This window comes from Miniopterus schreibersii, assembly GCF_964146895.1.
Source record: "Miniopterus schreibersii genome assembly, chromosome: 1".
In the NCBI taxonomy this organism is placed as follows: Eukaryota; Metazoa; Chordata; class Mammalia; order Chiroptera; family Miniopteridae; genus Miniopterus; species Miniopterus schreibersii.
Window position 1 is genome coordinate 67924101 of NC_138101.1, and position 121489 is coordinate 68045589.

At 41.9% G+C, this 121489-nt stretch overlaps 3 protein-coding genes across 3 annotated transcripts; 1 reads left to right on the plus strand and 2 right to left on the minus strand.

Moving 5' to 3' along the window:
• The first annotated feature begins 6149 nt into the window (after window positions 1-6149).
• MCUB (mitochondrial calcium uniporter dominant negative subunit beta) lies at window positions 6150-82865 on the plus strand. The gene is made up of 8 exons (XM_081116082.1): window positions 6150-6369; window positions 65808-65883; window positions 66391-66561; window positions 71772-71876; window positions 78660-78820; window positions 80466-80669; window positions 81261-81377; window positions 82653-82865. Exons 1-8 carry the CDS (start codon window positions 6289-6291, stop codon window positions 82728-82730), a joined length of 993 nt encoding a protein of 330 aa, XP_080972208.1. The 5' UTR covers window positions 6150-6288; the 3' UTR covers window positions 82731-82865.
• Window positions 82866-87536: 4671 nt separating this feature from the next.
• Window positions 87537-101121, minus strand: CASP6 (caspase 6). Its single transcript, XM_081116097.1, has 7 exons — window positions 100591-101121; window positions 94841-94883; window positions 94152-94298; window positions 93379-93455; window positions 91251-91426; window positions 88721-88880; window positions 87537-88089 (listed from the first exon to the last, which is right to left on the minus strand). Exons 1-7 carry the CDS (start codon window positions 100628-100630, stop codon window positions 87851-87853), a joined length of 882 nt encoding a protein of 293 aa, XP_080972223.1. The 5' UTR covers window positions 100631-101121; the 3' UTR covers window positions 87537-87850.
• A 2352-nt stretch (window positions 101122-103473) lies between these two features.
• Window positions 103474-114002, minus strand: PLA2G12A (phospholipase A2 group XIIA). The gene is made up of 4 exons (XM_081116131.1): window positions 113649-114002; window positions 108117-108193; window positions 107028-107193; window positions 103474-104733 (listed from the first exon to the last, which is right to left on the minus strand). The coding sequence occupies exons 1-4, from the start codon at window positions 113854-113856 to the stop codon at window positions 104615-104617; spliced, it is 570 nt and encodes a 189-aa protein (XP_080972257.1). The 5' UTR covers window positions 113857-114002; the 3' UTR covers window positions 103474-104614.
• Between the last annotated feature and the right edge of the window lie 7487 nt (window positions 114003-121489).

Consider the following 121489-nt stretch of genomic DNA (forward strand, 5'->3'; position numbering starts at 1 on the left):
ATGAGTAATTGAAATACAGATCAGTGGGAGTTGGCAGTGTATTACAATGATAGTTCTGTAGTTTTTTGGGGGAAAATAAAGCGAATTTCTCTTTTTTCTTTTTATTATAATGACTAACTTTTAGAACTTTATTGTTCCTGAGATCTATTTTTAGAATAAAATTTTCTTCTCCAAGAACAAAAAAAAAAATGAAGAGATAGGCAATGTAAGGTTAAGGCTAAAAGCTTTGGGTCATAGTTATAAAATTCCAGCCTGAATTCTGACTATATGACTTTAGATAAGTTACTTAACCTACTAAGATACAGCTCTTTCATCCTTAATAAAGAACTAATATTTATCCTATAAGGTTTTAGTAACGATTAAACAAGTTAACACAAACAAAATGCTTATGCCTGACTCACAGGGACAAATCCAGGTTTTATAGAGCCTGAAGCTTATATAATTTGGGGGATTCTGTTTAAGAAAAGTAATAAAAATATTAGGAATACAAAATTGGCATGATCATATTTAGAGTGAGAAATTAAGTCATAAATGACAAATTTCATAACAGCACAAACCCATAAAAATAAAAACTTTTAAAAAGTTCTTTCCCCTACACAGCTTTGTGATACTTGTTTTTTTCTGACAAGTTTCTTGGCTACGTTCCCTTTCACTGATTTTTCATACGACAATTTTGTAACACTTTCTACAGAGAAAATAGAAAGATAATTGTTTTTTTCTCTAGCTTAATTGATTTGTTTTATATCATTGGTAGTTTAGAAAAGTGTCTCTAAGCTTTACAACTTGTTATAGGTAATATAATGTCAATTCTTATGATTGCTCTTAAAATGGAGAAAACTTCCTTCAAATGTTTTTCATATGTGAGTGGTAATATTTGGAAGAATATTCTGCAGACTGGCTTCTAGGTCCATTCACTTCAAATATCCTTTCTTTTTTCACTAGCCACATACTTCTAGTAACTTGGGGGTCCCCAAACTGCTGCGAGAGAACCTCTGGCCACCGCAGATCAAAAGGGCTCCCTGGGGACGCTCTGTCTACACAGTGGCCCAGCACACGTAGGTCTTTTTGATGCACAACAAACTTCACCACCGTTTATGGGAACCTTGGTGAGACAACAATTGCTCCACGTCAGCTAGTTCATAAATCCAACTGACAGCGCTGCTGAGTGGCTCAGTTAGTTGGAGCGTGGTCCCCGTGCACAAAAAAGATTGCGGGTTCAATTCCCTGCTGGGGCGTGTGACTGGGTTGCCGTTCAATCCCTGGTAGGCACTTGCGGGAGGCAGCCCATCAGTCTCAGTCTCAGTCTCAGTCTCAGTCTCAGTCTCAATCTCAATCTCAATCTCAATCTCAATCTCTCATTCTTTCTCTCCCCTCCCCCCACTTCCTCTCACTCTAAAATCAGTGGAACATGTCCTTGGGTAAGAAATAAAAATAAAAAAATAGAATAAAATATAACTTACATGCTGTACATTTGTAATACGTACGTATTATACATATGTACAGCCTTTGAACATTTGAATCTCTGCTCTCACTTTTCAGTAAAAAAACTTAAGCAGCTTTATCGTGGTGTGATTTACATACCATAAACTTCACTCATTTAAAGTGTACAATTGAGTGATTTTTAGCAAATTCACAGACTTATGCAACAATCACCACAATGCAATTTAGAACATTTCCATCACCCCCAAAGGTTCCTCACGCTCATCTGTGGCACTGCCAATTCCACCTCTAGCCTCAGGCAGTTACTAATCTACTTTCCATCTCTATAGAGTTGCTTTTTCTGGATGTCTTATATAAACGGAATCACACTAGTTGTTGTTTTAAAGGCCCTTCCTGTAGTTATTTTGCATTTCTCTTCAGTCCTGAGGTCTCTGAGGCTTTCCCTAGAGCATTTGACACCAGCACCTCCTGTCATTGCACGTTGTTTTCCTTCCGATGTGTGACCAGAGCTCCTGGTTCTTTCTCAGTCACATCAGTTTTAAGCCATTCTTGCAATATCTCTTCCTTTCCATTAGCATAATTGTATTTACTGATTGTTGACTGAGTCTATAATGTAAAGCAGGTCCTGTGCCAGGTACTCCGACACAAAGATGAATGAGGCCAAGCACCTGCCACGATAGCCAGAGCGCTAGATGTGAGCGCAAACAAACAAAATGTGATACATGCTAAGTGCTATGGAACACTTTGGAGTCATAATAGCATTTATTGAGGAATTCTGTGTCAGCAAAGTTGATTTAGCTTTAAGTTCAGGGCTTTTCACTTGCACAAGCCTCTTCCAAGGCACCTGGAGGGGGTGTTCCTAGCAATGTGTTCACTTGGTAATATGTTTTTGTAATATTTCTAAAGGTAAGATTTATTCATTCATTCATTCATTCATTCATTCATTCATTCATTTATTTTATTTTTAAATTCTCGCCTGAGGACATTTTCCCATTGCTTTTCAGAGAGAGTGGAAGGGAGAGACAGGGAGAGAGAGAAACATTGATGTGAGAGAAACACATCGATTGGTTCCCTCCCTCACATGCCCCAACTGGGACTGGGATGGAGCCTGCAACTGAGATACATGCCCTTGGCTGGAATCAAACCAGGGACCCTTCAGTCAGAGGGCCGATGCTCCAATCACTGAGCCAAACAAGCTAGGGCTAAAAGTAAGATATTTTAATTGAAACCAATTAAGGCCATAGTCTGTTTCCTGTGCAACCACCCCTCTGCCACCTCTACCCATGTATCAGGAGGATGAGTGACCATGGCCATTTCCAAGATCCAGCAAAGAGTGAGTTGAGTCAGAGAGACATTTAGTTTGGGTTTAGTGGGGTATTTTATGTGGCTTACTGTCATTTCCCATATTCGTAAGTTATTGGTAGGCATGCCCATGTAGAAATGGCTCCCAAGGATACTCCTATAACCTACTGGACCAACTTACCCAGTGTTGTCATCCAAAAGTGCAGGGCCAGAGATTGCACTGCAATATGAATGTGACAAACAGTGCCAAGTCACCAGAAGTACGTGGCTAGTGATAAAGAAATGACATTTGAAATAAATGGACCCAGAAGCTAGTCTGTGGAATATTATTTCAAATATTGCTGCTCATATATGAAAAACATTTGATGGAAGTTTTCCCAAATTTAAGAACAATCGTAAGAATTTATACATTACCAATAGTGAGTTATAAAGCTTTATAACTCACCAATCGTGAGTTATAAACACTTTTCTAAACTGTCAATGACATAAAACAAATCAACATGCTGGGCAAAAGACAAGTTATCTTTTCTATTCTCTCTATAGAAAGCATTACAAAATTGTTGTCCTATGAAAAGACAATTAATGGGAATGTAGCAAAAAACTCTTATTAAAAAAAAGTACCACCCAACCGGAGTGAAAGGTCGCTGGTTCGATCCCTATCAGGACACTTGGGGTGAGGATCTGATCGCCAGTTGGCGCACATACGGAAGGCAACCGATTGATGTTTCGATCCATGTTTCTCTCTCTCTTTTCCTCTCTCTAAGCATGCCTCAGGGGAGGATTAAAAAACAAGCAAACATCTCCCTGGCAGGCAGCTTGGTTGGTTGGAGTGTCGTCCCAATATGCCAGGGTTGCAGGTTCCATCCCCGGTCAGGGCACATACAAGCAGCAACCAGGGAATGCACAGGTAGGTGAAACAACAAATCTGTTTCTCTCTGTGTGTTTCTTTCTCACTCTGTCTCCCTTCCTCTCTCTCTAAAATCAATCAATAAATTAAAAATTTAAAAAGTATCACAGTGATATGTAGGGGCAGATTCTATGTCCCCCAAATGGACATTTCCTCTTCTTCATTTCACTAATAATAAAATTCTTTTTTTCTACCCCCTGTCCAGCTCCATTGAGGTATAACTGACAAATAAAAACTATATATGTTTAAAGTGTACAATGTGATGGCTTGATTTTATATATATACATGCACACATACACATGTGTTGAATGATTACCACAACTAAGTTATTTAACACCTCTATTACCTCATATAGTTAACTTTTTGGGTGGTGACGTAAATAAGTACAGTTAAGATATACTCTCTTAGCACATTTTAGATTATTAACTATAGTCACAATGCTCTACATTAGATCCCCAGAATTTATTCATCTTATAACTGAAAGTTTGTATCCTTCGACCAACCTTTCTCCATTTTCCCCACCTCCCAGCCTCTGGCAACCACCATTCTACTCTCTTGGTCTATGAATTTGACTTTTTTAGATTTCATGTAAAAGTAAGATCATATAGCATCTGCCTTTCTCTGACTTATTTCACTTAGCATAATGTCCTCCAGGTTTATCCATATTGTCATAAATGGCATGGTGTCCTTTTTTACAGCTGAATAATATTCCATTATATATATGCCTATATAATACAATAGATAATAGAGCATATATAACATATAATAAACATGGTTATATATCACATTTTTCTTTATCCATTCTGCCCTCCATGAACACTTAGGTTGTTTCTGTACCTTGGCTATTAGAGAAAAGGGAACCCTATATATTGTGGGAATGTAAATTGCTGCAGCCATATGGAAAACAGTATGAGATTCTTCAAAAAATTAAAAAAGGTCTACCATAGATCCAGCAATCCCACTACTGGGTATATAGCCAAAGGAAATGAAATCAGTATCTCCAATAGGTATCTGTACTCTCACTGTTCATTGTGAAATTATTCACAATAGCCAACATAAAACTCTTTCATTTGAAGCATTAGTTAATAGAAGGAAAGAACTCAGGTAAATTACCTTCCCATGTGGACCTAATGTTTAATGTGTCACTATCTGCCTGGGGCAACTGTATTTTGAAATGCAAATGCAGTCCTGGTGTGGTAGCTCATTTGGTTAGAGCTTCCTCCGGATATGCCAAGGTTGCATGGGTTTGATCTCAGGTTAGGGCACAGACAAGAAGCAAACAATGAATGCATAAATAAGTGGAACAACAAATTGATGTTTCTCTCTTTCCCTTCCTCTCTAAAAATCAATTTAAAAAAAGAAATGCAGATGCTAGTTAACACATGTGAATCTGTCTTTGATGACAAAGTTTTTGCTATCCTAGAAACTTCCATATTTTTTTCAATAACGGAGATCATCATCAGGAGAGATTTGCCACTTGTTGCATTGTTTGCCAGGGTCGACTCACTAATCAAGCCTCTTGCAGGTTTAGCAAGTAAAAATACAGGATGCCTGGTCAAATTTGAATTACAGATTAACAAAAATATCCCAAATATTTTATTTTTTTAGAAGAGTAAGTGTGACTCATGCAACATATAAGTTGTTGATCTGAAATTCAAATGTATCTGGGCCTCCTGTGTTTAACAAGTTGTTGTGAGCTATGTGATAGCTATGTGATAGCTTAGATTAGGCTGCTCTTTATTTTCTGGCGCGGGGGTGTGGTGGGGGGGGGCATCTTCCAGCCTGGACCATTGAGAATGAAGCCCCTGCCCAGGCGATCTGGGGAGCACGGGCTGCATTTCCGGCGTGTCCCCCGGAGCAGAACTGCAGGGGCACAGGGCACACTTACGGGCATCTTTAGAAGATACGGTCACCGGGTTGCTCTTAAATGACAAAGCATTAGATTTCCCAGTTGTTGGGAAGACTAAGCTCCAGTCCCTGGGCGCCTTCCGTTAAAGGCGTGCTTCTCAGGAGAAGCCAGTTCGGCTGTGGGACTGTCCCACAGGGCTCCGGGTGGGCCACCATCTGGGGAGCGGCCGGGGCGGGCCTGGGGCTGACGGGCCGGGGACCCCGCGCTCACCAGCAGCGGCCCCCGCACAGCCTCCACGGCCGCCGAGCCGTCTGAGAGCTGGAGCCTCGGCCACCCCTCTGTCTCGGGGCCCAACCTCCAGAGAGACCCCGACGCCCCTGTCCGCTGCCCCCGCGCCCGGGGCGGAGCAGCCCGCTCTTAGCGCACGCGGTGCGGGAAGGAGCGGCGGCTCCCACACCAGGAGCTCGCCAGGTGCGGTGGGCGCTGCCGCTCCCCCAGGGGGGCTTCCGCGGGACGGGGGGGGCGCCCGGCAGCGCGCCGCCCTCGAAACCTGCGGTACGTGGGGCGCTTCGCTCGCGCGCGCGCTCTCCCCACTTTTTTTTTTTTTTTTTTGTCGGAGGAAAGAAAACAGTCTCGCGCCGGGATGTGCGCACAGACGAGAAGTGGAAGAGGGGCACACCCTCCTCCAGCCCGCCCAGCCTGCGCGGGGCGGGCGGCGGGGACGCGGGTCGAGGCGGGGCGCCCACGCTGACGAGGCCCGCGGACCTGCAGGGAGCCCCGCGCCGGCGCGATGATGCTCCTGAGGGGCTCCCGGTCCTGGCGCCCGCGGTGGGCGCCGACGCCCCGCACCCCGGGCCGAACGGGGCCCCAGGTAAGACGGCGGGCTCCGCGGCGAGGGCGAGGGCGCCGGGGGGGGGGGGGCGCAGCTGGAAAAGTTTGTGGGGGCCAAGTCTGTGGCATGGAGGCCGAGCGGCCGGGAAGTTCACTTGGTTTCCGCGCGCGGGAGGACCCGACAGGGGTCGCCGGGCCGCAGACCGAGGGCCGGGGGCGCGCCCGGGGCCGATGGAAGGAAGGGCGGGGGGCGCGCGGGCCGTCACCCCGGCCTGGCTGGGGCGCGGGGACCCCGGGCTGCGGTCGGAGAACAGCACAACGCCCCGGGAGGCGGTTTCTCCGCGTCCCGGCCGTGGTCCCGAGAAAGTTGGCGGAGCCGCTGTGCCCGGGCTCGGTGGCCGGTGCCCGAGGGGCTAACGGGACGAGGGAGCCCCGCGGGCTGACTGTCGTTGGAGAGAGAGATCGGGCACAACCCGCGGGTGGCGCGGGGGCAGAGCGGGTGCAGCGGCCGCGTGCGCGCCGAGTAACAGTTGGCCGGGCGCGGCGGCGCCGAGGTCTGCGCGGACCGCGCTCGGCGGAGGGAGGCGGGGTGCGCCCTGGGGCCGCGCGGGCGCGGGCGCGGGCGCGGGGCGGGGGCGGCCGCGGGCAGACCGCCTTTTCCAAAGAGCTTTTGAGGTGTGTGGTTCGCAAGGGCGTCGTTTCTGAGGTTTAGTTCGCCCCCCACGTTAGTTTCCGGTTGTTAAAGAGAAAAATATTTTATGTCTTTTAGCTGTGCAGTTAGAAAGAAAAGCACAAAGTAGGCAATGCCATCATCTTGTCACTTTCACTTCCTGTTTATTTTTTCCCCTCCTCCTCTCTCAGGGCCTCAGAGTTAGGATTGAGGCAGGCGATATTTAAATGTATTTTTCCCCCGTGTAATGGGCTGAGGGAGGCATCTCACGCAAGAGCGTGAACACCCAGCCGTCACGCTTATGAACTACAGGAGGATCTTAACATCATTTTAAAAAGGCCTTCCCTGAGTGTTTGAGAGAATGAGGAAGGGTATTATGTTACTGATTCCTAGGAACAGGGCCTAACTCCTTAAAATGTAAAATGGTAGATTTAATAGAGTAGTTGGAGAGGCTTTTTGCACTTTGTAAATTGTGCTTTTATAAATGCGGCACTTTACAATGATATACCAAGCAGTAAACACAATACAAGGAACACCAGCCATCATACACCATTTAAACATAAAATGATTGATTCAGTTTTTTATTAACCCTGACATTTTGCGTAGAATTTGAGCCCAAGACTGGCTGCCCTTTCTCAAATGGCCAACTCTGAGCCCTTTTTTTTTTTCCAGATTTCCCACCTGATGCTATACTTCAGTAGTGCCACTGCATGTCCCAGCAGGAATGTAGATGCTCTTTTACAAGTAGAAAATCATACAGTGGGGCTTATTAGGCCTAATCTGAGGGAACAGTGGTTAGTACTTGGACCCTAGGTGATCATTTTAAGAAGCCTTACATTTGTCTGTTTCTAATTTGCAGATTTTTAAGTCTTGATGGTCCAAGCTATTGTCAATTTGCTGAACTTTAGAAGTGAAAATATTGACATCATTTTATCTGTCTCATAAAAGAACCCCAAAAGACTAAAGACAGGCCTGTGAATTTGCTTCTTTATATGCCTCTTTGAAATTGTACCATAAAGAAACTGACAGAAATATCCTGACTGCTTAGGAGTTTTAGCTAGGACTACTAAAACATTTCCTGCAAATCAGATTAACTGGCTATAGGGACATTTTTCATTTTAAAGCCGCACTGTTTTGTGGTTGCCCCATATGATATGTAAAGTCGTGTGGCTAAAGACAAGTATTATTTCTATACATTTTTGCCACAAACATTCAGAATCTCTAGAGCCTGTGAAAACAGCAGGAGGGGGAAAAGACCAGTGATATTTGCAACCTGACAGCTTGCAATGATTTGTAATTAATAGCATGTCAAGTGAGTATTCCCAATTATATTTGGCCTTTTCTGAAATTATGAGTGTGCTATAGGAATTTAGTAACTTTGAAAAATGTATCCTTCATATAGTAGGTCTGCCAGTGTTTTGTGGAAAAACAAAAAGTTTGTTGAAATTGGTATGTTAATGTAGCAGAACTGCGTTTGAAAGAACACATTGCACCTGAAGCATAAGGGAACAGGAACACGTTGTATTACCTTTGGCCAGGGCTGGCCTGGTATCCATGGTACCGTTTTCGTGGTAGCATCTCTGCTGTCGGCACTCTGGCTCCAACGGTTGTCAGGGCAATCTGTGGCTCCTGCTGGTCTTTTCATACTCCAGGGCTCAGCTCTGAGTGATTATTGCACCTGATGAATTAGCTCCTAAACAGAAAGCACTGGCCTAATTGCAACTTTTTTATTTTCAGTTTTTTGCTCCTTGGTTTGAGAAATTCCCTGATATGATTTCAAGCCTCCAGTATAGTATACGAGTCTCTACAAAAGCTGTGTTTAAAACTTAAAAAACTCAAGTGCACTTTGCAGAGAAGTCTAAGTACTGAGTGTGCCTTTTTTAACTTCTTAAAACAAAGCATGTACCTGTTTTAATTCCACCACCACATGTTAATTTAGAAATTGTTTTCAGTCCTAGCTGGTTTGGCTCAGTGGTTAGAGCATCAGCCTGTGATGTCTCTCTCACACCGATGTTTCTCTTTCCCTCTCTCTCTCTCCCCCCCTTCCACTCTCTTTGAAAAGCAATGGAAAAAAATATCCTCAAGTGAGGATTAAAAAAAAAGAGATTGTTTTCATCTTTTGAATTTTATGCGCATGTCATTCTTGTTTGACACTTTCCTACCATTCTGTCTGGTGTTTGTAATTGGCACGTTGTAGTCCCTCTTTTCAGGAGAGTGATTGGTTGTATGATGCTGTGGTCTCAAAGTAATTCTAGACAGGTTTGTCTATTAAATATTAAACATTACCAGCCTCCTAGCACTTAGGTATTAGTACTGAATTTTTTGTTTTAAGTTTTACTACTTACTGCATCTTAACAGTATTAGTGCCGTTTTGAGGCAGACTGTAAGCTAGAAAATTATTTTGTATCTTGGCAGATAAGTATTTGTTGAATGAGGTACCTGTGATACTAAGGTAGAAAACCTGAGGCCAACATTAGTTGATCTAATAGCTACATAAGCTAAATGTGTTTACATCATAGAATAGAAATGAGCAGCTTAGTTAGCTTGTACTAGACTAATTGGGACATCAGAGTGCTGAACTGGCCTGGCTACGACTTAGCTCTGTGAACTTAGCCAAGTCATTCAGTCTATTTGAGTCTGCTTTGAAAACAAAGGGACTTGATAAAAAAATGCAACTAAACTACAGAACAACCATCATTCACAACCACCTGAAATCTAGCTGAACAGAAGTCTTAAAACTAAGGATATAAAAAGACTGGTAGGAGGGGTGGAGATACGGAACCAGCTGGTCCCACACCCCCATGAGGTAGATAAAAATTGGGAGGGATATCTCAGCCTCAGAGGTTCCCTACTGAGGAGTGAGGAGTCCCAGTCTTACAACAGTCCCCCAGCCCAGGGTTCCAGTGCCGGGAAGAGAAGTCCCCATAACTTCTGGATGTAAAAACCAGCTGGAATTGTGGCTGAGTGAGACAGAGATCTGCTGGAGTCCTATTCAGTTCCTCTTAAAGGGCCCACACATGGACTTACAGGGACTCACAGGGAGGAACTGAAGTGTCTGGCATCAGGGTGAGGGCTGAAGGGGCAGCTTTCTCCCAGACAGAAGTGCTGGCAGAGGCCATTATTCCTTTTCTGAGCCCTTCCCCAACAGAACCAGCAGGTTGGTACCATATCTGAGTCTACATCAACCTATTTATCACCATTTCCCCTGCCCTGGTCATTCCTTGAGACCCTACTCCACCAATTTGGGGGCCTATCCAAGCTGTTTTCAGTGGCTTATCCATAGGAATGGCCTGTCTTGGCTCATGCTTCAGACTTTACTAAAATTTCTCAAACAAGCAGAATCTGGCCTCGATGTGCCCTGTACCTCTTGCTAAGTGGCCCCAGGCCTGGTACTAATGCAGCCAGCTTTGGTTCACAGCTTGGCCTTTCCTGGGTACCTCCAAGCCCTGCACAAGTAGCGAACATCTACAGGTCGCTTTGTAGCTCATGCTGGGTGACTCCAGGCAGAACACAGGCAGCGGCTGACCTTGGCCTACACCTCCTGGAAGGCCCCAGAGCCTGCATATCCCAATAACAGCTTCAGCCCACATTGACACACTACCCAACCACCTTTGCAAGCAACACACTCAAGGGGCAGACTCAGTGGGCAGTAGAGCCCCACTGAAGTAAATTCTGCTCTGTAGAGTGGGCCCGTGCACAGCTGATCCTCCACAGTGTTCCCAGCCAGTTCTTGCAGCTGATTTACCTGTGGGTACGTCCCTCCAATTGACGTGCCAACAGCAATTAAGGGTGAACTACAACAGGAAGGTGCACACAGCCCACACCGGGAGGTGGTGCACCTGGAGTGCCCAGCTCTGGTGAACAAGGAGGATGTGCCCCTGGACCCTACAGGACACCTACTACACATTAGATCACTGTACTAAGCCCAGGAGATGTAGCACTGCTACCTAATACGTAGAAACAAACACAGGGAGGCTGCCAAAATAAGGAGACAAAAAACATTTCTTAAAGAACAGAACAAAACTCCAGAAAAAGAACTAAACAAAATGGAGACAAGCAATCTACTAGAGTCCAAAACAAGGGTTATAAGGAGGCTCAATGACCTTAGGGGAAGAGTAGATGAACTTAGAACTGAACTTCAACAGCATAAAAAAAGGACATGGAAACCATAAAAAGAAACAGTCAGAAATGAAGGATACACTAACTGAAAAAAAGAATAATTTACAGGGAATCAACAGTAGAGTAGATGAAACCAAGAATCAGAACAGCAATTTGGAATGTAAAGAAGCAAAAAACACCCAATAAGAACAGGGAAAAAAAATGAGGACAGTGTAAGGAGCCTATGGGATAACTTCTGGTGTACCAGCATTTGCATCATGGGGGTGTCAGAAGGAGAAGAGAGAGAGCAAGAAATTGAAAACCTATTTAAAAAAATAATGACAGAAAACTTCCCTTTCTGGTGCAGGGAATAGACATATAAGTCCAGGAAGCACAGAGAGCCCCCAACAAGATGAACCCAAAGAGGCCCACACCAAGACACAACATAACTTAAAATGCAAAGGTTAAAGACAGACTGTTAAAAGCAGCAAGAGAAAAGCAATTAGTTACCTGTAAGGGAGCACCAATACGACTGTCAACTGATTTCTCAACAGAAACTTTGCAGGCCAAAAGGGATTGGCAAGAAATATTAAAAGCGATGAAAATCGAGAATCTACAACCAAGATTACTCTACCCAGCAAAGCTATCATTTAGAATTGAAGGACATATAAAGAGCTTCCCAGACAAGAAAAAGTTAAAGGGGTTCATCATCATCAAGCCAGCATTACATGAAATGTTAAAGAGTCCTCTTTAAGAAGAAGAAAAAAGATCAAAACTATGAACAATAAATGGCAATAAATACATATTTATCAATAATTGAATCTAAACATAAAGTAAATGAACAGACTTCAGAAACAAACTCATAGATACAGAGAATATTTTGATGGTTGCCAGATGGGAGGGGGTTAGGTGAAAAAGGTGAAGGAATTAAGGAATACAGATTGGTAGTAACAGAATAGTCATGGGGATGTAAAGTACAGCATAAGGAGTATAGTAAATAATATTCTAATTGTGTATAGTGTCAGATGGGCATTAGATTTATTGGGATGATCACTTAGTGTGTTATATAATGTCTAATCACTAGGGTGTACACCTAAAACATAATATTGTCTCTCAGCTGTAACTGAACAATAAAAAATGATTAAAAAAAAAAGAAAACAAAGAGGCTTGTCTAACTGGTCCCAAAAGCACTTTCCATGTCTAAAATGGCTGTTTTGTTATTTTACCAGGGGATATAAGTACACCATTAAATATAATGTCAGTGTCAGAATGGTTGTCTTAATGGTTGAAAAGCCTCTTTTATGATATTTGGCAGTCAGTAGAGTGGCAATTTTACCTAGTGGTTGTAATAACTTTTCCCTTTCAAAAGAAATTGAAATTTATTTGATGGCATGAACATGTCAGAATAGATTTAGTCCCTCTCTCATACTCCGTTATGCCATTATCAGTGTCTTCATCTGTGAAATGTTGCTTATTCAAGAGTATCTAGCATTAAAACCCTAAAACCGCTATATAATAGACATCTTGAGCTAACCTATAGGCTGTAAGCCAATGGGTAATAAGACAGCATTACTCACACATATTCTAGAAGTAGCTTCTGTTTTGATCCTGTTTAATTTACCAGTGTTAATTTTCCTAGGTTTTAAAACATACCAGCTCTCTGTTTTCTGAGCTGTGTATTTAGACTGTGTATTATGGGACTCCCACCAAATGTTTTCACTGAAATTTCCACATTGGCATTCCTTCTAAGCAACAGCCCTATGAAAGATGATAGTCCATTAAAAGGTGCCCTTTAAAAGGACCCCTTTTAAAGGGGACAAATTGCTGTCTAGTATTAGAATTGTTGAGTTCCTCTGAGCAGGTGCAGGGTTTATTGTACAGACAGTGAAGTGTATAGCCAGTGGTGTTCTCTCTCTGTGCTTGCTGCCAGAAAGATTAGGGGTCAGATTTCAGACCCACCTTCTAAAAAATATGAAAGGCCTTATGATACGGATTTTATGTATTTGCCACACTCCTGGTTTCATCTACTCTGCCTTCATTTTTTCCTCCATCTGTATCATCATCCATTTTTCTGTTGTCATGTTTTAATGGGAAAAAAATGATACATAAATAAGATTGTAAGAAATTTAAAAAATCAAATCTTTGGTGTTTGAACAAATGTATTCTAAGTAGTTTCGTGTCTGTGTGTGGCAAACCAGTCTCTCTCTTGTTCAAGCAGTGTCTTTGGTGTTTCGCCCACAGAAAGTGTTCAGTGTTGATTGCATGGAATTGAATTGCTGTAAGAATTTAATTTTGACGCTGTCTCTCAAAGAAATGTGGTGGTACTGAAGTTGTTCACTATCCTCTCACCCTCCTTTTTTTCTTCTTACTACAGTCACCTGCCATAAATGTTCCTGCTACTTTGCTACCTTTACTATTCCCACCTGAGTTAAAATATAGTTTAGGACAACTACCAAGACCTGTAAATCTTTTTATTCTTAGAGTTCCCTGTTTTATTAACTCACAAATGGTGTTTTTTATTTTTTTTATTTTTTTTTTTAGTGTTATTTGGTTTTAAATTATTTTCCCTTAGTTACGAGTTCATTATAAATGTGATAGAAAGCATTGGAGTCTAAGTTTTTGTTTGGCAGCTCTTTTGGGGATACTTAGATTTCTGTCTAGAATCTACAGTATTGGTAAGAAATGATGTATGAAATCTGCACTATAAACAAAGTCCACTGAAGAGAATTTCTCTGAATAGGTTTGAGGGCAAGAAATAGGGAATGATAGGGACAGTGAAAAGAAAGGCAAAAGATGGTACTAGACTTGAAATAGCTGTAGCCTGTGTGAGCAGAAACAAAAAGTGACATATAACACTAAACCTCATATCAAGAAACCAACAGGTGTACAAAGCTATAGTGTGTCAAATTTTAGGGAGGATAGTCTGCAAGGTTGACAAGGGTCACCGTGTGAATTCTACCTGAGGGTCTTAAGATATTAAAATTGAGTGGATGGTTTGGTTTTCACAACTTCTGTGAACACAGGTGGTAATCCTATTATATTCACCTCTACTGGGAACTCTCAACTATTTGGTTGTAGTAGGAGTATTTTTATAATGAATGCATTGCTCAAATCACAGTCCTGGGACCTAAAGATGAATTAGCTTATTTTCAACCTCTTAGACATAACAGTAAATAATAAATGCCCTGAACCTGACTGGAGGAAGGAAGAAGGCATCGTTCTTTTCGACAAACCCCCTATTGTTTTTCTGACTTGTGTGTGTATGTGTTCGTGTGTATGTTTGGCTGCCTTTTTTGCTAAACATTTTGTTGGGTTTTGGTGTAGCATTTCCCTCATAGGCTGAGTAGGATATTTAAAAGGTGTCAATAAATAACAGCTCTTCCTGCTAGTGATGCAGCTAAACTATAACATGCATTTTTATTAGAGAGACTGACAGTCATGTGACCATAAACCTGGAAAAAATTAGCTTTAGAAAATGTTTCACAAACAGATCAACATAGCATTGGCTGACTAAGCCCTTGGTAGAGGATATTTGTTGTAATATTTTATAATCTGATAACTCATTTCTGCAACTCTGCTTTGGGAATGTTTCAGATAATGTATAATAAAGCAATTTTTACTGTTCAGGAGAAAGTTCGGTTTCTTTTGACCTTGTAAATACCCTGTTATGGGTTTGTTATTAGTGCAACCAAGGTAAACAAGCTTTAAAACAAGCTACGGTTGATTCCGAAGTCATGTTCTGGCCCCATCCCTGCGGTCATACTTTCTGTTCCATGCCTTATGCAGCCCACAGTCAGTCATGCGGGACTGATACCCCTGCCTGTGGCTGGTCATGCATTCTCACCCCTTCCTCTTGGTGTTTACGGTGTTCCCAGGTAGCACTGTTTCCCTTCCATCACCTTCTTGAATATATTCTTGCTCCAAGGCTGAGTGAGCTCTCATACCCACTCACCCTCACTCCACCGCACCCCAATTTTGAGGAGGTCTCTGTGGGACTCTGCCAGCAGAATTAATTCCGGGTCCTTTCCCACTCCCACGGCACTTACCTCATTCTGCCATGCACTGCAATTAGTTGTGCCCCTATGATTTTCCCCCCTGGATTCTCGCAGCACTCTGGTCAGAACTGTTTCTCCCCCTCTCTCAGGGCCTGCCCTGCCGCAGTAGGTGCATAATAAAGGCTTGTTGGGCAGAGGAATGAATGAATGAGTGATGAAGAACCAAATATTATATAGGCTTCCTTAACGGTGTGTTCTCTTCGGGTCTTACCTTCTCAAGTTCCTCTTCACTTAATCTAGCCAGGGGATCACCTGAAGCATTTTTACCGACTTTTTATGAGATGAGCCTTGAATAACTGGAGATGTTTAAAAGCTAACCAAAATAATCATCGTATGTATTGTATTTTCTATTGAAAGAAAGCAGTAGTCTTAAATGACATTTTGGTTAATTGCTTTATTTCCACATCAGGATTTTTGAAAGACATGATTAACATAATTTAATGAAACAAGTTCTGTAAGGACAGCCTGTTGGATAAGTCTTTTCTTGCCTGTTTTAAAGTGTGGTGTTGATTTCGGATGATTACATGGACAGGCAGCACTTGTCTCCACAGACAAGGGCTTCTCTAAATGTGTTTCTCAGTGTATTAGATCATATTGCTTTTAGATTTATGAAGTGCTGTTACTGCAAACAATTATCTGTGTTAGTACTCAAAGCTTAATCATTAAAACTTGAATAATTTAGAACATTAATTTAGAAATCAATTATAAAAATGCCTATTTGAAAGATACAGCTTCTGGGCAAAATACAGAATTTTTTGGAAAATAAACCCCTGAAAAGGAAAATAAACTTTGATTAGGAAACAAAAAGACCTTGAGTGGGTCTTTTCCTGTAATAATGCCTTTGTTCCCATCTAGAAGCGGAGCGGAGCGTGCTGTGCTTTGGAGCATAGAGTGGCCATTGGTGACATGGTCACCCATTGATCCTCCAGCACTTGGGATGGGTTAAGAGAGGCCCTTAAGGAGGCTGTACAGCAAAACTTGTCGAATACTGTTGAATGTTCAAATACTGGATAAGTAACCCTGCACAGAGGTTGTCATTCATTTGTTCTACTTATACAGCCTAAAATCTGAGGTCTTTGAGTGTGAATACAGACTTCTTATAAATCTAGAAGGTTCATGCAGGGACCATGGCCATTGTGGCAATATTTCAGGACTTTTGGGACAGAATGGATAAGCAGGATGCTAATGGAGGTTCCAGCTGCTTCCTGCGCCTTTGCTACTTACTACTTGAGGTTGAAGAAGTCAGCCGTAGAAGAAATGGGCTTAGGAAACAGGTTGCAGAGGCAAAAGAAGGGCCCTTGGAGCTTAGGAAAAAGAAAGGCAAGGAAAATGCACCTGGGGAGGGAGTGGGAAAAGGGTGGGCATGTTCCATAGAGCCGAGCTGGGTCCTTACCTTTTTTTTTAATTTTGAGAATACATTTATTAAAAGTAGGGACAGTGAAACAAGGGAGAGCCTAGGACAGAAGAAGCAACAGAAGAGAGACTAAGCAGGGCTGCTCTGTCTCTTTAGAAACGTTGTGGGAAAGAAGTGAGCCAAGGCGGGGCTGCTGTCAGAGAAAAGGGGGTCTTGGGGACAGGTTCAGGGGGTTAGCCCTGGACGATCTACCACTGCCCATTACTCCCCTAGTTGTCTTCTTACTTTCCCTCAACTTCCTACCTATTAGAAAAGGAAACCATCTCTTCCAGCAGCTTAGCTTGTGCCTTATTTTGTCAAGTGGAGTTCCAGCCCAAATAGAAGTCTCTAATGGAGAAATTAAAGCAGAAGAGCAGAGACATTATGAAATTGATGCTATTGGAGGTTCTCAGAAAGCAATAGTACAGAAACCACATGCCTGAAATAGAACAACAACTAATACATAGGTGTAATAATGTGCTTTATAGAGCATAACAGTTTACCTCATGCTATCTCCACCTGTCACCTACCAGTTCTATTCCCAGTTAAAGTCTAGCTTTGAATTTATTGCTTCCATAAATAAACTCTTTCTGATTACTAGGTAGAAACTAAATTTCCTTCCTTTGTCTGTCTGTAGTTCACTCATTTTACTCCTCATTTGATGCTTGTACACTTGCCTGTTTCATGGCTTTTTGTGTTTCTATCTTACCAGCAAGCCTGCCTCCCACATGAATATTCTCTTTCTTTGTACATTGTAACTCCTGAAGAACTTTTATATCTTTTATATTTGGAGGCATATTATCTCTTCGTGTTTCTTATTCTGCCAGTACAGCTGCTTATAGCGGCGATAAATGAACAAGGTGTAAGAAGTTAGCTGCCATTGTCTTTATGAGAGATGATGTTGGTCTAGACTAGGTGCAGGTAAATGTTTCCCGTAAAGGTCCAGGTAGTAGACATGTTAGGCTTTGCAAAGTATGGTCTTGATCACAACTACTAAGGTCCAGATAGTAAACATGTTAGGCTTTGCGGGCTATCGTCTATATCACAGCTACTCACCTCTGCCATTGTAGTGCTAAAGCAGTTGTAGACAATACAGAAATGAATGGATGTGTCTGTGTTCCAAGAGACTTGATTAACAAAAATGTCAGTAGGCCAGACTTGGCTCAAGGGCCGTAGTTTGCCAACCCCTAGTCTGTAGGCTCTGTACCGAGATTTTGGCAGTAGTAATAGATTCTGTCCTAGAAGATGCATCCGGATCTGGCGATCCAGTGTATGTAGAGTGGGATGAGAAGTGAGTACATTCGGTAAGGACCAGTCATGAAGTCATGGTTACTGTACATGCATCTGGAATAACAAGAACCGGTACAACGGAAACACAGGAGGAAGACTGTGAAGGTGTATCAGGATTTCAGCAGACTAGGGTTACACCTAACCATGGGGCCACAGTGCCTAGCAGGTATGGAGGAAGGAAGAGGCTGGGGGAGCTGGCACCAACATAATGAGTTGCTGCCCAAAGTCAGAGGAGGAATCAGAATCCTGTGGTGAGTTCTCATTACTGTATGAGGAGTGACACGGCGGTGTGAAGGTGAAGACTCGGGTAAGGGATGTTCAAGAGCCAGTGCACTGGCACGAGTATTTATTCCAGTAGGGTTATTTCTCTTTGGAATTATCATTAAGCTGTGGTGCTGTTTGTCTTTCATCTGAATCCAGCATTAGAACTTAGTATATATATGTTTTTCTTCCCCTTTCCTTTCCCAAACCTTTTTTTTTTTTTAAATGGATTAATCATAGAACTTATATGTGTAAATGCATAACCCATGGACACAGACAATAGTTTGGGGAAGGCCGGGGGGTGGAGGAAATCAATGGGGAGAAAAAGTGGGGACATCAGTAATACTTTCAACAATAAAGATAAATTTTAAAAAATGAATTTTCTGTTATTTCTGTTAGTTAGAGTAAACTATGTCTCTGAAATGAAAGACCCAACAATAATTAAACTTCCATATTCTTTGAAGTCAGTTTTTTTTCTCTCTCAGGAAGTGGTTCTGAAGTCAACTTACCAGGTCAGCACTAACTGCTCCACATAATCATTCAGGGACCTAAGCTGAGCAGTTCTCTGTCGTCTACAACACAAGGCTTCCAAAGTCAAAAGAGCATAGAATATATTTTTTTAGGCTTGTAAGGTGTTATGGGCTAGGCCTGGAAGTATCACATAACACTTGTGCTCATGTCCTATTGAATATTTCATTGAATATGTCATTTAGCTACAAAGGGGCTGAGAGATGTAGTTCTGGCCAGGAGCCACATTCCAACTAAAACCCGATTACTGTAGAAGAGTTGAGAATGGATTTTACTGGAATTTAGCTGTTTTTGCCTCAGCCCCTTTGGCCAAAAACAAGACAGTTTTGCTTTTTGGTGGGCACTGAATTTCCAAGGCTCCATTGAGCTTCGTTTATGTGTTCCATAGCAGTAGATGCTGGGAAACAGTGAAACTTCATTCCTTTCTGGAAAACTTAAAAAGGAAATGGTGGAAATGCACCACTTTAAATTTGGGCTGGTATAGGAACATTTGATGTCTTGTTGGGCTCATTAGAAGCTGCCCTCCGGGCTGTAACTTAATAGGAAAGGGTGTAGTCTCACTTGTACACTTGAAGCTAAGGAAGAGAGAGAGAAATAAATTCTAAAGCTTCAATTAGAATTTGAAGCCAGAATTCAAGTTTATGCAGTGACACCTGATAAGGATGGAAAGAAGTGTAGTTGAGAGAAGATGCTGACGATATTGTTTTAGGAAAGGACTTTCTTTAGAGGAACTGTAGTGACTAATAGAGAAGGAAGCAAAGTAGAAGGTAGAAAAGTATGCATATCTAGTATTTAGTTGCATTTTGTAGCCTAGCCTGTTATAAATACGGTCTAAAAAAGGAAATCTTAAATTGATGCTTAGGGTGCTTGAAAGGTGCTGTGTCTTTGGAAGAAATGTGCTTTAGTATATAACATAATACTGAGTGAGACTAATCCATTGTAGTTCAGGGCATACTCAGGAAGAGATTTATTAATATGACCTTGTTGTAATGTCTCCTTATCACATTATTTACTTAATCACATCCTTTTGGCTTGAGATACTAGAATTTTTTTCCTTTCAGTTGCTTTTCATGTACCTCAGTATAATTATTGTTTTACATAATGAAATGGCTAGGTTGCTATCAATATATTCCGTGAACTTGGACACTATATGTAATTGTCCATGAAACATAAATAAGACTTTAATTAAGAGTTGTCCAAAGGGCTGTTTTATATATATATAGTAATATATAAAGTATATACAATAGGAAATACATATAACTGGAAACATATAACAGTATCACCGATATGAATGTATTGTGATACTATGAACTGTGCCTGTGCCTGGCTTGGCAAGGTCAAAGCATAAAAGATCACGCTAGTCCTGTGGAACGTCTTTTTCTGGAGGCTTGTTATGCTGCTTCCATACTGCCGCAGATTAACCTCACCTTGATAACCATTGCTGAGAGTAGTAGAGGAAAACCAATTGAGCAATGCGAGAAGGAGGCACAGTTTCTCCTAATGAAGAAGAAATTAGGATGAGTAAATCCTAGCTTGGAAGTTAGTCATGTGCAAAGGATGTAGGAGTTTCAGTTGATCCACAAGCCACCTATGAATACTGGATTTCCAGAACACCAGGGTGGCTCCTGACGGACTGAAGGGAGGTGCAGCAACCTGATCACAGCAAGTGATAGTCCTTTATATTGCATCAGGCTTGGCACATGCGTCAGGGCTGTTATATTTTGTTACTGGGACTCCGACAAGCTGGTCTGGAGGGAGGTGGCATCCAGAAGGCAATTAAGGTGTTGAGTATTTATATAGAAGATGATTAAAGTGGCAGGATATCTTTTAATCTGATGAAAAGGCAATGAAGAAGCAAAATATTTCTTTTCGAATATCTGAGAAGGTATTATGGGAAAGAAAGTTGTCATTCTGTGTTGTTCAGAGCAAGGATGTCACTCCTAAGAGTGGGCAGAATTCCACTCTATTTAAGAAACTGTTTGTTTGTATACTGGCCATTCACCAACGGATGGACTACTTCTTATAGTACAGGACTCTTAAGATACTAGAAGAATCAGGCAGAAGCTAGAGAAGCATTGGGGAAGCCTCCTGTGCTGCAGGAGCTTGCTCGGTGAATGCACCAGAACCAGAAAGCCAAACTCTTTCCTCCTTCAGTGTCTTCCCAGTCCTCTACTAACAAAACTGTAGTGCCAGCCAGAAAAGGAAAAATATTTATCTTTATTGTTTTATCCTCACCTGAGAATATTTTTTCCATTGCTTTTTAGAGAGAGTGGAAGGGGGGGGGAGAGAGAGAAACATTGACGTGAGAGAGAGACTTCTATTGGTTGCCTCCTGCACGTGCCCCAGCCTGCAACTGAGGTATGTGCCCTTGGCCAGAATCGAACCCGGGACCCTTTAGTCCATGGACCGATGCTCTAACCACTGAACCAAACCTGCTAGGGCAAAAAGGAAAAATATTTCAAGGGCCCAGATCCATTTTCCCAGAGAAGCCAGAGGGTGAATTTGGAGCTTGCAGGCAGGCAGTAAATTGATAACCATCACGGGGGGATGAGGCAGCACCTGTGCAATCCTTGGAAGTGGCAGCTATGCTCATAAGCATGCCCAGCCTGGGCAGGTCACAGTGCGATGGGAGACAGAGGCCGGACCATGGCAGGGCCCTGATGAGGGGGTGGTAGTTTCGATACAGTGCTGTTGTAGTCTAGACCAGAAATCGGGGAAACAGCGCCGGAATGTTCCAGGAACAGAGAATCCAACCCAAAGGGAAAGAGAGAAGTCAGAGAGATCTGAAGAAAAAGAAATGTATGTATGTAAAAGACAAGTGCATGAGGAAGTTAGTGAGTGAGGAAGATGAAGGGTGGGTTACTGAGAGGCTAAGAAATGGACTTAAGTAGGGGTGTAGGGACCTGCGTCAGGTCCAGATAAAAAATGGGAGGTTCCTTTCATCACTTAACCTCCCGTGAGGTGTCTTAGGTACACAGTCTTTGATCCATCGCAAACTCAGACACAGCCGAAGTCTGGAGATTGATAAACTCAGATCAGCTAGCTAAAAACTAGTCAGCTGCCGTCCATCCCTTCCTGCCCACCCCTTACTGTCTGCCTCCACCACCAAGAAAAAGCTTTGGCTTGTGCAGAGCGTAGTAACTATTTAAATGGGGTGCTTGTGTTGCAGTGTTTTATTCATGTGACATTATTCTTTCTGTTAAGGGTTGGGTTTGGAACGTTTGTGGTGAGGTTTCGCCTGGAAGGTGACACAGGTTGCTACTCATAGCTGTTGTTCATTTGAGCTTCAGCACAGTCTTCAATCCATCACAAACTCAGACACGGCCATTCCACATATGAAGGAGTTCCACATATGAAGTTCACTTTATAACGAAGCCAGGCAGTTTATTTGAAGTTTATTCTGTTTAGTGGGATTGTGCCACCATTTAATTAGTGAAGTCTGAATTTGTGCCAGTGACTAAGCCTTGTAATCAACAGTTGTTGCTATGCTTGGCCTGGGGAGGGGGCAGAGCAGGGTGGGGACAGTCCATGGGGAGGGAGAAAAGGGCGACATCTGTAATACTTTCAACAATAAAGATAAACTAAAAACATGTAACCTGTCTTGGACAGAAATTATATTACTTTAATGGACCTTTGGAACTGCATTAGGATGAAATATCTTAATATTTATAATTATCCTGCATATTTAAAGCTACTAGACTTTAGGAAAGGTCTTCCTTAGGCACAACAGTGACCATTACAACTGTTACTGTTATATTTTAGGATAGTAATGTTTTTGGTTTTGAAATTTCAGAAAGCATCTTTGTGGTCTCTGCTAGTCATCCCGCCTTTTTGGTAACTCATTCTTAAACACACGGTTACAGAAAAATTGGCCGTCTTATAGGACATGACTATTCATTCAGCTGGCCACCTGACCTGGGAACTTGGAATTGGGTCTGGGCTTGCCATCTCTCTTGGCTGCTCTTTTGAATAGTGGAGCTGTACACTTAGAGCTGTTTGGTAATTATCATTTTCTACCGTGTAGACCAGGAAGCAATGCAAATCATTTTGTAGTGATAAAGTAGAATGACACTAATATGCAGAGAAAGGGGAGATGAAATATGGATCCAGAGGACTGTCCAACCTCAACAAGATGCTCCATTCCCTAGTTCTAGCCCATTCCTGAGGCTTAGTTCACCCTTCCATTTAGGCTTCACGAGAGACACTCCTATGCCCTTTGAGTAAATGCTCATTCTTGCTTAGACTAAGTCAAATAGAAGTTTGTTCCTTTCATCGTATAATAAATATACACGAAGATCATTGCAACTTATAAGAAAAACACTAAGATCTTGGTAGAAAAATGAGCAAAGGACATAATTCTCAGAAAATAAATATGAAAAATAATATCACTGATAGTCAAAGAAATGCAAAAGTGACAGTGCAATAGATGTCGCTGACCTTTTTTTTAGCCTATCAAGTTTGCACAGAAAAACAAAGATAATACTCAAAACATAAAGCATGTCATGAGGTGGGAACTCTTCTGGACTGCTAGTGAGAGTGTCAAGTGATTATATAACTCAGCCCTAACAGGAAACAGATGGCTCAGTCAGTTAAGGATCATTAGAGGAGAATTTACATATAAAGGAGTATTCACAGAGGAGTGTGTGTGAGGAAGGGGGACACAGGGATGGTGCTGCGCTGAGTTGGGGAAGGGGTGGGTGGGTGGTAATGGACCCAAGGCTACCTTGAGGGGAGTAGCCACCCTGAGTTGAAGGACTCAGCCAGATAGTCACTCAGAAATCATTTCCTATTGTTCCTTTAAACGTTAACATTTATTAAGATAAAATTGAAAAACTCTGTTTTACTGGTTCAGGTTAAGACTTCAGGTACTTTATTAAATCATTTTAATGAAAAGGCTATTTTTTTCAAAGTCAAACCTCTAAGTATTGTTTTCCTTTTCATACCAGCAGCTATTGAAGTCAGTGTTCCTTTTGTTAAATATACATAGTGATAGGTAATGCGTGTAGCACATGCCAGACATTGCCATCAGCCCTTTCTATGAGTGATCTCACTCAGTCTCTGTAATAAGGTAAAAACTCAGTTTTCTACCTTCTTATGCAGGGAAATACCCAGTTTTTCCCTACTGTGTGTTTTTTCTCCACTAGTCTCCTTTACTACTGCTCACACTTCTGACTCCTCTGGTCACCAAATGTGTGGGTTTTCCCCCCCACAACAGCACTTAAGTCTCCAACACCAGCTGGATGTCCAGTTCAACTCAATTCTGACACTCTCTACCTAGAGAGAGTGTTACATCTCACTGGTTAAGGGCTAAGTCCCACAATACTGGCCGCCAACCCCTGCACATACACTTCAGATACCAATTGCAAGCCCAGATTATAACCTGTGCTTCTGACCAACCAGCTATAAATCAGAGGTTTCAAGGACACCCACCTCAAGTTTGATTAATTTGCTAGAGCAGCTCATAGAACTCAGGAAAACATCTACTTACATTTCCCAGTTTATTAAAGGGTATGATAAAGGATACAGATGAATAGCCAAATGGAGAGAGACACAGGGCAAGGTCTGGGAGGGTCCCAAGCACAGGAGTTTCTGTTCCCATGAAGTTGGGTGTGTCAGTCTCCTGGTGTGGATGTTTTCACCAGCCTGGAAGCTCTTTGAACCCTATACTTTTGTAATTTTATAGAGGCTTCCTCACATAGGTATCATCAATTATTAACTCCATTTCTATCCCCTCTCCCCTTTCTAGAGGATGGGGTAGGTAGGACTGAAAATTCCAAGCTTCTAATTATGGCTTTGTCTTCCTGGTGACCAGCCCCATCCAGGAGCCCACCCAGTCACCTCATTAGAGCAAGAGATGTTCCTAGTGCTCTGATCACTTAGGAAATCATAAGGGTTTTAGGAGCTCTGTGTGGAAACCAGAGGCAGAGACATATATATGTATTTTTTCTATTATCTTAAAGCCCCCTCACTGAAATCCTGGGAGACAAGTGTCCACATTAGCTATTTACTGATCAACTGATAAAACAAAGGCCCAAACCAGGCCTGTCACCTCTAAGGCCAGTGCTCCCAACAGCTCAAATGCTTTATTGTTAATGTGTCTTTTCTCTTTGGGGAAAAAAAAGATTATAAAAGAGTTCTCGGCTTTGATTATGCTGATTCAGTTGAAAAAGAGCTTTGACTACACTTGATTGTTTCATAGTCTGAAATGGATACTTGAATTCCGTAAGAGCTATGAGATTAAATTTTAAAGTGTACCACAAAGATGACCTAGCCATACTAGTTTCATGTGGAAACTTGTTTATGATGTTAAACCATAGTTTCCTAAAACCTTTTTTAAAAATTTCCAAATAAATAAATGGCTGCATTAAGGTCCAAATAAACTGCCCTTTTTTTTCCCCCTTCAAAAGGTGCAGTGGGCTTTCAAAAGAAGAAATTAAGTTAATTAACATCAATTAAGTAAAGGAGACTTTAATTCTTTGCAAAGTCAGTCAGTGATTTCAGATAATCCAAAAATATTGGGCAAGAAACTTCAAAAGACAATTTGGGTCAGCATCAAGGTTATAGCAAAGTTATAGTTAAACTAGTACCTAGCTGTCTCCTGTAACTTAAAATCAGTCAGTCAATCAATTTTTCTCTCTTCCTCCCCCTAAAGAAAATAGTCCAGTGTCTTAAATTTTAAAGCTCTTCTCTTAAATACTCATAAAATAATACATAGTAATATAGTTCTTGAAATCTGATAACTCACTAAGAATAACTTATTACCTAAAAGTACTTTGTATACACTTGATCTCATGTAATTTCTGGACAGCCTTGTCATATGGGTATTAGTCTTATAAATGGGAACACTGAGGCCCAGGAAGGTTAAATAAATTATTCACACAGTTAGTGGTGGAGCCGGGACTTAAATCCAGGTCCTTTGCTGATGAAGTCCATACTTTCAGTACACCACACTGGCCCAGTTTTCTCCTGTCTCTTTGGAGCACAAAAATAATAAACTTGATTTGGGCAAAAGTGGGCAAGACAAGTAGTAGCAAAGAGAAAGCAACTGGATGTTTGAACATACCCTGATTGTCATATCCCAGTTTTCCTCCACTTGCACATCTAACTCCTTTCCAATGGTGTCCTGCCTCCAACATTTCTTTAAAGCTCTGCTGCCTTGCACACATCTTAGTTCTCGTTGGTAGAATGCCAGTTAACACTTGATTACACTGGTTTTATTGTTACTGATTATATCGTACAGAGCCTTGATTTTCCTCCTGATTTGTATGTATTAATTCTGTGGACCTGAGAAAAAAGACACCTACTAAGAAGGGCTCTGGGGGGCTAACCGGCCTCAAATTTAAAAAATAGAGCTCAGCAGCCATTTCCATATAGGCCTCTCACACAATCGCACTGCAAGGAGAAGCCTACACTGAGCTGCCGGCCTGCACTGTTTCTGCCGTCTGAGCCAGCCCTTCTAAAGGAGTTCCTGCAATCCTATTTCAACCAGTAGGTCTGAGACTTTCCCCGTCCGATTAGAGCTGCGCAGCAATGTTCCCCATCAGTTCTTCACTCAACTATCAAAGCTGCTCCATTCTGACCAGTCAGGAGGGTGCCCTTTTAGACCAATCAAACTGAGAGGATTTGAAGTCCTCATTCCCATGAGGATGAACCAGTCAGGGACCAGGGTGGGGGGACTTCTCTCCGTAGAAGTCAGCTCCCCTGTGGCTCTGAGAGCACACTTTCTCTTTCCACTGAAGACTAAGTTTCTCTGGCTGGAGCTGAAGCACTGAAGATGTCTCATGGGAGCAAAGTGGAGCAGACCAGGGCAGAGCCGGCCAAACCACAGCGGAGCAGACAAATGAGGAGCAGAGCAGAGCTGTCTTGGCTTGAGGGGGGCCTCACCCTGGGGCCATCTCACCCCAGCCGCCTCAGCTATGCTGGCCCACAGCTATGCTGCTTCATAATTGAGCTGTGACACTATTGAGCTGTTCCACAGCTGTGCTGATCTCACAGCCGAGCTTATATCACAGTTGAGCTGTTAGCACTGAATAAAGCTTCTTTCTTCACTGCACCCCAAATTGGGGATTCCTGTTGATGTTAACACCAACCACCGTCGGTTGACAGTTCAGTTAGACTAGACATTCTCTGAGGTCAGGGACCACGAGTGACGCTCTTGTTTTGTACTTGGAAATGCGCAGTGCTGGATTATAGACAAAGTAGGTAGTTGGTTTCTGTTTTTCCTCCGCAGCATATTTTAGTTGTTGGGACTCTGATGAAATCGTACATTTAAAGCAAGGCAGGATCACCGTATAGAGTTTTGTGAGCTTGTTACTTACTCAAGGGCGCTGCATCTAAGAGGTGGCATTTACATCGTAGGTGTTGTGGATGGGTAAATTTAAGATGTGTGCGTCTAAGGAGGGGGAGCTGACTTTTAAATTCACTCAAAGGCAACCACAGTCAGTGCAGAATTCCTGACCACAGCCACGTAGAAGAGATTTATGTATTAGATTCAACTTCAGATTTATTCAGAAACTAAGTCAAAATAAAAATATGTAAAGGCTGACTGAAAATGGCAGATCAGAGAAAAATTAATGAACCAAATCTCTGTAAAGACACAACTTTAAAAAAAATTATTTTACAACAGCTTGAAACAAAAGTTTATGGGAAAAGAGTGTATTCTTTAAGCCCCCTTGGGCAGCCCTCTTGCCTTTCAAGCACATTTAGGATCGAGAGGCTAAATGATTATTTGAGGTCAGTTCTGGGCGTTATGAGAAGTGTGCCCCATTCCTTCCCATGTCTGTGTATATAGTGATCAGCAGGGCAAGTGCCCAAAGTACAAAATGATTATTTTTAGTAGAACTTATTTAGAACACCAAAGTGAAAGATGGAAAAGACATTTGAAAACTGGTTCTACTATTGAGAAAATTTGATTATCTTAAAATTGTAAATATACACAAGTGTATACAATGCAGTATACACTCATATCTCCTACTTTGGATCTGGCATAAAGTAAGCTGATTAGAAGTTTTAGCCATTTTGAATTTTTCTTTGTCATTTTCATTAATAAAATACAGTAAATATTTCTTTTCTCGATCATGTAGTTCAGTTGCTCCCTGGCACCATATCAAAGATGTCAAGTCAGGGAGGCAGGGTTGAGGTGGGTGTGGACTTCCCAGGTGTTGCCTCTCTGCCTTTTGAATAGGATAGTCGGCCCAGGGGTAGTGCCAGCCCTCCAGCAGCACTTGTCAGTGTATTTTATTCCCAGACAAAATTATTGATCAGGTGTGGCTCAGTCTCACTGCATGAGAAAAGCCTGAGGGAAGAGGTGTAGCCTTACTTCCATTTATATTCGCTGGCACCTGCTGCTTAGTGGGCTGCCACCTCCAAATTCAGCAGATCCCTGAGAATTTCTAAAACGGAGCATTGACCATAGGATGCAACCTGTGTGGGCTTTGAGCACTCAGTAAATATCGGCCTAAAAGTTGCTTCATAGGTTCTGTGCAGGTTGTTGAAAAATGTGGTTCTCTTGGGAGGGTTAGCGTGGGGTCTGTTCTCCAGGAATGTCCTAGCAGCCTACCTGGTGTCCTATTCGCATGAGAGTCTCAGCTTTCCAGGGGAACTGTGAGAGGCACTGCGGGCACATTGCCAGGTTACTACTAGACGCTGGCATTAGAGAGAGGGGGGAAAGACAGCCTCCTAACTAGTCCCTGAAGAGAATGCCTGAAGCGAGAATGGAAGGGGACCTGAAGGACAGGTGTCCCAGATTGGGACAAAGGCAGGTGTGGGAGAGGAGGACTGCTACTGAAGTAAATATGAGTCTTCTGGAGTGAGTTTAAATCTCAGGAAAATTGGGTAAATTCTCTTTTAATTATGATCTGGGCCCTTGATTTCCATATTGCCAGTGAGGCCTGATTTAAAAGATTTGTTTGAGAACGTTACATTGACACTTCGCTCATTGAATTCCTTTTACTTATAAAATACACCCATGCAGTTTTCTTTCCATAGTCAAATGGTTCATTTTATTGTGTTCTCTGAATTGGCATCAAAAGAAATGACTGTGAAAGTATTTCAGTAGATGAAATATATATTCAGTTGTTCAGAATATAGTCAGTCAGCTCTTCAGTATCAGCCAAAAAGTTGAGTCAGAATAAATAGGAGGAGCATTTATCATCTCTGAAGAATGCTTACATTTTAACTTTTGGATGAAAAAGCATTGAATGTCCTTGACATTTAATACGTTTTCCAAAAAAACACTACCCTCTCCCCCCCACCCAAAAAAAACACCACACACACCACACACAGCTATCACTTCATTTGGGGGAAAAATGTGAAAGCGGAGACGGTGGAAGGTACTCCTAGTGATGGATATTTAATTAAGTTCTGTGGTCCAAGAACAGAATTGGATACCATGGCTTACAGTGGAATTGGAAGCTTTACTTAAGTGCTGAGCTTTGCTTGGCATTGGATGTGAGATCAGGTGAAACTGGTTTTGCGTAGTTTCCTTCCAAACCCCAGCATCCCTCCCAGCTTTGATCTTCTTCAGCCTCTTGGGCTCTATGTCTTATGCGGTGGGAAGATCTTGGGAGTTACGGAGAACTCCTGAACTCTCAGAAGCAACTTGACTCTTTTCCTCTGACGGTAAGTATTTGAGCATGTGTTTTTAGAGTGTCTAAGGTCTTACACTGAAGTATGGTTGAGGGAATGCTCCCTGGAAGGGCCTTGTAGGTGGCTCTGCGTTAGCATGTTCTTCCCTGCTCAATCCTGGGAGTGCTGTTGAGGATTCACAATCTAACTTCGTCAGTTCACTGGGCTGGGCTGGCCCTAGGAAGACCTGAGCTGAGCTGGTCAAACTTATACCTCTTATTAAAATCATGTTAATGTTAATCTACAGTTGGAAATGTATGTCATATGCAGGGGGCAGTGTTTTCCTGGTATGGAGGTATCTTGGAGGCACACTTTGGACTAGGATTTAGGGATGGAGCATCTAGGCTATGATGAACAGACCATTTTCCACTATAGGAAATGCAGATTTTTGTGATTAAATAACAAGGGTACTTTATTGCGGTTTAAGAGATCTGGATTCTAGATCTAGTTCTGCCACTTGCCTGTGTCACCTTAGCAGTTCTTTCACCTTTGGGGCCCTGGTGCCCTCATCTGAAAAAGAAGGGATGCAATTTAGGTGACTTAAAGTCTGAGCCTCTGCGCCTCCTGAAGCATTTTCCTTTCCTTACTAGTGCTCAAGGCCTGTGATAAATCCCAGCCCTCCTCCAGACGTCATGCAGCCTGCATTTTTCACCCTCTGCATTTCTGTGATACCATAGTAAAGCGGTAGATTTATAGATTAAAGCTATTTTAGAGAGCAGTCCAACATTTATATGATGCTTGGGGGAGCCCACACTGACTTAAAAGTGATCAGCTCTTTGGGGCAGAAATATTGTTAGGTCCTTGGACATCAGCTTGTGGTAGGATTAAGTCTGAGAGGTGCTGAGACACACCCTGATTCCTGAACTTAGCTTTGAGGACAAGCTGAACTTAGAATTGAGAGCCCATGGCCTTCCCCCCTTCTTAGGGAACTTGGAGAGTTTTGAGGCATATTTTTATTATATCTTTTTTTTTTAACCCTCACCCCAGGATATATATTTTTTAAATATATCTTTATTGATTTCAGAGAGAGGAAAGGAGAGGGAGAGAGACAGATAGAAACATCAATGATGAGAGAGCCATTGATCGAGCCCACAACCCGAGCATGTGCCCTGACTGGGAATCGAACCCCGATCGCCTGGATCCTAGGTCAACACTCAACCGCTGAGCCTCGCCCAGCTGGGCCCAGGATATATTTTTTATAGATTTTAGAGAGAGAGGAAGGAGGAGGGAGAGGGAGAGAAAGAGAGAGAGAGAAACATTAGTGTAAGAGAGCAATATCAATCAGTTGCTTCCCATATGCTCCCAGACCGGGGATTGAACCTGCAACCTATATGTGCTCTGACCAGGAATTGAATGGACAACCTTTTGGAGTGTGGGACGATGCTCTAATCAACTGAGCCGCCCAGCCAGGGTGTTTTTATTATATCTTTTAATCCCATGATCCCAATGCATCTCTCACCTCTAAGGAGGTTTTTTTCTCTAAGACTAAAATATATTGAGGTCTTTCTTGTTTTCTTCCTAATGGGTGTTCCTTTCTTACTGGCTTGTTTGCTCTTATGTCTGTAGTTCTGTGCTATTTTGTCAAGAACTATGAAGGGTTTGAGATGTTAGCATACTTGTACAGTTGCATGATTACAGGCATTTATTGGCAGTATTACTGGTTTGGTTCCACAATAAAGCGAATCATGATCTTTTTGCTGGTGGAGGGCCTTGCCTGCATTTATTAAAAAACAACAACATCTAATAAGCACAGTAAAGTGAAGCGTAGTAAAAGGCCAGTGTTTGTAGATGAAAACTAGAAAGATGAGGCATTTGGGTCAGGGAAAAGAGTTCTTTATTGATAACAACCAGATCAACAACTAGATAGAGTACCATTGCAGCATTGGTCCCCATATGTGCACCCACAGGCAATGCAAGAGAGCTCATGGAATTTCTCTGTGTGTCAGTTTTTTTCCCATAGACAAGTGACAGAAAACAATGCAGTTCTCTGTTTATATACAGAAGAGAGGCAGTTGCTCCCCTCTCCTCTCAAAAGGAGGGAGAAAAACCTTTGCACCTTTGAGATAGCATGGAAAGGATCCTAGGTTCTTACCCTAACCTTTTGGAATGCAAATGTATCTTTCTGAGGGCCAGATAAGCATTCCTGTCTTCAGGTTTTTATGCCTAGGAGATGTCTCAAGCTCTGGACTTCCGTGACTACATAGGGAGATAGCCATAGCTGTGTGGAGATAGCTCTCCAGCCTTCCTGGCTCTTTGTGAACTTAGTCTGGGCTGTAACCATTGGCCCTCGTGTGGGGATAAGAGACGTTTTATCATCCCTTCCCTGATCAGACCAATAAACTAGATAAATGGCTGTAGATCTAACCCTCAGGGTATGTGAAGAGTAAAAGGCATCTAGGAAAAGTGAAAACAAACTGTCTTTATATCTTTTTAAAAATATGTTTTTATTGATTTTAGAGAGAGAGGAAGGGAGAGGGAGAGCGAGAGAAACATCAATGAGAGAGAGATACATCCACTGGCTGCCTCCTGCACGCATCCTACTGGGATCAAGCCTGAAACCCAGGCATGTGTCCTGACTAGGAATCAAACTGGTGACTTCTCTGTGCATGGGATGATGCTCACCAACTGAGCCACACCAGCCGGGACTTTGAATCTATATCTTCTATATTTCCATGTCCCAGGAGGCTAGGGCTTTTTACAGGAGCACTGAGAAATCTGGGGAAGTTCTAGCTCCCTGTCTGTATCCACCAAGGATGCTTACACCATTCTGACACTTTCTCTCACTTTTTTTTTTTAAGTAGTGACTTAATAGAGAAGCAAAAGGGATAATTTAGTTGCTTATATATCATATGAGTGAGGATTTCTCAAATTAGGGCCAGACCTCGCTGTGATTCAAATAGAACTCACAGCCTAGGCATGTATTTCTTTTCTTCTCTGTTAGAAAAGGGCTGATGGTTTGAAGGCTATTTCTTTTCATTGGTATCACTCATACTGGTACAAATGAAGCAGATGGCAAAATGGGGCATTTTAAATTCCAGTGCTCGCTAACACTATAAGCAGGAAATAAAACCCTATGATTATGCTGCATTGATCAAGTGATTAAAATGAAAAGGGTGCATTTTTGTAACAGACTTTCTCCTGATCTCCTTTACTGGACTCATGATTTGAAAATTTTAGAATAGATACTATCATTTAAAATAGACGGCTCATTACTTTTTTTCTCATTAATTGTGTTGGTCTTGGGCTATATTAGTCTTTTCTGGCTGCTATAACAATATGCCATAGACTGGGTTTAAGTCACTTAAACAAGAGACATTTATTTCTCAGTTCTGTAAACTGTGAAGTCCAAGATCAAGGAGCTGGCAGATTTGGTTCCTGGTGTGAGCCCACTTGCTGGCTTTCAGAGAGCTGCCTTCTCCCCATATCCTCATATGGCGGGGAGAGGAAAAGCTCTCTAGTCTCCTCTTATTATTATTAGGGCACTAATCCCATTATGGGGGCTCCACCTCCCAAAGGCCCTGCCTCCTAGTAACAGCACACTGGGGGTTAGTGTATGGATTGGGGTGGGGTACAACCATCCAGTGTAGAACAGAAGATTTGAGGGTGACTTCCAGTAAAAAATGGAAGGTTCAGCAAATGCATATGCTTTTCCTCCCGAATCCCTAAGAAAACAAGAATACAGGAATAGAGAGAGCTATAAGCCCACAAGAATAAAGAAATTGGGAAAAGAGACACCAGCAACAAAGTATTGGAGCTAGAAAACAGGGACAAATAGTGAACCTGTATTGTTGCGTAACAAAATTCACCAAAACGTAGTGGCTTAAAACCATGCAGTTTGCATGGGTCAGGAATCCAGGCATGCTTCAGAGTGTTTCCATGCGGAAGGCATGTTGTCACTGAAGCTGTAGTCATGTCTCAAGGCTTTCAAGCTCACACAGTGTTTTTTTAGCAGTACTCAGTTTCTCGCAGGGAAATGGGCTTTGGGCTTCATTTCTGCCTGGCTAATGGCCAGAGGTTACCTACTCAATCCCTTGCCTGCCACGCGGGCCCCTTTAACAGGGCAGCTTGCTTCATCAACGCATGCCAGCTGAGAGGCTGCAGGGCCAACCCAGCAGCGGCATCCCATCACGTCTACCATGTTTCATTTATTAGAAGCAAGTCACTGGGTCCTGCTCACAGGTTATACAAGGGTGGAGATGCCAGGAACCGGATCACAGAGGGCCATCTTTTTGTTGCTGTTGTCGTTGTTGAAATATTGAGGTAATTGCAGAGTCACAGGTAGTTTGTGAGAAATAATACAGAGAGATCTGGTGCGCACTTGCCCCATTTTCCCCTGAAGACAGTATTTTACAAACTGGTATAATAATACCACCTGGATGTTGATGCTAACATTGATATAATTCATCAGTTTAATCGTATTTCCCATTTCTACTTGTACTCATTTGTGTGTGTGTTTAGTTCTACACAAGTTTGTATGATTTTATCACAGGTAGATTTGTGTATCCACCACCACAGTCAAGGGTCCCGCATGATGGAGGACTGAATTTAAAAGCAGATACAGCGGTCCACCTAATGACTTACATCCCTCGACATTCAAGAATACATCCACCCTCACCCGAGGCCCCAAAAGTCTCATCCCATTACAGTGTCAGCTCAAAGTCCAAAGTCATGTCCTCTGAATTACATTCAGGCCTTAGAGTACAGCACCTCCATCTGCAGGCCTTTGAAACTAAACAGACAGGTTATCTGCCCCCAACACACTTTGTTGCTGACCTAACGACACCTTGACACCTCGTTGGTGTAAAGAAGCAGCTGGGCCTTCAACTGCTCTGCCTTCCTCTAGATCTTTCTTAGCTTCTTTGACTCCTGGGCCAGGTGTGTGTGTTTGGCTCTGTGAGGAAGGGCTCCAGCTTCTGCAGGAATGCCCATGTTGTCAAGATCAGAGGCAGCAGAAACAAACAAGATTTCAGCCCATCCTGGTGGGCTCCAGGTTGTACTTGTGGGTTTGCTTGTTTTCTCTCTCCCCCGCTTTGTATCTGTCTTCCTCTCCTGCCTGCCTGCCCTGTGGACTTCAGCTCCAGCATCAGGCATATGAGATGACAGCCTTACAGAAACCACTTAACCCATTCCCACCGTTGCACAAAGCCAAGTCCCTTAAGACATCTCTGTGTGGTCACACACACATCCATGGTGGTTTGCTTCTTTGGTTGAACCCCAACTAATTCACAGTTCAGAAAGCTGATGGTTAGGCAGTTGTGGGGAAAGCCAAAGAACAACTAATTTTTTGTTTGTTTTTTGTTTTTAATCCTCGCCTGAGGATATTTTTTATTTTTTTAAATATATCTTTATTGATTTCAGAGAGAGGAAGAGGGAGATAGAAACATCAGTGATGAGGGAGTCATTGATCGGCTGCCTCGCTCCCTACTGGGGATCGAGCCTGCAACCTGGGCATGTGCCCTGATCGGGAATCGAACCAAGACCTCCTGGATCATGGGTCGATGCTCAACTGCTGAGCCACGCCAGCCGGGCAGGGAACAAGTAGTTTATACCATTTAACCTTAGGATTTAATGGAACAAGTATCTCTATAAATATGGGGTAAATCGTGGGCTGTAAACATGAGCATTGGTTGGAAAGCTGTTTAAGAAGCTATTAGGCCCCAAACTCTCCCTCTTTGTACAGCTGGACAGGTGTCATCTTTCCTACCTGGAAGGAATCCCATAGTTGTATTTCTTTGAGCTTGGGCGCAGTGGAGAAATGGCATATTCCCTGGAAAACAAGATGATTGAGTGAAAGCTAACTTACTTAAATTGAGACTCTAGCCATGTGAAAGAGACACCTCGATTGGTTGCCTCCTGCTAGAGTGCCAACGGGGCCAGGGATTGAGCCTGCAATCGAGGTATGTGCCCTTGGCCAGCATCAAACCCGGGACCCTTCCGGTCAAGGGCTAATGCTCTAACCACTGATCCAAACCAGCTAGGGCCTCCAGCCACCTTTCTTTATCCGTATTGCAGAATGCCAGTCCCCAGGATTGCATCCTTCAAGCAGATTAAAAGAGCCTCTTACGGGGACTTTGGCCAACCTAAAAGAAGAGACTTGATGCCAGCCTTATATAAAACCCTGAACAATATGATTGCCATAGATATAACTTACTTGCTAAATCTCAGCGAATTAAAACAAAAATGTACTTCAGAGAAGATGGTTTTAGAACAAATATACTCCTCAAAGAATAATAATCTTCCTTTATTTGTGAAGGGCTATCTTTTTCTTCCAGGGGCACATCTGGAAACAGTCACTCTCTCTATGTAGTGCTGAGGGAGATGACTGGGGACACCTATCAGTCATGTTAGCTCTGGCTGTCAGTGAGTGGCAGGTGTCATCACCTATGTAGCGTCATGTCTACATAGGACAAGGAAAGCAAGTGCCTCCAGTGTGGTGAATAGTAACTTATGAAACTGATTACCACAGAGAGGGCATAGACCAAAAATTTAAGTTGACAGAGGATACCTGTAAAATGATGAGAGAGAGACCCATAGTGCCTTGTAGTTCTCACTCAGCAAACATTTGTGGAATTAATAAGTGGATGGGTGTTTTGATAGCTGTTTTCTCCCTTTAGTGCATATTTCTAAATTGCTTTTCTAATTAACCTGTTTCCTTTCCCAGTAATCAGCTTTGCTTAAATTGCAGCTACCTCATGCTAGAGAATTTTATGTTACTTTTACTGCTTTAATTAGGAGCAGAACAAGTGCATTGTTTTGCACTTGTTTCTTGCATTTATATATATGTGTGTGTGTGTGTGTGTGTGTGTATATGTAGATGTATATTTTTAAAATTTGGTGTTTATTTTGGTTACATTGAATACAGATTTGCTGAACAGTTTTGATGTTTTACTTATTTTTTAAATAAAATTTGTATTGTTAAAATAATTATTAGTGGAACAAATTTTTAGGTCTTTAATATGTATACTGTCCTAACATACCTTTTGCTTCCATAGATCTTGAAAGTCTTGCAGGTAAGCTTTTCATAATACCTTATCTCTAGTACAGTGTACACAATGGGGCTGTATTGTTCACTGCTGAGCCATTTATTACCCGACAGAATAACCAACTATGAGGAAGTAACACAGCTTGAAATCTTATTGTCTGTCCTTTCCTCGAGCCCAGCTTTATTTTGCTTTCATTTGGACCTGACACTTAACCTTAAACATGTGTGACTTAGTCTCTTTTGCTGACTTCTAGATTTTCTTGAGGAAACTGCAGACTTATCTTTCATTTAAGCCACCAAAATTTCAGTAAAGAAGAAAATGAGAACCTCTGATAATTTCACCACTAAGAAATAACCATACTAATATTTTGATATTTTTCTTCCAGTCTTTTCTCTGTGCACAATCATGTTTGCACATAATTGTTCTTAAAAGCATGTGTCAAAGTCAAAAGAACAGATGTGTACAGTATACTTCATGTAGATTTGTTCTCTTATAAGAAAGCAAGAAGAACATTTTATAAAATTGTAAATTATACTTAATTTTTTAGACATAATTGGTGATTATGCATTTCCAGGATTTTGGAACATGGTTCTTCTTTAATTTTGTTCTTTTGATTAATAAGTGAATGTATACTATTCAGCTGGCACATACATACATATTCAGCTGTACAATTTCATATTAAAATTTCACCACTCTTCGTACCTCTGTTGATTTCGTTCTTTATCCCAACCATATTATTGTACTCTCTCTGCTTTGTAACACTAGTAATTAGCATTAAGATGTATCCATCTTAATTCAGTGTATAGTTATGAAAGTGCTGGTTTTGAAATGTGAGGAATTCAAAGATCACTTACTTATACTTTTACACAAATACAGTAACACTATATATAGTTTTGGATCTAACTTTCAAACTGCCATTTTCATGAGTCTTTCCTGGTGTCATTAATATTTTCTTTAAAACAGTTTTAATGGATGCATAATAATCATATATTACAGATTTATAATTTATTCAACCCTCCCATTATTATTGTACAGTTGGGTTGTTTCCAGTTTTTTGTGTGTTTTTTTTTTCTATTACAATGTTGCATTAACCTTTTTGTAGAGACAAAATATAATTAGATACTGTTAAGCCCACAATAAGAAATATGCGAAGAATTTATTTTCCTACTTTTGATCTATTTTTATACCTACTTTAGATAAAGATGCCCTCAAAAGTATTTGGGGAAGGTCAAGATAAGTGTAACTTCCGTTTAATCCTTGGAAAGGCCTGGGAAGACTTGTAACTTCTTGGTATTTTATGTGTAGCAGATGCCTCTGGTGCTTGCACACCCACTTTCCCCACCTGTAATTTCAGCCTAGCTGTGGTGGGTAGGTTCTTGCAAATTCAGACTCATCTTCCACTGCTGGTGCTCTACCTCAAACTCCCTTATGCCCAGTCTTTCTTCATTCTGCTCCAATACATTCTCAGCAGCACAAAACTAGGGCATTTGCTGAGCCTGTGCACCACTTGCAGCTGGGCAAGAAGAGCAGTGAGGTAATGCACCTTCCCTGTCTCCAGGGGTAACCCTCAACCAGGCTGAATAAATGCTGTAGCGTCCTGTCTTTCAGATGGACAGTTCTGGGAGATATTCTAAATGCTTCTCACAGGTACTGTTGTCTATAGCAGTGACCTCAGTAATGCTCTTAAATTAGCTTTTCTTCCTTCCCTGTCTCATGCCTCCCATTCTCTCACTTCTTCATAGGACCACCTCCAAAATAAATTACTGCACCCAAATCCTTGTCCTCAGTGCCACTTTCAGAGAAACTCAAACTAAGACTCATGTAATAACTGACTTTTTTGGTTACTATGTTTCTTATTAAATTCATACTCACTTTTACCTAAATAAATAGCAAGTGAGAAAATAGCCTGGTAACAAATTATGAGCAAAGATACAAAATCACTGGGTCAAAGTTAAGTAGGAACTGTAGGAGAAATGAAACGTCACATAACCTGCCTGTGGGTGTGATTTTTTAAGTAAATACCATTAGTCTTAAAATAAATGCATTGTTTAAAAATGTACTTGAAGTAATGGTCTTTTTCCATACACTCTTTCTTGCTGATGACGTACATGCAGCAAAGAAAATTGTCAGCTTAATAATAAGCTTCTTGCAGGACCTACTTATTACCCGCCTCAAACTGACTTCAGCAGTCCCTGTTGTTTTCAAACCCATCATTGAGAATCAGATCTCTGTGTTGTGTTGTTCCTCCTGAAATTATCAAAGCTTTTAAGTCATCACTGGAGTTAGTCTCTGATTGTGTTTTGGAGTCATGTTGCTTCTGCCTGAGAAATTACAATAATCATAATAAAAGAGTAATTGTGATGTTGTTGCACTTGGTGCTAAAATACTTCACACACCTAATCATCTTTAATGCTTATGTCAACCTGTGAGGTAGGTACTCTCCTGTGAGGTTATCTCCATTGTATAGAAGAGAACACTTGAGGCTGGGAGAAGTTAATGTACTTAGATCACATAGGTATTAAGTGAAGTTTGGATGCCCATCCCTGCCCTCCTAAGTTAGCTGTGCCTTTAAATACTTCATACTTTGTTTCTCATCACATAGTTTCTGTGGCCTTTAGGAAATGACATGATGTCCCTGAGCTCAGTGTTAGAGACACTGATGGGTAAATTCATGGTCAACTACCAAGCATTCTGTTCTTTCACTTTTTGTGCCCAGGCCCTGCAAGTGCCAGACAGATGCCTTGATAACCTCTGACACCAATGTAAATCTAAATTCTGAAACCCCACAGCAGAGATTTGCAGAGCGACTCCTTCTGGCTCATCAGCCCCATTAACAGGTCATGAGTGAGGCTTGCCAAAGCCAATATACCTGATTAATATAGATGCCCAAAAACTCAACAGCATGTTAGCAAACCAAATTCAGCAATACATTAAAAAGGTCACACTCCATGATCATTTGGAATTTATTTCTGGGATGCAAGGCTGGTTCAGTATCTGCAAATCAATTAATGTGATACATAAACAAAATGAAGGGCAAAAATCATATGATCATATCAATAGATGAAGAAAAGCATTTTATTTATTTATTTAAATATATCTTTATTGATTTCAGAGAGAGGAAGGGAGCGAGAGAGAGAGAAAAACATCAATGATGAGAGAGTCATTGATCAGACGCCTCCTGCACGCCCCCGACTGGGGATCGAGCCCGCAACCCGGGCATGTGCCCTGACTAGAAATTGAACCCCAATCACCTGGATCCTAGGTCGATGCTCAACTGCTGAGCCACGCCTGGCTGGGTGAAGAAAAGCATTTTAAAAAATCCAGCACCCATTTATGATAAAAACTCTCAGCAAAGTGGAATAGAGGGAACATACCTCAACATAATAAAGTTCATTATATGACAAGCCCACAGCTAACATCATACTTATTGATAAAATACTAAAAATGTTTTCCTTGAGATCAGGAACAAGACAAGGATGTCCACTGTCGTCACCACTTTTATTCAACATGGTATTGGAAGTCCTAGCCACAGCAATCAGACATGAAAAAGAAACAAAAGCCCTGGATGGGGAGCTTAGTTGGTTAGAACATTGTCCTGATTCTCCGAAGTTGTGGGTTCGATCCCAGGTCAGGGCACATACAAGAATCAACCAATGAATGCATAACTGAGTGGAGCAGCAAATCGATATTTCTCTCTTTCTCTCTCCCCCTTTCCCTCTTCTCTCTCAAATCAATTAAAAACAAAAAACAAAAGGTGTCTAAATTGGAAAGAAACAAATAAAATTATTATTTGCAGATGACATAATTCTATATATAGAGAACTCTAAAGACGTCACCAAAAAAACTGTTAAAACTGATAAATAAATTTAGCAAAGTAGCATGATACAAAAATAATATTCAGAAATTGGTTGTATTTTTTTATATACCAATAATTAGCTATCAGAAAGAGAAATTACGAAAACAGTCTGTTTACAATTGCATCAAAAATAAAATAACTAGGAATAAATATAACCTAGGCAGTCAAAGACCTATACTTGGAAAACTATAAAATGCTAAAGAAAGAAATTGAAGAAGATATAAATAAATGAAAGGATATACCGTGCTCATGGATTGGAATAATTAATATCCTTAAATGTCCATGCTACCCCAAATCTATAGATTCAATGCAATCTCTATCAAAATACCAATGGCATTTTAAAAAAATGTGTATGGACCCACAAAAGACCCCAAATAGCCATAGCAACCTTGAGAAAGAACAAAGTTGGAGGTATCACACTACCTGATATCAAACTATACTACAAGGCTAATGTACCGTGAAGAATGTTGCAAGATCGATGGAGTGAAGGATTTATAGCACTTTGAATTGCTTAAGAGAAAAAGTATGTGAATTTAAATTGGCAGTATTGAATTATGACACTGTGAGAGAAAGGAACATAATGTTCTATAGTAGCTGCACATAGGAGAAAAAAAACAAATTTTACCCCTCCAGATTTTACAGTAAGTACTATAATAAAATAAGGGGCAGAGTACATAAATGGAGCATTATCATTTTATACTGGCTTCTGCTTAATGCCAAGTCACAAAAGTATAATTTCACTACCAGGGTTAAATCACAGTGAAGTGACTTTAGTGTACTTGCATCTCTGTACTTGATTCATAGGAAATATGAACATAAAAAACGTGTGGATTTCATGGCATTATTAATATATGTGTTTCTCAATTACAAAAGGAATATGTGCTTATTGTAAGCAACTTAAAGAATTGAGAGACAAAAGTCCATTCTCCATGTTCCCCCTCTTTTCCCACACCCAGTGGTAACATACAATAATACAAGTTTGTTTAGGTTAAACAAACAAAAAGTAATAAGGAATATAAAAGTTAATGTTTCTGAAATTTGAAATGAAATATGTTAAATAACCAAATTATTTATCGGCAAAGATTTTTGAATTGATGGAAACTAAAAAGTTAAGGAAAACTTACTAGAGTAAGGATCTTAAAGGAACTTTAGGGTTTTGAAGAGCAATTTTGTGGCTTCAAGGATGTTTCATTTTTAATAGAAATTGTGCATGTTGGAGTACTGAGGTGGGCAAGAGTCAGGAGGGGCCCATATGGAGGGGAAAATGATTTTTGCCTTTCTGCTGAATTGGAGTTTTCTTGAGAGGAAGGTGAGGTTTAGGAGGGTTAAGAACCTGGGCAAGGGCCCTGCAGATAGAAGCAGGTCCCAAATTCAGGCAGTCTGGCTCTAACCGCTGCACCCTTGTTTATGCCTCGTGGCTAGAATTTTAATAGGATAGAGCCTAGGAAGAGGGCATTCGAGGCAAAGCAAACCGAGGGCAAAGGCACAGAACCAACAAAGTGTGAGACGCTTGGAGCAGCAGTTTGGGACTTGTGCCGGAGAATTATTTGTGGGTCCTGTTTGGTAGGGTCGCTGAGAAACTTAGATCCAGTTTCCTCCTTGATCGCCCTAAATTAAAATTCAGTCCTCTTGAGACAATCTGGAAATCCGATTTGGGCAACTTGGCACCTCTTTTTCTTGTATCAGATTAAAAAAGAATCTTCTAAAAACCTACTTCTTAAAAGGTTATTTTCAGTCAGAAGATAAAATTTTCAGCTGTGAAAGTTAACCCCTCTTTCTTTGCATTATGTGAACTGCCTTCCCTGGGCTTTTCTGTTCGATGAGCTAGCTTGTTATTTGAAGAGTTGCTAAGCTTCAGCACTGCTCAGAGCATATAGAATTTCTTTTAATTCTTTACGTAATTAATAGTCCGTTCTTGTCTTTTCTTTCTGTTTAAATATTCAATCTCTAGGTAGAGGTCACTGGCCTCACAGATGGGACCAAGCCAGTATAATTTACCATAGAGGTATTCTTTCAGGGGAAGCATGTTGTGTAAATAATCCCTGCTAAGTGAGTACCTGAGTGCACAGCCAGTCTGTGTAACTCTGGTGGGTATAGTGTTTACCGCCACACTACACACAGGCACGTGATGTGTGGCTTTTGATGATGAATAACACATTTCTAGTTCGTATTACCCAATCTCTTATGCTTTGGGACTTAGGAATTTGTTTTTCATCTGTCACACTTCCTTTTTTCTGCTAAATTGGAGACCAGCTCTCAGTGGGAAAAATGCAGACTGGGACACAGCTGAAGCCACTCCAGCAACAGCCAGCAGGTGAGGAGAGGAAGGCTTTTTTGTTTTTTTCCAACACTGGATAACTAGATAGGAATGTGAAACTCCTTCAGCTCACTATAGGTCCATTTTCACTCAGAAAATAAGTTACATAATAGAATGAAATCGAGTGTCTGTGGCTTATTTACTGAATAGTGATGAATATTGAATATCATGGTATACTTGGGACACAGCACATGCTTTTGCTTTTTTAAAATGTTTTTATTGATTTTAGAGGGAGAGGAAGGGGAGAGGGAAGGGGCGGGAAGAGAGAGAGAGAGAGAAACATGATGTGAGAGAGAAACATTGATTGGTTGCTTCCTACCCCCTCCCTCTCCACTGGGGATCCAGCCCACAACCCAGGCATGCACCCTGACTGGGAATCAACCTGTGACCTTTTGGTGCATGGGAGGACACTCAACCAACTGAGCCACACTGACCAGGGCACATGTTTTTCCTTTTAAAAATGCAGGACAAAATGTATGAGAAAGAAAGAAGTATAGTGTCAGTTACTAATTTGTTACATCTCAGCTCCAAATCTACCCTGCTTTGCTCTGTGATATTGGAACTGAACCCTGTAAACATTTCCCTTTTGCTAGCTGGTGCAGTGTTAGGCTTTGTCACAGAGGAACTGGGGTGACACTGCCACGTGATAGTAGCTGGAAGTACTTCCTTTTCCACTCTGGTTCTCCTTTGTCCAATGTGGGAGCCCAGTGGTCCTCACACACCAAATTAAGCAGCGCTCACAGGCCTTCCTCTCCCTACCTGCTGGCTGTTGCTGGAGTGGCTTCAGCTGTGTCCCAGTCTGCATTCTTCCCACTGAGAGCTGGTCTCCAGACCAGTTCACACCCTTGACAAACAGCAGGTCCCTTCCACAGCCCAGCTCTGGCTGGGGCTCTCTTGCTAGTTCCTGTACCACCAGCAGCTGCATGTTTTTCATGTAAGCAATAGCCATACCCTCTGCAAAGGCGCCTGAATCTCATTCTTTGGGGAGAAAAGCCTTTCCTAAGTCTTCCACTCTTCCTCAACCTAGGTAAATGTTATCAAAGGACAAACTGGAAACACCACCTCCCTCCATTATTGGAGTCTGTTTAGAGCAGAGGTCAGCACACTTTTAACAGCCATTGAAAAATGTAAAAAAAAAAACCACCATTCTTAGCTCATGAGTCTTAGTTTGCTGACCCCTAGATTTAGGACATGAATAAAGTAAATTCTTGCTTTTTTTGAACTGGAGACGTTTAACCCCAAAACAGCAAGAAGTCTGAATAGATGCATAACAGGTCACCCGAAAACTTAGTGGCTTAAACCAACAATAATTTATTAACGTTCATGGTTTCTGTGGGGTGGGAACTGGGGAGAGCTTGGCTGGATGGTTCTCGCTCCATGTCTCCTATGAGCTTGCAGATGCTGGCTAGAGCTGCAGTCACCTGGAGGTGCACATGACTGGCTGCTGGTGTAGCGTCAGTTCCTGGGCCTCTCAGCTGGATTTCTTTAATACTGCATAACATGCTGCTGGCTTCCCCTAGAGAGTCATCCAAGAGACCAAGCAGAAGCTACAGTGCCTTTTATGACCTAGCCTCACAAGTCATACACTGCCACTTCTCCCGTGTTATGCTGGCCACACAGACCAGCCCTGATTCAGTGTGGGAGGTGTTATACAAAGGCGTGAGTACTGGGAGGTATGGGTTATTGGGACCATTTTGGAAGCTGGCTACCACAGGCTTTTACATGGAATTGCTTTTAAGTGTATTCAGTGATGCTTACCAAATAAAGTGTAGGCAAGTAGAGAATATTGAAAACCTAGTGTTTTAGAAGTTTGATTAATGAAATAATATGATTATGATTAACATAAAAACAACTTCTAAAATGCTTAAGTTAGATAGAATTATGTACAGTAAAAATGCTCTCTACCATCCACTTAATCAAGTTCCTTTTAACCAAATTCCACTCAAACTTCTTCCTTCCATCTCTAAATCATACAAGCATGCTTTATTCTGGAGGCCGTTCCTGTCTGTTGAATTCCTAACTGTTCCCAAGCAAGTTTATATTACTTGTATTTGTTATTTAATTATGTACTTTAATTAAATAGTATATAAGCCAAAGAAATGTGAATATGAGTTATTCTGTGAAAATTAAGTGAACTACTTTGCAGAAGTTGATAAATGAGTTGCTCAAATTTGTTGTTGAATTAGATGTGGGCAAGCCAACTTGTTGCAAGTCCAGGAACAGCAATCATGAAAATCTAGAAAAATTCTGAACTCAGGTTGCTTTTCAAGTGCCTTAAAGGTCTTTCTCTAGATAAACAGAAACTAGAGATGCCAGGTGATGCCTGGTAAGGTGTTTGCAGAATACCAGTCAGTGGATTCACTATCAAAAACAAGGCTTTAACCTTAAAACAAAATGTTGGTAAATGGATGAAAATTTGTTTGGGATTAAAATTAAAATGTCTAAGGTACGTTTGTATTATTTAGCATGTTTGCTGTCATTACCAACTAACTACTTACTAGTCATAACTGCATTTAATAAGAGAAACCCCCAATCTTAAGCTCGGCAGGCCTTCGGAAATGTGTGGCCCAGGGGTTTATAACTGGTGTTCGGAAGGCCCTAGAGGTTTGGAAGATCTCTGTGGGGTTACATACCACAGGGAGGGTGGGATGGGTAAGCAGAGTTACAGGTGGTCACTGGGGCTGGGTCTTTCAGAGCCGCTTCTCCTGTGTCTTTTACACGTTTCTCCTGAGGAGGAATACATTTGGACATTCAGGGGTTTCACATTTTAAAAAGTACTTGAAACCACTCATCTAATTCAACTTCTTAATAATACCCTTGAACAGACACTGGAAGAGGTTACCCGATTTGCCCCAAAGGCCATAGCTGGAGTCAGTTGTGAGAGAACCAACAGGGTAAAGGCCTCAGTGAGCTGATGCCCTGCAAGATTTCCCTGCTTCACTGTGCCCTCTCTCCTCAGCAGATTAAATAGTTTCCGAGAGAATTCTTTGTTTTGTTTTCACCATTCTTTCCTTTACGATCCCTTTAATATTATATTGCATTTAAATTACTTTAGCAGAATCTTGCTAAATTAAAAATGAAAGAACTCTTAAGTAATGAGCTTTTACTATACCGAAAGTAGTGTCTGTTGTTAAGAACTATGCTGTTTTGGCCTATGACAGGTCAAACTTGAACTCGATTATATTTTCTTGACCACTTTATTTCCTCTTTTCCCCCGTCAGGCCCATCAGTTCTGTTCTGTAGTCCCTCCTGCGCGAAGGCCTGCTTCCCACCTCTTGGCTCTGCTGGTCCCGTCCAGATGCCTTCCCCCAATGCCTGTCTTCCTTTGCACTTCTTCCTGTCTTCAAGGCCCAGCAGAGTGGCCTCTGACATAGTCAGTGAGTTTTTTCCTCCTCTGATGACTGTTGCACATGTGCTGCGTGCCCCTTAGCAGCCAATGACACACTTCTTTTTCCTCTGAGGTTGTGTTGTCTTCGTAGGCAGAGGGCTGACTTCTGGAAAGCACAGACAGCTGTCCCTTCCTGCTGCGGTTCCTGCCCTGGTCCCCGACTCACACTCACTCTGCTGCTTTGTGTCGGGTTGTCATTGGTTTGCATAGTATGGTTTTAGTGAACCACCTTTAAAAAAATATTTTCTATGTTCAGTTAGATCTTCGTGTCAGTGTCCTTTTTGTTTCCTTTTTTTCCCTAAAAAAACCATTGACCAAAAAAAGCATCTTACCATAAAATGTGTTCTGCTATGTAGATATTTTCAGAGGTGATTTTGTTTAGTTGGTTTTTATTTTCTATCTCCTTCGAATCTCTATCATGGCCAATTTTCGATCAGTGTTATCTTGATAGGTGTCCGGGTGTGATGACAAAGTGAATGTCAGGCCCTGAGGCTGATACTCCAAAATGATGACTATGAAAAGATGATGTCAGCAGTAAGGTGTGAGGTTAGAAAGTAGAGATTTAAAGTGCAGACATAAGCTAGAAATACATACAATGTATTTTCAGAAAAAGACCCAAATGAAATATATAATTATAAATTTATAACATTAGGACAGAGTGAAGAAATCTATCTGCTGAAATAAAATTTAAATCATTTGACTTTCAGGTGAAGTCTTTACTTTTGCATTTACTTGAATAGAACATAATATTTTATAAGGAATTTTTAAAAGAAACTGTAACTGTATCATTAAATATGCCTGCAGTGGAATAAATTTAAAGCGTTTTATGTGTTGGTCTGTAGGACTTGAATAGAGATGCCAACTGTGCTGCCCCATGTGGTTCTCAGCCTTCTATAATCTGACACCCAGGCATCAAAGCAAGGAAGACATCTGGCTAGACCTCTGAAGTCTCCTTTCTCTTCCTTTGAGTTAACGCTTGTCAATAATTGGCTTACATTAGAAGCAAAAAAATTGGTGTGTATGTTCTTAGTGAAGGGAACCTCCCTTAGTAAAGTCTTCCTTTCTAAATTATTTCTTTTTCTGGAGTCCTCCATTATCATACTTACTCTCATTATTCCTGTCTCAAGCCTATTAATTGTAAAGAATTCTCACAAAGGAGAATTTAAATCTTAGTTCAAGTGTGCCCAGTCTCTAAATTGAAGGTAGAGCTTTGTTGATGTAAGAAATGTTTAAACCTGTAGAGAATTTTTACGAGTTTATATGAACCAAACTGACAACACATGCTGGGGAGCAAGATCTCAACTGCTCCAGAGAACAACAGTTTTGCAGATTCTTTTTGCATTTCAAATTAAGGAGGGAATATAAGAAAGATTACATGGAGGTGGGGAAAAGCAAGGTGGGATTAGATTCCAAGATAGTTAAAAAGATTCTGTGCTTTCTTGAGGGTGGTTGTGGCTTATGTCAGTTAACCTGGATTCACAGAAGTAATGAATAGCACTTGCTTAAGGCAAAGATAAACCTTTTACTAAAAAGTTAAGTGCCTGACCTTCCCAGGTAGGATTTATGATCAGGTCACCCTGTGAGGTTACTTTCCATAGTACCCCTTTTTTCATCCACAGATTTGAGTCCTCAGCAAAGTAACATGGTTGAAGCCATGTGAAGAGGTGGGATTGCCCAAAGAGATTCATGGAGTGAGATGAGAAAGGGTAGCCCATGGGGGAACTTTGGAAAACAACATTTGAAGAATGTCAGGAAGAGCAATCTCTAAAGGAAACCAAGAAATGTGATCAGAAATCCAAGGAAATATGGTATCATGGAAGCCAAGACATTGAATGTGCCAAGGAGGGAGTGATCCAAAGGGGCAGTTGCTTCTGAAAAGTCAGTGCTTGAAAAGTTTTCACTGGACTTGGAGACAAGAAGATCAGTGACTTTCTGTGAGGAACTTCAGTGACATGATGGAACAGAAGCCAGATTGCAGTAGGTAAAGAATGAGTGAAAGCTGAAGAAGTGGAGACAGCAAACGTGGGCGCCCCTTTCAAATCACTTAGCTGTCAGCATAAGAACGTTCAAACCTGTAGAGAATTTTTATAAAACATTTATTTGAGCCCTGGTCAGGTGGCTCGGTTGGTGGGAGCGTCGTCCCACACACCGAAAGGTTGTGGGTTCGATCTCTGGGTGGGGCGCATATGGGAGGCAGCAGGTCGATGTTTCTCTTTCTCCCTTCCTCTCTCTAAAAATCAATAAAAGCAGTCCTCGGGGGAGGATTTAAAAAAAATTTTTATTTGAGCCAAACAGGATGCACCTGGATCTCAGCAGATAAATACTTCAGGAAATAACAGTTTGCAGTTTCTTTTATGCTTTTGATATTAAGGAGGGAAACTGAGGAAGATTATATGAAGGTAAGAGAAAGCAAGACGGAGATTACAGGATAAGTAAGATTCTATGTCTCTTCAGAGGGTGGTCACACAATTTTGAGATGATTGAGATGTACTTGAGGCTTTTTAGGATGGGTCTCTCTCTTAGACTTGCCCTAGATTACATTTTCCTTGGGTCATATTAAAAAGCAAAAGGAGCCCTGGCCAGGTAGCTCAGTTGGTTAGAGCATCGTCCTGATAAGCCAAGGTTGCGGGTTCAGTCCCCAGTCAGGACACATACAAGAAGTAACCAGCCCTGGCCAGTGTGGTTCAATGGCTGGAGTGTTGACCAGCCCATGGAAGGGTTGCGGGTTCTATTCCTGGTCAAGGGCATGTACCTGGGGTGACGGTTCCATCCCCAGCCCTGGTTGGGGTGCATGTGGGAGGCAACCAGTCTCTCTCACATCAGTGTTTCTCTCCCTCTTCCCTCTGTGTCTCTCTGTCTCTCTCCCCCTTCCTCCCCCCTCTCTTCCATTCTCTCTAAAAAAATGGAAAAAATATCCTCAGATGAGGATTAACAAAAAAAATTAAAAAGATCTCCAAGAAGCAACCAATGAATGCATAAATAAGTGGAAAAACAAATTGATGCTTCTCTCTCTCTCAAAAATAATTAAGTAATCAAATAAAATAAAAAGCAAAAGGAGGTCACATCTGCTTGTTCAGCACAGATCCAGTGCGCCTTGGGGATCGCGGCTTTCTCCAGAAATGGCTACAGGACTCTGATCTACAGGAAATTGGAATGTAGGTTCTGGCATTTATCCACCGGCGATGGCAGAGGAAACAGTGGTGCAGTTATGCAATACGTTTAACTCAAACACTTTACCCTGAGTAACTATGGCCAGCCCTTCATCGGATTCTTGCCTGGGTCGTCCTGAAATCAGACATGCTCCGTAGAAAGGGTTTTAAGTGAGGTGTCTATGCACCTATCAGGAATAAAGAGAATAGGTTGTATCAAACAATGGCAGGGAAAATCCTTCAGCAGTTCTAATCCACTTCGGGTTTTCAGCAATATATACATCTAAAGCAGTGATTTTCAGCCTTTTTTTATCCCATGGCACACATGAACTAGTTACTAAAATTCTGCGGCACACCCAAAAATATGTATTTTTCCATCTGAAAAAAAATAGGTATAGTTTTGATTGATTTACAAAACAAAAATCAGGTGCCTATACTTGTATATAAGGATTTCTGGTACCAGGAGTTAGCCATTCAGACGCAACCTGATTATGCAACATGACCAGTAAGATGCAGCTCTGTTACCCGGCTTTATGTGATGGCTCGTACCACATGGCTATTGTTGTGTTGGCTGTTGTCAGTTTTTTGACAGTCTAAGGGAAAAGAGGTCAGTGCCTTGGACTAAATAGTCAGGTATTGCGTGTTTTAAAAATTCTTGTGGCAAACCAGTTGAAAAATTGCTGATCTAAAGCAATAGCAGACTATAAATTCTTTTCTACACTGTAAAATCGCAGTTGTGGAATTACAGGAATTCTGGTGATGATATTAAGGTGAAATAACCAAAACACAAATAGAAGGCCCCGTTTTAACAATTGACATGAAAAGAACTTCTAGTCAGAGAATTACAGCTCCATTTTGGGACGGTTCCCCTCGAAATAAGGGGTTCCCCATCACTTAAGAAGCCCGATGAATTAGAAGCCATAGAAAAAGGCAGCTGTAGAATTTGATCATCCAAGTAGCCCATGTACCTTAATTAAACTTTATGATTGATTATACTTTCCAATTGCTGTGGTCTCACTAAAGGATTTCTATTTGCTGTCAGTTTAAAATAAAAACCTGCATACATTTTTATTCTTTCTACTGAGTACATTGTCTGTTTTCTTTGTAAATGCTGTACAATAAACAAATATTTAATAACCTGAAAAAATATTTTTAAAGTAAATTACATGATCTAATGGTATCGGTGGAATACGAATGAGCAATCCCTGAACAGAGAGCAGTAATGGAGTTCACCCTGGTAGATACAGAGGACAAATAGAAGCACCACGTTGTTGTTGAAAGCCTCCTCCCGAGCCTGCTGCCACGTAGAGTGCTTCTGTAGCAGAGCAATTGAAGTCCTCCTAAAAGGCTTATATTTAAAAAGTACTCTGTTATAGTTTTCTGTATCCATGTATCACTGTTGCTTTCTAATCAGGAGATTTAAATATAAACTGGCACTCTCAGGTTTATATTCATTATGCAAATTACGCTAGTTCCTGCTGTTGTCCATTGTACATCAGTATCTCCTCTTCACGCCATGTCAGAAAATAGTTTCCTTTTTGAAGTAATGCTGCTGGCTGCTCCTTTCTCATTCTCAGCTGAGTTAGACTTCTTTTTACGCTATACTTTCTACTTTTTTTTTTTTTTACTTTCTACTTCGTGAATACTTGACATTTTATTAATGCCTCTAGAATGTAAAGTTGGATCTCAAAAGCCTGCTATTCTCGTTTTGAAGGGATTAAAACAATTTAAAAAATTCAGTTTTTCTTTCAGTCACACTCCTTGATGTATATTATTAATATACCCTCTATAAGATTTTCATACTGAAAATAATTTCTCATTTGTTGACATTCATGAGAAGCAGTTTTATTCATATTTGTCTAGATAGGTAAGTTTATTTTACAAATAACTGATGCTGCTCTGGAAATGTGAACCCCTAACTGGATTAGTAACTGATAGACTTTTTAAGATGGGGCATAGATAGGATGTAAATTAATAGAAGGAGCTGAGTTTGGGTGAGTCAGTCTTGAAATAGTTCCACTCTGCATGTGTGGTGGGTTTGTGTAGGATTTTCAAAATAGTCTTTTAATAATATCCCTCTAAGAAAGGGTTGTCATAGGGTAAGCATATAGTTTTTCTTTTAAATTTTTCTAGCATGTCAGAGGAATACCAAATTCTTGGAGTTTCTACACAAGAATTTGTGAAGGACATACGAATTTTTGTGTTTGTTTGTTTTTTAATTTTTGATTCCCTAAGTAACCATAGTTTCCTACTAGCATGCAAAAAAAGTTTTAATGTTTGACCCCTTTGTTAACAGATCGCTTCTCTCTATAAATGGTCATGTTCGTGTTTGTCTAAAACTATTGTTTTTAGCATTGTTTTATTTAGAAACGGTTGCACACTTAAAGAAAAATTGTAAATGCAGTAGGAAGAATGTTTTATTTCTGAACTATTTGAGAATAAGTTGTTGACATGATGCCATTCCTCTGCAAACATAAGAAGATTCTCCAACTTAACCACAAAATGACCATCAAAATCAGAAAATTAACACTGATACATTACTACTGTTATTGGTGGAAGTGGAGTTCTTGGGGTGCCACCGGGAAAAGAATTTCCTGAGGCCCCCACAGAAGGATGGGGTTTTGTGGAAAGCTTTATTGATTATGTAAAATTTAGGGGGTTCCCCTCGTAGTTCCCATCTCTGTCTGCCTCACCATGGAAGAAGTCCAATCTTATCTTCAGCAGGGCCAGAATTCAGGCCGCTGCCCAGAATTTCTGCTTTATATTAAAGTCCAGTCCAGTCCAGCATCCTCTGTGTGGAGTGACCGTGGCCATGGGCCATGTGGCTGCTTAAGACCACATGGCTATGGAGAGGGAACAGGTGAGCTCATGGGTGAGTGTATGCCAAAGAGCAAGAGAGAGCAAGAAGAGCCCAAGTGAGAACAAGTGAGCAGGAACTCTGTCAGAGGGTTTTAACTCTCTAAGATTTTGCGTACTTCTGATGGGAGCTACCCCCTAGCCAATCCATTGTTCCCCAGGCTAGACTGATAGGCAGACACTTTCCCTAGGTCACCCCCATGCGCCCATCTCCCCCTTTTTTCCATCTCTTCCCCCAGTGATCTGCAGGGAATGGACAGGAGTTCCCTGGGAAGCATGAAGCTGTAGCTTCCTGGTGAAGCTGTATCGATGACCATGCTTATGTCTGGCCTCCCCTTTGCTCTCTTCCTGTTATTAACATTAATTAATTAGCTAACCATGACGATAACACTATAGACCCCATTCAAATTTCGCCTTCTTTTTCAATAATGTTCTTTATTGCTTAAAGTTCTGACTCACAGTTGAATTTAGTTGTCATTCATGTCTCCTTTAATCTGGAACAGTCACATTCTTTCCCTGACTTTCAGTGATTTTCACTCCTTTGAAGATGACAGTTTCTTTGTAGAACGTTTCCTTTTGGATTCATCTGCATTTCTGTGCGGCTCATCAGGAATATCACAGAAGGGCTGCATGTGTTCTCCTTCATTGCAGGATTCCACTTTGCCCCATTGCTGATAATCACATCAGGCCACTCCTCTCCCCACTCCATGAGTGCCTTTTCAGAACGGATCCTTAGAATGAAGAAGTTTTATGAGTTCTAAGAAGAAAAAATAAAATTAAATCTGTACCTGACACACTATGGTGAAAACTGTAGAACCCCAGAAGCAGAAAGATGGGAGAAAATATTTGAATTTACAGAAAATCTTAAGTGTACAAAAGATGGGTTAATAGACGCCAAAAGGCAAAGGAATGCCTTCAGGGTTCTGAATAGAAATAACAATCAATCTTGAATTCTGTATTCAATAAACTATCATTTCAACAAAATAAAGTTTGAGAGATTTAAAGTCTTATTGAGAATTATTCTCTGGATGAATGAAATTGAACATGTGAGAAAGTAGAATGTGAGAAGAAAGGGAGAGCAAAATAGTTGGAAATCTTACAGGTAAATCTAAGAAACAATATCTATATAAAACAATAGTCATGATGACAGTTTGGGGAGTTCTGAAAAATAAGGGAAAAATAATTCCTCCTTCATTGTGATTGATGCAACTTAAGATCTTTATCATCTATTCAGTAGTGGGGTAGAGAAATTAACTTTACACTCCAAGCCAAGTAAGAATGTCTCAGGATGTACAAGGCAAACATTAAAAGGACAGAGAAACAAACAAACATGTACTTCCAAATTAATAGAGAGGGTAAAAGAATATAAAAAACAGTTAAATTATCAGTAGACAAAAAGGAAGAAAGAAGCAAAGGAAAATCAGGATAAATAGCATAAAATAAGATGACAGATGTCTAAATTTATCTGAACTAATAAATGTAAACAGATTAAACTCAACAGTGAAAGGGACAGAAATTGTTGAATTTATTAACAGATACTGAGGGTTTACTACCCATACATAGGCAATCATCGAAAGCACTATTCAAGGCTGTAGTGAGCAAAATTTAACACAGAAGGAATGAGGACGCAGAAGAAATGTTGAAGAAGGAAATGGGTAAAGTAGAAACAGAAAAATGAATAAAAACTCAGTAATTTTAAAGCGTGTTTTATGTACCACCTAATGTGGAGTTCTTCCATGGGATGTGTGAACAAAGCAGCGTAACCCCTCGGCTAGATCATTGCTTTGCTTTGAAGCTTGTTCTCAGGTTCATTAGTTTCTACCCTGTGGTGCGTCATGATTTTTTGTAGAACCTCACACTGAGCTCCAAGCTTTTATAATTTATTTAGCTTCTCTGTTAAAAAAATAATAAAATCAAACTGCTCTACAGTAGTTCTCTGCTGATGAACTCTTCTGACTTCCCACTTATTAATTATAAATAATGTATTTTTAAGCCAATATACTCTAATATTTCAATATGTTTGTAACAACAGACTAGAGTGGATAAGTAAATTAGTCTAATATCTTCTCTCTGGATTGTGACCCTTCATTATTTGCTCTCAAAAGCATTTCCTTGTTGAAATGAAAGAAGGAGAGAAGGAAGGAAGGAAAAGAGGAGGGATGAAAGAAATATTTACAAGAATATAATTGCAGGCGTCCTGCTGAGGTCCGTGTCCAGAGAATGAGGGCAGGACTGGCTTAAATGCCGAGTGCTTAGAAGGGATCTAAATGTGACCTGGCGGAGAGGAAGATGACGGAGTCGCTGCACTGTGTGGAAGTTACTGCTGGTTACTAGCCAGATGCTGTACGCATTACTTTTGTTTCTGTTCTGTTTTGGTCATGTTGTGGATTAAATACCCTTCCTGGACTTTCTAAATCAAAAAGATTTTCATTTGTATCTGAGAGAAACTGAAGTATTAAGATAACTGCCTAGTGTGTGCTACAAGATGCAATTTTATTAGGAAGATTTAAAATATAAATCTGTGCCTGGCCGGAATGGCTCATTTGGTTGAACTTTGTCCTGTGCACCGAGAGGTCGTGGGTTTGATTCCCAGCCAGGGCACGCACCTGGGTTGCAGGCTCAATCCCTGGTTGGGGCGCGTGTGGAGGCAACCGATCGATGTTTCGATGGATGTTTCTCTCTCTCTCTCTCTCTCAGCATGTTCTCAGATGAGGATTAAGAAAATAAAAATAAAATAAAATATAAATCTAGAAGTCAGAAGAATTTATCAAAAAGGAACTAGTACATAGGGTTCTGTGGGTTTCATGGTGGGAAGATGAGAGTGAAGAGTTGGCCGTGCAATGTAGGCACACCGGGCAAAGCTTTCCGGGCAAGGATGGGAGTAAGTACAAAGGCACGGAAGCACGCAGCAGTGTGCCAAGAAACCGCAATACTTTTTACATCTCTGGAATACAGAATCGGCAGGTAGGTGGTGCTAGGGATGAAAAGGTTTTGCTGGAGAAGTAGACAGGAATCAATTCATGTAAAGTTTTATTTGGAATTGGTTCTCTTTGCAAGAGAGAGCAAATAGCCCTGGCCAGTTTGGCTCAGTGGTTAGAGTGTTGTCCTGAGGACTGAAGGGTTGTAGATTCAATTCCAGGTCAAGGGCACCAAAAAAAAAAAAAAAAAGAGAGAGAGAGAGAGAGAGCAAATACAGGTCTTTAAATCTAGAAATAGTTTATGTGATTTTAGAAGACTGGAATAGATCTTGCTCAGCTGACATGGCTCGGTGTTTGAGTGTCGGCCTGTAATCCAGGAGGTCATGGTCCGATTCCCCATCAGGGCACATGCCCGGATTGCAGGCTTGATCTCCAGTAGAAGGGGGTGCAGGAGGCAGCTCATTAATGACCCTTTCTCATCATTGATGTTTCTATCTCTCTCTCAAATCAATAAAAACATTTTTAAAAAAAGACTAGAATAGATCTACATCTGGAATGGATTGGTGGGCGAAGCCAGTTAGGAAGCTGTTACAGTGATCTAGGTGAGGTAGTAAGGATCTGAGCTAGGGCAGTAGAGGTGGAGCTAGAAAGGGAAGGCTGGATTTGAGAGCTCTGTGTGAAATAGAATCAGTAGGCCTCAATGACAGTGCGGTTGTAACTACTGTTCTCACAGTTCATCAAGATAAGGAATAAAGGAGAGGCTCAGGTCTATGGAGGAACAAGCAAGAGCTCGGTTGAAGAGGTGTTGTGCTGGGATACCTGTGGCCTGTCTGGGGTGAGCCTCCAACAGGGGCTTGTTGCTGCAGCAACGCCCCAGATGTGTCTTATTGTTTGATTCTGAATCTTACGAAGGTCTGCTTGTCTGGGTTCAGACTACTACCAATCTGGGGTTGTATTGAGTAAAGCAACATGAAGCAAAGAAAATATTTCCCAAAGAAGTTTGAAAAATACATTTTCAGGATCCTAAAATTATTACTACTTTATGATCCAATCATTCTGCAGTCTACCCTAAAGGAAAAAATGCAAACAAAGATTTATGTGCAAAGATGTTTAGAATCAGTTGAGTTGTAATGGCAAAAACTTGACTACAGAACATAGAAAATAAACTGGAAGCTATACATTACTGTTAACTAATCATCTCAGATGATGGCATTATTGGTGACTTTTTTTTGAGAGTGTGTGCTTTATGGATTTTCTAAAATGAACATTCATTCATTTCTGACTAGGAAAAAAAATGTAGAACTAGTATATAAAATGGAAATGGAAATGTCCAACAGTAGGTAAATAGTTAATTCTGGTACACCCACAGGATAAGTGGTTATAGAGCTATTTAAATAAACTGATGAGTTTTTAATCAGGTAGGTAGATCTTATAAAATATTAATGATCAGCTCTCAGTGGATTATATGAACACACACACACACACACACACACACACACACACACACAAAATGGCTGGCATAAAAGAATTCAGGTTGTGGGTGCTTATTTTCTCTATTCTCCAAGCTTCCACAAGGACTTTTACTACATTTACTTTCCTCATTTTAAAAAAAGTTCCTAGTTTCTGTCGGGTTTTTTGCTTCTTTTTTCTACTTTCCATGAAATACTTATTTGTTCTTCTTTTCTACCACTTTAGAAACTGCAGACTGAGTGGTTTCCTTTAAGTGTTTAACATTAACACATATTTAATTATAGCTTGTCTAACAAAGTCTCAGAGTTTCCATTATCTTTTCCCTCCCCCTGAACATGACAGGAATCTTCATATGTTATAGGAGTCCACTGAATATAGCATACCAAATACCATTTAGCATTTTCCACTCATTTTAACACACAAGCTCGTCTAAAATTTCTTAACAATAAGTAATTTATTTACCAACATATTTTACAGCTTTGGTGTTTGTGTTAGTTCCCTAGGGCTTCCAATAACAAAGTACCTCACACTGGGAGGCTTAAACAGATTTATTTTCTCACAGTTCTGGAATCCAGAAGCCTGAGGTAAAGGTGTCGGCGGTGTTGGGTTCTTCTAAGGCCTCTCTCCTTGGCTTGTAGACAGTCATCTTCTTCTGTCCTCAAATGGTCTTTTCTCTGTGCATGCACATGTCTGTGTCCAAATCTCCTGTTCTTATCCACTATGGCTGATGACCTTATGACAGTCTACTCATATGATCTCATTTTTACTTAATTACCTCTTTAAAATACAGTGAAGTTCTGAGCTACTGTGGGTTAGGACTTCAACATATAAATTTGGGTGGGAGACACAATTCAGCCCATAACAGTGTTCTCTGCTTCCATAGGGTATAGTTCCCTTCTTCCTGCAAAAATTCCTTAACAAAGATACGTAGGAAAGAAGCTATGGCCTCTGTGTATCTGAAAATCGCTTCATTTCTTTCACCCTATAGTAATTTTCCTGAGTACAGTGTTCTAGGTTGATGTTATTTTTCCTTAGCACCTTGAAGATATTCATATGTTCATTTAACATGCATTTTTTGAGCCCCTGTATTATGTGTTAGGTACTATTCCAGGTGCTGCAGATACAGCAGTGAACCGGACAAGTCCCTCCCCTCTCCCAGGGAGTGTGACTCTAGCGAGAGGAAATGAGATAACATTTATACAGGTTGTGTGAATGTGTTTTCATTTCTCTAGGGCAGTGATTTTCAACCAGTGTGCCTCAATAACTTTTAAAACATGCCATATCTGACGAATTAGAGGCATTGGACTCCTTTTTCCTTAGATTGTCAAATTAAAAAATGACAACAGCTAAGACAAAATAGCCATCGTTGTGAATGCCCTGTCTTGAATCATAAACATTTAGATCATTTAATAGACTTGTATCTTATTGGTCATGTCACATAATAAAGTTGTGTCTGATTCTTTAATCCTTGGTACCACAAATCCTTATATACAAGTATAGGCACCTGATTTTTTTTTTTAAAGTCACTTTGGAGCAAAAAGGGTAGGTAATTACTTTTTTTTTTTTTTTTTTTTTGGTAAATCAACATTTTACCTATTTTTTTTTTTTTGTCAGATCGGCAAAAAATATAATGTACTTTTTAGTATGTTGCAGAATTTTAATGAGTTTATGTGTGCCATGAGATGAAAAAGGCTCAAAATCGCTGCTCTAGGGTAAACAACCAGGAGTAGGATTGCTGGGTCACATGGAAGTGTATGTTTAACTCTATAAGAAACTGTCTGATGTTTTCCAGATGGTTGTATCATTTTACATTCTTGCCAGCAATGTATGAAAAATCATTGTTTTTGTATTCTGAAACTTTCTGTATCCTTCTGTGCTATAACTGGGTGAAATATTGCCTAATTAATTAGTTTTCTGATTACTTTATCCAGTGTAGAATTTACCTGATCTGAATTTTTATGTGTACATAGATTTTTTTTCCATTTCCAGGAATCCTAATTAGTTAATCAGAGTAACTAATTTTTGTTTCATTTCTATCAGTTTTAATATCATAATTTCTTATTTATTTCCTAGAAGCATATTCTCCCTTTTATCTCTTTGAAGACCCTAAGTATAATTTATGTTAAATTCAGTTTTGGATGACTCTCTTATTTTTATCTTCCCTAAATTATTGAATTAATCTTCAAAATACATTTGTTGGTTCCTTCTTAGCATTTAATTTCTAATATATTAGAACTTAAAATTGCAGACTGTAAGTAGGACTTTATCTTTCATTCTGTACTTACCCATTTTGGCTAGTAGTTTTATACTGCCTCCAACTGGGCTCCTGTGGCCCAAGCCCTGAACCAGTTCAAAACTGACACGATAAGGTCCCTGTGCTGGGATGTTGCAGTGAGATTTCCCAAATCAAGTCATCATATCACTGGAAGGCTTGGCTTGATCTTGCCCTGGGCTCCTTTTCGTCTCTCCTACCCCAAAAGAGTCAAACTCTCATTTATTTATTCTGTTGTAGACTATTAAAAGATAATTTTCAGAAAAAGGTAAAATCACGACGCCCATACAGTTATAATAATGAACATATGTTAAAGAATTTATTTTAGAATTTCAAATTTATTTAGTCTTGTCAGTGTAAGAATGTTCAAACCTGTATAAAATATTTGTAAGAGTTTATTTGAACATAACAGAAGACTACACCTAGAAACAAGATCTCAACAGACTGAGGAAAATGCTTCCGAGAAGGACAGTTTGCAGCTTTGGTTATGCATTTGGAATTAAGGAGGGAATGTAAGGAAGGTTACTGAGTGGGAAGACACAAGACTGGGAAGTCTCTGTGATTGGATTGCAGGATAGTGAACAGGATTGTGCTCTCTTTTGAGGATGGTCTGAATCAGAGGCATTTCAAGGTCTGTTAACCTAGATGCACAAAAGCAATGGACAGGGCTTGCTTAATGCAAAGATCAACCTTTTACTAGGGAAGGTATAGGCCTGAGGTGTGACTGCCCACCATGACCTGCCCAGGTAAAAATTTATAATCAGATCACCCTTTGAGGTTCCCTTTGGTTAGATTTGTTACAGAGCTCCTTTTTCATCCACAGTCTTATGATATGAAGGAACCAAGTGGATGTTATATCCAATTAAAAGGAAAAATAAAAACAGTACGAATTTATATGGGGGAAGAATGTTAAGATGAATTGCAAATAGTATTTCCACAGTGAGGGGAAGTCACTTAGATCACTACCAGACTGGACAGAATTTACATGCCTAGCAGTCACCTACAGTTTACAAATAGTTGCAAAATGCCTCCAAACCAATGAACAGGGCCAAACTGGGATCACTTGGAAAAGTGTGCTGAGGACAGTGTGTTTCCATTGAAACGTTTTTTTCTACAGGGCCCAGAATACCCTTGACTGTCCACTTGAACCTTTCTTATCGCATTGTGTTTCTCTTTTGTTTTTGGTACATGGAAATACATATGTTGTTTTTGAGCATGGAGCACAGGAGTCCCTTAATCTTCGATAGAATTTTGAATGGAAATTTCATCTTTGATTTCTTAATAATAATAAAGATATTTAATCTAAATTGTGACACAGCTCTAGAAGCAACCTGATCTTGTTAATTGGCCATGTTAATGTAAGAAACATTCAAACCTGTGAAGAATTTTTGTGAGTTAATTTGAGCCAAACTGTCGACAAATGCCCAGAAGCAGAATCTCAATGGATTGAGATAATGCTCCGGAGAATGGCAGTTTTGCACCTTGTTTTATGCATTACAATCAAAAGAGAAGACTTAAGTGGGCTACATGAAATCCATTGGTGATAGATGAGGGAGGTGGGAGAAAGCAAAGCGGGGAAACCTCTGGGATTGGATAGAAAGTAAAATGAGACACACACTTCTTTTACTTAGGTGGGTGCAGGATAGTTAACAGTCAACAGTTAACTCAGTAACAATGAGGGGATTTTTGGTCTCCGCAGAGCGGTGTCTGTGCTTTGAGGGGTCTGGAAAAAGGAAAATTACTTTGACATTCTAACGATATGTTGTATAGATGCAAAAAGAGAATAGACAGGCTCAGTTAAGGTAAAGATTACCTTTGTTGGGAAGATACTGGCCTCGGACATGGTTACCTGCCATAAGCTGCTTTTTAGTCAAATAAGTTTTAATTTCAGACCATCCTTTGTGGTTATTTAGGTCTTTGAGTTTGCAAGGCCACCAGGCAGACCTCCCCTGAGCTTGTCAGATTAGCATGTGGCCCCTTTTCGTCCACAGCCCCAGTGTGTGATCATTACACATCTCCTTTTCACTAAAAGTTGCCTTACTTTACTTCGAAGTTCAAACAGATCTCTCCTGTATCTTTCCCCTCTTGTAGTCTTCAGACTATAGCCCTGGCTTACCCCCCCCCCCCAAACATGTTCCCTTCTTTTTCTCACAACCTGTTTCTTCTGAACTCTCAGATCACAGTAGCTAGTATATTTTTTTTTATTCTTTATTTTATTGATTTGAGAGAGAGATCATTTTGTTCCACTTATTTATGCATTCATTGATTGATTCTTGTATGTACCCTGACCGGATATTGAACCCACACCTTGGCATATCGAGATGATGCTCTTACCAACTGAGCTACCTGGCCAGGACGGAGCTGGTATATCTTAAAGCTGGGATTCCAACTTGGTTCTGACTGCGAAGCTTGTGCTTTTTCCGTTAGACCATCATGACCAACAGGAAGAGGAAATGGCATTTGAGCTGGACCTTAAGGGAATGACAGAATTTGTTAGGCAGAAGTGGATAAAGAAAGCACCTTAATGACACCGAGCTCATTTGCCCGGGCCCAAGTTCTTACTGCAAGGAATAGTAAGTGATAAGCCTGTGGAGGTGAATTAGCCATAGGCATGTGTTGTGCCTTACACTTGCTTAATGCTTTGTTTTAAGTCAGCTGCACAAGATAGATGTTGTTATCCTCACCTAACCCCTGAGAAAACTGAAGCACAGAAGTAGTCCCTCCTATGACTTATCTGGGATCTCTCAGCTGTTAAGTGGCTGAATTAAATTTAGAATCCCCTTCCTTTCAACTCTAGGGTCTTTGTTCTTTCTACTTCATATAAGGCTGAGGGGTTTATGCAGGGGTATGAAGTGATTAGAATTGTATTTAGGAAAGGTAGTGATAAAAGAGAAACCTGAGTCAGCTTTTTGACCTGATACTGAGTATTGTTTGAAGGCCAGAACCCTTAACCCAGCACTAAAATGTGGAATTAAAAAATGATTCTATGCAAAAATTTAAGTGCCTCTAAAGCCATTGTGGGTCAGCTACTCATAATGTGGTCCTCACACCTGCAACTTCAGTATAATCCTGGGGTTTATTAAAAATGGAAATTTTCATACCCCTATCTCAGACTTAGTAGAACATAAATCCCTGGAGATAGAGTCCAGGAGTCTGTGTTTTAAGCAAGCCCTCCAGGTGTTTGTTAGTCACTCAAATGCTTGAGAAAGCCTTGATAATTTTTTCTGGCCACTTGCCCCCTTTCAGCATTTTCTGGTGTTACAGGCAAGACAAGAAACCTTTGTTCTTGTCTTCTTGAAGGAAAGATTTCAATCAAGAGACAAAGTGCAGCAAAACAAGCAAGAATTTATTGGTTGCAGCAAAAACACACTCAAGGCAGTGAAACAAGGAAGGGTTTAGCATAGAAGAAGCAACAGGAGAGCCTACGCTGGGCTCTTTGGCTCACTGGGAAGTCTGAGAAAGGGGCCCTTGGAGACAGGGTCAGGCGGTTAGCCCGGGATGAGCTGCCACTGCCCATTGCTCCCCTGGTTGCAAGTCTTGTGGAGTCCCTTAGAGTTTAGGGGATACATGCCTGAGGAGGAAGGAGAGGGGGAAGGGAATGGCACAGGCGTGTTCCCCTGTGGGAGAGCAAGCAAAGGTCCTTTCTGTTGAGGGTATTTCTCTCGTAGGTGGGAATCTTAGGGGAGGTCTCAGGGGAGGGTCTCAATAGAATATTCATCAGCTTTCCAGGTGTGCTCTTTCAGGGTCATAGTCTCCACTGATTGCTTAGCACCAAGGCAGGGTGTCATTAGTCAGTGCAGCTGGCCCTGAGGCAGCCACAGTGGCACTTGTCTTGTTTTGCTGCTTTTCTGGGCCTGGAGCTGAAGTTCAGCTGAAGCCTAGATGTTATCTTTAGGGAGGAAAAGTTCAGGGAGTCTAAACCGCGTGACCAGTGATATGCTGGGGGAGGTTCTTGTTTTGCCAGTTTCGCTCCTTGCTAGGTACCCAGGGCTTTCTGCCCTGGTGACCTTCTGTACCAGGCCCATTGTCCTTGCTCTGCTCATGTTGGTCTAACTGCCTATAACACTGGTTGTCCAGAAGGTGCATCTTAAAATGCTTTCCTTGATAGTAGACCAGAAACTTCATCACACATTAAATGATAAATACTTTGTTGCGGATTTATCGTTACTGCTCTCTAGGAACCTGACTCATAAACTGGCTTTATCTTTAGCATCCACATCAAGCTGTTGTCAAAGAAAAAGTGACTCCCGTGGAAGAACTGGAGGGTAGACTTGATTCAGGGGAACCACAACAGTGGGACTTTGCAGTGGGAGAGGGAGATTGGGCTCAACTCCAAATTCAGTAAGGAAAAGTGGGGATTTATATCTGAGGAGCAGAGTGGGGTTTGGTGGATGTGTTGTCGGTGGCAGGAATGGCACCAGCTGTTGGGACTTGCTCTGCTCATGTCTGTCTAACTGACTACCACAGAGGGAAAATTACTAAGAGGATAGGATAATTCTTTGCTAAACTGACCTACCAGGATTCTTGCTGAAGGCAGACTAGGATGATCAGAAAATACTTGGGAGATGGTGGAGAATGAAGAATTTGATCAGGAATGGAGAGAGGTGTTTCTGGCTAAACCAACTAGACAATTCTTGCTAAAACTGGGCGCTTGGAGGACATGCCCAAGGATGGGGCTTAGTGAGGCTTACAGGACCCAAGTCCAGGTTAGCCAAGAGGAGACCTTTGTCACCATTAACACTGATTACGTTGGGGGGAAGTTATGGGATTGTGGAACAAGAAGGGCTTTAACTTTTACTCCCTAAATTTTTATGTTTGTCCTTTATACATGGAGAGTCATTTATATCATTAAATATTTTGAGATGTGTTTTGGTAGAGAATTAATTCTGACATATTTTGAAATGGATACATTTTTCTCAGTTTCAGGTAGTTTTACTAAAAGTAACAGACAGTATTGTAATATCCATTATCAAACTTGGAGAATATCTACATGTATTTATTTCTTGAGAGGTGCATCTATTTTAAGAAATAATCAGCTTCTTTTCTTCTCATCTATAGTGAGTTATAGTTTTACAAATGAAATTCAAATGAACAGTTCTAATGTGACAGATGATGTTTTGTTGAAACTAATTGCCTATGTATGTTTACCAGAAATATGTATTCCAATGTTTTGTTTTACTTACTGATGGGATTGTTTTGATTTTGAGCATAATGGAACATTATTTGAGTCAGTGTCATTATTTCATTTTTGTAGCAGTGAACACATTTTTAACTACTTATTCATCATTTTAATTTAATAGTGCATGATCACATAAATGAAAACTTAGTAAATACAACTTATAAAAGAATTCTTTGTTGCATAATTACTGGAAAAGTTAATAAATGACTGCAAGGTGATGAATTAAAAAAACTGGATCCATATGAAGCAGCTACCATGTTGTGACCATGGTACTTTGGCACCAGTTACTTTGAGTGCCGAATGCCTAATAACAAGCTCCTCAGTGCCCTTTCTTTCCACCACCATGGTACTATCTTTGTTCACACAATACACCATGATGTCACCTGGCCTTTGTTGAACACCAATATAACTGTAAATGAGGCAGGATAGTAAAAAGATAGGAAAATTCCTTGCCAAGTAAAATGGGGAAACTGAGACAGATAGCTGAACAAACCGGCTGAGCAGTTTACAGCAGATACAGAAGGTCACCTCCCTAGAGATACCATCTAGGCCTCAGTTGTATTTCAGCTCCAGGCCCAGAAAAGCAGCAAAACCAGGTGGGCAACGCCAGGACCAGCTGTAGTTACTAATGACCCCTGCCCTGGCTCTGACTAATCAATAGCGACCTCGACCCTGAAAGGGCACACCTGGAAAACTGATGAATATTCTGTTGGAACCCTCCCCTGAGACCTCCCCTAAGATTCCTGCTACAAGAGAGAGATAAAACCCTCAAGATAATGGACCCAGCGAGTGCTCTCCTGGCCTTTTCTTTCCCCCTTTCCTTCCCCCACAGGCATGCATTTCCTAAACTCCAAGGGAATTGCAACCAGGGAAGTAATAGGCAGCTGCAGCTCATCCCAGGCTAACCCCCTGAACCTGTCTCCAAGGCCCCCTTTTCTCTGACTTCCCAGTGAGCCAGAGCAGCCCAGCCTAGGCTCTCCTGTTGCCTCATCTGTGCTAAGTCCTTCCTTGTTGCACTATCCCCAGCTTTAGTAAACGTACCCTCAAATCACCTGGGCTCATGTTGTGAAATTTTTCCTGCATGAGGTCAAGAACCCACACACTGCCGGCTGGCCCTAGGCAGACCCACTCAGGGCCAGGCGCCCTGTCCAGTAACAAACAGAAACACCAATGCAAACCCTAAAAATATGTTCCGTGGTAAGGTAGCCATTCCAGTGCTGTAGACCCAGCAGTGGATTCCTAGAACATGTGAAGATCCTTGTTATGTTCAGGAGGAAGGCAAAGATAATGAAAAACTTGAGACTTTGTTAGAAAAATTATAATTAGGTGTGTGTGTATTTTAAACATGTAAAGGAAACCACTCAATTTGTGGTTTCTAAAGTGGTAGAAAAAGAATAGAATGATCTTTTTCACAGGAAGTAAAAATAAGAAGCTAAAAGCCCTATAGAAACCAGAATACTGTCAGCAGAATTTTCTGTGATGTTGGAAATGTTCTCTTCCTGTGCTGTCCAATACGGTAGCCACTCTGCACAAAGAGCTATTGAGCACTCAAGATGTGGCCACGGTGACTGAGAAACTGAATATTTAGTGTTACTTAATTTTAATGAATTTAACTTTAAATGGCCACATGTGACTGGGACTACCATATTGGACAACACGGACCCACCTAGAGCAATATTTATCAAAGTCTGATGTGCGTGAGAATCAGCTGGGGACCTTGTTAAAATGCAGATTCTAATTCAGTAGGTTTGAGCTGAGTCTGTGATTCTGCATTGCTAATCAGCTCCTAGGGCTTGCTGTTGCTTTTGGCCCAGGGGCCCTACTCTGAGAAGCAAATGCCTAGAATATACTTGCATCCATTTATTTTAGATGATCTCCTAAAAGGAAGAACCAAATTTTAAAATTCTCTCAGAACTCTAGGACTTTGAGGAGTTCTCCCATCCCGAGGGGAGAGCCTTGTCCTGGTGTCGCTGCTGCGGGTTACTCTAGTGACAGGCAGCCCTGCAGCCAGAAAGGGTGAGTGAGCCGCTCCAGGGGCTCACCCAGGCACCAGTCGGAAGCCGGAGTTTTCATTATGCTTGCCATATAAGGTTAAAAGGAGTTTTCTGGTAAAGACACTTATTTCAACTTTCCCACTTTTTCTAAAAGAGAAAATAATCTTCCTTACAGGTTTTGTGTGTGAAGCTGTGTGGAAATCTGAAATGCCATCAATCACATCTTTACGGCACAGTGGCGCCACCTGATGGTAAGCTTTCTGAGCACTTCTTTGATTCTGATGCTGAGTTTATTTCCGTTCTTCCAAATCAAGTGAGAAGTGTGAGTTTTGAGCAAAACAGACTTTTCTTGCATCCCCCCACCCCACACTACCTTGCACCTGGCTTTGTTTAGTTCCTCCCTTTCCAGTTCCTCAATATCTCTGATGTCTTTTGGCAAACTCCCACCCCAGCAATCAGAACAATTATAGATGAATGAGAAGCGTTTCTGCCCTCAAAAACGTAACTCTTTACCTAGGAAGACTCTAAGATAATTATAATAAAGTGTGATATATGCTCTGATAAAGCGTCAAAGGGTGGTAGGGAAATCTGTAAACTGTAGAGTGGTGCAGGCACTATAGGAGCCACGCAAATGATGACAGGAATGCAGAGGCTCATGAATACACAATTAAGCATTCCTTGTAAAGCTTTTGTATTTTAAAGTTATTATTATAAAAAGTAAATTGTATCTATTTTTATGTTGTCTTTTTTCTTCACAGAAATAACGGTTATTTATAGACATGGCCTTCCCTTGATAACACTCACTTTGCCATCCAGAAATGAACGCTGTCAATTTGTAGTCAAACCAATGTTATCGACAGTTGGTTCATTTCTGCAGGACCTACGGAATGAAGACAAAGGTGTCCAAAACGCAGCCATCTTCACAGCAGGTATATATGTACAGTTTTTCAACTTCGACTTTTTCTGAGCCTTTGCTTCTTTACTTTTTAAGAAAGAAGTTGATTCTTGAATTCTTTTTTCTTTCTCCTTATTTTATTTCATTATTTTATTTTATATTTTATTTTTTAATTTCCCATCACCATATATCCCCCCATGCCCTCTCCCACCTCCACTGACCCCGCCTCTCCCTGGCAATCACCACACCGTTGTCCATGTCCATGAGTTCTTTCTGTTTCTTTGTGGGTTTTTTTGCTTAATCCTTCCGCCACCACGCCATAGCTGCCTGCCTGCTCTTTATGAGTCTGTCTCTATTTTGCTTGTTAGTTCAGTTTGTTCACTAGATTCCACATATGAGTGAAATCATATGGTACTTGTCTTTCTCTGACTGGCTTATTTCACTTAGCATCATGTTCTCCAGGTCCATCCATGCCGTCACAAAGGGTAAAATTTTCTTCCCTCTTACAGCTGAGTAGTATTCCATTGTGTAAAAGTACCACAGCTGTTTTATCCACTCGTCTACTCATGGACACTTGGGCTGCTTCCAAATTTTGGCTATTGCAAGTAACACTGCAATGAACTCAGGGGTGCATATATTCTTTCCAATTAGTATTTTGGGTTTCTTCGGATAAATTCCCAGAAGTGGAATTGCTGGATCATAAGACAGTTCCATTTTTAATTTTTTTGAGATGATTCTTTAATTCTTTATATAATAAATGGTTGGTGTTCACTGAGACCTTCATTTTTATAATCAGTAATATTAAAAAATAACTTGAATAAAAATCAATGGAATAAATTTGGTGCAAGTTTCAGTTACTTATTTCATAAACTTAGTGCTGAGAAAATTTTATTTTATTTTTGAATTTTTATAAGAGTTTGAGTCAAAACTTAGCCCTGAGAAAATTTTAATGACAGTAATCAGCGTGTAATTTTCAACAAAATTTGAGTAATTAAAAAACAAAATATAGTTTCAATGATTAAAATATCTGATGAACAATTAAAATACACAAATAGTTCATTCACCTTCGTTATAAAGCAGTTTCAATCTACTATGTTTTTTGACAGAATTGGTTCTCAGGAAGAATATACTTTTACTTTTTAATATGGATCACTTCACAAATTTGCATGTCATCCTTGTGCAGGGGCCATGCTAACCTTCTCTGTATCATTCCAATTTTAGTATATGTGCTGTCAAAGTGAACACTACATATTTTTTAAACAAGCAGAGGTGGTTAATCATTTAGACATTTTAAATTTAAATTATAGCTTTCATGTCCTTGTGGTCTGACATGGCCTGAGACCTACTGCCCCTAAAATAGAATAAAGAATTGTTTATTCTTTATTAAACAATTAAGAAATCAACTTCTTTCATACAGAGGCTACAGGTATAGATAAATGGATACATTTGCATTGTTATTTTATGGTATTACATGATTAGAATAAACTTATTGAAAAGTTGAATACCGGTGCAGTTTTGAAAAGGAAATAAACATTCGTCTTCCCTATCCAAGTTTAGAACTAATGAAGAATGGATATAGAAGTTGGAAAAATGGAGATTAAAGAATTTATTTACTGCCCAGCCTGTGTGGCTCAGTGCCTGAATGTTGACCCATGAACCAAGAGGTCACTGGATTGATTCCCGGTCAGGGCACATGCCAGGGTTGTAGGCTCTATCCCCAATAGGGGGCATGCAGGAGGCAGCCAATCAACGTTTCTCTCTCTTCAATGTTTCTATCTCTCTATCCCTCTCCCTTCCTCTCTCTCTAAAATCAATAAAAATGTATTTTTAAAAAATAAATTAAAAAAAATTTATTTACTCAACAAATATTTATTGAGCACCTAACATATACTAGGCACTATTCTAGATGTGAGAGGTAGAGCAAAGAAAAACTCCTGCTCTTATGGAGCTTACATTTTAAAGGGAGAAAGAAATAAGGTAAAGAAATAAAATATATAAAATATTAGATAATAAGTGCTATGGAGAAAAATAAAGCAGAGTGGATGGAGGGTGTATGTGTTGGGGTAGGAGGTGCTTGCCAAGGTCACATTTGAAGAGGACCTGGAAGAGATGAGAGAGCTCTGCAGGTGGGAGAAGAGCTCTCCAGGCGGAGGCCCTGAGGTGGGAGCCAGCTCCTCTCCCAACAAAGGAGGGAGCTGGATGGAAGTAGGAGGGGAGGGGCAGAGTGGGGAAAGCCTTATTGAATGCTATTGTGAGGACTTCGGGTTTAACTGGAGGGGGACCTTTTTTCCTGGGTAAACCAGGATCAGAGAATAGAGTTTTAGTCCGATGGCCACGATGGCCCGATACTCTATCCCTGACTCTACAGACATTGCCCCAGCCCCAGGAGGCTGAACACCCACGGGCCTTCCCCGCAGGGCCAGAGCCTGCCTTCCTAAGCTTCGCAGAGCAGGCAGGTGCAGACCTTGAGCACAGGGCTTGCTGGTAGGTAGTATGTACTCAATAAGTGCTTGTTAAATGAATGAAATAAGAGAGGTTAAAGCAATGATGCTTATTAATAAAAATAATTTGAGCAGCTTTGAGACATAAACACAAAGAAAAAGACTAGAAATCTCAGAGAAAGGGGGCTTTTGGACCGAGTGAACACATTTTATTGGGGTTTAAATTGATACTTGCTCAAGAATAGGTGAAAAGTTTCAACACTTATCATTAGCTTCTTCAAAGTCTTCCATGTTAGTCTCTTGCTATTCCTACATTAGTATAAAGGATAATGTAGTGCTTTAACTGAGAAATCATACGCAGTTTGATTTCTTTTTACAGTAATGTTTTAAGGAGTTGGTGTGAAGCCATTTAAATATAAATTTTTAAATGACTTCATTTAAAAATGATGATGTTTTTAAAAAGAGGCTCTGGTGGAAAACAGTATGGAGTTTCCTCAAAAAATTAAAAATGAAACCACCTTTTGACCCAGTGATCCCACTTCTGGGAATATATCCTAAGAATCCTGAAGCACTGATCAGAAAGAATCTATGTACCCCTATGTTCATAGCAATGCTATTTTCAATAGCCAAGATCTGGAAGCAGCCCAAGTGCCCATCAGTAGATGAGTGGATAAAAAAGCTGTGGGACATTTACACCGTGGAATACTATGCAGCTGTAAAAAAGAAGGCACTCTTAACCTGTATGACAGCAGGGATGGACCTGGAGAGTATTATGCAAAGCAAAACTGAGCCAGTCAGAGAAAGACATATACCATATGATGTCATTAATATGTGGGACCTGATGAACAAAATAAGCTAACAAACAATGGAACCAGAAGCACTGAGGCGTGGAACAGTCTAGCCGGTGGCAGAGACAAGGAGGGTGAGGGTGACTGAATGAAGAAGATGAAGGGATTAACTAAAGAACGTCTATGCCTACCCCTTGGACACAGACAATAGTGGAGTGAAGGCCGAGGGAGGGGGAGGCGAGGGTGTGTAGATGTGGGCAAAAGTTGGGGAGAAAGGGAGACCCCTGCAATAATGTCAACATTAAAAAATTTTTAAAAAATAAATAAAAGCAGTGTGCCCCAAAATAATAAAAGTAAATTAAAATAGTAAAAATAAATAAAAAGAGGCTCTAAGGGTGGAATTTGGGCATGAAAAGAGTGTTCACAGTTTTGCCCATGGTGTGGGTTGAATTATTTGGCAATTTCTCAGAAAATGATCTCACCCCAGCTGATTAACAGGAATCCAAAGAGCCAAATTCTAGGAACAGACTCAGGTGCAGACTTGACTTGCTGCCTCTGGAACAAAAGAACTACAAAGAAGCAGACGGGAGGCAGGCAGCCAGGGTCTTCCTGGTTTTACCAGCAGTGTTACTGCGGTCACACATGCTAACACAGCTGAAATAGCTCCAGTTGAATATAGCCACACCAGTGCCAGGCCAGGGACAAAATTCTCATCCTGGACTTGATATCACATAATTATAAGCAGACTGTTTGTTCTGCAGGAGTAATGCTAGAAAGAGAGACTCCTACACGGCACCAGCTTTTTGCTTACTGCAATGAGTTTGCTTTCTTTACACCTGGGTTACATTAAAGTTTAGTTCAAAAGTATCATAACACAAACTAGGCTGTATGAGGAGCTATGCAAAGCTCATGGGGGTTAAAACTTTCCAAGAGATTTTTCCCCCCGAAATGTTCCTAGAATATTTGTAATTATTGTTAGAATCTCTCCTACCTCTCTCCACCTCCGTCAGATAAACCACAGAAATGCAGATTTACTCCTTAGGTTTAATTACATTTATTAACTATCCTTACTACCTCCACCTTTCGCAGCTTAGCCTCTTTCCATCTTCCCCAGGCTAGAAAGGGAGGGAGCCGTGGGTGGTACTGTGTGCCTACCAAGTTTTAACTAACACAAGTCAATCACCTTAATTAAAGGTGATCATCTTAATTAAAAATAAGAGAAAGGCAGGCTTTTTTAAAGTGGTACTTACCTGTGTGCCTACACACCAGTTCGGCTTGGCTGTAAGCAACAGACTCTGAGATTGGGAAGCCAGACAGCCAGGCTCAGAAGAGGGCAGGAACTGAGGGAGGGCACAGCAGAGCCCAGGTTAGTCCAGAACAGCCTGATGGGCTCTGCTGTGACACCCCCACCCCACAGCTGCCACCTCAACTGCTCTGGCCTTGTTGTGAAGACTTCCCACCTGCCCTGAATCTTTTTTTTTTTAATATGTTTTTACTGTTTTTGAGGGGTTTTTTTGAGAAAGAGGAAGGGAGAGGGAGAGAGAGATAGATACATTGATGAGAGAGAAATATGGTTTGGCTGCTTCCTGCATGCCCCCCTCTGGGGATTGAGCCCGAAACCCGGGCCATGTGCCCTGATTGGGAATTGAACCGGTGACCTGTTGGTGCATGGGACTGCGCTCAGTCCACTCAGCCTCACCAGCTGGGCTCCCCTGAATCTTTGCGTGACTGTCTGCAGATATAGTCTTGCTGGGACATTAGTCTGGATCCCAGCCCAGCTGACAGAGGGTGAGAGAGGAAGCACCTGCCTGTCCAGTGGAAGGGACAATAGAGCAGCACGAGAGGATTCCTCCCGGTGAACGCGGTATTGGGTATATATAGGAAGCCCCCAGAAGACAGATGCCCACTGCTGTACTATAAAGGCCTGGATACTAATACGTATTTCTCTATATGCTGGGAAAAGATTCTCACTGTTCTAAAATAAGGACATGTTTTTGCATTGTTTTCTCTTTCAGATGGCAGTGAGATTGCAACTTCAACCTTGATGGGAATTTTGCTAATGAATGATTTTAAACTTGTCATTAATAAAAGGACATATGATGTACAGTGCCCCAAAAAAGGTAAGAAACACAGCTAAGCAGCTGTCTTAACATTGCCCGTTAGCCACGGGCTTTTAACAGAGAGCTGGCTTACCTTACGAATCTTTTCAAATAACCAAATGACCAAGAAAGCTTTGGAGACCACGTTTAAGCTTCTCTAGCAGGAGTAGAAATGATCAGTAGACACTGCCTAGCAGGACTTTTAGTCTCATATACCTTTTTTCAGACTTCTAAGACTTCACTTTGGGAACTTGAATGCTTAGTCTGACATGACTGGGTTAAGAAGCAGGCCTGAAAATCACGAACTCCTGTGTATTGTGTTCCTCTTAACTCTTTTTTTTTTTTTTTTAAGACTTTATTTTTTAGAGCAGTTTTAGGTTCAAACCAAGACTGAGCATATAGTAGAGTTCCCATATACACTGCGCCCACCTCCCCACAGCCTCCCCTACCACCGAGCACCACTGTGGTACATTTGTTACAACCCGTGAACCTACATCAACACATCATCTGCTGTGTCACACAGTTGGCATTAGAGCTTTAGATGTACGGTGAATGGGTTTTGACAAATGGGTAATGATATATATCCACTATTGCAGTATCTTCTTTCTTTTTATTGCTTCTGGTTTATCCACTGCTGTAGTATCATAGAGTGGTTTCACTGCCCCCCAAATCCTCAGCGCTCTGCCTATTCATCCCTCCCCACCCCCACCCCCAGCCCACAGCAAACATTGATCTTTTTACTGTCTCCATAGTTTTGCCTTTTCCAGAATGTTACACAGTTGGAACCACACAATATGCAGCCTTTTCAAATTGGCCTTCCTAAATTAGTACTGTGCATATAAGTTTTCTCCACATATTTTCATGGCTTGATAGTTTATTTCTATTTAGTGCCGAATAATATTCAGTTGTCTGAATGTATCACAGTTTATCCATTCACCTACTGAAGGACATCTTGAATGTTTCCAAGTTTTGACAATTTTTAGAAAATATTTATTGATTTGAGAGAGAGACAGAGGAGGGGGAGGGAGAGAAAGAAACAATTATCTGTTGTTCCACTTATTTATGCATTCATTGGTTGATTCTTGTGCCCTAACCGGGGATTGAACCCACAACCTTGGTGTATTGGGATGACACTCTACCTCTGGACAGAATCCCTACTGATTTTCCAGCCTGATGTTGTGGGGACTCTTTTTCCTGGCACTGGTGCTAAGGGCTGGGGAGCCCAGTGTGGGGCTGGGACCCCTAATTTTTCTGGGGGGACCTCTGCAGCCAAGATATCCTTCCTCATTCCTAACCGCCACCTGCAGGTGTGGGACTAGCTCATTTTGCACCTCCACCCCTCCTACCAGTCTCAGCATGGCTGCTGCTTAAATCCTTGGTTATAGTCCTGTTCAGCTAGTCATCAGGTGGCTTTCAGGGGTGGTTGTCCTAATGTTGATGTGGTCACGGGAGGTGGCGAGCACAGCCTTTACCGGCTCCGCCACCTTGACCAGAAGTCTCAGTTGTTGTCACCTCTGTTTTGCTAGTAGTCACTGACCTATTTCTACCTTAATCTGTTTGTCTTTTTTTTTCTTCTTATTTTATTTTATTAGCTAGGACTTGGCAGTATGACTTTTGAAAAGAATGGTGAGAGGAGAAACCTTGATCTTTTCCTGGTTTTAGTAGGAAACCTTCAAGTTTCTCACCATTAAATACTATGTTAAATGTTTTTATCAATTTGAGGAAGTTCCCCTCTATTCTTGATTTTGTCAAGTGCTTTTCTGCACCTGTTGAATATGATCTTATGACTTTTCTTCTTCAGCCTGTTGATGTGGTGGATTATATTAATTGATTTTCAAATGTTGAGTCAGCCTTTCATACCTGCTATAAATTATACTCCTGGTCATGGGGTATAATTCTTTTCATACATTGTTGGATTCAGTTTGCTAATATACAGGGTGTCCCAAAAATGTATACACACTTTGGCTGCCATTATTTATTCCAGCGGGGTAAATCTGAAAAGAAAGAAACATCAATTGAGCTATCAGCTGTTAAAGTGTGCGTACATTTTTCTGGTACGCCCTGTATTGTTGAGGATTTTTGTAACTGTTTTCTGTTTGTTGCCATTGTTCTTCGTTTCTAATTTTGTCTTTCATGGGTTCTCTGTTTTTTGTGGTTTTGAGCGTTTTATATGATTCTGTTTTCTTTTCTCTCTTAGCATATCAGTAATGCTTCGTTTTTAAATTTTTTTAGTGGTCGCCCTAGATTTGGGATATACATTTACAAGTAGTCCAAGTGTACTTTCAGATAACACTATAGATACTGTCTCACAGGCATTGCAAGTGCCTTATGATAACCATGTATTCCTAATTCCTTACGCCCATTCCTTGTCTTCATGTCATTATTGAATACATTTTTGCTGTCATTATTTGAACACTGTTCTGTTACATCAAGTAGAGTAAAGAAAAATAAAAATATGTTTTTACTCTATCTTCCCTTATTTAATGTAGAATTCCTTTTTTTATGTATATTTGAGTTTCTGACCTGCATCATTTTCCTTCCCTTACTTTTAACATTTTGTGCAAAGTAGATGTACTAGCAACACATTCCCTCTATTTCTGTTTGCTTGAGAGTCTTCATTTCTCCTTCACTTTTGAAGGATTCAGAATCCTAGGTTGGTGGTTTTTTTCTCTAAACACTTTAAATATTTCACTCTACTGCCTTCTTGCTTGTATAGTTTCTTAGGAGAAGTCAGGTGTAACTTTTTACGCTTTTATCATATGTTTTATTTATTTTATATTTTTATGCCCCTCTACCCTCTTCTACCTGCCCCCGCCCCTCTTTCCCTTTGCAGAGGTAGCTTTTATCTTTGCTCTTCTAGTGATAAGGTGTTTCTCCCTCTACCTTCTTTCAAGGTTTTTTCTTTCTCTTTGATTTTCTTCAGTTTGAATATGATATGCCTCCTAGGGCCAGGGGGCTTGGAGGCATTTATCCTCTTGATATTCTCTGAGCTTCCTGGATTTTTTTATGGTTTCATGTCTGACATTAATATGGGGAAATTCTCAGCCATTATTGCTTCATATATCCCCCTCCCTCCCTCCCTCCCATTACATGTATACTACACCGTTTGTAGTGTACCAGAGTTCTTTGATATCCTTCCCCATTGTGTTCAGTGTTGTTTTTTTTCTTTGTTTTTCAGTTTGGAAAATTTCCATTGACATCCTCAAGCTTAGAAATTCCTTCCTTAGCCACGTCCCATCTACCAACCAGCCCATCAAGGGCATTCTTCATTTCTGATAGTATATTTTCTCTCTAGTGTTTCATTTTTATTCTTTCTTAGAATTTCCATCTCCCTGTTTATATTACTCATCCATTCTTGCATGCTATCTACTTTTTTTCAGTAGAATCCTCATCATGTTAATTGTAGTTATTTCAAATCGCTGGTCTTCTGTTCCTTTCTCTGTTCTCCATCTGGTACTCCTGTTATGCATGTTATTTATAATAACCTTTTGTAATTGTACCACAGTTCTTGGATATTCTGCTCCCTTTTTCCCATTCTCCCTTTTCTTTGTCTTTCAGTTTGGGAAGTTTTTATAGACATATCCTCAAGCTCACCTACTCTTTCCTCCCCTTTGTCTAGTTTACTGTTGAGCCTGTCAGAGGGATACTTCATTTCTATTATGGTATTTTTGGTTTCTGACAATTATTTTTTAATTTTTTACTAGAATTCCATACTTCTGTTTACATTACTCATCTGTTCTTACATTTTGTTTACTTTTTTCATCACAGCCCTTACCATATTAATCATATTTATCTTAATTTCCTGGTCTGATGATTCAAAAATCTCTGCCATATAAGATTCTGGTTCTGATTCTTGCTTTGTTTCTTCAGACTGTTTTTTTCTTGCCTTTTACCTTGCCTTATAGTTTTTTGTTGAAAGCTAGACATGATGCATTGGGTCATAGAAACCGAATCAGGGAAGTTTTTAGTGTGAGGTTTTATGTATGTCTGGATAGGCGTCAGGCCTGCCCTGCAGACGTGAGGTCAGTGAGCCCAAGTCTGACTCTCCTCGGGGTTTTGAGATGCTTCACTGAACAGACTTGCCAAGCGTCACAGTGTGAATTAAATTAGCAGGGATGCAGCAGGCATGGTTAGAAGGACAATGACAGAGGAATTGCACTAGGTTAATGGAAAATGAAGTTTATAAAATGATAAATTTGCAGTTTTTTGTTTTTTTTTTTAAAATGTATTTACACTCCATGTCTTTCCTAAAGCATTGTCAAATTTGGATTTGAAAATTCATGATATGAAAATGAAATCCACATTGAAGGCACATATAAAAGGAATAAACAGCTTCTGAAGAAAAGGAAAATAATTCTCGTTTTTGGCTTTTGTTAGGAGATACCAGCGTTTAAATTGGTAATACAACATATGAATTCTGCAGTGCCCACATTTCTGAAAGAGTATAGCCAAAGGTGCTTGTCATTGAACTCAGATAAGCATTTTGTGTCACTTGACAAAGACTATCTCCTAGAACAAACTTGAGTCAGGCTCATCTGAGTCTTCTTCTTAACTAAGCCTCACCTTGGCCTATAAAAACTGTGGACTCTCAGCACAATTGATTTTGTTCACGCTGCTCTCTCCCTCTCACCTACACACTAAAGACTTGAATAAACACCAGCATAGTTTCTAACAGCTCAAGGCCAAACCCCTAGGATGATGAAATTCTTGCCTGAGAAAGCTCAGCACTGCCAGGAGAATTTCCTGTTTGTTCCAGTGAAAGCCCGGTGACAGGCAGATAGGTCCGAGCTGCCTCTCTAAGCAGTAACTTTCGGAAGCTTGCAATTCTAATTCCTTTCTCTACTCCTTTGGAGTATAAATCTTCTACCACCCACAGCTGTCTCCTTAGGGACCTGGGAGGCTACTCTTTGAGGTGCAGACATTCAAGGAGGTCACTTGCTCTCACTCCCAGCTGGTGGGCCCCTTGCTCTGACTTGTACCACTGCGTCCTGTCTCTCCTCTGGATAACCAACAGTTAAAGGACCCAAGTGGACCTAATCTCATTAACCAACCCCCAGGCCCACTTTTGTAAATTTCCAATTCCCTGACTCTGCTTTTAAGCCCGTGACGTTCCCCAGCCACCTCTGGACAAACAGAAGTTGACTTCAGTTCACACTGATCCCATGCCCTGTTGCAATAGTTACTGAATAAAATCTGTCTTTACTGTTTTAACTGGTGTCTTGGCTTTGCTTGTCTGATACATGCCACAGCTTTGGACAAAATCGTGGCCCATCTATACCTTTCTCCTGTATGAAGACCTTTTAATGTAAATATATATTTCATCAAAACAAAAGGGCTCTGACTGTTCTGCAGATCTCAGAAGCCTAGAAGGGAACTTCGGCTTTTCACCTCTTTGAGGCAGCTTTAACTTAAAATGTAGAGGGGGTTAAAGACCACAATAAAGTCTGAAGAAGTGGGTGGCGATGGAGGAGAAATAACTTCAGGACTGTTCCAGAACCAGAAAAACCCCTGGGCTAATACTGATTCAGGGTCATAAGCCTCTCAGCAGTCGTTTGCTGCTGCTCACCCAGAAGGTCCTTCCTCTCACCTGGTCTCCTTCCCTCAAGTTCTCTTCCACGGGGGAGGAACAGTTACCACCCTTGGAAAGGTATCATGAGAGCCCAGTTGCATGTGAATTAATAGATCCATAGAGGTGAAAGGATGAGAGAAACCCATAATCAGAAGAACTCTGTGTTAAAGACTTGGAAATGGTGACTCCCTTTCCTGTCAGTCTGAATTTCCTTTCAAATCTGTACCTTGTTCTAAAGAGCTTACACTTTTCAAATGTATATTATACCTTTGTTTATATGTTTGTACTTCACCTTCCCTCCCCTGTGGGTCCTAAAATAACTTTCAGATAGATTGTCGGAGGGTGGGGGGAGGGATCTTGGGTACAACCTAGGTATAAAAGTGAGCCCATAAATGAATGTGTTACAAACTAAAGTGAGGTGTTCACCTGGGTTCTGGTAATGGATATTCCCCTTACTCTTCCTGTATGAAGGTGTTGTTTTTAAATCCCTACCCGAAGATATTTTTTCCATTGCTTTTATTTTTTTTTAAATACGTCTTTATTGATTTCAGAGAGAGGTAGAGAGAGGGGGAGAGAAACATCAATGATAGAGTCTTTGATTGGCTGCCTCCTGCACGCCCCCAACTGGGGATAGAGCTCGCAACCCGGGCATGTGCCCTGACCGGGAATCGAACCTCAATCTCCTGGATCCTAGGTCGATGCTCAACCGCTGAGCCACGCTGGCTGGGCTCCAGTGCTTTGCAGAGAGAGAGAGAGACGAAGGACATCAATGTGAGGGAGACATATGGATTGGTTGCCTCCGGACGGGGCCCAGGGGTTGAGCCTACAACCAAGGTATGTGCCCTTGGCCAGAATTAAACCTGGGACCCTTCAGTCCAAGGGCCGATACTCTAACCACTGAGCCAAACCTGCTAGGGCATGTGTGAAGATTTTTAAAGAAACAGCAGTCATATTATAAAGAAAAAAGACAAAAACATAATGATTTTAAACCTACTGTCTGGTATTTTATCATTCCAGAATTTATCATACAGAATTCATCATTCTGTATGAGAGAGACTAACGGAATCACCTGAGACCAGGAGAAAGGTCCATCCCAGACGCCTCCCTCGGAGTGGGGAGGGCCAACGGGGCCGGCCACAGGGCCAGCCGCGGGGAATCAGATTTGGTTCCCTGGACTTAACCCTGGAGGGAAAAATGTGGTGACTGCCTTCTGTTTCCCTTGGGTCTTTTCTCAGAAAAACTGAGCGGTGAGCAAGCCACCGAGATGGAAAACGTGAAATCCCTGGTTCACAGGCTGTTCACAGCCTTGCACTTAGAAGAATTTCAGAAAAAGAGAGAGCACCATTTACTGGAGGAAATCGACCGCCTGAAGGGACAGCTGCAGCCCCTGGAACAGGTTAGGCTCCTACTGGGCGCTGTCCCTGGAGGCACTTTTCTGAACGACTTACACGGTACTCGCTCCCTCTCATCCTCACAGTGAGCCGTGAGTGGGCGCTGTCCTCCTCATTCTTCAGGTGGGGAGACTGAGACAGCAAGGCACGGGCTAAGGTGAGGCAGAGCCGGAGCCCGAGCGCCTCACTCGGAGCTGGGCGCTCTCCGCGGGGGGCCGCAGCGTCTGCGGGCATAACGCGAGCGGGGCGCTAGCTGCAGGTGACCGGTTCATCCTCCAGAGAGTAGGCCCCTGCCCAGCTCTGTAACAGGTGGCTTCCTAGCATCCGAAGTTAATGGTGGAGGAAAAAAGTAACTTTTGGGGGGAAGAGGTGATGATGGGCTCTGTTTGTTTTAATTTAAGGGAAAAAACTGCATATTTTAAACCTGCGATTCCACTTGTGATTTTTAAGTATGGGTAGGTATATGTGTAACTCTGTGTATGAATAGAAAGTTTCTGGAGATAAAAGAAACTTTTAATAATTAACTCTTAGGATATGTAGGGGTGACAGAGAGGGGGATTTTTTATATTATTTGTTGGATTGTGTACCTACATTTTAATTTTTTCTTTACTTTTTAAAATGTTGGTGATATATTTACTTACATTAAGATTTAGAAAAATAAAAAGTTGGCCAATAGAAAGTTTTTCTCCCACCGTCCTCCCACTATTACATCCCCACAGCTATGAACCGTTTCAGATTTTATGTACAAATACAAATATATTATTTTTTCCCTTTTTCAGAAAAAGATGTGGGCTATTACACACAATTCTCACCTTTTTTCACTAAGAGTACACAGGCATACCTCATCTTATTTCTCTTGCCTTTATTGTGCTTCATAGATACTGCATTTTTATTTTTATTTTTGCAAATTGAAGGTAGTACCCTTTACCAGCAAAAAGATAACAATTTGCTGAAGGCTCAGATGATGGTTAGCATTTTTATCAATAAAGTATTTTTAAATGAAGGTATGTACATTGCTTTTTTAAGACATAACGCTGTTGCACACTTAACAGACTGCAGTGCAGTGTAAGCATAACTTTGACACTGGGAAATGAAAGGTCTGTGACTCACCTTAATGCAACATTCTCTTCACCGTGGTGGTGCGCAGCCAGACCTGCTGCGTGCCCGAGGCAGGCCTGTGTCCTGGACAGGTCTCCGTACGGGTGCAGGGGGAGCTTCTTCATTGCAGTGCAGAGTAGCTTGATGGCCAGATGGGTAATTTTAGGTCTTTTACTCTTAAAAATGAATCTTCGTTAATCACATAGAGTAAGAGCACCTGCAGGATGAATTCCCAGAAGTGAAATTGCTGGGCCAAAGAAAATCAGCATGTAATTTTAGGTAGGTTTCAGAGTCTGGTTTCTGAGTTTTCCATTGTACACCCATCTATTCTATTTAAATTTTTTTTTATGAGTAGGTATTACCTTTATAATTTAAAACTTCATTTATTAATGAACTGATTTGGAAATAGGTGATCACTCATTAACGTATATGTTTTATAAATTCTGTGTTTTCATAAATCAGACTGCTTTAAAGTAACACAGATGTGCATTATTTCCCCCCCCTTCTTGTAAACTGAGCTAATGGTCTTTTTTTTTTCCTTTCCTTTCTCAGATGAAAGCTAGAATTGAAGCTCGCTCAGCAGCCAAAACCAGTGGACTCCTGTGGGCTGGGTTGGCTCTGCTTTCCGTTCAGGGTGGGGCACTGGCCTGGCTCACTTGGTGGGTGTACTCCTGGGATATCATGGAACCAGTTACATACTTCATCACATTTGCAAATTCCATGGTCTTTTTTGCATACTTTCTAGTCACTCGGCAGGTGAGTAGTTTGTTAGGAAAATAGTAAGTTAGAACATCTGCAAATAATTCCTTATCCAAGTCAAGCAATGAGCATTAAAGACTTTTCATATACTGAGTTACTGCTATCTGGGTTTTTATAAGCTGATAAATTTTGTTGTTGTTTTTCATGAGGTTGGAGATTTATATACAGCCCAAAGAAACGATAGGTAACTTCTGTAGAAAAATAAATATTGCAACTGACAGATTCCTCCACTGAGATAAACACATCGAATTTGTGTCCTTTGTTCCGTCATTTATAAATAATAAAATTGGTTTGTATTGCAAAATACCCAGTAACTTTAGCCTTATCTCATGATTATTTTGCCAACAATCTCCATTTCTTTTTCTCCGTTCTGTCCCAGTGTGTGCGATTTCTCTTCCCAGCTTGTTTGCTTTTGAAAGGAGCAGCTGATCTCAAACGAGACTAAATGTTTTACTTGTGTTGCCTTGTGCTTGCTCTGGCAGCTGCTGCAGATGCTTTCCTCATCTGCCTTTGCTTTGGTGTTGCTAAGGCAAGTATCTTTCTCGTGGAGGCATTATGTTAATTTAAAACATGTTCTCTTTTTTTTAGGATTATACTTACTCAGCTATTAAGAGTAGGCATTTTCTTCACTTCTTTCATAAGAAATCAAAGCAACAGCATTTTGATGTGGTGCAGTACAACCGGTTAAAAGAAGATCTCGCTAAGGTACTTTACTGCAAACACAGCATCTTACAGCTGGTCTTGTTTGGGGGCCAGAACCGGTGGCTCATCCTCACAGGTTAAATGTCCATGTGTCTTGGTTGGTTCAGTGAAACAGTTGACGGGTCTGATACTAATTCCATATCCCACCATTTTATTGTCTTCTGTACTTGACGTGGTGATAGCTTTAAATGTGTATGTGAAAATGTTTTAAATGACTTTGAGAGAGTAAAATTACAGTTATTAGAAATCTGTTTCTAGGTGAGTGTGTGTTTTTAAAGAAAACAACCCAATATCAAGCTCATTTGCAATTTGTAACCTCTTAAAACATAAAAGAAAGTAGAATTTTAGGAAAGTGCACACTGATAAAGAATTTTAAGCTCTCTAAAGGCGTTTGCCAGATTCTTCTTCCTAAAAATAGAAGAACCAGTACGGTATTCTCTCTTTAATCTTTTCTGTTTGTCAGATGAGAAAATGGAGGTGCTTGATGTCGCTCTCCTAGGTATACACAGTTAGTGGGGAAACCAGGCTATGAAACCGAAAGTTTGTCTCTGGAGCCTATTTCTTAGGCAGCTTTTATCTGTGGCCTCCCAGTGTTCTCATTAGCTTGTTCAGATGATGACTTCTCAACATGTAACTAAATTTTAAATTTTCCTTAATTTTATCAGAAAAAAGTTCTGGTAAAAATATCGTCCATTGCTCAGTATATACTCATTTAAAAGCCAGTAATCATCATATCTTTTGTTACCTGTATCTTCTCAACTACCCATTCCTCAATTTAAAAAAAAGATATTACTAAAATTAAATTTCTAATCCAAAAATTGGAGCTAAAGATATAATCACTACTTAGGAGAAATATAATGATCTTTTAAAAAAATTCCAGTGGATACTCTTTCGTTTGAATGATTGAGTCCAAGAAGGCTAAGGAATGTTCTTCCAGCTAGTTTATAGAACTGGGCATTTAAGACTTAAAGTAGCACTCTGTGAAGTATTTTTTTAAGGTTATAAAGTTGAGAAAAATGGGGAAGCTGATAGGTTAGAGTGTTTTTTTTTGTGTTTTTTTAAAGGGGAAAACTAACATAACAAAGAACTATAAGGATATATTAGAAACCTTAAACTCACCTTTTAAGAAAGGATCCATATAAATTGAAATATTGTAGGCATTTGCCACTAGTAATTTAGTATACGTATTGACCTAAGGAGATATCCACTCCCCAGCAGTCATGCCCCTGTGTTTCCTACGCATTCTGATCAAGGACTTTTTCTTTTTCTCCTTTACAGGCTAAAGAATCCCTGAGCCAGTTACGCCGCTCTCTCTATTTGCCAACACAAGTAGAGGAACTCAATGAAAAGAATTAATCTTACATTTTAAAATGTCATTGAATTTTTCCATTATGTGTTGATTTTGCAACTTAGAAACTGGAACTTTTTTAGTTCATTTGAATTTGACTGTTTCAGTCTCTTTTGTTAATAAAAAAGAAAATGCTTGCAAAACACAGGTATTCTTGGGAGTTCTCACTTGAGGTTTTTGGTTTGTGGATCTTCACTACTTGCTGAGGTTTAATGCTGTTGAATAGGCTTGGTGTTAAAGTGATGGCTTGTGAGAAGATGAAGGATTCTAGGTTTTTTAAATGTTTATTTAGAGTGAATATTCTTTTTTAAAAACTATGTTTTTATTGATTTCAGAGAGAGGAAGGAAATGGGAGGGAGAGATAGAAACATCAATGATGAGTCATTGATCGGCTGCCTCCTGCCCCCCACAGGGGATTGAGCCCTCAACCTGGGCATGTGCCCTGACCAGAAATCGAACTGCAGTCTCCTGGATCATAGGTCGATGCTTAACCACTGAGCTGTGCCAGCTGGGCTCCAGATATCTTATAATCATAATACTGCAACAAGTCCTTAGGACATGTACTGCCTTTAAGGAACTCTATTCCCAGTGAAGAGAAACCAGTTGGAAAAGGTGGGCGTCCTTTTTTTATTTTAAGATTTTTTTATTGATCTTTAAAGAGAGGAAGGGAGAGGCAAAGAAACATTGATGTGAGAGGGAACATTGATTGGCTGCCTCCTGCACGCCCCCTACCGGGGGATTGAGCCTGCAACCAGGCCATGTGCCCTGACCAGGAATCAAACCGGCAACATTTTTGGTGCATTAGACGACACCCAACCAACTGAGCCACACTAGCCAGGGCAGGCCTTGTCTTTTGGGTAGAGTTTGGGAAGAAAGGGGGCTTTTCATTCAGGTAAAATATAACAAGTGGTGGGAGGAGTCCAGAAACTGGTCTTGGCTGTGTTTTGGTGGATGCTTTTCTAACCAGAACTGAGCACATACTAGGAAAATAAGTTGATTTCTTGAAGCAAGGTTGAACTGGGAAGACGGAGTCAGAAAATGGGGGTGGGATTTTGGATTTAACAGAAAACATCAGAATAAATCCAGTGGCACAGAAAGTGTGTGGGCTTTGGGGTCAGGCAGGTTCTGACACTTACTAGCTAAATAGACACTTCTCCAAAGAGGACATACAGATGGCCCATAGACTTATGAAAAGATGCTCAGCATCACTCATCAGAGAGATGCACATTAAAACCACATTGAGATAGCACCTGACACCTGTCAGACAGCTGTCATCAATAAATCACCAAACAAGTGCTAGCGAGGGTGTGGAGGAAAGGGAACCCACATCGCTGTTGGTGGGAATGCAGACTGTGCAGCCACTGTGGAAAGCAGTATGGAGTTACTGCAAATGTTAACAATTGAACCACCTTATGACCCAACAATTATTCTGGGAATATATCCAAAGAAATCCAGAACACTGATTTGAAAAAAGATATGAACTCCTATGTTCATTGCCGCACAATTTACAATAGCAGAGATTTGGAAGCAGCCCAAGCATCCATCAGTAGGTGAGTGGATAAAAAAGCTGTGGGACATTCACACAGTGGAATACTACTCAGCCATAAAAAAGAAGGAATTCTTACCTTTTGCAACAGCATGGATGACCTGGAGAGCATTATGCTAAGTGAAATAAGCCAGTCAGAGAAAGACAAGTGCCATATGATTTGATTTATATGTGGAATCTAATCGAACAAAATAAACAAAATACAAACAGATACTGAGAACAGACTGACAGCTGTAAGAAGGGAGGGGGGAGGGGGCTGGGTGAAAAAGGTGAGGGGAGTGAGCAAAGAAAAATAACTCACACAGACACAGACAACAGCATGGGGATTATAAGAGGGAAAGGGGTGGGGGAGGCAGAAGAGGGTAAAGTAGGGATAAAGGTGATGGAAGGAGACATGACTCGGGGTAGTGAACTCACAATGCAATGTACAGATGATGTTTTATAGAATTGTACACCTGAAACTTATGTAATTTTATCAACCAATGTCACCCCGATAAATTCAATTTAAAAATAAAAACAATAAATTGGCAATTTAGTGAGTAATTGGGTTTCCCTGAGATGTGTGAGCTGCTCTAGCAAATCAGTCTAACCAGAGGAGGGGTTTGGCAGAACTTCTGAGTTGCAGCTGGTTGGTGAGAAGCATGGGTGGCGTGGGCTAGCAAGTGGCATCTGAAGTGAAGGGCGGTCTTGTGGGACCCAGTTTTTTTCTCATGGGAGTCACATTCTACCTCTGGGTAGACAGTGTCAGATTGAGTTGAATTCTCAGACACCCTGCTGACATCTGAGAATTGTTGATGTGGGAGCAATGAACCTGAGCTGTCACCAAAATAACTGTAATACCATTGATTTGAATGAGAATAAAGTGAGATAAAGTACCCTGAACATGCCGGACCCAAGGCATATTCTACAAATGTCACACCTGAATGTAAGTTCAGGGACAGGGATTGCTTGCTTTGTTTACTGAGGCACCCGTCCCACTGCCGATAATACTTGGCCCATACTAGGTGCCCAAGAAGGTTAGGGAAGAGGCCTGAGGCATTTTCAGGTGTAGCACTGGGGAGTCTAGAACGTGGAACAGATGGCTTCTGAATTCTTGCACACAATCTAAAGGAAAACCTGGGATTACGGGGTGAACTTGAGCAGGAGCTGGCAAACTGCCACCTGTGCCTGTTTTTGTAGATAAACTTTTATTGAAACACAACTGTGCTTATGCATTGACCATGGTGGGTTTTGCACTACAGCAGCAGCGTTGACTAGTTGTGACAGAGACAGTGTAGCCTGCCAAGCTTAACATATTGACTCTCTAGCTCTATAGAAAAAATTTGCTGACCCCTGAACTAGACAATTATCAAAGAATACTTCTGTTTTTAGGGCTTCAGAGAATCAGTCATGTGAAAATGAATTCTTAGTAAAGACAACCTCCACTGATTTGTATCTTCCCACTTTACACTGTAAAATACAAAGTTTAATTCTTACTCTTCCGAGGAGGAGCTGTGTGTACGTCACAGTGTACTTGAGGACGCTGATTCCTGAGTACTGAGGGTGAGGCAGGATAGGAAGAAGCTAGGAAAATTCCTGGGCAAGTGGGATAGAGAAACGGACACCAGAAAATTAAACAAGGCCAAACAGTTTGGGCAGCTTGCAGCCAGCTTGCAGCAAGACCTTGTCTTTCTCAACCAAGGACACCCGAGAGCAAATGCTTAATACCTCTCCTCCCTAACCAGAGAATACACAGCTTAAATTACCCTGGAACTGCCAGGGCAGGAGGTGGGGGGCGGGGTAGTAAAAAAGGGAGAGTTTTATCTTACACACTAAACAAAGAAGTCCTAAGACTTGCCAAACAAGATGACCAGGTGTATGTCCAAACACCCCACGACAGGCCAGAACAATGTAAAAGAAACCTAATCTGCTCAAGATACCCAGCAGACGAACCTTGAGACCTATGGGAAGAAGGGTATGACACTCCCTGAGCCCTCACCAGGCGACGTGCTCAAATTAGTTGGGTGCCCGCTTGTGCTTTATGCCAAGTGCATTTTTAATAAATTCGCTTGCTTTGCTACGAAGCTGCTGTCTGTCACTCATTTGAAATCTTCCTTATGAGACTGACAACCAAGGGAAAAGCCCTCTCCCTTCGACTCACGGCTGTCTGGTAACATCTTTTCTGGGTCCAATAACAAGGGGATAATAGCTCGGTGATCATAGCCAGGACACTGACCTTTTTAAGATTTAAAATACGGTTTCTCCAAATGGCACATGCCATTTATGTTAAAACTTTATAGATTAGTTATTTAAAAGCAAATAGCATATGATCTTCTCATGTTCCAAGCTCTGAGTCCAAATGGGTTGAAACCAAAATTAAAGGAATCCAAACATATTACATTAATTTTAATATAAAAGGATCGTCTTACTCTGAGATATCTGTTTTATACAGGACCCAATTGTGTCCCCATTGCTTCCATAGCCTCAGATTCGATGGCATATTGGTGCGCAGATTTGTAGGTACCAAGGTCACTGCATCTGAACAAGAGGATTTTTTAGAGTTTTTTAACTGCAGGTAGTTTCTCTTAAGTAACCAGAATTGTATAATCTCTGCCTACAAGGCCAGGCCAATGTTCGTAAGTTGAACACAGGAGTGGTTTTGTGGTCATGAGCTGAGACGTGGTGATAGCTACGCCTGTGGTAGGCGGTTTAAGGAAAGGAAAGGGTTCCGCTGCCAGCAAAACCCGTCACGACCATAATACAGGCGTGGACGTCTCACCAACCACGGCACAGTTGGCCCCCTTTTTGAACTGCAAGTCATAAGCTCCCGTTACCAAAAGCCCGGACATTTAACCATCTTCAGCCTCTGGCAGGCTCTTAACAAAACAGTATTACTCAAATTTTGTATATTAGGAAGAAATGAACCTTAAAAGGAACATCTATTTTTCCATTAATATGCTGGCCTGTGAGTGGGACTGATGACTGAGGACAATGAATGGTAACAACAGAGAACACATGGACAGAACCACATTTTACAAGTGTTTCGCCTACACTGACAAAGAATAACTTAGTCGATGACCTTATTTCTTCCTCAGAATGCCATGTAATAGTCCTTAAAGGCTGAGTATTTTAAATGAGAGTTCAAGTCATACGAAAAGTGCTAATTCATATGTAGATGAATTTGTATGACCAACAAGTCTATAAATTACATAAATGAATAAAAATGTGAATTAGAAAAATTTGATGAAAACATGAACTATTAAGGGAAAACTAATTCTTGGGTTTCAAAAACCTTTAAAAACATGATAAACTTTTATTTTAAAATTCACAAAATACATGTTAAATCAGCCAGATATTTTAAGTAACCTTGAAATTATAAAAAGTATTACAAATGCTTGTGGATTTTTATTTCTTGTAATTCCCTGAGGATTTCGTTTCTACATCTAGCAAACCCTTCCACCATGTACAATATGAACTTTTTTTAAAAAAGTTCTCATTAAACCTTAAGACATTTTAAATTGCTGTACCATGAGCTTCAATTTAGTGATACTTATTTATATAAAAAAGGGAAGTCTATTTTGAACACAAATACATAAAATAGCCTTATTTAGATTTTGGAAAGAGATACAGCTTTTTGGTTAGCATGGAGGCGAAGCAGGGGACCTGCTTCTTTCCAATTGCACTTAGGTCTTTGCAAAAGTCCACTCGGCGCTGAGAAACTTTCCTATTCACCAGCGTGAGGAGTTCTGTGAACTCCAAAGAAGAGCCGAATTTTCCCAGCATCTCACACAAATCCTGAATGTACCACGAGCCATTCACAGTTTCCCGATGAGAATAATAACCTATAAAAGACAGGAAGAAAAAGGGCACTGAGGTTTTCTGGCATTCAGTTACTGTGACTAAAAAACACCTTTATAATTACAGAAGTTTAAATTCTCAAAAAACCTTGAGGACTAAGATGTGTCCATGTTAACTATTCTCATGTGGGAAAGGGATCGATTCTATACAGTTCTATAAAAATGGGGTTAATTCTACTTAATTTCCTCCATTACCTAAAAGTTTCCAAGATAGTAGTGGCCAGGCGATGATTTTGAGAGACAAGAGATTAGAAAGAAGAAAATCATAAAATGATTTACTGCAAAAGAAGAGAATCATTGTCATCAAATATTTTTCAACAAAGCTTCCTATGAATGACCACAGTGACACTATCGCCATCAGTAATTCTCACAGGCTGCTAATATTCAATAGAGTCAGACTGGTAGCTTTAGATTTCCTGTTCTCAGGCATGATTTTTCTAGAAGGTATTTTTACATTTTCATGTATCTGTGCCACGTGATCAAATAAATCCATTCTAAGCCTGTGAGTTCCAGAACCAAATCACTATGTCCCAATAGAAAGACCTGATCCAAGTCAAGCCAAGGCGACACGTAGCCAGGAGAGCCAATTCTACGTTTGCATTAAACACCCACACACCTTCTGCTACAGAGTAGCACATAAGGAAGTCTGCTCCAGCAGGCAGGGTGTAAACTGAGGCTGCATCCACCTGGGTGACATTGGCATCCTGCCCGTCTGTCCGAGAGTCCACTACATCCAAAGGAATGACGGGCACGTCATGCTGGTTTCCCCGACATGCCTACGAGACAAGGAGGAAGACCACGTCCTTTACTTACCTCCCCCTTTCTGCCCGACGCTTAGTGTTCACAGCGGATGTGTCGCTCAGTGCACCTTCAGGTTAACACCCACAGAAGCCACTCTGTAGGCACTTCAAAGCCACAGCATTCAGGTGCAGAGCGGACTAAAGCGGACAGTGTTTTTCCCTTACGTTTCCTTTTAGTTAGTTTTAAAAGTATTGGCGCCCTCAACTATACAGTCAATTAAGGTAAAATGAGGTCATCTGGGTGGCTCCGAATCCACTATGACTGGTGTCCTTATAAGAAGAGACTAGGACAGACACAGAGGAAAGACCATGAGAGGACAGAGGGATGAGACAGCCATCCACAAGCCAAGGACAGAGGCCTAAGGAGAAATCAACCCTGTTAACGCCTTGATCTCACACTCCTCCAGAACTTTTAAGAAAATAAATTTCTGTTGTTTAAGCCACTCAGCCTGTGTACTTTGTTCTGGCAGCCCTAGCGAACTTAATTACGGTGGCCTAACAGATTGTTTTAGTATTATAAACACATCCATCAATTATGAAATGGTTAAAGAATTATAAGCTTTAAAAGGAATAAAAAACTCCTGAGTGATTTCAGTTATCAGATAAACAGAAGACCCCTAATATCCTATTTTTACAGGGAGATTTTAATCCTATTTAGAATTATCAGGCTTATTTTCAGACTTTTATTTTCTATTGTCTTCCGAAATATAACGTAGAACACCTGGAACTCGATGCCATCAGTTGCCAAATCAATTGCAATAAGAGCTAGCCTTTATTTTTTGTAATTAATTAATTTTAACTTAATGATTTTAGATAGAGGAAGGAAGAGAAAGACAGAGAAAACACCAATTTGTTGTTTCACTTATTTATGCGCTCGCTGGCTGACTCTTGTATGTGCCCTGATTGGGGATCAAACCCACAGCCTTGGGGCATGCGGACAAGGCTCTAACCAACTGAGCTACTTGGCCAGGGCATGAGCTAGCCTGCAACGGAGGGCTTGCCGTGACCCAGGGACTAAGTGTTCTTCGTCTGCTAGGCCAGCTCGTTTCAGCCTCACAGCCACCCCATGAGGAGGTGCTCTTTTATCCCCGCCTCACAGACGAAGAATCTGCAGCAGAGAAATAACTTAGCAAGACGCTTTCCCCTTTGTGGCCATCCTTCCACGGGAGCTCACCAGTCATTTCCAACCCTCGTGTCCTTGACAGTGTGGGCCCCTCCCCTTTTCAGGAAGCAATCACCTGTCATTTTTCTACTCTGGGCCACCCTCGTCAGCATCTTTCCTCTGCTCATTCCTCACTGGTGTCCTAGTTCTGCTTTACACGCCTTTCCCAGGCTATGCTTGCCGTGGGCAAACCCATTTGCTCCCATGGCTTCCAATACCACCCATCTCATTGCTCCCAAATTTACTTCGCCGGGCTGCCCTCTTAGGCTGTTCCTCCAACTGCACGTCCCACAGACGCCTCAATGCAGTTGTCCAAATAAGAAACCAAGGAATTACCCATAACTTTTCTTCTAGACCCCCTACTCCCCCCCTCAATGTTCTATGGCAAGATGTAGAATGTGGTCACGGTGCTGCATGCCACTCATGGAAACAGAACTGGAACACTGGAACATCGGGAATTTTCTTTTTTGTTCAAAATGCTTATCGATGTACCAGGTGATGTTATTCAGCCTACAGTTTTATCCGAATACCAATCTGGCGGAGGGGAAACAGCATCTTGGTTTAAAAGAGAATGTGGAAGGATGAAGCGACCGAGGACTAACCCTCTTCATGCCCGCACCCTTCCCACGGCTTACACGCTCCCCACTCCCAGTGGACCCCACCCAGCCTGAGCAGGCTGCCTTGCTCTGCACTCTCCAGGCAGCAGGCACTTTCCCAGGTGGCTCTACCTTGACACCAGGCTGGGCCATGAAGTAGCACATTGGTTATTTTGTGTAATTTCAAATGTCAATCCAAGTAATAATGACACCGAGAATCTTTATTTATTCTTTATGTTAAGAAAGAATTACTACCAGTAATTCAAATTGCAACTCTGGCTAGAATTCAAAAAACACCTTTCTAATACTGAAAGTGACTTTTTGAAATTGGCTTTGTTATTATTTTTTAATACTTGATTAAATTTATTGGGGTGACAATGGTTAATATGAACACATAGGTTTCAGGTGTGGGTTTCTATGTTACAAGATCTGTATATTGCTCTGTGTGCCCACCACCCAAAGTCATATCTTCTCCCATAACCATATATTAAGACCCCCTTCAGCCTCCTAAAATTGGCTTTAGTTCTTAATAATCACATGTACAGACCCCAGGCTTTATAATTAAGATTATAACATCACCAGTCTTACCTGAATGATAAATATCTTGGGTTTTCCAACCAGGCTCTGACACTTGTCTCCTTTGAACAAGCCAGTCAATGTCTGAATTTCAATTTTGGCATCATATGCATAAATGTGATTGCCTTCACCATGACTCAGGAAAACACATAAAAAGCAATCGGCATCTACATGGCTAGAGGTTGATGCTAGAAGGCCCCCAAAAGTTCATGCAGAAATGAAAATGAGAGATGCTTATTAGCTACATATTAAAATTCAATTTACTAATACTAGAATAAAGTTACATAAATGTGATTGAGGGAGGGAGAAAACTTGTTATCCTTATAATAAATGTAAAATGTCTATAATGAAACAACTTATTTTAGATTTTAATCAAATAATTTATATCATACTGTATCTGATTTTTAAAAGTCAGAATTATTAAAGTTGAAAGTAATACAGTTTGAACAGATTTCATTTGTTTTTCTAAAACACAGAGCAATGACATGTAAAACATAAAGGGATATTATAGAGGAACCTCCTTCAAGATCCAAGTCATTTTGGAAAAAAAACATTTTCTAAATCAGCAGAGAACTTCTTAGAGTGAACTAGACAGACCCAGAAACTATTGCTTAACAATTCCCTCTGTGTTGCTGCACTTCCTGTGAATCAGCACCTTTAATATGTGTCTACAGCACTCAGAGCTTCCAAAAGAATATTAAGACATGAGACTGATGTCCTCCAAAGCTTATGAGCAAGTAAAGTAGAAAACCTGGTAAGCAGCCAGTTAAAATTGAAATGATATAAAAAAATAAAATAATAATGAAATAAAAATTAAAGAAGAGCCCTGGTGTGGGGAGGTTCCTCGAAAAATTAAAAATGGAACTATCATGTGATCCAGCAAGTCCACATCTGGGTATTTATCCAAAGAAAATGAAAACACAAAATTGAAAAAATATATGCACCTCAATGTTCATGCAGCATTACTTACAACTTAGATATGTAAATAACCTATACAACTTAGATATGTAAATAACCTAAGTGTCCCTCAATGGATGAATGAATAAAGAAGAAATTGTGGCATACATATATGTAATGGACTACTATTGGGTCATAAAAAAGAATGAAACCTTGCCATTGTGACAACATGGATGGACCTAGAGGGTATTACGCTAAGTGAAATAAGTTAGAGGAAGACAAATACCACATGATCTCACTTATATTTGGAATCTAAAAACAACCAACCAACCAAACAAACAAAAACCCAAGCTCACAAACATGAAGAACAGACTGGTGGTTGCCAGAGAGGACAGAAGGGTGGGAAGTGGGCAAAATGGGAGAAGGGCATCAAAAGGTACAAACTTCCAGATATAAAATAAATATGTCATGGAGATGCAATGAACAGCATGGGAACTATAGTTAATAATACTGTACTACATATTTGAAAGTTGCTAAGAGAGTAAATCCCCTCTCAGGATTAAATTTTTTAGGAAAAAAGTCCTCATCACAAGAAAAAAAACTTCTTGGTAACTATGTATGGTAAAGGATGGTAATTAGACATTTTGCCACGTACACATATATTGAATCATTTTGTTGTACCCTTGAAACGAATATAATGTTATATATCAAGTATACCTAAAAAAAAGAGCTCTGCAGAAGGTTTAAATTATATAAATATTATAATATTCTATTGGCAAATGACTTGAAAATCCATGGCATCCAGTGAGTATTATGATAAACATAAATTGTGCACATACCTACTGCATGGTGATATAGAAATTAAGAGACAAAGTATGTAAATCACCAGTATTCAAAACCAGTAAAAACCTTGGGTATGGAAGGAGTCAATTAAAAAAATCACTGCCCAACATCTGTAGTGTTTGCATTTTAGACTTTAAATGCCAAATGAAAAGGTCATTTTGTTCAGTTCTAGAATAACAGAGTATAACTAGTGGTATGCTAAATATAAACTTTGGAGGCATAATACTTTGCGAGGGTCCCTAAATTTGGTGGGTAACATAAGGAGAGAGGCACAACCAATACCCTACAACCCATGCCAAATTAGCTGGTAAGACTTTTTACAACAGTTTGGACCTGTCTTTGCAGATAGGGTATTTCAAGTACTCAGTGCCATCAGGGGAAGATGAATAGGAATACTTACCCTCATGAATTGTGAGCAATAGTTCTTCTGCTTTAAGATCGTTAAAGCATTTCACTTCAAATCCTAGATCTGAAAACCTGGTGACAGATTAAACTGGATATTAGCTTACGAGCTATTCAAAGTTATCACATACCCTACTTATCTGAGGAATTTCTATACACTTTATGATACATAAATTGTCTTTTCTTTAGGGGGGAAAAAAAGAAAAATGTGACAATGATGGTTTTCCTGGACCACCCATGACAGGAAAGGACTTACTAGTGATGATGACCGATTCAGGTTAGAATATTATGTGTACTATGCAAATACAGGTGACCCTTGAACAACCAGGGTTTGAACTGTAAGGGTTCACTTATACACAGGGGTTTTTTTTTCAATAAATACCTGTACAATTTTCAATCCGCAATTGGGAGTCCGCGGATGCAGGGGGCCAACTATATGCATTGATCTATGCCATTTTATACAAGCGACTTGAGCATCGGTAAGTTTTGGTATCCACAGGGGTCCTAGAACCAATTCCCTGTGGATACTGAGGGACACTCCTAACCCCTGAATTTTCAAGGGTCAACCGTATATTTGCAACAGCGCAGAGCCTGTTAACATTTAATAGAACAGGGTTAGGAAGAAAACTCAGGCAAGCTCTTCAGGGGGGCTGTGCCCAACTGAAGCTCATCCTCAAACACTTCTTGCTCTGTTACTTCTTCAGTGCGGACGAGTTTCCATAAGCAGTTACTACTTATCTCATCACCTTGACATGTGGATAAAACCACTACCTGCGCCTAAGATTGTCTCTGTCTGCGTTGGTGCCTCGCCTTTCTGGCAGCATCAAGTGCCAGAAGAACCTCTCGTGATTGAAGATTAAAGCAAGTCCTCTCCTCTTGTGGTCCATTTTGTACTTTTCTGCTGGATCAAACATTTCACTGTTAATGAAAAATTTAAAAAACAATCATTTTAAGTCATATTACATAATGAGGTCCTCTAAGCCCAAGGTGCCTGTGTAGGGTACACAGAGGCCTGCTGCCTCCTCCTCTGCCAGGCTGACCTGCCACTGGTGTGTCCCGGGAAAGCCTCACAGCCATGCTAGCAGGGACAGTCCTGAAATATTTCTGTACCAATTGGTAAACAGCGACCACTGTGAGCACCCGCCTACAATCCATCCACACGGGTGTCTCTCCCCCAGGTCTCCAGGATCCAGCAGCCAAGATCAGCGGGCTGGCCACGGTCCACTTTAGCTCTAGGGCCCATGCCATATCAACTCTTTATTTTGAACACCACTCTAAGTCCTTTCATAACCAGGGTCAGGAACTAACCTGTGTATCTACAAATTAACTCTCCAAATGCAAAAAACTGACATACTCAGTGCTACCTTCCAGTACCAGGTCCCTTTCCTTGCTTTGATTTTTATAGTGTGGTCATGACTCCCCTAGGAAGAGACCTTTATTAGAAAAGAGCATATTTTTACCTCCTGTAGAAGGCATCTGTTTCTGTCATGTTTTGCTCCTCACCTATTAAAAAAAAAAGTTGAATTTTGTTAATTACTTTACTTTTTGACTTATGGTTTTGAAACAGCAGGAACTCCCACCCGGATGCCCTTGACTCCCACACAGGAAGACTCTTCTGGTCTGGTATATGAAAAGAAGGGTAAGGGAAACTGCTTCATAATAAGCAAATGAACTATAAATAGCTTAATTATTTCTCACCCCCAACTCTTACTTGCAAAACAGCAAAGAATATAATACAGAGAAATGGAGAAAATATTATGCAAATGCATTCATTGCAAAATATGGCCAGAATAATAGTTTTTTTATTATGGAATTCAAAAGAAATATGAAATTTCTTTGACTATATCTCTTTTTTTGATTTATTGGGTTTAGAAAGAGAGGAAGGAAGGGAGGGAGGGAGAGAGAGAGAAAAACAATTTGTTGTTCCACTTATTTATGTATTTATTAGCTGATTCTTGTACGTGCCCGGACCCAAGATTGATCTCACAACTTTGGCGTATTGGGATGATGCCCTAACCAACTGAGTACTGGCCAGGGCCTGAAATTGCTTTGTTTTATAGAAAATTTTTTTGTAAAAGTTCTCTAAAACAGAGAAGCAATGAAGTCATTCAGGAGAACTGAAACATACTGTGTGGTTAATAAGGGAAGTTTGGGTGGAGGAAGGAAAGGGGCAAGGCAAAGACTTAGATTTCGGATCTCCTGAGTGACACATTTGCACTTATATAAGGACCCTCTTCTCCCAACCTGAGATCAGAGTTCCTCACCCTCTGGACAACCTCTCACTGAATCCTCTCCATTCCCGAGAACACTGCTGTACGACGCAGGGCTTTCTGTGATCAGGGAATTGTTTTGAACCTGCGCTCTCCCATACGGTGGCCATGACTATGGCCAAACGTGGCTCTTGAGCACCTGAAAAGTGGCTACTGCAACTGAGAAACTCAATTTTTAGTTTTATTTAATTTCAATTTAAATAACCACATATGGCTGGTGGCTTCTGCACTGGACAACACAATGAGTCTAGCATCTTCCACAATAAGGCTCCAAATATACTCATGAATTTGTTTTTAACTGATAAACTCAACAGCTTGGAGGGGAGAGAGAAAGTCATGAATAAACAAAAATACTAACAGTACAGCAGGATGCACCTCTCAGCTGAGGTCTTTGAGGAAGGACAGACCCTTAAGTATAGACTCTGACCCATCACCTCCTAGCCAAGAGGGTCCTGCTCCTCCCTCTCCCTAGAGAGTCTCTCCCTGACACCTGATTGTCCTAACCTCTCATCTCCTCGCTGACAGAATCCACCCTGGGAGTGAGGATGAGGTGGGGAATCCAGTTCAAGTGCCCTCCACCAATGATGTTCAGCCCACTCCTCCCGGAAGGCATCCAAAAGTCAGAGCCAGCCAAGACCCCACTAAGGCATCCCCCTGTCCAACAGCCCCTAAATCAGTTTTTCTCCACCTCCTGCACCAGTTCCTGGCCTGGGTGATAAAATGCAGATTCCTGGATCCTACCCCAGCCTTACAGAATGAGAGTCCTGGGACAGGTGACAATCTACATTGTTAACAAGGTAATTTTTACTCACACCAAAGACTGGGGGTCAGTCGGCCTCTCTAACGTGTCCTCTCCATCTCCCGAGGCTTCCTTCCTCCTCCCTATAGTTCCTCTGAAAGCCCACTCCACGCCCTGCTCCACCCGGACTCTTCCTCTCCCACCCCCGACACTCTACAGGGGGTATTTCCTCCTCCTACTTGGCTCTACTGGGATACTTTCTGCTCCACAGCACTCTACTGGGAGACTCCCTAAGACAGTGCTCTGCCTGGAGATACTTCCACACTGCGACACCCTCCTATGGAGACAGTTCATGCCAGTCAGTGCCCTGCCCAGGGACACCCCTTGACCGCACACTGCTCTGCATGAGTTCTTCCCACAGACAGTGCTCCACCCAGAGAGATGTCCCTTTCCCGCACACTGCCGCGCCGAGCTCACCTCCTACTCCACACGCTGCTCTGTCCCCTCAGTGCACGCACCGGCCCCTACACTGCCACCCCGGGATTCTTCCAGTTCACACAGGACTCACCTCCGAGGTCCTACTCGCCTCCACAAACTGCTCTACCCAGAACTCGGCCTGCCCACACACTGCTCTGCTCGGGATACTTCCTCCTCCACACGCTACTCCACTGGGACTCCTCCCACAGCACTCGCTGCTCTACTGGACACTTTCTACTCCACACGCTACTCCACTGGGACTCCTCCCACAGCACTCACTGCTCTGCTGGGTACTTTCTACTCCACACGCTACTCTACCGGGACTCCTCCCACAGTGCTCACTGCTCTACCGGACACTTTCTACTCCACACACTACTCCACTGGGACTCCTCCCACAGCACTCACTGCTCTGCTGGACACTTTCTACTCCACACCCTACTCCACTGGGACTCCTCCCACAGCGCTCACTGCTCTACTGGACACTTTCTACTCCACACGCTACTCTGCTGGGATACTTCCCGCTCCACTCACTCTACCAGGAATACATCCTACTCCGCACACTGCTCAACATCTGTACTTTCTATCTAGCACGACAGGAAGCATACTCCACACCATCTCTACCCTAGATACGTCCTACCCCACACACCGATCAAGCAGGATGCTCCTTTCTCCACATACCAGGCTGCTTCCTACTCCACACACTGTTGTATCCAGGAGAGCTCTTTAATCCGTAAAATCCTGGGCCCGGAATACTTCCTACTCCACACTGTTCTATGGGGTTACTTCCCACTCCCTATACTGCTTTAGTGAGGCAGCACAGCAGTTTTCTCTCTTTCCATTCTCAGAAGCATGCCACGATCTACCTCCTTTTTTATTTTTTTGGTTAATCTTCACCTGACAACATTTTTCCATCGAGTTTTAGAGAGAGTGGAAGGGAGGGAAGGAGGGTGGGAGAAAGAGAGAGAGACATTGATGTGAGAGAGACACATTGATTGGTTGCCTCCCACACCAGGGCTGGGGATCAAACCTGCAACCCAGGCAGATGCCCTTGACTAGGAATCTAATCCTTGAACCTTTGGTGAGTGGGCAGGTGCTCTAACCATTGAGCGACACTGGCCAGGGCTTTAAACCCTTTTTTACAAAGTATGTTTTTATTGATTTCAGAAAGAGGAACGGAGAGGGAGAGATAGAAACATCAATGAGAGAGTCACTGATAGGCTGCCTCCTGCACGCCGCCTCCTGGAGGTCAAGCCCGCAACCTGGGCATGTGCCCTGATCAGGAATGAAACCAGTGAACTCCTGGTTCATGGGTCAACTCTCAACCACTGAGCCAACGGAGCCAGGCTCTACCTCCTTTTAATAACCTCACCTTATCTTTAAACCAATTATATTATAAAGAAATAGAATAACCTAAACACATGAAATCCATGCTTGCAAGCTGATCACCTCCTTCACCCCTCAAAAACCCGCGCAACTTGGAAAGCACTGAGTCTCTTCTGTGGCGCACTAAGTGTGTAGCAGCAGACCCAGCAGCTCATCTCTTCCAGCTTTTGCACCATATTGGCTGCTAAGCCTAAGGCAGCTTGAAGTGTGCCTAACAGAAGCTATGACAAAAGGGCAGTCACCAAGTTAACTCAGGTCCTTGAGGGTGAAAGCATTGGAGATGTATACTCAATTGGGTCTTTAAAGTTTGTTTCTCACGATTTAAGGAAGGAGCGTCAAAATTCCTCCTAGTAGGTATAATTTGAGATGTGCATTTAGGTCGTCTCCAAATATTGCCCTCTGCTTAGTCAAGATCTATAGATTTAGGAATGACAGCTAGTTTTAAGTAGCACAAGATAATCTGTTTAAAATGACACTCATTTGCAAAGTTAACAGGTAAGGCATTCTCAGTTAGGGATTTTGAAAAGTGTTTTGCTATTATTGTTAATACTATGGGATTTAAAAACTTCAGTTCTGACCCTCACCAGCTCCAACTTTCACTCTAATATAAGTGTGCACCCTGCAACCTGCAATACCAATGAATGGCCAGGTCCAGCTGCCACTCTAGGCTAGCAATTTGTTGAATCAGAACAGAAAGCCATGGAGACAGACATTAGAACCTAAGTCCCAATACTGTCCTGGAGTTGACCAGTTTTACCCAGGTTCCGGAGAAAATAATACACCATGACTCTGTTGGTTACTCTAAGCTGTCTGTACTAAGCAGACAAGCTTTCAGGAAGGATGCACTTTAACAAGTATCATTATCCTGCATGATTACAAATAAATTGTCCACAAGGGTAAATGGCTTTGTTGGCATGGAGAAAATACATTTTAATAAAGGGGATACCCTATACCAATTTACAGATTCCTGTTCATCTACAATCTATTTATCAAAAATGGGTCTGGCATTAAACCTTTAACTCTTGACCTCTTCACACTTCTCCTTTGCTCCTTAAACTAGTTTAATTAAAAAAAAAAAATCATTCTTTTTTCCTACTCACTGTAACTTGACATCTCTCCAGATAATCCTACCAGCTTCCACTTGATGGCCTGGCACTTCAGATGCTCTCTCACTGGGCTCCACAGCCCCCTGAAGCCTGAGAAAGTGCAGTGGAGCTGGGATTGAAAGCTACCTCTGCCTGTGGATTCCAGTCCCCACACTCTGTCACCATGCTAAACCCTGTCCCACCTGGGAGAGACCAGCTCTACCTTTCTAAACTAAGTGTTCATTTCTCCAAACTTCTTCAGCATCTACTGTCATAGCCTTTACCCACTGCAGTATCTAGGAAAATTTACCCATATTCCCTATCAGCAAATAATCCTGTCTGACAAGAACGCACTGAAAAAAACGGTGGGGTAGAGAAAAAAAAGAAAGGGGGTGATGAAAGAATAGTGGAGGTGCCCCGCCTGGTGGTCCCGCCTCCTGGATCCCTGCCCAGGTTTCCCAGCCGGTTCCAAAATGCAAGTAGCAACAGGGCGCAGGCCACGCCCAGAATGACCTTATGAGTCCTGCAACTTGCCTCCAGGGCAGGGTTTGTTCTGTGCCCCAAAGGATAAAAAGCTCTGAAAGAAAGGCACTCCTTCCAGACCAGCACTTAAACCTTAAAAACAAAACAAAACAAAAACAAAACACAAAACAACAAAACAACACAAAAAAACGGACCAGGCTCAGAATTTCTCTCCCTTATCAGTAATTTAATTAATAAGTGACAGGGAAGAACGTTCTAAAGTGCACGTTTAGCAGTTGATACTTTGTACAGAAAAACTGCTGTGGTTTTAACTCAGGCCCACAGTTGCAGGCTCGCTGGAGACCCGCGGAGGTCTGGCTTTGTCTCCGCATTAGGTGCGGGCACACCAGGGATCCGCCGGGCAGGCTTCCAGGATTACCGCAGGCAACCACCTCTCTAACTTTTCCTTAGAAGTGAGAAAACAAAACCAGATCCAACCTCCAAAGGTCAACTTTTCGTGACCAGGCGCGGGGGGGAGGGGAGGGGAGGGGAGGGGGCACACGCCAGGACCGCCGGGCCAGCCCGCTGGGGCTAAGTGGCCGGACGCGCAGAGAGGCTCGCCTCCCGAGGACAAAAGAGCCGGGCGCGCGAGGGTGGGGCGAGCTCCCCGCATTGTCTTCCAGGACCAAAGGCTCCGCTGCCCGCACGGGACCTGAGCGCTTCCCTGCAGGACCCGCAACTTCCTCCGGCCGCCCAGCAGAGCCCGGGGAGCCCGCGCCCTCGGCACCCCCTACCTGCAGGGCCAGCCCGTCGGGGCGCCAGCACCGAGCTCATCGCGGCGGCCTCCGCTTCCTAAGCCGGACCCCAGCGGCGACAGCGCCGCCCCTTCCTCCACCGTCCCGCCCCGGCCGGGAGCGGCTCTGCGCGGAAGGTTTCTTCCCCCTCTCCGAGCTCCGGGGCCCCGAGCGCCGCGGGGAGGGGCGGGGCCACGCACGCTCGGCCGCTGGGCGACGGGAGACTTAACCCGCGGTGGGGCCCCCCAGGACTTAGGGCTGGCAGGTAGGGAGCCCCAGGCGACATTAGACCACCTGCGGTCAACCCCGCCCCTAACGTTCGCGCTTCCCGACTCAGGTGAAGGTTAAGGACGTTGTGTGTCTTCGTGTTTCAGGTTGTGGACCCTGAGGACTGAGGGGGACTCCCGGAGGCTCACTGGACTGAAGCAGAGCCGAGCAGACGCTTCTGCACTAGGGTCTCTCACGCAAACTGCACCTTGGAGACGCCACCGCGCGTGGCTGCCGCCCCCCCACTGAGCTGCCGGCCCGCACGGCTCCGCCCCCCGAGCCCGCCCTTATAAAGGGGTTCCTCGAATCCTGTTCAAACCCGTAGGCTGAGGCTGTCCCGCCCAATCGCAGCTGAGCGCAGCTCTGACCAATCAGGGGCGGGGGGTGGGGCCTTCTGTCTGTATAAAGCCGCTCCCCGCCGGCCGGGGGAGCGCACTTTCCACCGGAGACCCAGGGCTGAGTTTCCCTGGCATCGGGGCAGCCCCTGGCACAGCCCTCACGACCCGTCTTCTCCACCACGTAGCAAATTGGGGCTTCGTGTTGGCGTTGGAATGGGCGCTGACCGTGGGTTGGCAACGTGTAGTTCTTTCCCCAGTGCGAGTTGTAGGATTTGTAATAATTCATTTAAAATGCTCTGCTTGTATAGGGGATCTGGGCTAAAGTGGAGGCAACTGTAGGATTTCCAAGTCTGGCTTTCGGGGGTAGAGCTTGTGAAAAGTTGACGTAAGTGGAGTCATTTTAAAATAGAGCTAGAGAGCCATTCCAGATGAGCCGCTTGCACATCTTGTTCCTAGAACCTTCGCAATGTTTGAACTGAGCAAAACGACCTTTGGAGTGGACCAAGCAACACTGCCCTACAAACAGCTGAAAAGCTAACAGGAAAGCAGATATCCTGACCATGAGGAATGATGACTATGGATATTCTTTAAAATCCATAACCCGAGAAATAGGGAGTCATAATCTTTTTGCTGATGGAGCGTCTTGCTTTGATGTTGATGAAAACGGTATGTGTGAAACACAATTAAGTGAAATACAATAAAATCAAGTATGTCTGTATAGCTAGAGAGTAATGCAGCCCTGGCCAGTGGGACTTGGTTGGTTGAGTGTGGATCCATGCACGAAAAGGCCGCAGGTGGGATTCCAGGTCAGGGCACATACCCAGGTTGTGGGTTCGATCCCCAGTTGGGATCCTGGGTCAGGGTGGGTGAGGGAGGCAGCCAATTGATGTTTCTCTGTCTCCCTCTCCAACTCTTTCTCTAAAAATCAATTTTAAAAGTATACACACACACACACACACACACACATATGTGTGTGTATATATATATATTTAAAATGTTAACGGGTAAGCAATAAAGAGTAAGTCACTATATTATCTTTGCAACTTTTTTGTAAATCTAAAATTATTCTGAGTTTTAAAAATCCTGAACATATAAAAACAGCTTCTGCTGATTTTTGTATATAATTTATGACCATGAATGAAATATTTTAAAAGAAATTCTGAGTTTGTCTTCTTGAGAAAGCAAATGCTGCCAAGAAAGTCCATGAATTTATTATAAGTTTCAAGTTACCTAGTCAAGTATTTTAATAGTAAATATTGAGAAAGATCAAATATTGATAATGGCTTACAAAACTGTACCTTTTAAAAAGTCTGAAGTATCAATGAAGAGTTCCAAACATTTAAGTTGGCACCCAGTTTGCTCATTAGTGTGAGGGATACACTTGCGTTGTCTATTAGAGGACGTTTGTTATAAGAACAGCTGCCACCATCTCAGCTTGGGTAGCTATTAGGTTCTCAGCAATGACATACACAGCAAGTCCTCACTTGACATAGGTTCTGTGACTTTAAGTGAAACTTCATATAACAAAACCCATTTTACCGTAGGCTAATTGATACAAATAAGAGTTATGTTTCTATAGCACCTCATCAATGATGCTGAGTGAAATGATACTATTTGAGGCCCTGCTGTATTCAGATAGGAATGTGGCCTTTTTTCCAGAACATGTTTTTCTTTTTTTAAAATATATCTTTATTGATTTCAGAGAGAGGAAGGGAGAGGGAGAGAGTTGAAATGGCAATGATGAGAGTCATTAATTGGCTGCCTCCTGCATGCCCCCCAACTGGGGATTGAGCCCGCAACTCGGGGATGTGCCCTGACCGGGAACTGAACCCTGATCTCTTGGATCCTAGGTTGATGCTCAATTGCTGAGCCATGCCCAGCCGGGCCAGAACATATTTTTCTTTCTTCCAAATTCGGCCTGTAATCACTTCAAAAGGACCACTTCTCCTGGGCGTGTATTTCTCTGACTTTCCAAGTAGTTTGTCTTAATAACTTTGGCCACAACTTACCCAAAAGATACATATGGCCTGAGATTCTGGGCTCAGGAAAGTCAACAGGCAGTGGTAGGCAAAGAGCGGTAAAGGAGCACAACTGAACTTCCCAAGGGGCTGAAAAGCTTTCAACACTCACAGATATTTTCAGTTAAGGATGTGGGATTTGCTCTTAAACATGTTAATAATTTTTAATGTAAATAAGAGATCTATAAAAGATAGTTCTTTGTAACTTGCTTTCCATCCCTTTTGACCCCACAGTTAGACTTAAAAAAACAAACCAACAATATCAAGAACAATTTTTATTAAGACTACTATTAGCAAAAGGTCACAGTCTTTTAAAAATATCTCAGAATCTACTATGGGGAGCAAGCTAGGGAATAAACACCGAATCATATCAGCATATAATGCTCTGATGTATATGTTAAACAACTTTTCATTTGTCTCATTAAATCCATCATTTTCTCCAATTCAGGCAAAGATTATAGCAAAATATGACATTCCTCATATGAGTGGTTCATAAAATGGGAGTGTCTGTGTTTCTGAATTTTGTTCACGTCACCTTCTAGGCACATCACATAATACCTACATATCCTGGTTTTCCTCCCTAGGAGGTCACCAACCAATGGTTCCAATTTTATAAGACATACAGACATGGAAACTTTGTCCTTGTCATTAGTCCTGTCACTAATAGAAGTGTTACTTATTCATATATTCAATGGGCTACAGATAAACAGCATATTTTGTATTAATTAAAATAGGAAAAAAATAAAGTAGGATCCTTCCAGGTATAAATGTATATTTTAAATTGTATAATAAATAAATATACTTCTGAAAATCTCCCCATATTTCCAAATAAGATGTTCAGTGTCCCTTATAATGAATTTTACATTTCCCCTTTTTTTTTGTAAATACAGCTGTGAAAACAAAGTTACAGCCTCTTTCTTTAAAAAACACACACAAAAACTCACCCCTTAACACACGCCTCTCTTTGAGACTGGTCAAGACAATCTGGTCTAGCAGCACCATCCAGGAACACAGCCTCCCCCACTTGTTCTTCAGTTTGAAGTTCTGTTTTTTGTTTTTAAATATGTTTTTATTTACTTTAAAGAGAGAGGAAGGAAGAGGGAGAGAGAGAGAAACATTGATAGGTTGCCTCCTGCTGCACCCGGACTGGGGATCGAATCCAAAACCCGAGTATGAGCCCTGACCGGAATCAAACGGGCGACTTGTTGGAGCATGGGACGACGCTCAGCCAACTAAGCCACACCGGCCTGGGCTTTAGTTTGAGGTTTTAATGTCAAAATAAGGTTTTGCAATAATCTTTTCACAAAAATAAGGCATCTTTGTGTTGTAAAAACATTAGTTCTTTGCCAAAAGTTATGTTCTTTTATCTTCATCTGCTGTCACCACCTGTCAGCATCTTCTTTAAAGATCAGTTTTTTCTTCATAGCGACACCTACATGCGGCTCGCTGGCTGTCCAGGTACGGTTTACAGCCTAAATGTATAACACTGTCAAACAAGAGCTCCACTGTTGTTTCACATGCTGCAAAGTAAGAAAGTGTCATTACTGTGGGGCAATTGCAAAGTATCACTCCCTTCACACATAGTACATGTTCTAGCACAGCGCCAAGCATGTCCTTCCTGGGCACTTAAACGTATGCTAGGTGAAAATTCTCCCAAACCCTTGCAACCCAGTTACTATATCTATATATACAAAGACTTTATTTCACCCTCTTTACCATGTATCTACTTTTTTTTTTTAATCTTCGCCAGAGGATATTTTTTCCATTGCTTTTCAGAGAGAGTGGGGGTCGGGGTGGGGGTGGAGAGATAGAAGCATCTACATAAAAGAGACACATCCATTGGTTGCTTCCTGCACACGCCCCAACCAGGGCCGGGACGGAGCTTCCAACCGAGGTACGTGCCCTCGGCTGGAACTGAACCCGGGACCCTTCAGTCTGTGGGCCGATGCTCTAACCACTGAGGCAAACAGGCTAGGGCCATGTATCTACATTTTGTTTGCATACAAACGGTCAGCTCAGTTTTCTGTACTAGACAAACGAGTCTCTCTCAATAGCAGTGATCAATCAGTTAATCATTGTTAATTTTCCTTACAGGTATTTATTATTTGTATCCTCACCCAAGGATATGTTTGTTGATTTTTAGAGAGAGAGGAAGGGAGAGAGAGAGAGAAACATCAATGTGAGAGAGAAACATCAATTGGTTGCCTCCCGCACTGGGGATCAAACCAAAACCTAGGTATGTGCCCTGACCAGGAACACCCAGGTGAGATTATCTCAATATATTATATTTATAGAGATGTAGCACAGAATGGCTTTTAGCTGTCCAGATCCTTCCAGTTTCAAATATTCATGTTAAGAAACTTTTCATTACAAAATCTTGATATTATCAAAGTTCTCCAAGAGACCGTGCCATTAAGGCACACAACCAACCGCAGAAGTGTAAAGGCTATGATTATTAAATAAAAGATTGCAAGGAATTTGGTTTCATCATTTAGCTACATTAGTATGAGCTCAGATCAGGACACAGGAACCACATCCGCCTCTGCTTCAGCTGTACAGGTTCACACCTTAGCCTGAAGCATGCAAGGGGATTCAAAGGCTGCGAGTTCAAGCTTCACCTGGAGCAGAAATTTCTTCCGTGACAGTTAGTAGGAGGGTTTCAGAATCAGACCTACGAGATTATTTGGGGAATACTGTAGTAGACAGAACACAGGTTTTAGAGTCAGAAGTATGTAACTTGGGGCAAGTTACTTCATTCTCAACCTCCGTTTCCTTCCTTGAAAAATGGGTTTAATGCACCTACCTCTTTGGACTTTTGTAAACTTCAATGAAAACACACGTCTGAAGTCTCTAGCACAGTCTGTTATGCAAAGTGCTTAAAAATGTTAGTTTCCTTTTGTGCCCGTCTCATTGCCCTTCCTCTTCTGTTTTCAGTGTGTGGGACATTCTCTGGCTTGACAGTAAAGAAATCTCATAACTGATAGTAATTGTTCAGTGATGTGTATGTCTGCAAATATCTCATTTTACCCTTATGACAACTCTTGGAGAGAGGTGTTATCATTCTCATTTATGAAAGAGACAGTGAAGTGCCTTTTCCCTTCACTGATTTTGGCCTTGTATCCCTTCACTGTCATGATCATTACCATGAGTACGACTATATGCTGAGTTCTGAGTCCTCCTAGCAAACCAATGAACCAATGAACCTGTGGGTGGTTTGGGGGCCCTCCTGACACAGACACCTATGAAGAGACAGTTAAGACTCAAATCTTCTAGAACTTCCTCTTAATTCACTGGACCCAGGGTTTGCAAGATCTGGCATGAATTCTTCTCTGCCTCACATACCCTCCTCCCAAGGCTTCCTAACACTTTTTGCTTCCATGACTATAAATCATTTCAGACTACAAAAGCATTGATTTCCATCTCAGAAAACTGAAGGGCTGTGTTACAATAGGTAATGTAATATAGAGTGAAATATTTCTATTGGGCCCTCACCAGTTTACTCAGTGGTTAGAGCGTAGGCCCGAGGACTGAAGGGTCCTGGGTTCGATTCCAGCCAAGGGCACATACCTCAGTTGCAGGCTCCATCCCCGGCCCCGGCTGGGGTGCGTGTGGGAGGCAACCAATCGATGTGTCTCTCTCACATCGATGTTTCTCTCTCTCTCTCCTTTCCACTCTCTCTGAAAAAGCACTGGGAAAAATATCCTCGGATAAAAAAAACAAAAACAAAAGAAACATTTCTATTGGTAAATCTTGTAAAACAAAGCATTCAATGAAACTTGCCGCACCGCACTCATCCCTGTCCCGGCCGCCTCACCCTGCACGTGCTGGGCCAGTCCCAGCGTCTTCTGCACCTCGCGGCAGATCTTGGAGAGGCAGCGCTGGAACTCCTCGTCACAGTCGTTCTTGCTTTCCCCGCAGGTCTCGTAGCACCTGTCGTGGTGGTTGCAGCACTTGGTCAGGGAAGGGATGCCAATATTAAGCTGAAAGAGGCATTTGGATGGGTTGTTATTGATGAAATTCAAAACTGCTCTCCCTCCAAACGCTTTCCATTCTACATACCCTCCCCGCCTCGCCCCGCACCGGCCCGCGTCACTCTCTAACCTCCCTCTCAGCGTGCCTTAAAGCCCCCTACTTGGCAATGTTAGAATATTCACAGCTAACTGCGGGTGACAAACACAACTTCCAAAGAACAAAACATAGTTTTAAAAACTGAAAGGTAAGGCTAAGAGCTTTAAAAGAGTTTTCCAGGGGCTAGGCAAGTATAATTTTTGGATATTCCAGAGTATTTTGTACCTCTTGCCCCAATAAAATGTATACTTTATATGAAATGTCACTGAAAATTTTTAAGCTCCTACAACTCAAATTTCCTTTGTTGTTTTGAGGTTTAATCCGTAAGTGTTCATCCAATCCCTAAAGATACTGTTCCTTCGAATCTATAATTTATCTTTAGCTATTTTAAATAACTTTATATGCAAAACCCTTGTATCTAGGAATCACTCTTATAAACATTTTCCCCCATGACACTTGGTTCAGATCCAGCTTGCCTTACCACAAACACACAGCTATCCCACTTAGCCTAGTTTTAATATAGAAAATATTATCCTTACCTATACTTTTTCATCCTAAGTAGCATTACTTCTATATTAAACCATATTTGTGACATGAGGAAATATCATTTAAATAGTATTAACATCTACCAAATTAAAAATAAAACATGAATTTTACTACATTTAGTTTTGCTAGGACTTAATGTGTTTCTAGCTGTAAAATAATATAATAAACCTGATCACTATTACAACAAGCAAAATTATTTGTGAACCTGAGAACACACTGATAGTCTTGCATTATCAAGAGTATTACATGGCCTAACAATCATAAGACTTATCAAATAAAAAATATTTACCTGAACACCAAATAGTGGAGAGCCACATCCATTCGGCGGGGAGGGTTTATAACCATAACGCGGGAAAGGCTTAGATCCTATAAAATATAAATGGTATTATAATTAATTTCAAATATGATAGAAAATACATATGCAAAAAGGTCTACAATGTGCTAGACTAGCCTTGGAAATACTTAATATTGGGATGCTGACATAAGTGAGTATGTCTTTATTCTGATGAGCATTAAGAATGCTAATTTGGCCCTAGTCTGTTTGGCTCAGTGGTTAGAGCATCGGCCCGCAGACTGAAGGGTCCCAGGTTCGATTCTGGCCAAGGGCACATACCTCGGTCGCAGGCTTGATCCCTGGCTCTGGTCAGGGAGCATGTAGCAGGCAACCAATCGATGTGCCTCTCTCACACAGATGTTTCTTTCTCTCCCCCCACACTCTCTCTGAAAAGCAATGGAAAAAAATATCCCCTGGTGATGATTAAAAAAAAAAGAATGCTAATTTGTCTAACTTAAAATTTTTATTTGTCCTGCAGTGAAATATGCACACATGTGTACATATACTGAGTCATGTGTACATGACTGAGGATAACTAAACGTGTACATATACACATTTGTGGTGGTTCATAAAATGTAATTATGTTTGTAAACCTCTACCATATTAAACATACAAAAGCTTACTCTGGACTTCTGGAGATTTCAGAGGTTATATGCCAGATTGGGTCCATATGTAGGAAAGAAATCTCCCTACTTTCCTGTACATTCTAGCATCTATATATATTTTTAATCCTCACTCAAGGACATGCTTTGATTGATTTTAGAAAAGAGAAGAAGGAAGAGAGAGAGAGAAACATTGATGTGAGAGTGAACATTGACTGGTTGCCTCCAGCATGCGCCCAACTGGGGATCGAACCCGCAACCTGGATATGTGCCCTGACCAGGAATCAAACCCATGACCTTTCAGTGTACAGGACAAGGCTCCCACCAACTGAGCCACACTGGCCAGAGCTAACATTTATATTTTTAGGTTAAAACCTATAGGGCAAGAACTGTATCTTCCTATCCTTGAGCCAATGGTCCATTGCACACAAATCTCAATACCATTAACCAACCAGTTACTGAGTTAGCGCCTAAAGCTAAGGAAGGCATGGTCATCTAATGATCACTTAGTTACAGTAGCCCCCCCCTTACCTGAGGACCCCCAGCGGGTGCCTGAAACTACAGATAATACAGAATTCTACATATACTTTGTTTTTTTCCTATGCATACAAACCTATGATAAAGTTTAACTTATAAATTACATACAGTAAGTGGTTAACAATAACCAACTATAAAGTAGAACAATTATAACAATATGCTGTAATATAAGTTATGTGACTGTGCTCTCTCTCTCTCTCTCTCAAAATATCTTATTATACTATGCTCACCCTTCGTCCATTGATGATGTGAGCTGACACAATGCCTATGTGATGAGGTGAAGTGGGGTACTCAGAATGGCGTGCCATTTAAAAATTATGGGTGGTTTATTTCTGGAATTTTCCACTGAATATTTTCACACAGCAGTTGACTGAGGATAACTAAACTGTGGAAAGTGAAACTGAGGATAATGGGGTCTACTCTACCTTAATATAAGACCTTTATATCTTTATAAGACCTTACAGGACTACACATCCTAGCCTAGACTCTGGCCAATCATTTCACAAATATACTCCTTTGCCAGCTAAGGAAAATGGTCAGGAATAAACTTGATGAACTATATTACTCCACTTACACTTTCCCTGATAGTGCCAATGGTTCAGTAGCAAGGTGGAAGATGGCATTGTCATTCATCTTAAATGTTGGAAGGTACTTCAGAAATCAATCTCCTCTCATAATATAGAAATCATTTTGACAAACCAAACAGTCACCTACTTTCTCTTTGAATGTTTCCCACAATCCTCCTACAGTATCAAGAAATAGTCTATTCCATTGTGGAATGGCACTGACTGTTAAGCTCTGTTTTCTTGTACATTCTACCTGTAAGCCATCCTCTGCCCCCTGGGGAACACAAAACAAGCCAATGCCCTATTTTACATGGAATGCTTTTAAACATTTCGGGCTACCATTTATCTTTACCTCTAAAATTAAAATATCCCTAGTTATTATAAATACCACCCCACAGTTGGATACTTGGGAGAAAAAACACAAAGTATTTCTCCAACTTTCATGCAACTAACATTTATGACTAGGAGACTTAAAGATAAGTTTACCTTCCAAAATAAAGTGGGGAGAGCGGGGGAGAAGCAACCCTTCTAGCAATCAGCTATCAAAGTAAGTAACTCACTCAAAGTAATGATCTAAAATTGGTTTAAGTGCATTGCTAAGACTCTCATGCTCAACTGAGCTGACCAAGTAGAGCCTCAAGAAGTGTACAACCTCACGAAGATAGAAGGCTACAGCCTGCTCCACTGAGTCTGAAGAACCACCTCTACAAAGGGAATGGCTATGATAGATCTAGAAAAGAGGTGGCCAATGAGAAAAGTTGGTCCAAGAAGGAGGGTTGTTTCTGGGCAGATGAAGGTAGATGCCTGAGGCTGTCACAGAGTCCTCACTGTGATCATTCAACTCCTCCTATTAGTCCTTCCTTCTTAAGAAAACTGCTTATGTTTTGGCTTTCCACTTATAAGGGCCTACAGACAAGGATATACTAACCATTTGGATGTCTAACGGGCACCTCAAACTTAAGACGTACCTCTTAACATTCACCCCCACACCTGTTCCATCCACAGTGCCTTCTTCTCAAGTAATAGCAACTCCATCCTTCGGGTGCTCAGGGAAAATACCTTAGCCATCTTTGTCTCTCTCATGTTCTTATATCCCACATCCAATTCAACAGCATGTCCTGTGGACCCTACCTTCAAAAGATTCAAAATCTAACCACTTCTCACCACCTCCACTGCTACCGTCCTGCGCGAAGCCACCCTGGATGATTGCCATAACCGCCTAACTAGTCTCCCTACTCTGGTTTCCCCGCCCCACCCCACCTCCAGCTATAGTCCAATATCAACAATGAACCGGAGCCATTCTATTAAAATATGTCAGATGGAGTTTTTCCTCTGCCAGAACCCCACCAATGGCTTCTCACCATATTCAGGATAGAAGCCAAAGGCCTTTCAGTCTGCCCCATGTCAGTCTGTCCCCGCACCCTGACTTCTCTGTCCTCGCCTCATTACCCTCTCCTCTTCCTTTCTTCCACACTGTTCCATCGTATCTCACCTCTGCTGTCCTCTAAATAACATTAGCTCACTCAATAAAGCCTTGTTTCCACCCTAGGGAGGATGGCCAGAGGGAGCAAGTATCCCTAATGCCAGTCCTTTCTATAAAGTAAGAATAATTATATTCGACAAGTGTGTGCCCTTTAATCTGACCTCCTCCCACCATTAAGTCTTTTTTTTTTTTAAAGCTGCCTTGACCTCTTTATGTAACTATTAAATACTTTTAAATACTCTAGCTTTGGGATTTGTCTGTTTCTGTTGGTTCTGATTTGGTCACTTGCATTCCAAAATATAGGAAAGGTTGAAACAGTGTTCTGGGGAGACTTCTTCAAGCAACAGCAACGAAACAACAATTTTCATTATGTTGGAATTATCAGTGTGGTAACTTTCGATCACAGTCCTATGCAGACAGTACTTACTAAGACACAAAGGATTTTCACTGAAGCCTGCCTACCACTTCTTAAATTATCACAACCATCTGTGGTTTTATGCTGGAGATGTTACTCTAAACTCTAAATGGTACATTTAGTTAGGCTTGTGGAAAGATAAAAAAGAATTAAGTAAAAGGAAAGATTAAAATAATCTTTTTAATAGTAGTATCCATTCGACTTCAGAGCTATTTTAAATATACAGAAGCTCTAGAACCCTTGACTCTAGATAAGTGTATGAAGACTACTGCTTCCAAGTTTTCCTGTCTCTGTAAATGGCAACTGCGTCCTTTCTTTGCATCAGGCCAAAACCTTCAGTCATCCTTGACTGGCCTTTCTCCTCGGGTCCTTTACACTTGCTTTTCCTCTGCCTCGAGTGTTCTTTCCCCAGATCATCACCTTCTCCATTTCCCAATTTCTTCTCAAGTATTTTCTTATCAGTGAGGATTTCCCTGAACAACCAATTTAAAAGAGCAAACTCCCTCCCAACACTGGTGTTTCCTCTGCTTTACTGGTCTCGAAGCACTTCAGACCTACACACACTGCATATTTGGCTTATTTTACTTGCTCATTGGTTTCCTGGCTCTCTCCCCACCAGAATGTAAGCTACGTGGACAGAAATTTCGTCTGTTTTGTTCAGTGCTGAATCTCCAACTGGTAGAACACAGCGCACAACAGGCACTCGAATGTTTGTATAACTAATGCGAATGAGAAATGAAACTACGACATCTGCCTGAGGAAAGGCAACCATTTAATCTTCAAATTATTGGCCCTAGCAAGCTCAACAGGGACAAAACATCTTTCTTGATTGCATACTGGTGGTGACATTTAGACAAAAGTTTAGGAAGGAATGAAACATTTACAACTTCATAGCATATAAGATATAGCTCATTCTTTAACCCCATTAACATAAAACTAGAAATTATTTTGAGAATTACAGGCAGCAGGTGGCATCAGAGTTTAACATGACATAGGTTTGTTTTTGTTTTTTTCAAATTCACCTACATACAATCTGGTTTCGCTGTTAAACTCACTGAGCTCCCTATTCTTTTGAGCTGCAAGCAATATGTAAGCCCGGAACTTGTCTCCTCTTACTGGGCACATATCGCCCAAGTATTTCCTTAGCATTTTGAATTTCCAAAGAGAGGCCCACGTACTTTATCTGAACTGTAACAAGAAAGATTTCTGCCGGAAATACTGAGTTTATTATGACCAAGGATGCTACCAAACAAGTTCTCAGATTCAAACCAAAGTCTAAAAATGTGAAAACGGAAATCAAAACAATCATATTAATATTAACCATGAGGAGGAGGCGTCACTGATATCCAAGGAAAGACAATGACTGTCAGGTCCTGATAGAGTAATTTTTTAGAAGAGTTATCAAAACTCTTTCTCAACAATAGAGTACACCAAAAGTCTGTACAAAGGTGGCAGTTTATTTTCTGTAGTTCTGCAGAAAAAAAAAAATTAAATCCAACTCTTGAGAAAGTTAAACCATCATGACTTTAGAAGTCTCGGTATGTTTTGCATGCTCGGCTGACTTACGAAGGAGCTATATTAGGAAGCTAAACTTAGTGTGTTCCACTCCATTCCTACGGTGCGTGCGGCACTAAGTTCTTCGGCCACCTTGCGCAACTGCAAACAAACAAGCAAAAAAAAAGGAGAGAGCAGTGAAAACCCAGGGGGCGCGCGCCCTCCTAACTAACTAGCAGAGCGACTGGGAACCAGGTGGCTCGGTGACAAGAATGGCAAGATCCCAGCAGGGGTTAGGTGTGCCCGCGGCCAGAGGCCCGCGCCGAGGTCTGCCTGGCCGCTCCCGCCCCACGCCCTGCGCCCCCGCAGCCCGGGACGCGGGCCCCTCACCGTCGCTGCACCTATACTGGCACAGCCCGTCCTCGCCCCCCAGCAGGTCCAAGGCGGCGTTCAGGTACGTGTCGATCTTGTGAACGCCGTTCCGGATGGTCTTCAGGGTGGCCCTCCAGTCGGTGGACTGGGCCTCCTCCTGGCACCTGAGCGCGGCGGTCAGGACGAGGAGGAGGAGGGCGAGCGCGGGCCACGGGAGCAGGGCCATCCGCGCAGCGCCCAGCCGCGTGGGGACCCGCGGGTCCCAGGAGCCGAGCGACGGGCGCGCCCCCACACAGCCGCCGGGGCGCCCCAGGCAGCCGCACGCGCCCCGCGCTCCACGGCCACGCCCAGCTCCGTGGCCACGCCCCCTTTCCGGCCGGGAGGCGGGCCCAGGCCGCCGTCACCGCGCTGCGGGGAGGTGGCGCCGCCGTGCGCGCGCGAGAGGCGGCGGAGGCGGGGGCGCGCGGCCGCGGGAGACCTGGGGGGTCCACGCGCACGTGGTCGTGCGGCGGCCCGCGGGGGCGCTGCGCCCAGTTTCCAGTTAGCGCTGCTCGGGCGGGGCGTACTAACTAAATACTCGTAAGGGACCCACCCGCCCCCGGAGGCGGATTGAGTCCTGCAGGCAGGGGACATCAGTATTTTTTTAAAAGCTCCCGGGGGGGGGGGGGGTTGTGGGGTGCCGCCCAGTGGAGAAGCCCCGTGAAGAACCCTGATCTGCCCGGGCTCAGCGCAGCCACCCCGCGGGACACGCTCACCTAGGTGTGGACAGCGTGGGAGAACCGAGCCGCGTGGCCCCCGGTGGAGAGCGCCGGAGGGGTCCGCCCGAGATTCTGCGGGGACCCGGGCGCAGCCGGGATCTCACGCGGGTCCTCGCCGGGTCCTCCAGCGCGGGTGCCGCGGTCACATCACCACACTTAGAAATTCTGGACGAAGAAAATGGTCTGGCAGTTAAAACCATAAGTCGTCTTCCCCGCGTAAGGAAGAAGCAGTTCTAACACTTGAATGCAGTGTTTAAAAAGTCTTACAGAAGGCAGTTTTCTGCTCAAGGTATTTTGTAACTTGATGGCTCTAGTGACGTCCCTCTGTATTTTTCCCCAGCGCTGTGCCGTATCAAATGGCAATTGCAATACTTTTTTACCAGAGCTATAAATATCCGGTTATCTTAGTATCCTGGCAGTTTCCAAGAATTTTACAGTAAGATCCAGGGCAGTATTGCAAGTGTTGGGAATAGGCGCTGCCTTTCTATAAGAATTACGGATAAATTCTAGGTAGGTGCTTTGTGTTTGTAACAAGCTTTATAATAATTGTGCAGTGTGGAGCTAAGAATTACATCCTTCTGTGTTTACAGCTTACCTACAGACCTCTCCCGTTCAGATCAGGGCTTTACAGAAATGCAGCCTGTGGGCCAGTTAGAAAAATCGCCCCACTTTGCAGATGGGTGTAGCCCAACCCTAGGCCCCAGCTTTACTCAGACCTTCAGCAAGGTGCTCTTGGGTGTGATCAGCTGGCACCATGTGGAGGAAGATGAGAGGGGACGGGGAGGTATTCCTCTCCTTTTTCAGTGGAGTGGAGGTGCAGAGAAGTCGCAGGACAGTATCCAGTCAGACCAGGGTCTTTTCTGCCGCCACAAGATGCCAAAGATTATTTTTCATTTACTTTGGACAACACTTTTCAACAAATCCAAAAAAGGGGACATATGTAGAATTATCTTCTTTAGCTTTCCGGAGTATTGGTTTTCTCATCTCTAAAATGGGGATGTTGGACTGGGTTACTTCTGAGGTCCTGCCTAGCACCCCTGCCAGAGCCCTTAAACCAGGGTTGGCTCTTTCCAGTCCAGAGAAACTGCCTGGTAGGAAATAAGTCTCCCAAAAGGAAAGACAGAATGTAGGAAGGTGACCTGGTTCCAGTCCTCAGTTACAAGAGACTTCCCCTTTCCCCTTTTGTCTATACGTTTGCTCCGTGGTGATCTCATCTAATTTCCTAGATCTTAACTACGTCCTCTGCTCTGAGGACTCAAACCTTGTCTCATCTTTCCGTAGGGATCAAATTCTCAAACTCCAGTTCCTCGGGCTCATAGAGCTATTCTCTTTTTATCTCAAACAAATCTTTTCCACTGTGTTCCCCATGGGAATAACCACCATCCTTCCAGAAAACAAGGTTCAAAGTTCTATTTTCACATCTTCCTAAGATTTAATCATTAGATACTTGTTCTGCTGCAGTAATTCCAAGATTTGCCTTTTCCTCTTAATTCCTGCTGTCAGATACCAGAGTTCGACATTGACCACAGGACTAGCTACATAACTTGCAGGACTCAGTACAAAATAAGGATGCAGGGGTCCTTGTTAAAAAATTATGAATGTCAAGGTGATGGCAGCAGAGCGTGAAAGCAAATGTGGAAGACTTCTGAGTTCAGGGCCTTGTGCATTGGCCCCGACTAACCAAATCATATACCTTACCTGGATGATCCACCTCCCATCTTTTCTTTTAAATTGTTACCAGAAAATGCCTGAAAAGAGCCTCCTTTTCAGGCACTGTCATTGAATCAGTAAAACCTGTTATTAATGTGACAGACACTATTACTGCTGTCTTCCAGGTCTTTCCTGTTGGCCAGTGTCTAGTTTGTCTATAAATGCATTGACTGCAGATGGCAGGAGCTGTCGAGGAAGCCAGTTAGGACATAATAAACCAGATAAGACATTATTATGGTTTGGCCCAGGCAGGGAGCCGTGGAGGTGTGAAAAGTGGGCCCATTCTAGATATAACTTGATGGTAGAGCCAACAGGATTTACTAATGGATTGAATGTGGTATATGAGGGAAAGAGGAATCAAGGATGATTTTGAGGTTTTGGCTTAGTGATTAGAAGAAAACAGGCTTCTCACTAACTGAAATGAGATTCCAGAGGAGCAGATTTCAGGGGAATTTTAGGAAATTAATTTCAGACACATTTGAATCTATAGTTCAGAGATGGGATAAAGGCTAGAAATAAATTTGAAAGTCACCAGCATAGAAATGGCTGTTAAAGCCACAGGCCTAGATGCAGTCCCCTGAAAAGTGAGTGTGTAAGGAGAAGCAGAACAAGGTCTGAGTCGCAGGAGGTCAGGGAACTAAGACTCGCTGAAGGGACCGCACAGGAACAGCCAGTGCAGCCGGAAAGTGCCGTGTCCCAGTATGTCAAAGGCAGAGCCATGGGTTCAGCTGGCGTGGAGGCGAGGAGGACGGATTCATAACGTGGAGGTTATCGGTGGACTTCACAAGAAGTTTCAGTGGAGCACTGGGGACAAAACACAATTGTAGTCAGAGGGGGAGAAATAGGAAGAACTGGGAAAAGCAATTATAGTCAATATTATCAAAACAAAATTATGAAAATATAAAATATGCTGTATTTGTGCTGATTGTTGTTTGAATGAATGTCCCAGAATATGATCTTCTGGGTGGTGAGACTAGGCTTTGTTGTCTATGCAGCACAATTATAGGATAATCAGTCAGATACCCCTTCTAGAAGCCCCTGATGGTCTCTCCACTGTACATGGATCATCATGGAACATGATTGTATTAATGAAGTAAGAATGCAAAATTTATTGGGTTAATGTAAAATATAAACTCTGGAATACTTGGAAACTAGAATATTATGTAATCCTTTGTGTTATTTGAAATGACACAAAATCAACAAAATACAAATTGTCAAAGGCAGTTTCTATTTTTCAGTCTTTTCCAGCGCCTCATTAAATGATCTCAGCAGTGTTATTGTGATGAAAATAAATGCCATGTGGTGAAACAGTTCCAGCCGTAACACTTAACCTTTGCCCAGTGTTAAGGCAGGAAGGTTAGTTTCTAAAAGGGGCTCAAATTAAGGGGAAATAAGTGCTAGGTTTCAGCCTCTGCCTAAAAAAACCAGTGGCATGAATAACTTTCAAAATGGGGTTGAAGTGAAGGACAAGAGATGGCCACACCACATCCTTCAGCATGGGCCTAGATGATAGGTTTCAATGATAGGTTTGTTGATATATTGAAGACAATGGCTCTCTGCTTGGGAATGTCTACCATCGGGCAGATTTGATCAGTATCTTAGTCCATTTGGGCTTCTATGACAAAATACCACAGACTAGGTGGCTTATAAACAACAGAAGTTTACCCCTTACAGTTTTGGAGGCTGGAGATATTCAAGATCAGGGTACCAGCATGGTCGGTTTCTGGGGAAGGCCCTCTTCCAGGTTGGAGACTACTGACTGCTTGCTGTGTCCTCACATGGTGGAAAACGTGTGGGATCTGTGGGGTCTCTTCCCATTCATGAGGGATTTACTCTCAAAATCTAAGACTCCACTTCCTAAAAGTGGGTAGACTGTGAGATTACTTTGCACACAGAAAGGAAGTGCTGGAGAAGATGGAAGAGAACCCATCTAGGTAAGATTGCAGGGTTTTAGACCATCAAGATAAACTCAGGTGTGTGGTTTCTCTAGATAGGGTTGCTGGCTACTTCCAAACCTCTGGTTGATTTTCAGCTCCATATTTTCTACTGCATGTGATACATCTTCCCCGGGCTCCCAGAGATAGCATAGCTTCAAAATACCCCTAACTAACTAAACCTAGTTTACTCTTCTCTTCCCTTTATTTCTGCAGTGGTAAGCACCGATCACATCGTTATCCAAGAGAAAACCTGGGAATTATCCTGGACTTCTCGCTCTCTGCGTAGCGCCTTGTCATTTCTTCTGTCCCCAGTGCCATCTATTTCACTCCTTATATCTAGAATCGGAGCTCTTCTCTTTAAAAGTACCCTGCTTTAGTTTCTACCTTTATCATTTTTCATTTGGATTAATCCAGTAGTCTCCTGACTCTTCCCTACCCCACCTCACCCTCCTTCAGTCCATCATCCTCAGCGCCTCCAGCGTGAACTTTCCAAAGTCCTTCAGTGGTGCTAACTCTTTGGCATGAGGCCCTCCCTGATCTGGCGTCTTCTCCCTCTCCAGCTCCTCAGCTACACCCTGGGGCCCAGTCTCGCTGAACTGCTCTCTGTTCCCTTGTGTGGTTGGCTCCTTAAGCCACAGGTCCTTTGTATTTGCATCTGCCTGGCAAGCTCTTCCATAATCTTCAGATTAAGCTCACCTCTGGGGAAGCCTGCTTTCACACTTCAGGCGGATTTATGAGTCTCCTTTGAGTTTTCCTCACCCTGATACTTGGCAAAGTACAGCTGCATAATTTCTTTTTCTGTCTCCCTCATAAGATAGTGAGCTCTGAGGCCAGGATCAAGTATAAAATGATGGCAGAACTCCACATCTAGTGAGCTCTGTTCACTGACCACCACAAGGGAAGACCATGCTAACTCACAGAAGCAGTGCTAGCAGAGGGTCAAGCAGTGGTGTCCAGTGCCCAGCCTCTGCAGTACAGTCGCAGCTGGCGCCTGGGACCTGAGCTAGTGGCAGTAGGAGTAGCCCTGCAGAGCAGTCTCTGAGCATTATTCCCAGATGCACAGCCTCCAACTCTCTGGCTTTCCTGGAGATTCTATGAACTGCATAATATCTTTGAATAGCTTTTTCATTAAACCAATGAGATTGGCTTCTGTTGTCTGCAACTAAGAGCCCTCACCCAGACCCCTGAACCAGGAGGTCCTCTGAGCCAGGTCATCCCATGTCTGCGGTTCCTGGTCTCTGTCACATGGAGTCACTATGGAGAAGCTGCCTCTTCACTTCAGGCCTCCACCCTGGTGCACTCGACAGCCAAGCCTCCAGGTCCCAGGTCACTGTGCTGACTGGCTTGTTCCTTCAAGGGGCCGGAATGATACTCCTTTCTAGATCTGCTGAGGGTACCCCATATGTGCTGGGTTTCCCAGCTTGCAGCTCTTAGTAATTCTGTCCTTTTGTCTCACACGCAGATATCTTCTAAGGTGCCATGTGCTCCAGGTTTGCTGGGTCAAGACAAGGTGGTAGTGTTAAACATGCCACAAATTCTTTGATACCCCTCCCACCAAGAGATGAATTCTATTTCCTTCCCTTGAACCTGGTCAGTCTTTGTGACGGAGTGCCGCGACCTGCGTGGGGAAGTGGGGGATCCTGAGAGGGAGCGACGGGAGATAAAGAAATACACAGAGACTTATAAGACAGTTAAAGCTGGGGCCAGGTGGGACACTGCCCTCGGCTGGAGAGACAGTGACCCCGCGCAAGCACAGCGTCTTTATTATATACATCAAGGTAACAATCCTTCATGGCAACTGCGGGTAACTGAAAGGAACAAAAGCAATCCCTTGGCAAGCTTTCTCAGAACATACTGCTTTGCTGCATGGAGGGCTAAATGACTTCCAAGGTCAGGTCAGAAAGGCTGTGCAGGTTCTGTAGGTTCTCATGGGACGTCTGTCACATGCTAGGAAAGAAATCAGGTGACTCCGAGTCACCATGTTGAGAGCCCATGTGGAGAGACCACATGGAGAAGAGGTCTGAAAAGCCCCAGCTGAGTTCTCCCAGCCAAGGCACCAGGCACCAGGCCCCTGGCACCAGGCACCAGGCGCAGGAGGGAAGACGCCTTAGAGACGACACTGTGCCCTGCCCTGTCTGACAGCAACTGCCCAAAGATGGAAGAACCGCCCCCTGAGCCCAGTCAATCCCCAGTACAGGAGCAAAATAATAAACCACTGTTATTTAAATGACTATTTTAGGGTTCTTTCTTACAAGGCCTTCGATAACCAAATACTCTCTGACGTTCAGTGACAAAACGAATAAAATCTGGGCAGCATGGGAGGGGAGGGGGAATTACTGTTTAATAGGCACAGAGTTTCATTTGGGGAAGAGAAAAAATTTCTGGAGATGGAGAAGGTTGCACTACAATGTGAATGTACTTAATGCCACTGAATGCTTCAAAATGGCTAAGACGGTAAAATTTTTATGTATATTTTACCAAAATTTTTAAAAAGAAAAAAATTGGGGCAGTAACCCATTTTAGAATATATGTAGAAAAAGGCATTTCTTTTATCAAAACAGTTGGGCTCTATCCAGGACTGCACCCCAGGAATTGAAAGTATCAACCAATGATGCATTAATAAGTAGAACAAATTGGCGTTTTCCTCTCCACCCCCCTCTAAAATCAATTAATAAAATAATAAAAGTGGCTAATGTTTATTCACTGAGCACCTTCTATGAACCCAGTGACAGGGATGCAGACAGCGGGAACCAGGCAGTCTCTCTTCTCATGTGTCTTACAGTGTAATGGGAAGAGGTAGATAAGCAGATGAAAACAGAGCAGGTTGGGTGCTGAGATGAAAGCAGGGTCCTGTGGTAGAGAGAGGCTGGGTTCCTGCTGCACACTGGGCCCACAGAGGGGCCCTGAGCGGATGTTGGTGCCATTTACTAAGGAGGGAGGAGCAGGTTTAAGGGGGCAGAGGTTTGGGTTGGCCATGTTTCTTTTGAAATGTTATAAAATAGGTGGAGATGTAAGTCTGGAGTTCTAGGAAAGGTCACGGGCGGAGATAAGAATTTGTGAGTCATTGGACTGTGGGTGGGATTTAAAGCTGAGTCTAGATGAGGAAATTTGCACCAGGGGAAGTGCAAAGAGAAAGAAGTGACCAGAAGGAAGAGGCTGGGAAGGACTCTGAGACAGCAGACAGGGAGGCAGCAGGTCCCGCAGCAGAGTGTGATGCCCTGAGGGGTTGAACGTGAGGTTTGGTACCAAGGAGGTCAGTGGCTGTGTGGTGCTGTCTGTGGAGAGGTTTCAAGAAATGGTCAAGGACAGTGTGTGAAATGAGGAACTAAAGACAAATTTTTCAAGAACTTTTAGTTCTTAAAGGAGCAGAGAAATGGGATGAAAGCTGTGAGGTCAGCTATTTCCCTGTGCCAGGGACTATGCCGAATATTTTATATCAGTATGTAGTTTCATT

Bases quoted from the DNA above. Each gene is read 5' to 3' on its own strand.
- MCUB (XM_081116082.1), top strand. From the start codon at position 6,289: ATGATGCTCCTGAGGGGCTCCCGGTCCTGGCGCCCGCGGTGGGCGCCG. The intron at 6,370-65,807 runs GTAAGACGGCGG...TCTTCCTTACAG, and splicing joins CGGGCCGAACGGGGCCCCAG to GTTTTGTGTGTGAAGCTGTG. The intron at 66,562-71,771 runs GTATATATGTAC...TTTCTCTTTCAG, and splicing joins CGCAGCCATCTTCACAGCAG to ATGGCAGTGAGATTGCAACT.
- PLA2G12A (XM_081116131.1), bottom strand. From the start codon at position 113,856: ATGGCCCTGCTCCCGTGGCCCGCGCTCGCCCTCCTCCTCCTCGTCCTG. The intron at 108,194-113,648 runs GTGAGGGGCCCG...TATATTTTATAG, and splicing joins CCAGTATAGGTGCAGCGACG to GATCTAAGCCTTTCCCGCGT. The intron at 104,734-107,027 runs GTGAGGCGGCCG...CTTACTTTGCAG, and splicing joins ACTGGCCCAGCACGTGCAGG to CATGTGAAACAACAGTGGAG.
- CASP6 (XM_081116097.1), bottom strand. From the start codon at position 100,630: ATGAGCTCGGTGCTGGCGCCCCGACGGGCTGGCCCTGCAG. The intron at 91,427-93,378 runs GTAAGTATTCCT...GGGGCCTTCTAG, and splicing joins ATTGCTCACAATTCATGAGG to CATCAACCTCTAGCCATGTA. The intron at 88,090-88,720 runs GTGTGTGGGTGT...TGTCTTTTATAG, and splicing joins GTGCTACTCTGTAGCAGAAG to GTTATTATTCTCATCGGGAA.